At 40.3% G+C, this 144179-nt stretch overlaps 1 long non-coding RNA gene across 1 annotated transcript; it reads right to left on the reverse strand.

Annotated features, from left to right (window-relative positions):
• Positions 1–35022: 35022 nt before the first annotated feature.
• On the reverse strand, positions 35023–104019 carry LOC123597986. Its single transcript, XR_006712344.1, has 2 exons — positions 102950–104019; positions 35023–35156 (listed from the first exon to the last, which is right to left on the reverse strand). It is a non-coding gene; the product is annotated as an uncharacterized LOC123597986 (long non-coding RNA).
• Between the last annotated feature and the right edge of the window lie 40160 nt (positions 104020–144179).

Consider the following 144179-nt stretch of genomic DNA (forward strand, 5'->3'; position numbering starts at 1 on the left):
TCTTACTCCATGCACCACCTGACCTTTGATCTTCATCCTGTTCTGGCTCCTGAATCCTTCCTAATTTATCATTGTGCAAAAATAAAAGTCAAAACATTGGATTTCTCAGGTACTCTCTTACTGGTACGAATGCAAAATGATAGAACCCCTTTGAAGACAATTTGTCAATATATATACTAAAACTGCATTAAAAAAAAGAAAGGGAACTAAATGTGTTTGGTATAATAAATGTTGTCTTAGCAAGAAAAAAACTGCATATGTAATTCACCTTTCAATACAGCAATATCATTTCGAGGAATTTACCCTGAATATACACCTGTAATAAAATGCATAAGGTCAGTCAATGCGGCCTCATTTTTATTTGCAAAACATTGGAAACTATCTAAAAGCTCAAGCACAGGAGACTGGTTGAAAAAACCATAGTATTACACAGTGTCATAGTAGGTTGCTGTAAAAAAAGGATGGTGGTCTCTATACACAGACATGGAATGATTTCCAGGAGATAATGTTCAGTGACAAAAGCAAAATGCAAAATGACATATATAATATGCACTGCTGTAAAATAAAAGGGGAAATAAGAAAACATACAAGTCCCTGCTTATCTTTACCAATAAAAGAGGATAAACCAGAAAACAATTAAGTGGGTTACTTATAGGAGTGAGAAAACAGGGAGAAGGGGAGGGAAAGAAGTAGCTCCCCTCTGGGTAGAGCTTTTTATAAAATTTTGACTTTTAGATTCTATAATGGAGGTTAAAAAAATCTATAAAGGATATTATTGGGTAAATCGACAAAATTGGAATAATGACATTAGAGTATATCAAATTATTATATCAGTGCTTACTGAAGCTGATAATCACCTTGTGGTTATGTAAAGAACATCATTGTTCCCAGCCAACAGGCAAAGGTAAAGATAAAGACACAACTTAGTCTGAAATTGTTCAGAAAAAATTTTCGTATGCGTGTGTGTCCATGTGTATCAGTGTATGTGTGTCTATGTGTGTGTCTTTTTGTATCTGTGTATTTGTATCCTTGGATGTGTCTGTGTGTATCTGTGTATGGGTGTCTATGTGTGTGTGTATATTGTCTGTGTCTGTATATTTGTGCCTGCATGTCTGTGTATGTGTGTGTCTGTGTATTTTTGTCTGTGTGTGTATCTGTGTATGAGTGTCTATGTGTATGTCTATTTGTTCTGTGTATTTGTGCCTGTGTGTGCGTGTGTGTGTGTATAGAAGGGAAAAAGAGAGGAAATGATCAAGCAAATGGAGCAGAATGCTAACAATAGGAGAACCTGGATAAAGAGCATATGGTACTATTCTTATTGATTTTTCTTCATGTTTGAAATTATTTACAATTACATCTACCCTATGACCCAGGAATAGCACTGCCAGGAATTTACCCAAGGGATACAGGAATGCTGATGCATAGGGGCACTTGTACCCCAATGTTTATAGCAGCACTCTCAACAATAGCCAAAGTATGGAAAGAGCTTAAATGTCCATCAACTGACGAATGGATAAAGAAATTGTGGTTTATATACACAATAATTTTTTTTTATTGTTGGGTTGGGTTTCCAGCAATTATATTTTATTTTTTATTTTTTAAATATTTTTTAATTTTTATGTATTTTTGAGAGAGAGAGAGAGAGAGAGAGAGAGACCGACCATGAGTGGGGTAAGGGCAAAAAGAGAGGGAGACACAGAATCTGAAGCAGGCTCCAGGCTCTGAGCTGTCAGCACAGAGCCTGATGTGGGGCTCAAACTCAAAAACCACAAGATCATTACCTGAGCTGAAGTCAGACACTTAACCAACTGAGCCACCCAGGCACCCCTCCAGCAATTATATTTTAGAAGAGAAATGTGAACCTGATCACCTCAGACTATCCTGCTGCTTCAGTGGATATCAGCACTATGAACGCAGCAGCCTCTTGGTCCACCCACACATTCTTCATGAAGTCATTCTCTTAAGATGTTGACAGGTAAGGATGCATCCTGGGTGAGCTCTTCATTGCATTGGGCGGGGGACAAAGGTTAAGGGAGTTAAAATGTCCTTGATCAAACTAGGAGAGTTCAGAATTTGAGTCATCTTAGTCATTTGGAATGAGAATAGTTACCACATTATGCACCAGGATTATGCCAACAATCCTATGCTTATTGACTCATCTAAGCCTTACCAGGGAGCAATAATATCCTTGAGAAGGAAGCTGAAGAATCAGGGGTTTAACCTGTGAAAGTGGCAGGTGCCATGACTGGAGTTCAGATGGTCTGGTCCTAAAGCCTGCACTATTTAATTGCTATGATATAACACCTGCCATGAATGTAAAGAGACCAGGCCCACCTGGCAAATCTTAATGTTCTCCAGGCCTTGGTTCAGGGGCTACATCCTCTAGAAAGCCTTCCTTGAGCCCCATGTAGGCACTGATGTTCCTTTTCCTATTCGCCCATCTTCACTTGGAACGCACCACCCAAAAAAGCCAATCATCTTGTGGTAATATTATTTTTGTGTGTCTGTTTTACTTTCTGGACTCTGACTTCCTTGAAAACAGAAAGACTGTCTTTTCTTCTTTATAGTGCCAGCACCTATCACAGAGCCAAATCCATGACAGATATTCTTTAAATGCTACTGAAGTTGTATTGCATTTTTTAAGTACTTATTGAGCCTTTGAAACAGCTCTACAGTGCTCACATTTTGTTCATACAGAAATTGAGTCTTAAAGTTGAACCTTGAGTCAACAGCTTGATAAGATTTCCTGCAAAGGCTAATATGATCTTAAACCTCATTAACAGAGGAACCACATGTAGAGAGAGAAAAGGTATGACCTAATCTATGCCAGCTAATCAGGCCAAATCCAGAGACATAAACTGACTTCTGCATCCACATGAAGGCAGATGTAGTCAAGCTGGATGGAGCCTGAGGGCAGGACAAAAGCAGATGGCACTCCAAGGCAATATTATATTAGTGGAGACCAAAGGAACTAGGGTTAATGACAATCCAGGGGACCCACGACTATTTCCAGATACCTTCATGCACTCATCTCTTATAATTGAGCACCGAAAGATGAACTTCAGTGAGTGGGTAGACATCACTGGGAGAAGGATTTGGGCTCAATATAGTAAGAGAAGATTCTTTTCTGCAGTTGTCTAAAGATGAAGTGAACTGTTTCAGATAATAAAGAGCTCTCTCACCAGAAGTATGCAACAGTTGAAGACCACATGTCAGGAATGTTCTGGAGGGCATTTGAATATTAACAAATGAGGAGAATCGGCTAAATTAGTATCTCCTGTATGCTCATCTTTTGACCAATGTAAAGACATCACAGGCCCACAACAAAAGAAGCAAAATTAAAGACAAAGTAGTAAGTTTTTTTGTTTTGTTTTTTTTTTGCAAAGCTGAATTAATTCAATTTAAACAATTTCACTTTATTACAAAATTATGCTTTTTGGCATTGAAATTTCCTTTTTTTCCTCCATTAAATGAGGAAGCTAGGAGATGGTTTTTATAGTGCTTTGACTAGGCAAAAAAAAAAGTTGACAAATCCATGTTGGTTGCCAAAATGACTTTTGAAATTACAGTAGCCTATGAAATTCAGAATTCTATCAGCTAATGGATCAGACAACTTCTGAGGTTCCTTCCACCTCTAGAAGGGTATGGCTTTGTATCTCACAGACGTTGAACCATGAGTATCCAGCAAAAAGTCACTGACTGAAGTCAGACATGCCTGGCTTCACACAATGGTTTGGCTACTAAGTCAAGTGACTTTGAGCAAATTGTTCAATATCTTTGAACTTTAGTGTTTCTATCTACAAAATAAGCACAAAAACAACATCCTTTACTGCAGGATCATAGACTTGCAAGCCCAAAGCCATGGCTTGTGTTGTATATTACAAAAATGGCCACAATTCCTTCCAATTCTTTCACAAAGAGGTGGAATCCACTTCTCCATCCTTTCCTCTGGATGGGCCCTGTGTCGCTTTGGCCAAAAGGCTGTGGCAGAAGTGATATTCTGAGCCTGGGTCTCAAGCATCTCTTCACACTTGCTCTTGGTTTTGGAGCACTCCCTGTCAGTCTTGTGAAGAAGCCCAGGCTGGCCTGCTAGTTGAAGAGGCCCATTCAGTCTCACCGCTCCAGTCAATAGCTGACCAACAGCCACAGCCAGAGAGGCTGTTGAGAGAGGCCATTCCAGTAGTCAGTCCTCCATCTGACCACAGATGCAGAAGAAAGCCAAGCCAATATCAGCCAAGCTTGACCTAAATCCCCCAAAATATCCAACCAACCTTCAGGCTCATAAGTAATAATAAATGTTATTTGAAACTACTGCATTTCAGGGTAGTTTGTTATTCAGCAAAAGCTAACTGATACAGTTCCGGTTTCCAAAGTCAGTATTTTCTAGATAAGTGACTTCAAGTAAGTTATTTACAGTGCTTTACTTTAATACTCCCTTATTGAGTAATAGGTGAGAAATGTCCACTTCATAAGCTATTGTGGGACCTAAATGATATAATGCAATTAAAATATTTGGTACACAATGCCTCATACTGTTAAATACTCAATTACTGGTAGCTGCAAGTATTAGGACTAGTAGCTGTGTGATAGTGATAGTATTACTAGCCATATACCTCCTCCCACCCTACCTTCCACATGGATTTTAGTCCCAAGAAACTGCAAAGAGAGGTTATTTGTATCACCTTTCATCCTGTGTCTAATAAGATATCTTGCGCAAAATGTACTCAGCTGGGTTTGATTTTATATTCCTGACTCACATTCTGAACGATTTAGTAACACAAGGTGGTACTAGGGTAGTTCAAAATACAGAATGTTCACCCCCACTGTTCAGAGAGTTGATGGCATAACTGTTCACAGAGTCAAAGAACCTTAAATGTCAAGGAGGCTGGAAACAGGTGTTCCTAACTCACTTTGATGGGTCGCTAGCCACCAGCATTCTCCCAGCAAGAGCTCTATGTATATCATTCACAGTTGTGGGTTGAGCATTTTTTCCCCCATACACTGATGAGGAAACTGAGTCTAATGCTGTCTAGTGATTATCCCATAATTAAACAGTCAATCAGGGACAGAGCCAGTGCTGCACCATGTCTGATGCACTCAGAGCTATTGATCCTTTCTCTAAAAACTTGCAGTCTGTCTTCTAGATCATCTAAGAAATCTCACAGTGCGGTCATCCCCACGACCACTGCCCTTCTAGTCAGTCAGGCCCAAGTCAAGCCCATTGTCTTTCACCTGTACACTTACAGTAGCCTTTTGTTCACTGTCTCTAGGCTCACCCTCTGACAACGGCCCCCACTCCCTGCCAGAGTGACCTCCCATGACATCCACATCCAATTAAATCAAATCCCTGCCTTTTAAAATCATTCCCTGTCTTCCACCTTCATCATAAAATCAAAACTCTTCTACATGGTACACACAGCTCTGCATACCTACCAGCCATAGACTCCGACGCTCCTCCTTCTAGGCCATGCTAAGCGACTTCTAGTCCCTACAGTCCACCGTGTTTTCCTTGCTGCCACTTTGCGCATTCTGTCATTCTCTGCTGTACTCTCCCCAAGGGCTTGACTTCCTGACAAATTCTGACTTGGTCTACAAGTCTCCCTTCAAATGCCAAATCCTTTGTAAAATCTTCCCTGAAGCCCTTAAACAGGCTTAGACCATCTTTTCCCACCATCCCTCCTCTCATCCTGGTTAAAGCCACTTGCATTAGAACTATTGTCATCTTGTCTGCTCCCCTTGAAATCACAAATCAGACATCACCCCCAATTAGTTAGGTTTTGTATTTGTACCATGCTAATAAAAAAGGGTTATTACTGGGACACCTGGGTGGCTCAGTTGGTTGAGTGTCCGGCTCTTGGTTTCGGCTCAGGTCATGATCTCATGGTTTGTGGGTTTGAGCCCCACATTGGGCTCTGCGCTGACAGTGCAGGCCCTGCTTGGGATTCTCTCTCTGTCCCTCTCTTTCTGTCTCTCTGCTACTCACTCATGCTCTCTCTCTCTCTCTCTCTCAAAATAAATAAAACTTTTTTTTTAAGAAAGGGTTATTACTGCTGTTTAGTTTAGTGGGCAAGAGTCGAAGACAGAAACCAAGTGAGATGTTGCTAATCGGTTATCAGACTTTGAACCAGTCTGCATCTCAGAGCTGTGAAGTAATAGGTCTCTGACAAGCAACCCATTTTTAGACAGAATAAAGAACTGCTCAAAGCAAGCAGCTGTATCCTGAAAGAAGGAAACATTGGGCTGAGAAAAAAAAAAAGGGAGAGAGATGACAAGGAAAATCCTAATGGAATAAGTCGCAAAACCTGCAGAAAGGCTTAGAAAAATCATTTACTCCAATTTCCAGAGGTGCCAAGGACAGAATGCATTTTCCTTGTGAGTAAGAAAGAGGAAATTTGGTGAGAAATATGATCTTTCCAGAGCAGGTGCTAAAGAAATTAAATCTCACAGAGGATGGACGAAGGCCAGAACTAGGATCCACATGGTAAGGAAGGAAAAGGTATTTGGCTGGGCCAAGAGCAAAGAGGGACTGGAGAGAGGCAGAGTGATGCCGGAAAGGCGAAGGGGGCCTCCTGGGGCAGCCATGCTGGCTGTTAGCAGAGGCTGGATCCTCCCAGACCTCAGGCAGGATTCCGAGGAACACCCAAAGGCTGAAGACATGGGCCATCCATAAGTCCCTTCGCAAAGAAATAATAGTATCATCTTGTTGTCCAGATCACAAAATCATTAGGACAATTATCTGCCATGCAAGCATAAAGATGATAACATTCTCAAGCATATTAAAAATTCAAAAATGACACCTATGAGTCTTTTGTAAAAAGGTACCTGATAACAAAATACCAAACAATTGATGTTTCAAAATAAAAGGCCTCTTTAACGGCAAAGCCATGGTAACAAGGCTAGCTGAGCACTAAACGGATTTGAATATTGAATTAAGATTAAACAACGGTCAGAATTAGAGATCCGAATACTAATATTATGAGTTCCAACAACGGAAAATAATTTCACTAAAGAAAGAAATGGGAAGTGTGAGGAGGGGATATGGAGATTTAGATTACCTAATATTCTCATACTTCAAAGACGGCATTATAGATACTGCCCAATTTGAAACATGTAATTTAAAAGCAATTTTTCCTCACTCCTTAGTCTATTTCACAATGTTTTTCTTAACTTTTGAGGTTCTCTTGTAAGAATGAATATTTCTTCTTATAAACAAACAATCTGAAGTTCAGCACTTCCATCTTTTTTTCACTAAATTCAAGAAAAAATAAATGTAGTTTTTACTCAATGATAGGCATATAATGATCACATTTTTAATGAAATTATTTGTATGTAGCTTTATCACTAGGTTTGCAAAGAGAAGTATACAAAACAATACTGTCTAACACTTAGGATGTTAATGCATAGGTGGAGGAATTTGGGGTGAGGTTTTACTTGCTTCTATGAACTTTTCAATACTGTTTGCTTTTCATTCATATGTACTCTATTTGCAAAAATAATAAAGATATTATTCTTTAAAAAAAATGCAAGGCCATAAAATTGGTGTTGGCTTCATGCTCATCCAATTGGTTGGTAGTCATTGCCTGGCCACCATGTTAAGAGGGATTTTGAGCTGCATCAAGGTTCAGCAGAAGCCAATATTCTGATTGATCAGCAAATCTGCCATAGCCCCAAAAAGGGATGATGCCACATAGGATGCATAGTCAACATTCCAACAGCCTAATACAAATAAGAGCAATATTTTGTGTATAACAATTAAAAAAGTCAAATAAGGACAGATGTTTACATCATTCACTCAATAAAAGTTGACTAAACAAAAACTTACACATGCTAAATAGCTCATCTGCATTTAGAAAGTACTATTTGCATGCAACCAGAAAAAGAGGCGAATGATAATTGTATTATATTAGGCTCTCCAGTTAGCCTATATTTGAAATTTCCAATAATATATAATATTCGAGAAACAGAATATTGGAATAGAATTAATGTAGAAGCCTCAGTCATCCTAAAAATAAGTAGTATTCATCTACAGATACATAAACTACATGAATAAGCCCATTCATCTCATTGAGAGATGCTTTTTCAGTGAAAATTCTAATTTTATGTTCAATAAATATTTATCAACATTTATAATGTATGTAGATTATTTTGATCAAATGAGAACTGAGAATAATTATAGTGACAACTCAATCCAAAAGAGAAAATATTAAACCAAGATCAGGATGGTAATAAGATTTTTTTTAAGTTTATTTTATTTATTTTGAGAGAGAGAGAAAAAACGTAAGCGGTGGAGAGACAGAGAGAGAATCCAACGCTGGCTTTACACTGCCAGTGTGGAACTCCAATTCTTGAACCCACATGCCCTGAGATGAAACCAAGAGTCAGACACTTAACTGAGCCACCCAGGCGCCCCAAGATTTTTTAAATTATATTTCAAAGGCGGGAGATAAATAAGGAAGGAATCTATTTAAATAATTTCATCATTTCTTCACTCTACAAATGCTTACTGAACCAAATGTGTACCAGGTTGTATGCTGGTTGCTGGTTATAAAGGTGAATGGGACACTGCTGACTTCTGAGGAAGGGGAACATGCTGTTCATTTCAGGGAAAGGAAAACCAGGAGAGGATGGGCAAGAGGAAGCTGAGGTAGGAGGAAGTTGGGAAAAGGGAGTGGCGAGTTCTGTGGCTCAGAGGAAAAAGAGGGGTGACATACAGAACACTACTAGGTGGTCACTGGGTATGTCAATGAAGACTGGGCAAAATTCCTTGTTGTCCAGTAATCTTGGGCAGGCTGGCAAAGGGCTGTGATTAAGTTAGGCATTGTGTATGTACAGCCTGCAGAGTAAGGGGCACTAAATAGCAGGGGGACGTTTTGGGGGGGGGGGGTCCCTAAACTTGCCTTGATATCCACATCCAGAAAATCAAACGTACAAGACAGACGTTGGGGGGCTTCTGGAGGGGAAACCCGGGGCCAGGCAGGAGAGCTGGCTCTGAGCACAACACCAGCTGTAAGCACACTCCAGTGAATTTGCCTGGACAGTTTCCTGGGATCCAGGATGAAAGGAAGCTTGAGGGCTGCCTAGCAACACTATGTTTATGCAACAGCCCGGAGAACATGGAAGGAGTAAGAGAGGGGGGATAAAAGAACAGTTTCTGAAGCGAGGGTGCCAGAGAGTCCGAGCTGCGCCAGGGCCAGCGATGGGGGAGCCCCCACTTGGGAGCAGGCCCCCAAGGCTGAGCCTGGCCACGTGACACCCGGGTTCTGCAGGCTGTGTGCTGACGTGGGAAACGGGCCGGTGGGTCCCAGATTTCCCCAGCTTCCCCCACTGATCACAGCGCTCCTGGGCTTCTCCATTGTTTTCACAGCTGTTCAGCTGCTCCTGCTCAGTCAGGGGACAGACAGGCCGACTCCAAATCACAGAGCAGAGAATAATACTCGGGCCAAAGACAGGGTGCACAAAATGGGAGTTTTTATTGGTGGGGTGGGGGTGAGGGGTGGCAGGGAGATGGGAAAGACACACAGCTCTTACTTAACCCTTTCATTGGCTGATGGAGCGTGAGTGTTCATTTCCAAGAGAAGAGGGGCCTCACATTAAAATTGTACGGGAGCTCCAAAATTTGTCAAGTATTGGGTTTTTCCAACTTGAGATCATATTTGTCCACAAAAATAACTTTGGGAATGGTAGCCATTCGTCCAGGCCATACCACAAAAGCCTATTTAATCCTCAATGTAGTCAGTTCAGGAAGTAGAAAGGAGGAAATTTGATAGACTAAAAGAAAAGCATAGCTGACATTTACAGATTGCTCACTATGGAGTCAGTGCAGTATGTATAGAATTTTACAACATCCACACTCTAAACCTATGAAGTTGGTATAATTATGTCATTTTGCAGATGAGGAAACTGAGGCTTGAGGCAGTCAGTAACGTTTCCAAAATTATGGATCTATTAAGAGATGAGGCCATGATTGTAAAAGAGGAAACCTGAGGGGGCACCTGAGTGGCTCAGTGGGTTAAGCTTCCAGCTCTTGATTTTAGCTCAGGTCATGATCCCATGGTTCATGAAACCGAGACCCATGTCAGGCTCCACACTGTCAGCACGAAGCCTGCTTAGGTTTCTCTCTCTCTCCCTCTCTTTCTGTATCCCCCCTTGCTCACACACTCTCTCTCAAAATAAATAAATAAACCTAAAAAAGAAAAAAAAGAGGCAATCTGACTCACAAGTCAAGATCCTTGATCATTGTTACATCGTACCTTTTAATACCCCTGTATTCATTTCCCACTCCTACAGTAACAAATCACCACAAATTTAGTGACTTTAAAACAACATGAATTACAGTCTAGAAGTTAGGTGTCTGAGATCCATTTCCCTGAGCTATCAAGTTGTGATAGGTCTACATTGCTTCTGGAGACTAGGGGAGAATTCCTTTACCTGACTTTTCCAAATTCTAAAGGCTGTTGACAGTCCTTGGCTCAAGGCCCCTTCCTCCATCTTCAAAGCACAGGACCTTCTCTTTCTTTCGGCTTCTCTCCTTACACCACTGTTCTCTTTTTGAAAACTGTTCTCTTATGGATAAGGCCCACCCAGATAAGAGAGGATGATCTACCCATTTCAAGATCCTTAACTTAATCACATCTGCAAAGTCCCTATTTCCATGTAAGCTAACATATTCACAAGGTTCCAGAAATTAGGACAAGAATATCTTTGGGGTTCATTACTTAGCCTACCACAATTCCTAATAACGTATACATATTTTAACCACTGTGCTCACCATGGTGTTACCTGTTACACAGTTATGTTCTGCCCCTACCTATAAGTGTCTTCAGGACAGGAACTATGTCCTACCCGTCTTTAAATCCTTACCTCCTAATAAACACAAAGTAGGCTCTCATCAACATTTGTTGTGTTTGACGAATGATGAGTCAATAAAATGAACAGATTTAAAGATGGCCATGACTTGAGTAACATGCATGTCAATTACAACACAAATAAAAAGAACAGAACTGCACTGAGCATTGGTAACCACCATAAAGTGTACTGAATGCTCTGTCCTTAGAAGGCATGCTGCTTTAGGTCTCCTCCTTTTGCTCATTCTATTCCCCTGCCTGGGATGTCCTTCCTCTTCCTACCTTTCTTTGCCTGGCTATTTCCTATTCATCCTTTCAGACTTAGGTCAGGGGTCCCTTTTCCCAGAAAGCCTTCTTTGACACACACTCTCTCTGTCTCTCTCTCTCACACACACACACAAACACGCACACATACACATTCTGGTATGCTGGAGGTAGCCGGAACTAGCTTGCTAGAGCTGATTGTGCACATTTCTTCTCAACTCCTCATTTTGTGACATCATATTTATAGCCGTGGTAGGAGTATTTACACCACAGAAATTGGCAAATACCTGAATCAGGATCGTTCTTCCCAGAGAGGGATTATTCAATATTTACACCACTGCACATTCATACCCTCCATAGGCATGGACCTCACTTTCTGAATGTGGACCCATAGCATTCCCTACTTAACTCTATCACACTATTTTTCCCTTTTATAATCTTCTGTTTATATGCTGCCTGCTTTTTTGAGCACTTACCACCACAACATGCTAGTGGAGAGGTAAGGTTGGGGCAATGGTTTGGTGATACCTTAAATTGACAAATAACCCTTGACCATATCATAGTCCCTCCAATAGTCCAACCTGGCTTGGCAGTTTGTGGATGGACCCTCTAATTTATTTCAGGTAAATACTCAGTCCCACGTAGGAATTATCATCCCTCATCCCTGCATCTTCCATTAAGCACCTGCCGGGGGCCACTGCGAAAGGAGAGGAGAGGGTGGCCTGCTCTTTCCTTGACCATTTATTATCATGCTCATGTACTCTCTTTTCTCAGGGTGGGGGTCAATGGGGGAGCAGCCTGTTTCCCAGAAGAATGTGAGGGACACACTTGTGAGTTCTGGTGCCCTCTCTCCCTTCTCTCTCATTGCCTTCCTACTCATGGTCTGAGATAGGTGAGCACTAGTTTCTTCAGCCAGCTTGGACATGGCCCTATGGTGGAGTCCCCCAAGAGATTGGGGGCATGACTCCAGATAATATCTTTAATATCTACAGTCATCTCTGATGAGCTTTCAGATCAACAGTCTCCTTACCCTCATCAACCCAAATTCAAGACCTGCAGAAGTATGTGGGATTTTTCAGTGTTCCTTAAGAACCCACAATAGGCAGATGACCTTTGCCCTGTTCCAGTTCTGTCTCCAAACTGTGGGATCCTGGGAACGTGTCTTAAATCTAGCAAACATTCATCTGGAGAATGAATTATCAGTTTTCCCTTCTTGAAAAATCCCAAGGATTCAGTTAGAGTAGGAAGAGGGGACTAACTTCAATTCAACTCTAAAATAATTTCTGCACACACACACACAGCTTTATTTGACTAGACAATGTGGGTAAAGTGCTGTCCTACCATTTCTTTTGGAATGCCATGCTATGCAAAACTCACATGTGGCCAGCACTGGATATTATAGCAGGTGTCTCTTTGACGTTAGAAGCAGAGGCAACAGCAGCATCTTTTTTTCCCAACTGTAAGCTGCCTCTACATGATTTTACTTCCCCATGCTACATTTCTGTGTGTACTGGCCACTATGATAAGCCTTTTATGGAAAGATATCATGACAATGATGAGACCCATATTATCGATGGGGACGTTGAGTCTCACAAAGATTAAATCGTTTCCTCAGCATCACACAGCTAGCTAATAAGATCCAAAGTAAAATTCAAACACAAGTTGATTTAACTCAAAAACCTTGGTTCTTTACCACTATTCTCCCTCATCTCAAGCCTGCCCCCCATCTGTGAACCTACCTTTCCCTTCAGTAAGTACCTCTCATATGGGTTATATTATTAAGTTTTTTTTTAAATATATGTTGCTTCCCAAAAGGTGAGTTCATTATCCCTTCTTATCATAAGGGTTGTTATTGCTCATCACTACTAAGAGGCAGAAAAGGGGTCACCAAAAAAGCAAACAGAAGGAAGCTTAAAGTTTTAAGGCATTTTATCAATCTCCTCCAGGACTTGCCCTGGTCTAGTTAAGGTAAGAAAAGTGACTGGCTCTAGAGATCCTCCCAATCCTGTCCCCAGGAAAAGTCTCTGCTTCTAGGATGCCAGGAATTAAGTAACTCACACCAACCGTTCAAAAGGTTTTGCCCCACCCCCACCCCCTTCCACCTCCACAAAAGAAAGAAAGATATCTTTGTAAAACCTTCTTCTGGTCATATCAATGAAGGGGCCTGGAGTTTGCTTACATTCCAACTGAGATTCCTGTTCCTACAGCTTCTAAACCCCTCCTCCTCCATGACTCCACTAACCTCTGCTGAAGGTCACACCATTATTAAAGCATACTCCAACTATCTGGACTAAGATATGTGAGACACTTCCAGAATCTTTTTCCCCCACTCAAGCATCAAACCTAAGCATTCACTTCTGGGTTCCTTTGAGCACCATCTTGACCCTGTGCTGCTTTTGGCGGTAGAGTCCCATCTTCTCAGTGAGAAGAATCCGTGGACGATCTTACCTTGCCATCTAAAGTGAAGAGCAATCCCAAAAGAGTAAAAAAAGCAAGAGTTTATGAGCTTTTCCCCCCTCCCATGCAGAAGGAATTCCAACCACACAGGTTCTGAACAAAGTTTCCAAAAAGAAATCAGTGGAAAGCAAAATCGTCATTTCAACCAGTTTTTTTATTTTGACCAAATCATCTGCTCCCAACCATCTGCCAAGGCTACTTAAACCATTTGGTACTGTGACCTCAGAGCCTTAAACTTCCATGCATAAAAAATATATATTGGTTCCAAAATAAGCAACAAAAACCGCAAATCAAAATGAATGAATGTTGAATTAAGTATCTACATAAATGTAACATTTTGTCAGCTACTAGACTACTACTCAACTCATACGGTTATATATAATTATAGAAAATAGGGGATGTGGCTGGATTTTAAAATGTTTGAAATTATCTTTGGCAGAGCCTTCAAAGAAACGTTGCCTAAAATGCTAAAGTATCCCTGTCTAGTTCTATGGTCTATGGTATATCATTGACTATAATTGGAATTCATTTTCTCTGCAGGAGTAAAGAAAGGATGGGAAAGACAGGAAAAGTCTGCACTTCTACTAGTGGTTGTGGAGTATCCCATCACTTACCCCATACTGCTTCTGAACCCCTCTGCCTACAGACAAAAAAGCCCTGCCCTATGCTCTTTGCATTGTAGTCTGATTTCTGTCTTGTCTCCTGTAATCTCCATCTGGGCCCCTGTTACCATTGCAGGAGTTCCAGATTGAGAAGATCACAAATCTCATTCATTTCAGGTAAGTAAATTCACCTCCAGCATCTCCAGAAAGGGGACGCCCATCTCAAGGAGCCAACTGATGCGCAAATACTGAGACCCACTATATATAAATAATAATAACACATACAAAATATAACACTCACTATGTGCCAAGCACTGTTCTAAACATTTTCCAATTTTATCAACTTTATTATTATGCCTATTTCCAGATGAGAAAACTAAAGCAGAGAGTAAATACCCTAAGTTCCCATAGGCAGAAGACAACAGAAGTCCTAATCACTATACCATAACACTGGGTCACACAAATAGGAAGAACCCAAGACTAACAATAATTTGAGCAGCTGCCTTGAAATCAACTTTGTGTGCAGAGGGCAGATGAAACCAAGCATCCCAGGACAATGTATCTCTGGACAACTTCTTGAGAGAGAAACACTTGGGCTACCTCATTTACATCATGTGTCTGAGTGGCTCAGCCTGTCCTCTAACACACCTTGTCTCAGAACCTTCCAACAAAACATGCAGAGTCACTTAGGCACTTAATCACATGTGGCTGGATTTGGCTAATCAATTACTACTTCTGGTAAGCCTCATCTCTCCAGAAATATTTGAAGAAAAGTCCTTGGAGGCATGGAATTGATCTTACCGTAGTCTTAGAGAACACACTTGTGGATTCCCATTTCCTAGGTTAAGATTTCTGCTCCCCATGTTCCATCTGCGACACCATGGACAAAATACTCCATTTTCCTGTGTTTCAACCTCCTTAATTGAAAATGGGAATGATAATGGTGTCTAACTATAGGGCTGCCAGAAAAATTAAATGAATCAATGATTCATGGTAGGGGCTTAACCTTTTGATTGATAGATGGTAACAATTCATTAACTCTTAGCAAAAAAAAAAAAAAATTTGAACATATCAAAATAAAAGTGCTCAAAATTGTACTTGGTATTTTACATAGGTTATCTCATTTAATCCTCCAAACAGTGCTTCAATGGAAACAAAGGTATTAAACTAACAGAAAAGTAAGCTTAGATTTAGAGAAGCTTAGAAAATTATATCAGAATATTATATTATATTATATTATATTATATTATATTATATCAAATGTATCAAATATTATATCAGAATATTACACAGCCATAAAAAAGGACAAGATCATTCCATTTGAGACAACATGCATGGACCTAAAGGGTATTATGCTAAGTGAAATAAGTCAGACTAAGAAAGACAAATACTATATGATTCCAGTTAAAAATTTTTTAATTGGAATTTTAAAAATGGAATCCTAAAAAATGAATAAACAAAAACCAGAATCAGAACTATAAATAGAAAAAATAATGGTTGCCAGAGGCATAGTAGTTGGGCAAAATGACTGAAGGGGAGAGGGAGATACAGGCTTCCAGATATGGAATAAGTAAGTCATAGGAATAGTAAGCAGAGCAGAAGAAACATAGTTGGTGACACTGTAATAGCAATGTAATGGGACAGATGGTGGCTATACTTGTGGCAAACATAGAATAATACATAAACTTGACGCATCACTAAGTTGTATGCCTGAAACTAATGTAACATTGTGTGTCAACTATACTCAAATTTAATTTTTTTTTACATTTATATATTTATTTTTGAGAGACAGAGAGAGACAGAGCACAGCGGGGGAGGGGCAGAGATAAAGGGAGACACAGAATCCAAAGCAGGCTCCAGGCTCTGAGCAAGCTGTCAGCACAGAGCCCAATGCGGGGCTCAAACCCACTAACCATGAGATCATGACCTGAACTGAAGTCAGAGGCTCAACAGCCAGAGCCACCCAGCCTCCCCTAAAATCAATTTAATTTAATTTAAAAAATAAATCTAAGTTTGTGACCAGCAGTTTCATGCTAGTAAACTGTCACTCGTAATGAGAAAAAACAAAGGTAAAAAGCCTACTGTGTACAAGGAATAGAGCTAAGTAGGTGTCCGGGGTTTTTTTCCCATCAACCTTTCTCGAGCCAGGAGGTTTGGGGGCAGGGTGGGAAATACATGTGCAAGTGACACCATGTTATTTCCAAAACTATAATCTGTGGAACAGATAGCATTTACAATATTTATTTGAAATAAGCACACAGTTAGTTATATCTCAGGGACTAGTCATTTAACTAACCCATCAAAAATAACCAAGAGAAGGGATTGGAGGCTCCTGATATAATCTGTATATTTATAAGAGGCTTCGCTTCAAAAAGGTAGCTCCAACCCCGGATCCCAAGACCTTTGTTTGAACTCCTGGCTGTGGCATAATTGACAGAGAGAATTAAAGGGGATATGAAGACCTGGGACTGAACTTTTTCAATAGTCTCAGCTCAGCTCACATTGCTCATGATATTAGAGGCTGCCGTGATGATATTAAATGATGCCGCACTGACAGAGATTAACAGAGTATGCAATTAGATTTAAAGGCTGTAATTGGAACATGCTGTTAAGTGCCTACCATCAGTCCTGGGTCTCCCCCTATAGCAAGCCAGTCTCTTCTTGGGTTGCTCTGTAAATTTAACACTGTCTTCACCAGCCACAAATCCTCTACTTAGGCGGAGAGAGTGAACAGGCCTAATGTTACTGTGAAAATGTCATGTATTATGCTGCAACTTTTATGCTACTATATAGTTTTGAAATGCTTTGAAATATAGTTAGGTCTTCTGACTTTATAGCAGCCATGAGGAGAGGAGGGCAGATATTGTAAGGATGCAGTCAACAATGGAGACAGGTAGAGACCCACTCAGGGTTTTCTAAGCTACTCTGTGAGTGAACCATGAATCTATACTAGATCTTTTGACTCAAGATTCCATGAGCTTCCTATCACCCCATGTTCTTCCATAGGTTGTGATTTGAAATTTATCCTGCCTGCTGAACACTCTTCTCTCAGGAGGTGAAGCTCCTCAGGCCTACGACAGGACAAGCTACCTCATTTTGATACATTACCTCATGCCCATAGGCCTCCACCAACAATATGGTCTTTGTTTTTTTTGTTTTGTTTGTTGGTTGGTTTTAAAAGAGAAAGTGTGAGCAGGACAGAGGGGCCAAGGGAGAAAGGGAGAAAGGGAGAGAGGGAGGGAGGGAGGGAGGGAGAGGGAGAAGGAGAGAGAGAGAGAGAGAGAGAGAGAGAGAGAGAGAGAGAGAGAATCTCAAGCAGATTACATGCTCAGCACAGAGCCTGATGGGGAGCTCGATCCCATAACTGGGATATCATGACCCAAGCCAAAATCAAGAGTTGGACACTTGGGACCCCTGGGTGGCTCAGTCAGTTGTGTTTCTTACTCTTGATTTCAGATCAGGTCATGATCTCATTGTTCATGAGTTCAAGCCCTGCATCAGGCTCTGTGCTGGCAGCACAGAGCCTGCTTAGGATTTTCTCTCTCTCTCTCTCTCAAAATAAATAAATAAAACATTAAAAAAAAAAAGAGTTGAATACAACCAACTGAGCCACCCAGGCGCCCCTGGTCTTTGTTAATCACTGATGATACCACAGGGTGAGGTCAATCCATCACCATGTACTTGTTGAATATCCACCATGTGTCAAGTCATTGATAAGTACCATGTAAGAAACATTTTAAAAGCATATTAAAATCTAATTAACAATTTCTGGCTGTGTGATTCAGTTTACCCACATACGAAGTATAAAAATAAAAACAACAGATAACATTTGCCAAATAATTACTATGTGCCAGCCCTCTCAGAGATGCTCTACAAGTACTAATTCTCAGAGTTTAAAAGTTGGTTTTCAGACTGTCCATGAATGGTGCTATGGTGGTCATTGAAAAGAGGAGAGGATACACTGAATGGGTCTATGGGTCAGCCCTCTTAATATCACCCAGAAAAGGAACCTGAAAATTTGGGGTTTTTTTCATTCACATATTTTGTAGGTATTGAATTGCTAAAATAAAATTTATATATTATACATGGTTCAAAATTGAAAAAGTAGAAAAATGTATCAAATGAAAAACGTTCTCCTATTCAAATCCCCCCACTACTCAATACACCTCTCTCCAAAAGAAAAAGTGAAAAAAAACAACAGAAAAAGTTTTCACTATCATTAAGTTGTTACGAGTCCTTTCAGAGATATTATTAATGAATATAGAAGCAAATGTATTTATTCTTTTTTTCCATTTTCCTTCTATACTATACACACTGTTCTACAGCTTAATTTTTCACTTAAAAATGCAAGTTGGAGATCTTTCCAAATCAGTTGCTAAAAAGCTCCAGCTGCATAATTCCATTTAACAAATCTTCTGTTGATGAATATTTACATTATTTCCAATCCTTTTCTATGAAGAATAATATTGCATATGTCATTTTCACATGGGTAAATATATCCATAGTATAATTTCCAGGAAGTGGAATGGTAAACAAAGTCAACAAAGAGATGCATTTGTAATTTTGTTTAATATTGTTGAAACTATACCAATTTCCCTCCCACTGGGAGCATTATAGGAGTATTTCCACAGTCTTGGCAACATGAGGGTATCACCTAACATTTGAATTTTTGCCAATTTGATAGGTGAAAATGGTAGATGAGCATATTTTTAATTTTCATTTCCACTATTATGCAAAAAAATCAAGTGACTCTCCCTTTTTTTAAGAGACTTTAGTTTTGGATTTTCCTTTTCTCTGACCTGTCTATGTAGATCCTTTGCCCATTTTTGTAGTGAATTGATGATTTTTTATATTGATTTGTAAGAGCTATTTATATATTAAAGAGATTAACCCTTGGTGATAAGCTGCAGATGTTTTGCCTACGGTCATTTGTCTTTTGACGCTGCTTACAACATTTTTTTGCATACAGATTTTTTAGATACATAAAGTAAAATTTATCAATATTTTTCTTCTGCCATTTGCATTTTGTATAATAATTGAAAAGATTTTTCCCATTCCTGAGTAATAAAAAAATTCTCACATATTTTCTTCTACTTCCTTTATGATTTCATTTTTTACTTTTGAGTCTTTGATCCATTTAGAATTCATATTAGTGCTTAATATAAATATGAATCGAATTATTTTCCAAATGGCTACCAGTTATTATCATATGGACTAGTCTGTTACTGCTCCCCTCTACACACACATACACTGAATTGAGCTGCTAACCTTATTATATACTAATTTCTATATATGTTTGAATTTCATATATATTTGGATTTTTTATTCTTTTTCATTGGTCTTACCTATCAACCAATCTCACTAATTTATTGAAGTTTTATGATACGCTTTACTCATGCTCCCTCATTTCCCCTCTTTTTCTCTATTTTCTGGCTCTTCTTATTGGTTCTTTTTCCATAAGAACTTTTAAAAAAGTTTTAGTGTTTTTATTAGAACTGTATCCAATTTATAAGTTAATGAAGGGAAAAATGTCTTAATTAGGTTGAACCTTTCTATCCAAGGACTTAGTATATGCCTTGTTATTTGTTCAGCTCTTCTTCTGTGAATTTTTTTTTTAATGTTTTATTTATTTTTGAGACAGAGAGAGACAGAGCATGAACGGGGGAGGGTCAGAGAGAGGGAGACACAGAATCTGAAACAGGCTCCAGGCTCTGAGCTGTCAGCACAGAGCCCGACGCGGGGCTCGAACTCACAGACCGCGAGATCATGACCGGAGCCGAAGTCGGCCGCTTAACCGACTGAGCCACCCAGGCGCCCCTTTTGTGAAATTTTAAAAGTGTGTGTATGTGTGTGTATTATATGCATGTAGATAAACACATAATTGCATTTATACATACATGTATAATATATGCATATATAATTTGCATATTCATAAGATATGTGTGATGTTGCACTAATCAATTGCATTTCATTATGTCTAGAGAATGATCAGAGAAATTTTGTCATGAGATCTATTAGTATGAAAAATTTTATTAATATATATCTTTATATTGATTCATCCTTATATTCCTGGAGTAACTTCTCTTTCTCGTGGTATAGTATTCTTTAATATGCTGCTGAATTCTGCTAGCTGATGTTTTATTTGGGATTTTAAAATCTTGATTACAGTATCTTTTAGAATATGAAACACTAACTAGTGATCTGTAAGATCCCTTTAAGTGCTAATATCCATGGAGTAAAATCCAAGAAAGAGTATGAGAACAATTAAGTGTCATAATGTTTAGAACTGACCATAAGACCAAAAAGGAATTAAAAGAATTATTTTCCATTCTCTGTGCTCACTACAGTGTCTACCACAAAAATGTTGTACAATGTATAAAAAGTAAATAAATGAATAAATACTTTTGAACCTGAGAAGTTTCATGATAGTGCAAGATATAACCATGACTTGGAAGGTCTCAGAGACAAAAGTGATTGACTGGAAAGAGCATGGAATTTGGACTCAAGTGGACCCATAATCTAATCCCAGCTCTGCTACCCTGGTAGATGAAAGACCTTACACCTGACACTTAACAGTATCCTCATCTATAAAAGGGAGAGAATAACACATAGCTTGGACTTTTTGGTAAACATGAAATGAAATATTCTATGTAATTAGCAAGCATATTGATTGGTGAACAGCAGATCCTTCAAAAAATTATTTCCCTTCTTTTTAAGAATGTAATACTCTAAGATAAGGAATAAAGCAAGAAAACACAACACATGCACAAACTGCAGTGAGTAGGGAGTCCTCTGTGATAGAACCATTGAGTTTAGAGCTAGGTTCTAAACTGGGTTCTAACCCTAGGCTGGCCACTGTATAAATGTGTGACCATGGGCATGCGATCCAAACCACTACATCTTAGTTTCCTTGTCTATGAAATGGGAATAATAATACTATTTTATACAGTGGATATAAAGACTAAATGAGACAATACATTTAAAACACCTGGCACAAAACAGTAATGGTACCCCCACCCGCTGTGTTCTTGCTCCTTCCTGTGAGTTACACACTGGCAGCTGATGTAGTGATTACCTACTAGCTGCCAAGAATTCTCTTCAGTAAGACGCCCTCCTGCAAAGTAGAGAAATCTAGCTGTCTGATCAGGAGAGGTGACAACAGGAAGCCCCATCCCACTCTGCTTTCTTCCCTGACCTCCAATCCTTCCAGTCATGTAGACCCCTCATTGCAGTACTTAATCATATGCTGTCGTGTATGGTTACTCAACTTGTTGGCGTGTTCTGCTCTCCTCACCAAAGCACCCCGTCTCCTGCTCTTCTTGTATCTCTCAAAGCATGTCTCACTGGATTGAACCCAAAGTCAGCAAGCAATTGAATGCTGTAAATCACGTAATTTTAGGATTGGAAGGTTACAGAAAAGTGTGATATGTGAGTCCTTTTGACTGTAGTTGATCACCTATTTGAAAATGCCACTGAAAGATTCTATTTCCCACCACAGCCCATCTCACTGGAATGTTTCCTCATACACCAGGGTCTTTGCATGGCTCTTCTTTGACCCTGGACCATTCATCCCCACTCTCTTTCCCTTTTTTAGTCCTACTCCTATAATACTTAAAAATTTCAGATCAACTGGCTTTTCTTGTAGGAAGCTTTCCCTGATCCCTCAGGCAGATCACCGTCCCCCTACGATACATCATTATAATCCTCTGCACTCTTATTACTCTTATCACAGTCAGTACTTACTCACATTTGTAATCATTTGAAAAGTAAACATCGTTCTCACTCACTAGGGTATAAAATCCTTAAGGCCAGAAACAAGTCTATTTTTGCACATCATAGTATCACCAGCACCTGATCCTGCACTGGGTCTATAGTTGGCTTTTAATAGATGTTTGTTGAATTAATTAGTTAATGGACTAACCACTATTAAGTGTCTCCCAGTAAGGCTATATTTTTATACCCTCTATATTATTGGATTCCCACCTCAACTCAATCATGAAGTAAGTTCCAATCCTTTTCCAAATATTTTACCTTAATGGTAGACAGCTTACCACTAAATTCTCACATCTGATCCACTACTAGGGAGAAATTTATCATTCTCTTCTTCCAAGCTAGCAGTCTACCCCATCCTACTTCCCGCCCCCCCCCCAACACCCAGGGTGCACATTAGACACACACACAGATACACACACACAGAGTTCTCTCCACAAACTGACCTTGTATGTGATTCCAATATGATGTAAACACTTTCTCTACATTTAAATGTAATGTGTATTAGACAGTCATAAACCCTAGAGTTCTGTGAAAGACTCAGGCCAGTTTGTCTTCAAATCCATTCCTCACCCTTCCTCTGCCCCATATCATAGCAAGGGCTCACCTCCTCAGCCTGAAACTACCAGGAGAGATATTTAAGAGACTGGAGCAAGAGGAAGGGGGCCAGAGTATCTCCCACCCCTTCTCTATGCTCAAGAGCCCCATCATTTCCAAAGCTACAGACACCATCTGACAGCCTGGCCGTGGTCAAGCTTTGTCCAGTGGTGTCCACCCCTGGGCTCCAGGAATATTTCTTTGGTTCCCTCTAAATTACAGAGGTGGGAGCTTCTTGCTGCCATAAATCTTTTAGTTGCCTTACCATCCCTTGCTGATGTCCCAGCTTTTCTATCACCTGTGTAACCAATTCCCTGCATTAAATTCCCCAAAGGGTTTTTCTTTTCCTAGTTCAACTAATATAAATGAAGATAAGGCAGAAAGCTAGAGTAACTATCCTATGTATTGCCATTTTCACTTTGTGATTATCTGTGTGCCTGTCACTCCCATTTTAGGATGCAGGCACCAAGTATTATATGTTCTCTGCATTACCATACCAACTCCCAAAGCATCTTTACATACTAAAAATTCCATAAATATTCATTGAATGACTGAACAAATGAATGAATGAATGAATGAATTGAACCTTGGGAGTTATAATATCTTAAGTCTGTAAAGCTTCTATGTATATCATAAATTTGTTATACATTAGTTGGAATCAGTCGATAAGTACCTTCCTCAATGACATACAAATCTGGAAGTAATGTAATTAATTCAAAATTACATAAGCAATCAAGGTGTGCTTACTTTTCCATCAATCAAGGCATAATTATTTAGCTGTGAGAAAGCTCAAAAGGGTTTGTATAGCCTTTAATGGGGCTTACATAGCAATGACAACTCAGGAATCAGCAGAGCATTGTCAAAAGCACTAGACAATTACGGCTGCTTGAATATCATAAATGAAAGAAAGGTTTATTCCTGTTCAGACATTATTACAATTTTCTTAACAGAATTTACTGAAGAAATGATTAGATCTTCTACTCGGACGCAATTTCACGTACACACACATACACACACACGCATATGCACACCCACCACCACCAACAACAAAAATAATAGCAACAAATATGAAACAACGAGACAGATGGATAATATCAAGATGTATACACTGAGACCCAAAGAGGAAGAGAAAGAGAGATTTAATAGTGTCATAACTTAGTTTATGTTCCTTTGCAAAAGTACAAATGAAAGAAGGAAATATCTGCAAGTGTGGAAAAAGCAATGTACAGTCTCAATTCCAGCATCCATTCCTTGTATTATATGGTCTCAGATCTCTTTGTCATCTTACGTTCATTCACTCAACAAGTACTTATTGAGACATCAAGTAAGTACCAGGCACTCTGCCTGGCCTTGGAGATACAAAAGAATCAAAAGTCAATCCCTGCCCTCATGGGTAGACCTTAGCCACAGGATCGGGCTTTTAATTCTGGAGGATCTGCACTCAAAGCACTTCAAGATAGCAGCATGCCCCTTCCTTACATCTCACTTCGCAGGATTCATGGGTCCTCAGAACTCTCACATCCATCCACAGCCTGACCTACAGACCCCCTTCCAGAATTCTCTGGCACTCCATACATATAGATTTTTTCAGCATTACTTTTCTATGATCTTCATGAATATTGTTTAAAATCTAAATAATCTATTACCATAAATAATACTTATCACTCCCGCATTGGTTCATTTTAACAGCATTACACAGCACCAAAATGTCTCTTCCATTTCACCTTTCAGTATTGTGTCTGTGTGTGTTCAAGATCTAACTTTGAAGCCAAATCTCTAACAAGAAATTACTGCCTCAAATTGTGCAAGAGAGTGGATAACGGCAGTCATTTTCAGATGTTACTGAAAGCAGTTACAAATGTCTGTAGCCCTCAGAAAAGACCACTGACCCAAGGTATATCAAAGCCAGAAAGGAAGGATTCTATGCCCTGGCTTAGCTCAGCCTTATATTTTATAGATGAAAACATGTAGGCAGTCAGTGTTCCACTATTGAAAGAATCTGAATTTAAGGTCACACAGCACTGGGCCCAAGTACCTACTCAGTCACTAACTCCCTGTGTGACCTTGACCATGTCACTTCACCTCTCTGAGCTGAGGTACTTCATCTACACAATAGAGCTAGCATCTAGCTCATAGAATCGCCATCATCTTTGCGAGGAGATCTTCCCTACCTAGGCCATGTTAACTAAAATGGTAATCCCATCCCCCCAACATTCCCTATCTCTCCTCCCTGCTTTTATTTTTCTCAGCACTTATCACCATCTGAGACTCCATATATTTCTACATCTTCACCTCACTTTTCACTTATATGTTGCTACCACTAGACTATAAACTGCAAAAGGGCGGAAGTTCTAGATCATTTCATTTATTGCTGTACCCTTATAGCACATAGTAGGAACACAATAAGTATCTGTTGACTGAATCAGTAAATGAATGAATGGCTGCATGAATCCATGTGCAAATTAAACATTAAAAGGTTCTCATTAAATGTTAGCTGAATGAAGCAAAGGGCCACAGTCTAGTTCAAATACCCAGCAGAATGATGCCAGTACCAAATAGAAACACTACCAACAAGCTGTGGCTTTTCCCCACGGGAAAGACTAAGATTTGTCTGAGACTTGACCGCAAAGTGCTTTTTTAACAACAGCATCAATTATTCTGGGTGAGTATCTTCTCCCTGGCATCCTAAATTTCTCACAAGTACCCAGCTGGCTGGCAGGCAGCCCTACTTAATAACAACCTCTGACCCTTGAAGAGCGGTTTCCCCTGCTCAAAGTACTTTCAGATATATATTCTATTAAAGCTCCATAATCTTTGCAACAAAAGGCTCTTCCCACCACTTCTATCCTGTGTTAGTAAGGAGACAAAGCTCACAGCAAAGCATGTCTCAAAGAGAAATGAGGCCAGCAAATGAGACAAATGTACAATAACAGATTGGGAGTAAAGCCAAAATAAATAAATAAATAAATAAATAAATAAATAAATAAATAAAGTCTGTTACTGTTAATATGACCTCACTTTTAACCCTCAGGCTGATTCAGCCTGGGATACAGCATGGGTTGCATGGAGCTGGTGTAGTGAGGGGGGAAATGGATGGTTTGTTTCCAACCACATACACTGACTGAGGACTGGCAGTCAATGGAGTCGCAGAAATTATGGGCAAATGATCCTCCCAATGCAACAGGAGTTGAACAAGTGTTTCTCCAGTGAATACATGAATGAACAAATGAATTAAATATGTATTTTTATGCCTAAATACTTATTAAGTACCTCTGTTGTGCCAGAGGTGTGGAAGGCACCAGGGTTACAAAGAGGAATGGGACATGAAGATGGTCTTGGGCTACACCAGTTGCTATAAACATTTGAATCCTCCTTCAAAAGAAAAGCCCAATCTGCAAAACAATTCATAGATGAGCTCCTCTAAACTGAAATGGGCTGGGTATGGATGGGGAGGGTGGGGAAGGGAGAAAGTGCCTTCACTGGTATGGGGTATCTGAGGAAGCTCTATGGTTCCCCAGATTCTGTTTGAAAACATTGGCCTGGGTGTTCATTTTTGTGCCTCTGTGACACAGATGCCAGGATTCTGGGGTTATACACAAAGCCCATTGTAAGAAAGAAGGACTCTGTGGGGTGAAAGATGAAGAGGGAAAGGTTCAGAACTCAGTGTCCCCTAGAGAGAATGCCACTATAGGGTTCCTTGGAAAGCAAGAGTTTGCGAAGGTCAAGGCTTTGGGGCAGGAGACTCTCATGGTCATTAGTCATTTATGATAGCTACTCAGCATGGATCTTGTTGGACGATAAAATTTCTTCTTATAGAGGCAGAAATGCTAGATACTTGCTTTTGCCAGCTCACTGGTATCTAAAGCCCAGGGATGGACCTGGATTTAGGAACGAAAGGAGGTATGTCTCTTCTCTTCCCCTCTAATCTGCTCTCCTCTCCTCTCCTCTCTTCCCCCTTCCTCTCCCCTCCCCTCCTTAATGACATTTCCACATCTGAGATTGCAAGGTCAGATCCTAACATAGTCAGGCAGTGTTGGGGCTTACATTACACTTTCCTCATCAGACCAGTTCCACTGAAAGCCTCACCTCAAGCCTGCTCTATAGCCTCCAACATCCTTTTAGCACAGGCTACCAAAGAATGGGCTGTTGATCCAGGAGACTGGGAGACAGGCACACTTCTCCTTCAGAAGCTCCTCTCAGGTCAAACCAGAAAACTGCTTATGATAGAGCTACAAAAGGAAAAAGTCTGAAGAGTTTCCAGTAGTATCATCTGGGAATATCCTGATTTCTCTCTTTCAATACACAGCTTTAAAAATAAAAAGATTTCCTACCCTTGAGACTCTGAATTTATATTTTGGGAAATGTCAGCCAAAGACAGTGGCTTCTTCCTGCCCAGAACTTTGGGAGATCTAAGAGTTAGATGTTCTGCAAAGCCATTTTTCACTTGGGGAACTCCTTAAAGAGGAATCCAGGTGGCCTTCAGCCTGATAGCCAAGTTGTTGACAAAGCACCGAGTTTCTGATATTTCCTGGACACCAATCTATATTACTTTAACAGAACTTCATTTCATTAAACTTGATATTCCCTCCAAAACCATTAATCTAGACTCAGCTACTTCTGTTCGTCAGAATTGACTTGGCAGCTGTACTTAGAGAGGCTCACAGAAAGGAAAATATTATTCTGTGTTAATTAAACAAATGTTGACCAGGAAATAAAGTCCTAGTTAGAAAATTAGGAATTAGGAAATAGGGGTTCTTATGCTTCATTTGCCAATTTCCAGCTTTGTGAACTTGGTGTTCCCCATCCCTGTTTCAAGAGGGAAAATATACTTCCTGGGATTTTTGTGGAGATTATTTAATATAAATTTAATATAAATTTAATATAACTCAATTATAAATTATTTAATAAAAATAAGAACATATATTATAAATATGTCAAACAGGGACATTTAGCTGCTATTATTTCTTTGTTGTGGTGGTTACTATAGAGTTGAAAGCAAATATGGCTAGAGATGCTGGGGAAGGCATGTGGATGGCAAATAAAGAAATCTGTGATGATGAGGAAGAAAAAACATTTTAAAGTCAGAAGGTTTTGTTTTCCACCAGCCATGTGATTGTGGACAATCTATTTTAGCTTTCAGAAACTCCATTTTCTTCTCTATAGCACAGGGATATGATTGTGGGGATTAAATGATGTGATGAATACAGAAGTCCTGAGCACAGTGTCTAGCTCATAGTATGAATTTGATCAGTGTGTATTTCCTTCCTTCCCCGCCCCCTCCACTCCGCTCTTATTATAAGGGGAAGGCTTTCTCAGTTACAGACAAGTAAACCAGTGGTCAGCAAATATAGCCAGCAGGTCAGATGAGCCCACCTTCTGTCTTTATAAATAAATTTTATTGTAACACAGCCATGTCCATTTGTTTATTATTGTCTATGACTGCTTTAGTTGCTACAGAAACCATATGGCCTGCAAAACCTAAAATATTTAGTATCTAGTCCTTTACAGAAAAGGTTTACGGACTCCTGACTTAGGTTATCCTATGTCCAAACTCCATATTTATAGCTTTGAGTCAGAGTTCTATTGTCATATATACCCTGGCCATCATCCATTTGTATATTCAGACCCTCAGTCCCCCTTTTGTTCATTTTCTCACCTACAGGAGGGTGAGAAATAAAACAGGGACTGGAGATGCAGACCCTCTTAATGGGAAATGGACCAGTTGTCTCCATAGTCAACTGGATTACAAGATTTTTTTGTCCCTTTTATTGTTGTATCATCATAGCGACCATCAGATGAGAGAGCTGCTGCATGGAAGCATGTACAAGTCTGCACAGAATGTAATGGGCCAGCACTATAACCACTATGACAAAAACAGGAACAATTAATAATTCCTTTTAGATGGTCAGGACAGGGAATTCCAATTGGCTAATCTAGGAAAAGAGAATAAATCCCATAGGCCATGAGGATGGGCCTCGGAAAATCAAGTCACTTTTTCTTTTTTTGAATGCTTATTTATTTTTGAGACAGTGCCAGTGGGGAGGGGCAGAGAGAGAAGGGGACAGAGGACCCAAAGTGGGCTCTGCACTCACAGCAGTGAGCCAGATGAGGGGCTCCACCTCACAAATGGTGAGATCATGTCGGGAGACAAAGTCAGATGCTCAACCGACTGAGCCACCCAGGTGCCCCATCACTTATTCTTTAAGGTGAAGAATAGCCTGCTCTATACTGCTGGTTTCTTTGATCTGAGTAAGTAAGGACTATCAGCAATGACACCAACACAGACCATGCCTAGCCAACAAAAAGCCTACAACAATGAATCTACTACTTGTGCCAACAAGTTGCATTCTATCTAGGGCAAGAGTGGTGTCATCAATAACTTCTAGAGTTCATCTTTTGACTTTTAGGTCAGAATTATCTAACTCAATTGTAACCTAACAATGGTCATTAAAGGGGAAAAAAGGACCATTATAGGTGGACAACAATAAAGAGCACACTAGTTGTGATGAGTACTAGGTGTTATATGTAAATGATGAATCACTAAAGTCTACTCCTAAAATTAATATTATACCATATGTTAATTAGTATTTAAATAAAAACTTGAAAAAAAATAAACAAAAAGACTCTATATAAAATGGCAAGGCAAGTGATAATAAGCCAGCAAATGAAAAACAAAACGGGTTACACAGGTATTGGTCTGACATCTTGTGTGGGAGCTGACCATTACCGAAGGCCATCAGATGATTCTGAAGGTCTTGGATCAACTCTCTACTTCCAAAGGTCAGCTCTTTCTAAAGGATCCATGAAAACCCTTTTTTGAGGTTTCATTTTTTAGTGGCCTCCCAATTGTGTGGAATTCTGTATTACTTCTTTACTTATGAAACATAATCCCAAGGATTGATTCCCTAGAGTTTCACTACTCTGTTGTTAAAGTACCTTCCAATGAAGCTCAAGTACAGTTTTCCTTTTATTTGTCTTCCAATAGATGAAATCCCCTGGTGGAAAATCGTGAAAAGATTGCTTAGGCAGATATTGTGGGAAGGAGGCCTTACACTGTTGGTGAAAGAACTGGGGATAACATATGAGTCCCACGCAATATTTTGCCATGTTTTCATGCAATAGGGCAGAGTTTAATATTAGAGGTGAAACCCCTTGATGCATGGGCCTTCCATATACCAGCTCATAAATGGATAACTGATGGGTCCCCAAGGGAATGGGCTATAGTAGATGTACCTTCAGCCAAGGGTTACTAAAAGTTTTGATAATTATGCTAATTTTAATTTAAGGATGCCATTGTTTTTCTTAATCTTTACAGAAGATTTGGATGGTATGAGCTGTGTAGTTTTTGAATTGTTGGTGACAGCTTACAAAGTTTTTTAATAATGGCTCCCATAAAGTATGTGTCTTAATCATCTAAGTTGGCATACCCCAGGTTGGAAACAAAAATCAAGCAGCTTTTTAGCAAGCTACAGCTTTTTAGACTGTAGCTTTCTGCCAAGGAAATATTTTAACATCAATACATCCCCCAAATAGACATACAATAACTAAAACATATGTAAACCCATGGAGGGTAGAGCCGGATAAAATTCAACTCTTTTTTCATGGACCTCAACCTTCATAATAGCTATCTTTCTAAAAAGTAGGAGAACTAAAAGTTCCTTAACTTGCCCATTTTGGATGAAAGTTCCAGAGGAAGTAATAAATCCTTTGTTTTCAAAGCATCTCAAAGAAAGGTATTACTCCACAAGTATACCTGGGGTGGGTGTGTGTGTGGGTGTGTGTGTGTGTGTGTATTTACACTCTGGTTTTTGGCTAGGTCTTTATAAGCTCTAATAAATGCACTATGTTCTGCTATCCAGGCTGATTTTGCTTCAGAGGACTATATTATAAAAAAAATAGTTTGAATTAGTTAGAGCAAATTGTGCTTGAAACCAGTTTGTTTTGAGTATGATTCATCAACAAATAACATTAGAACAAGGTTCCCAATGAAAACCTCTTATAAATTTCAATGAGATAAAGAAGTTTCCCTGATGTAAAAGGAGAATGAGATTCTCTGGTTGTGGCAAGAGAGTGGAAAGATTCAGGGTTCTGTAGTGGTGAATAATAATGTGAGAGGGGGGGAGTGACAGACTCTCCTAAAAAAATTAATCTGATCACTGAAAAGAGTAATTTGTTGAGTGTTCTCAGTCAGTCACAGTGTGACTGGATGAAGAACCAAGAGGTCAAGTAGGAAACCTAGAACTAGGTTATTAGAAGCATGGATAAATTTTGCTGTAGTGGCTTCTGCCCTAAGATAAGAGAGATGAGCCTTTGTAGCTGGTTCAGTATTGAAGCCATAGTAAGGGATAGGCTTTTTATGTATCCCATAGGTTGAATTAAAACCTAAGGGTTTGTCCAGATTATTCATGCATGAACAGACAAATGCTTTTCATAGTTAAGGATGTCTAAGGAAGGAGGCTATCAAAGAAACGTTTTCAAGTTCCAGAAAGCCTGTCCATGTTTGGGCTCCCAGAGAAGGGAGTAGTTTCCTGAGGATTTAGCCAATCCATAAACAAGTATGGAAATCTCAGAAAAACTTGTCATCCATTGTCCACAACATCCAGTTAAACTGAGAAATATTCTCAATTGTCATATTGTGAGAGATGTAGGAAAGTTTGCATATCTTGTAGTCTATTGGGAGATCATGTTTTTTTTTTTCCCACGGATAGGCTTCCCCTAAAAACTGGACTATGTTTTCGTAAAATTGTAACTTTTTAAAATGTTTATTTTTGAGAGAGAGAGAGAGAGAGAGACAGAGTATGAGCAGGGGAGGGGCAGAGAGAGAGGGAAATAGAATCTGAAGCAGGCCTCATTCAGGCTCTGAGCTGTCAGCCCAGAGCCCAATGCAGGGCTCGAACCCACAAACCGTGAAACCATGACCTGAGCTGAAGTCGAACACTTAACCAACAGAGCCACCCAGGCACCAAGGTAAAATTATAATTTTATCTTCTGAAACATTAAGTCTCTTTCTGCCTGGACTAAGAAAAAGAAAATGTGATCTTTTTACAGGCTTACTTGTTCTCTGAACAAAGTAGGAGATCATTTACATATTGTATCAGAACTGAATTATAGGGGAAATTTAGATTTTTTTATTATTTGAATATAGTTGATACACAATGTAACATTAATTTCAGGTGTACTCCATAGTGATTCAACAACTCCATGTATGCTATGCTCACCCTAAGGGTAGTTATCGTCTGTCACCATACAATGCTATTACAATACCATTGACTATATTCCCTATGCTCCACCCTTTATTCCTATGACTTATTCATTTCATAACTGGAAGCATATATTTCCCACTCCCCTTCACCCATTTTGCCCATCCCCCAACCCCCTCCACTCTGGCAACCATCAGTTTCTTCTCTGCATGTATAGGTCTGATTCTACTTTTTGTTTGTTAGTTTAATTATTTGTTTTAAAATTTATATCATTTAGGGGCGCCTGGGTGGTGCAGTCAGTTAGGCGTCCGACTTCAGCCAGGTCACGATCTCGCGGTCCGTGAGTTCGAGCCCCGCATCAGGCTCTGGGCTGATGGCTCAGAGCCTGGAGCCTGTTTCTGATTCTGTGTCTCCCTCTCTCTCTGCCCCTCCCCCGTTCATGCTCTGTCTCTCTCTGTCCCAAAAATGAATAAACGTTGAAAAAAAAAAATTTAATAAATAAATAAATAAATAAATAAAATTTATATCATTTAGAAATAGAAGGGTGCTTCAGTGAACCACTGGGGCACTGACTGCCCTAGGACCTTTTCTATCCTCACTAGATGAAGGCAAAAAGCTTTTACCTGTCCTCTACTAGAGGCAAACTGAAAAAGGCAGAACAAATGTCCACTACAGTGAAGCCAGTGGCTTAAGGATGATATTTGGGTTAGGTATTACCAAAATATCATGGAATTATAATTTTGTTGGTAGCCCCGAGATCTTGAAAATCAATATCTTCATCCATTTGGTTTATTTACTGGAAAGATAGAAGTGTTTACAAGATCTGGTTCAGGCTATAAGAAGGCCTTTGGATAAAAAGCCATAAACAATAGGTTTGAGTCCTTCCTTTCCTCTGGCTTCAAGGGATATTGGAAAAGTTTGGGTAATAGTTTGGTAGGATCTATCTGAAATGTAATTGGTTCTGCACCAATTGTTTTCCCTATGTCAGTTAAATTTTTAATTCATCGATTGTCAAGATCGTTAGATGAGATATGCATCAATTATAATGGAGAAGGCAAAGGTACATCCAAAGCAGACACAGTTTAATTATAAATAGAGGAGACTTCTGGAACCTCAAGAAATTGTCCCCCTGATGTGCTAATTACAATTCCATTTGCCAAGTAAGTCTCTTCTTATTAAACTTGCAACAATAGTATCATGGAGCAGGAAAAGAATGTTTTTCAGTTGAGGGTTATAGTTAAGGACTAGGAGATAAGGAATTTGTGAGTTATTTGAAATACCTACCATCTGTGTGGCATGTTTACTGCAAATAAGAAGTTGATCAAAGTTGATAGAATTTAACATAGAAAGAATAGCATACATATCTATAAGAAATAGGGGAGGTTGACCATTTATATTCATAATGATTTACCTTGCACGTTACGACAAAAGCAGAATATTGGACACTTTCTCATTCCTTGGAGCAATCTCATTGATCTGAATTAAGAAACTTTGTCTTGGTTTTTCTTTTCCCAGATGGGATAATCTATTTTCCATTGTTCCTTCTCTTTACAGTTTCTATAGGTATTCTTGTCAAAAGGTAGTCTGTTAGCAAGTGGGCCACCGACTGACTGCTCTGCAGAGCCATATGTTTATTTGAAGTCCTGTTTCATTTGTGTTCTAGAGCACTTACAAAATGTTCTACCAGGTGTTGTAGTTCAGGTAAAAGGGCTATTTCCTTTTTAATTTCTGTTTTCTTAGTCAATCTTCAATAAAAGTCATGGGTGCTGTTATGTTGGTGCTTTCTCTAACTCACAGATGTTGTCAGCAATTATTTTTTGGTCTATCCCAAAATCTGCTATATTTTTCTCTTTTCTCTATTTATATGATTAAATATGATCCAATTAATTTTAATGGAAATGTTTAAGAAACATCTTTCAGGAGACTTTACCCTAATTTCCAGGGCTTTCTTTGACCATGAGGCTTACTATGAAAAGAAAACTCCTGTAGGTCCCTTTCTGGGTCAGTTTAATTCTTGTTGCCATCAAGGATCTACCATCGAAGATTCCAACCAACCTGTGTAAAACTTGATATAGGTCAGGCAACCTTGGTTGTATGCATTCAAAACAATTCTGAATTCTTCTAAGAATAGTTGCTGGTCATGTCTGGGTTTAGGGAAATCCTTATTGTTCTCAATTTAGCTTGGGTTCATGGCTTTTAAGAATAGTTGCTGGTCATGTCTTGGTTTAGGAAAATCCTTACAGTTCTTAATTCAGCTTGGGTTCATGGCTCATCTGGCTCATAGGCAAGATGGATGTTTAGAGGCAACTGACACTTTGAGGTCTTTAAGAGGGTCTTTTGGAAAAGGTAGAACATCTTGTCAAGGTGTAGAGGTAAGAAGAGTCAACAGAGATAAAGAAGCAGAGAGATCTGAATAACATACAGGAGAACTGGTTATAGGGAAGCAACCAGAGGACAAGGAAGAAAATAATTTTTTAGAAAAAACGAGTGTAGCATACAATTACTTAAGTTTGTTAAATTACTCACTAGCCTTGGCCAAAACATCCTTTAATAAAGCAATTATTTTAATCAGAATTTTGTTTGAAGGCTTCTGTGTACCAATCAAACAAAAAATGTTACTCATTGGGCCTGAGAAATATTAATTCCTTTTACCTTCCAAAGCATCTCTCAAATGAATAATTTTGTTCAAGTTCAAACATTCCCCAGAGTAGCCACTGAAAGCCTAAATCATCTTTGGTGAAGTTACGTCATGTAGAGAGATAATTGAAAAAATTAGGATTCTAATGAGAGTACCTATAAGACAGTTTTTCCCAAGACTTGGAGAGGATTTATATTTAAACAACCCCATGAGAGCTGGCAATAGTCAGTTGAAATTGGTGCTTGTGCACTTTGTGTCTCAGTGCCCCAATCTGACAGTTGGTAGCCTCCAAATACAGACAGCACACCCCAGAAGGTAGAAAAAGAGAAAACAGTCTCTGGATCAAAGCTAAGTTCTTAGGACAAAATATTTAGATGGAAGGAGAACCTTACTCATGGGTGACCCACAGCAAAGTTTGTATGGATGCTGGTCTGGTAAGAACCACAAACTCACCAGGGTGGCTCAGACAAGAGGCTTACAAGGCCTATGCAAAAGCACAAAACAGAGCAAAGGGGTAAAAAGGAATGGCCTGATTCCACCAAGAATGCTAACCAAATGAGAACTAATAATAAAACCCAATTACTAAACTGAGAATATATATCCAAGAACCTCAACCCAAGAGTATGGAGTTCAGACCCAGTGTGCACTTACCACATAAGACACTGAGTCTGTAAGCTGTGAGCAGCAAGGCACAAGGGGCCTCTCTGGATGCTGTACCTGCTTGAAGCCTGGGGTCCATGTGACGAGCAGTGCAGACTATAGCTCAGTGGTACCTCCAGAAAAACTGGAAATAAACAAAAACCACCAAAATGAGAACAAACAGAGTCTATTTATTAAGAGTTTGCTGCTGTAGCAAGGAATTAGTTGCTGTCACTAACGTTTGGTAGAGATTCAAAGGCAGGCAGGCAGGGTAGTGGGAAATCTTTTCAGAAGGAAAAATGGGAAGGTTTTGGGCATGCTTTAATTGGAGGTTGTTGATGTGGGGAAGCTGGAGTCAGGCTAATAGAAGAAAGGTACCTTATGTGATCAGTTTGAGGAGCATTTGATTTTCTCTGCTTGGTTCTGAGTTGAAGTAAGAGCACAGAATAGGGAAGTTGGCAGTCACTGACTAAATCCAGTTGCTTGTGGCAGAGGCTGTAGGTCAGCGTTCTATTGTCATATACAGTCTGACCATTGTCTATTTATATAATCCGTCTCTTGACCTTTAAAATTTTGTTTCATTTTCCTTTAATTGTCCTTGCTCTTTGTGTTTATAATTGCAAAAGTTTGGCACAATCTAAATATCTAACACTAGGTGATTATTGGTGGCTATTAAATTTGTACCATTTAATCCCCTAATGTTGGCCATTTAGAATTCCTGGGCACCAGTTCCAAGTGGAAAGAGAGATGAGGATGCAGATTCTTTAGGCTTTTAAATAGGCCACTCCAGCTTAAGTCAGTTCTAGTCCAGGACTGACTGGGTCTTCAGCAACACAGGTCAATGGAAAAGCAAGGTAGATAGAAATTAACTGTATGGGGATAGGGTATAATAAATGACAGCAGTCACTACTATTTTTAAGTCATTGAATCCTCACAAAATCCCCTCAAAAATGCATTTTTAATCTCCATTTTACAGATGAGGAAATTGAAACAGAGAGGCTAAGTAATTTACCCTACAGGGGCAACTAGTAAGCAGCAAAGCAGTATTCAAGCCCGGGCTGGACACACTCTTAAGGACTATGGTTTTAGCTGACTTAATGAGGGAAACTATGCCTGTGAGCAACCAGAGCTGGACTCTGTAATGGTTAAGACAACTGGGTGTGGAGTCATCCAGATCTGAGTAAAATCCCAGCTCTAGCACATACTGGCACTGGGACCTTTAGCACATTTATTAACTTATCTGAGCTTTGAGTTTCTCATCTGAAAAATGGAGAGAATATAGCCAGAGCCAGATGAAATCTACCAAGCCTTCCAAGCAGCTGTATGTAATGCATCAAAACATTATTGAAAATGAAATGAAGTAGGGAAAAGTATTTTCCAGAACTTCTTTCACAAAAATAGAATATGTAGCTAGGGGGAATATTTTATTTTTTTTATTCTGTCTTTCTTTCTAATATGAAATTTATTGTCAAATTGGTTTTGATACAACACCCAGTGCTCATCCCAACAGGTGCCCTCCTCAATGCCCATCACCCACTTTCCCCTCCCTCCCACACCCCATCAACCCTCAGTTTATTCTCAGTCTTTAAGAGTCTCTTATGGTTTGGCTCCCTCCCTAACTTTGTTTTTCCCCTCTCCCTCCCCCATGGTCTTCTGTTAAGTTTCTCAGGATCCACATAAGAGTGAAAACATATGGGGGGAATATTTTAATCAATTGCTGGTGATATGGGAGCAATATTAAAAAAAAATAGTTGCTAAACCACCTACTAAGGAGTGGTATGTCTGATTAACAGTTGGGCTTTATGAAATCTTGGGCCAGAGTGCAACTGTTCTGCAAAATAGAAGAATGGCCGGCTGGCCAACAGGAATCCTCTTTTTCTACTTCCCCTACACTACCCTCAGCCTCTCTGTAAGAGCTAGAAATTTAAAGATGATCAATGTGAAAGAGCACAAATTATTCAGCCGCCATGATGCCCATGTGCCTTGACCTAGACCAGCTAAGCCTTAACTTGTAGAAATTTTATGAAGATTAAGTGATATTAGGCACAACCACATGCTTGCCAATATTTAACTGGTTTGACCTACAAAAATGGTGATATGGTATGGTTCAACCCATACAAAGTATTGTGAATACTTTCACCCAGGACTTTGTCTGAAGTAAATCCTTGATGAATAGTAACTAGTCTTATTATCACTTGTTAAGAAGAGGCCAGCTTACTTAGACCTGTTTCTGTCAGGCAGAATTTTAGGTCCAATCTAAGGGATGGGGAATTCTCAAATTATGGTGAATCCTGGCATCATGGTTTGGAACATTAGTGTGTTTGTAGCAGAATGTCTGCCCATCAGGTGTCTGGCACAAGACATAGCTCCCAGAAGGGAGTCCTAGCAAGAGTGAGGCTATATTGTTGGAGTTTCCTAACCAGCAGACTGTGAGGGCTGAGTCTACATTTCATCAGGATATAGTAATGCACACAAAGACAGTGAAGCAAAAGCCCAGGCCTTGCACAAAGCCAGTCTAAAGGGGAAAGGGAGGAATCGAAGAGTAATTGTTTGATTTCTTATTCTGTTGTCAATCCCAAAATATTATCCACGGTAAAACAGTTTGGGTGTAAGTTTCAAGGAAAGAAGTTATGAGATCAGAGAACTTCACCCCTACGTTGAAGATGTACAATGCACTTTCATCCAATGATCTTTATTAGACAAACATTTGTTCAAGGCTAATAGATGTACATTAGAGGCCCTAAAGAATCTTCTCATAAAGATGTTTAATTTTGTTAAATCTGTATTTCTCAAATATTTAACAACATAACTTTTATTATTCATAAAATGCTTAACGTTCAGTGGAACCTAACTTTTCAAAAGATGCTTTAGGAAATGCTTCCCTGGATGATAAATTTCCTAAATGGATATTCTGTGCACTTAGCTCAACTTCTTAACTTCTGTACTAGCTGGAATAGAGTTGAATTTAATAAAGGTTTTTTTGAATTTAATATGCATAACTAAAAGTATCAACCAATTATTTCTCACATACCTTTCAACATCTATGGTTCTGTGATTCATAGAGGTACCTAAGAATATATAAGAAATGACCATCACCAGTATCAACGAGACAAAGGTTAATAAGGACACTCTAGTTTTTTCTTTAGTTCAAATAAATGTTTTGCCTTTGACCAAAGAATCAAAGGGAGTTCTGAGTAAAATAAAGAAGGTCAAGGAGAGCTTCCCGGAGAAGGTAAGCTTTGAAGACACCAGTGTAAGCACTGACAGAGATGATGAGGGCCTAGAATGATAAGGCTGTAAACAAAAAAAAAAAAAAAAAAAAAAAAAAAAGACAGGTGTATTAAGATTGTTCTGATTGTTTTTATTTTTTAAATGGCTTTAAAGTCTTTGAGATTCCTTCTATCAAGTAGTTGGGTCTGTGTCCCCTTTACTTGATTGCTTCTACCAATAGGGTATGTCAGAAATGATATTATGTGACCTCAGAGTCTAGATCATAAATGGTCATGCAGCTTCACCTGTTGTCTTTGAATACTTATTCTCCCAATGCTTCTCCCTGGGCCACTCTTTCTTAAAACCCAGCCACAATTCTGTGAAGAGATTCAGCTACCTGAAGAGGCCACACACTGCTACTCCAAGCAACAGTTTCACGTGAGCCCAGCCTTGGGGGTCATCCCAGCCCAGGTGCCAGTGATGTGCATGAAGGAGCCATCTCAGTGTTGGGATGTTAGCCCCCTTGGTAGTCCCAGCTTTTGAGCTATTTGAATCACCCCATCTATTCAAGTCTTATCAGCTGAGGCTTCAAACATTATGGAGCAGAGAGACACTGTTCCCTTGGTACCTTGTCTGAATTCCCGACCCACATAATCCAGGATGCAGTCCACAGTTTAGATCACTAAATTTGGAGGTTGTTTTTTTATGCCATAATAGATAACTGGAAAAATCATGATGGCTACAAGTGCAAAACTCCAACCAAATTAGTGTTAGCAAAAAAGGAGAATCTATTGAGCCAATGAATCTGGAAAAATCAAGGGCTGAAGTTGGCCTCAAGGACAACGGTCCAGGAACTGATGTTACCAGAACTCTCCCCACTTGTTGCCTCTAATTCTCTCTCCATATTAGCAGGAAAGAAAACTGGTCCCTCCCAGGGTCGGTTTTCATTTAAACTTCAAGAGAAAGACATTGGCCCAGTTGGACTCTGTGCACTTTGCTAGGTTAATAACTACAGCTAAAGGATTGGAGGTCTAGGAATGACCTAATCCAGGAGCTAGTTTCTCTGGCCAAGGGCAGGATCTATGATAAGCAACCTCAACCAGAACATTATTAGAGCAAGAAAATTTACCCCAAAAACATGGCTATTCTCAAGAGACAAAGCAATCTGTATTACGAGTGGCTTAAATTATTATTTCAGGGGCACTTTCTGAGGCAGAGTAGCTCCATTTATCCACAGAAAGAGTGAGGTGTGAGATGAGAAATTCACCCCAGCTGAAGATGGGCAAAAAAATATTAAACCCCCAAAAGACTTGGAAGAGTATGCTTTGCCAATACCCACTAGATATTTTTTAAAAAACATGTGGTACATACTTTCACACTGGCCACTTCACTGAACCCTTACAACCACCCTAGGAGGCAGGTAATGTTAATCCCCTGTTACGAGTAAAGAAAACATAACTCAGATAATTAGAATTACTTGCCCAAGGTCATATACTTCTAGGGGTTACAATACATACACAGCCCAGGCTTCAGTCTCCAAATCTAGAACGCCACATATAATTCATATTAAGAGCACTGAAACCCCTGGACAGGGTGTTATTCACCTAGATCAAAAAAAAAGCTTTAAATTTGTGTACACAAAATCTAAACACAAATATCCCAAAGTCCTGGTTGTTCGGATATAAATAAGGCAACAGGGAGTCAGGTCTTGAGACAGGCGGAGACATTAACCACAACCTGAGGGATTTGTTTTCTCCATTGTCTAAGTGCCCTTGGACCTCAGACAAACCCCATATTTCTTGGAAACGTGTATTCCTCTGAGAGCCAGGGAAGGCGTGTGGTCCAGTAAATGCAATTAGCAGTCTCACCGCGCGTTTCCTCGCCTGTTGTCTCCCAGAGCGCAGTCATCAGAGAGCTCACAGTTTCAAAGCACGCTCTTCCAAGTGACAAGAGTCGCCAGCAGATTTAAAGTGGATCTGAGATATCTATCTAGGGAGTTTGGGGGATATATGAAAATATTTACTGAGTATCTCCTTCGGACAAGACTCTACTCTAGGCGCAGAGTAATGTAGGAGTGGGAGAGAGACAAAGAAACAGGAAGAGACCCTATAAGATATAGATGAGACTCTGGCAAGTTTTTAACCTCATTTACAATGTGGGATTAATAATAAGATGATGATACACAAATTTATATCTCTAGCCACTCTTGTAGTTCCAGCCCTTTATATCCAAACGCCTATTTGAAATTTGCTGTCAAATGCTTCACAGCAGCCCCAGAATCTACATGACCAAAGCGGAAATAATGACTGTCTCCTTCAGTTCTGCAACTTCTTCAGTGTTTCTAGCTTTGTTAAAACAAACTAACAAACTTCCCAGCAATACTATCCCAACATTCCTATCAAATTGAAAACCTCAAGCATTAATTTGGAAAATGCGTCAAATGCATCACCTTCTCATGTCTGAACTCCAAACCAAAGACAGGCTTATGCCCTTTTAGCCACCAGTGGCAAGGGGGCTGGGGACAAGTCTGTATTTTTAGTTGTTCCTTGCACTTGACTGCCTGACCTCCCAGCAAACAGGTACACCTAGTCTCTGTGACAGTGTCTCGGACCCTGCAGCATTTACCGAGATGGTCAGGACATTCACCAATTGTTTTGAGTGGTAACACTCCATGAGAACAGGACCATGCAGGCCACAGCTCAGAATTTATTTTTTCTCTGTATGACAATAATTAGCAAGACTTACCCCTTGAATTTATTTCAAGTTCTTTAGAACCCTTGGTTCAATCACTGTAGTGATTATGCATTGAGAAGAAAGACTTCATTGCAGTCAATGGATTGAGATTTGGAAATATTTAATTTGTACCTTCAAAAGGGATAGAATTAATCATATTATATCAACAGATTGTACCCTTGAATATCTCTCTCACTGGGCCATGAGCTCCTTAAGACCAGGAATAATGTCTAAACCATGTCTCTTGTTCTCATGGAGCCTAACACTGTCAGTCTCAGAAGATGTGGATTGAATCACTTTAGACAATAAACTTCCTGTGGACAGACATGGATTTTCCATTTCTTTCAATTCCATTATAAAACCAAGAGACAGTTATTGAATTTAGGGTCTTGAGTTTTAGTCCATGGTTTTTAGTAATTAGACTTCAATTTGTACTTTTAATTATATAGCTAATTGGAGTTGATTTCAGTGGATAGTCCACCAAGGTTGGAGTGAATGAGTGTAAGGGTTGCTCACTTTTTGGCAACCATTTTCTGAGTAAGGAATTTAAATCTTGAAAATAATATGGTGTTGTGGTCCATCTGGGTTGAGAGAGTGCATTTATTCTTTGGGTGCATATGTCAGCATTAGTGTAAAGAGAAAGGGGGCTGTGAGCTGAACTGCATGGAAACCACTCCTTTCCTGTTGGTGCTGCAATTCTATAATATGTGGCATATGTTTAGGAGAGTCAAAGCCACAACAAGAGGGATGGTGGCTGCATAGGCAGCATTTAGGGTTGAATTGAGATAGGGGGTGTCTCTTGCATGGTACTGGAATCAATCTGGTCTTGCTCTCTCTTGTTTCCAGTGCTTGAACACCTGTTTTATATTTGACTTTTCATAGCTACCCCACTAGCTCACATACCACACAGCAGAAATACAGGCATGGTAGGTCTATGCCTTGTTTTTTAAGTAAAGTACAAATGGATGGGAAATAGATGTAGGAAGAAAATCATAAAAGGCATGACTGCCTAAGGTATTTATTCTCTCTGTGGATAGTATAATTCTACTCCAGAAATGTTTCCAGAGACTGGAAAGTGTTACAGAGTGAAGGAAAAACCCTATTAACAGGGACCTTTTGTCTCTATCTTCTGTCCAGACAACTGGGATCTCTTTAAGGTGCAGCACCTGCCTCTATATGAGGCATCAGTTAAACAGCTGGTGTTGGTGGCTTCTTCTACTGACAAGTTCATTCCTTAACCATTTTCTATTTTCTGTACCTCATATCTCATACTGTTCTGGTCTAGAGTATTCTACTCAATGACTTAACTGTTCATATTTGCATCCTATCTCCCTTCCCAATCCCACTTCCAGTGTTTTTGTAGTTTGGAACCCGGATTGCTCTGGCTCTCCACACTGGCTACCTTGCTTCTAGCTGTTCTGGATAACTGATCCCTGCTTCCCAGTTCTAGGCCTCTTTGCCTCCCTGTGAAAAGGACCCCTGACAGTCTCATCCTTTGGTACAGGCAAGGCCTGGACATATCCTTGAATTCTTAAAGCTACATTTTGATAATACAGCACTAAACTGTTTGGGGGCAGGAAAAAATCCATGGAAAGTAAATTAAAATCAAAGGAAATATCTGAAAAAGGCCATAAAAATGATTGGACACATCAAGAGTTTAAAATCTATCCAATGGTTTTCTAAAATTACTACTTCCCAAAAAACAGACATGGCATATTCCTGCCCACTATAGTCAGCAAATTTTTGTTGACTAACCTAAATAACTTGGAGCCTCTCTCACCCTCCAGAAAGCATAAAACATCTCCTTCTCTGAACAAAGGAATGAAAGGTGAAGAGCCTGAATGAACAATTATCTCCAGAAGTTAAGTACAGCAATCCCCAAAAGTACTGTGACAATTTTTTGGCTTCATTAGAGTTGTATCTAACCTAGCCTATAAATCAATCAAGGAAGGTAATGAAAGACTGAATAGATGAGGGGGAAAAGAGGATGTTAAAAGAAAGTCTGCTGGGAAAATCACCCACTTCTGGAATTACCATGGATTGTCCTTCCAAAACAAAACAAACAAACAAACAAAAAAAAAAAAAAAAAACGTGTGCATGTGAATTATATTCCATTTACAAATAGTGATTGAGACCTTCCTTACACCAGATACTCCATTCAAGAAGAAGCCAAACAAAGCACAGCCCCTGACCTCAATAAGTCGACAATTAGGTAGAAACACAGCTAATAATATTAATATAATATGACAAGCCCCAGATGCTAGAGGACCACTGCATGGGCCGAACCGGAATGCCCAAACATTTCCTGAAGGGCACATCTGAACTGAGCCTTGAAGGCTGAGTAAGAATTATTAAGATAGGCCTGAAATTACCCATAAGATTTTCGCTAGTCTGTCATAATAACCCATACACATTCTGGGGCATGGATACTTGAACACTTTCTCATTGGCTTTACAATCTGGTCACAAAGAGAAGAGTTTTGCATACATACAAAACAGATACAGGCACTGCTCCAAGGTTGTAAATACAGCCCAGCCATTGTGGTTCCAACTGTATTAGTTCTAATTTAGTGTTGGAAAGGGAGAAAAAGCAGAATCTGAAAGGGTCAAAGAAAATTATCTTTATCGTTAGTATCAAAAATTTCTCTGAGCGTCACAGAGTTAGAAACAGGCTCCTATAAAGATAATGAATCTAATCCTCTCAGAGAAAACTGAGGCAGCTTGACATATTTCCTTGGCTAAACACACATGACCAGAAAGTGGTGAAGCAGGACTGAGAGTTCCTTGAAAGTATACTTAGGTGAATATTTCTGGTACTTAGAACATAGCTAATGCTCAGTAAGTATTTGCTGCATCAATTAACAACCTTCTTTATAGGATGATTTTTAGGCAATCCTAAAGCACTGATTTCCAGAAAGGCAACTGAGATAAGGATATCACAATAGATCAATGCAAGAAAAAAAAGACTATCCCTCAAGTAAACCACATATGGAGTTAGATTTCAGAGACCAAACAAAACACTCCATGTCCAACGGCATGATGTAGTCACGAACTGTATCCTCAGATACTATGAATTTCATCTCAGCAAACCTTTTTCAAATACCTACTGTGTACCAAGCATTTGATTCATCTCTGAGATTCAAAGATTAATAAATCAGTACATGACCTCCGACTCCACTTCCTAGGAAAAGAGACAGTACATCCATCCAGAATGGTTCACCAATTTCATAGAAGCAAACATGAAACATTAAGGGACCAAATGAGAGAGGGTGTTTGATTCTTACTTAGATGAATCTATAAAAATGAGAACATTTTATCTTAGCCTTGAATTATGATTAAGTTTTCAGCAGAAGACAGGGACATCATAGGCAAAAGGAAACAAAATGAGAAATCAGACAGAAGCTAGACAATAGTATTTACACCTGGGAATTGGTAAGAGGTCTTGTGCAGCAAACGTGAAAGAAGTGCCTCCATAAGAAGTAACTCAAGGACTGGCTAGACTGGGAGGTACAAACCCTAGGTAGTCAGAAGAAGAAGGTAAAATTAAGTACAGCTTAGATCATGTAGCCGATGCTATTGGGGCCCCACCTGTATCTCTTCATCATATACTATTTCTGTACAAGCCACCCCAGTTTCTACTGCTATCACCTATGACTCTCTAGCTGCTATACTCTACTTTTGCTGTAGGCAAGGCAGGCCAGAGTGCTAGAGAATTGATGTCTGCTCTCTTCCCTGTCCAAGCAAGGACTGATGGTGGATAAATACCTCTCTCCACTTACCTCAGGTAGGGAAAGCCTGCCATGTGTGCTGCCTTGTAGAATTAGGCTCCAGCTGCCCATGTTTTTAACTTCTTTGGTAATAATTCTCTGCCAGCTTCCTTCTTCACTCTCTTACTGAGGTTTCCTAGGATAACCCTCAAAATATACCATACACATCTGACTTCGTGTCAAGGTCTGCTTCTGAGGGGAAGCCAAACTAAGACATTATCAGAAAACTATCACAAAAGACAAAGTTATTATCAGGAAAAACAGAACCAACGGTCAGCTTTGAAGATCAGGACAATGCTACAAAGAGAAAACATAGAGCGCTTAGGTGACTCAGTCAATTAAGTGTCGGGCTCTTGATTTCGGCTCAGGTCATGATCTCAAGTTCATAAGATCGAGCCCCACATTGGGCTCTGTGCTAACAGCATGGAGTCTGCTTGGGATTCTCTCTCTCCCTCTATCTCTCAAAATAAATAAATGAATAGGGTTTTTTTTAATTTAATAAAAAAGAGAAATAAAACTGGGGAAATAGAACCATAAGCCAGCAAGCAGGAAAGTGAGAGAAGATGCAATTTTTGGCTAAGAAGGCAGTAGGTAGGGGCACAGAAGAGCAAGAAGCTCAGAACTAAGTCTATGAAAATGATAGTTTGATGTGCCAGTTACTTGACTCAAGGGCAAGCCTAATGGATTGATGGGTACTTAATCATTTTGATTTGGGGAACTCTTTGAGAAACTGATGAAAGCTTTGAACTTTCTATCCAGAAGACCAAAAAAAAAAAAAAATTACATACAAACAATTCTGCTTGGAACTTCAAGGGATTCCCAAACCCCAGATTAAGACCCTCTGATTAAAGGCTGTAAGTGAGGCTGGACTCTGAGGACCTTGATTGCCTGCAGAGTGCTTTAGCATTCATTCCATAGGCAATGGGGAGCCAGCAAAGGTTTTTTACTATCAGAGTTCCCAAGTGGTTATAGTTTTCCATTCTAAATGGAACCCAAGAAATCTGGATGTTTTTAACAGATTGAAGAAGAGATTGGGGGAAAAGTGCATAGATAATTGAGCTCCTTGTTGGCCAAAAACATTTTCTACCAGATGCACTGTAGGGCTTCAAAGGCTGCTGGCTGCAGAATCCAGATGCACCTCAATGGATGCCATAGGGAGTCACTTCTGCAGCCAAATGTTTTGGCCTCAAAAATTCCTGGAGCAAGACAGACACCGAATGGAGCTGGAAACAAACCCAGGGCAAACACAGCCTTCTATATGACTATGTATAACAAGTCTGGGGTGCAAAGTAGACAGGGGGAAAGGGACGGGGAGAGGGGAAGAGAGAGAGGTGGAGAACAAAACAATCCATTTAAGAGGGATAAACAGAGCTGGGAAGGCAAACCAGAAAAAAATGTAAAGTAGGACCTATCAGAGATATATTTGCAGGAAATAGAAGCTAATTTGAGAACAAATGAGAAAGGTATAGAGAGGTGGGGGGAAAGGTAGTAACTGGACTGTAAGGATCTGGAATTAATTTTTTCTCTCTCCTCTATAACGATTTAAGGAATGGCTATCACATTTTGAGTATCTCTTGCATGGAAAAACTACATTCAACATCACTATATACAATAAACCTCCAAGTAAGGTTTTATCCCCACATCCCAAGTAAATAAATGGAGACCTAGAAGAAACTTGCACAAAGACAATAGGTGAGAGTGGTGTAACTGGACTTTGAACTTATGCCTGACTTGAAGTCAGACAAATTGCTAGTTCTTATTGCCCTCATCCCAGAGCTCTGGTTTGTAGACCAAACACAACCAAAGCAAAGAAAAATTACATGGACTATACACCAAAACAAAAATGAAGAATTGCCCATGCCTTGTTTTTTGGGGGCTAAGCTGGTGGAGTCGGAAGAGTTGCTGTGGATGGTCACCATGACCATATACACAATAACATCTGAACCTTCACTATCCAAGCCACCTTCCTGGTACAGTCCCACTGCTCAGTCAGGGAAGGACCTGTGGGAAAATGGGAGACTTGGCATGCTAGAGGCAGAAGGACCTCAAAGTGGGTCATCCAGACAGACACCTTCAAGTTTCTGGAGTAGCCCATGGTATGGCAGAAAGCATGGATGCTGAGCCAGATAATTTTTTTTTCATATCTTTCTTTTCTACTTTTTATTTTTTTATTTAAATTCCTGTTAGTTAACATATAGTATAGAATTGGTTTCAGGAGTAGAATTTAGTGATTCATCACTTACCTATAATACCCAATACTCACCCCGAGTGCCTTCCTTAATGCTCATCGCACATTTAGCCCATCCCCCATCCAACACCCCTCCAGCAACCCTCAGTTTGTTCTCTAAGACTGTCTTATGGTTTGCCTCCCCCCTGTTTTTTATCTTATTTTCCCCTCCCTTCTCCTATGTTCATCTACAAGTATCATATGACTTCACTCATATGAGGACTTTAAGATACAAAACAGATGAACATAAGGGAAGAGAAGCAAAAATAATATAAAAACAGGGAAGGGGACAAAACATAAGAGACTCTTAAATATGGAGAACAAACAAATATGTTTGTGGGAGGGGAGATGGGCTAAATAGGTAAGAGACATTAAGGAATCTACTTGCGAAATCATTGTTGCACTATATGCTAACTTAGATGAAAATTTAAAAAAATAAATTGAATAGAAGAAAGGAAGAAAGAAAGGGGCTCAGAGAGTAGGTATTATGTGCCCCAGGCACATAGCAAGTGGCATAGCAAGTAAGGGTCTGGCTGGCATAAAGGAAGAGAGCCAAGAAATATGCAGGTGCTACTATAACGAAATAACACAGATTGTCTGATTTCAACAACAGGAACTTATCGTGCACAGAGCTGGAGATTGGGAAATCCAAGATCACAGTGCTGGCCAATTAGATTTCTAGTGAGGGCTCTTTTCCTGACTTGTAGATAGCCCACTGAGCCTTCACATTATTGGGGGTGGGTGTTGTCTCCGATCGCTCTTCTTGACACTAATCCTACTGGACTGCCCACCCCCTTATGACCTCGTTTAACCTTACCCTATCTCCAAATATAGTCACACCGGGGTCTAGGGCTTCAACTTCTGAATCTTGTAGGACCACAAACATTTGGTCCACAACAAGAGCCTTGGATAAGTTGCTTACCTTCTTGGGGCCTCTTTTCTTCATTTTAAAAAGAAAACAAGGCAGTTTGAGAAAACTGTGTCCAACACCCCTTTCTGTTCTGATATCCAAGGATTCTACTAACTCCTAGTGGGTATTATCCAGCAGAAATTTTTCCCGGTCCATACACAATGTCATCTCAAGTTTTTCTTTCAATCTGCCTCCCAGGCAAGGATATCACATTTCTACTTTCAGTGAGTTCCCCCTGACAGAGCTCTTATTCATTTAGTCAATAAGCATCTGATGAGCACCTGCTGTGTGTCAGTTATAGGCTAGATGCTAAGGATATAACTTCAAACAAGAAAAATAAAATCCCCACCTTCCAGTGTAGAGACTGAAGGAAATAGTTTCAAGTGTCAGTTATAATGCTGTCAGATGCAAATAATAGACATTCAAACCCCAATTCAAAACATGATTTAATATCCATGGAGGTTTTATTATCTCACACAAGTTCAAGGTAGGTGCTATGTTCTGAAAGTTTATACCCCCCCCCCAAATTCATATGTTGAAATCCTAACCCCATAAGTGATGGTATTAATAAGGTGGGGGGGGGGGTGGCAGTTGCTTTTGGAAATTTCTTAAATCATGATGGTGGAGCCCTCATAAGTGGAATTAGTGCCTTATGAAAAAGACCCCACAGAGGACAGAGCAAGAAGGCACAGCTATGAACCAGAAAAGAAGCCCTCACCAAACACAACTATGCTTGGACTTCCTAGCCTCCTGAACTGTGAGCAATAAATTTCTGTTGTGTATAAGCTTACCCAGCCTGTGGTATTTTGTTATAGCAGCCCAAACAGACAGAATTCCTTTGAGAATGTTTTATGCACTGTGTCAATACTGGTATAAAAAATTCAGCTCCTTTTCATTCCAGCACATTGGCATTGCCACAAGCTAGCTATTTTTATAGAGACAACATGGCTGCCATAGTTTTAAGGACCCACATGTAAAGCAATCTTGCAGCACAGGAAGCAGGGGTGTGGCTTCTTATATATCTTTTTGTCAGTAAAGAACTTTTTCCCAGAGCCCTTAGGAGACTTCTTCTCTCAGACATTGGCCATTACTGTGTAATATGCCCATCCCTAAACCAGTGCCTCAAAACGTGAATCAAGCTGCCATGAATAGACAATGAGGACTTACTCCTAGAGTAAGCAGGCAGCTGAATAAATCAGTCTTGCAACAAGGAGGAGAGTGGCTGTTGGCTGGACAACTACCAGCACCTACAACACACAGGTCACCACTTTAAGGAATAGAAGGAAGCCTGAGATACTAAGGGAGCAAATAGGACAGGGTCTTAAGGCAGCCCACATGAGAGTGTGTTGAAACTAAAAAGCCATGGTATTTAAGTTAGACTTTTAAGATGTTTGAGGAAGAACCAGAAATGCAACTGCTTTCAGGTGAAGCCATGATATTTACAGACTCTTGTGTGCCTCTGGCATCAGATGACTCCAGCGGGATATTGCTAGCCCTTTGCAGCGGTGTCTGAATCAGGGCTCAGGGCCCGAGGAGACAAGCTACCCCACTCCTCGGGAGGTTGGGGCCCAAAAGGAACAAACAAAGGTCAATTCTAATGATGAGACCAGAATGAGGATTTAACATGCTGTAATTCAAGAAGTGTGGGTTTTGTAGTCCTACAGCCTTGAGTTAAATCCAAGCTCTGCTACTTATTAGGAGAATTATTTAAACTCTTTGGATCTCAGTTTCCTTATCTGTAAAATGGAAATAACTAGTTGGCCTATAAGGATTAGAAATAAGGTGTGTAAAGCAGTAACAAAGTGCCTGACACACAGCAGCCACTCAGCAAATGGTAGTAAGTGGGCAGCTAGAAGAAAATGCAAGTGGAAATTGACCCAATATACACAAGACAAGAAGGATGAACAAACCCTGTGAAACGAATTTAAACAGAGCTCAAAATTTAAAGTTAAATACTATTTTCATAGTTCTTTATAATCAGCAAAACCCCTTTTTCACCCGTCATCCCATTGGATCTCTATAATCGAGACATCATTAGGATTCACCCATTTTACAGATCAAAAAAACTGAGATTCAGTGAGGCTTAGGCTCTGACCTAGTTTGTTTTTCTCTGATTCCATGACAGAAGAAAGTCAGTAGGCATTCATTTTCTCAGGAAAGGTAGTCTTCAAGAGAGATTTGTCTGCGTTAAAAAGTCAGAAACAGTAGGACTCTGAGAATAACCCATTACTGAGGAGCTGAGTCACCAGCTCCTTCTCCTTGAGGGTCTCCTGTGGAGAACAGTGTTTCTGAAGCTTTGTTATGCATTAGAATCTCCTAGAGGGCTTGTTCAACCACAGATTGTAGGTGGGACCCATAGAGAATTCAATTCAGTTGGTCTGGGGTGGGGCCTAGTAATCCACATTCCTAACAAGTTTCCAGATGATGCTGATGCTTCAGAACCACACCTTGAGAACCACTGGCTCAGAGAATGAGCCCCAGAACTTCCGTCAGGGCTTCCAAATTTAAGTGTGCACAAGAATTACCTAGGTAGGCTGCTGAAAATGCAGTTCCTGCTTCCTCCCAGAATGCAGGTTCAGAGGCACAGAGGTGACTGGTGTAGGAGGTACACCCTGCTTTCCTGGCAAAAAGCTGATTGGTTGACGCTATCAAGATTTTCTTGACAGACACCCCTAATTATGCATATTTGTTTACATATTATTTACTGAAAGGAACAATCCAAATGACAGCCCTACCTTAGTTTAAAGCTAGGTTCTCTTTTCTGCTTATTATGGATCTTTGATAAGAAATACAATTGCTGAGAAGTCTGTTTTGCTTGCTGTTTGCTATGAGCATTGTGAGACCTTTCCTGAATGTAACCCGCTGTGTAGTAGAATGGGTTGTAAACCTTCCTAAATGTAGTCTGATATGTAATGGAATGAGTGATTGTACATAAACTAACCGGCGTTTCTCGCTTCTGTAATCTTGCTTGCTTAACACATTCCTCCCCTTCCCCCTTCCCCCTTCCCCCTTCCTCTTTTTCTCTCCCGCCACAAGTAACAGACAAAGCCTTCCCGCCAAAGGACAGACAAAGGACGCCCAATCAGAAAACAACAAATGTCCTTACTTTAAAATCGACTAATCAGGCCCCTCATAATTTGAAACCTCCCCTGTGCTATTTGTCTCTGTCTATAAAAACGCTGTACCAACCCTGATCGTGGCCTCTTGCGTCACCGGCGATGAGTGCGCAGAGGACCAGGTTCGAACCTGCAATAAACGACCCTTGCCGCTTGGCTTTGACTTACGACTCTGGTGGACTTTTGTGGGAGGTTTCGGAACTTCGGGCATTACATTACTTTTACTACTGTACTAACACCTTATTTTATGTATTCCTTAAAATCACAATTTTTTAAATTTCATAATTATATATGCAAATGTTCAATTTTCCCACACCCCAATGACTGCTTTGCACCCTCACTTTGGGGAGCATTGAACTCACCAAGTGCTGCTCAATGGGTGTTCCACAAACTGGTGGCATCAGCATCTGCTGAGATCCTATTTCAGGGACAAGCTCACAGTGCCAGCCCAGACTTCCTGAATCAGAATCACTGGGACTGAGGCTATCAGTGTTTCAACAAGCTCCCTAGTGATTCTGTGGATAATAAACTTCAAGAACCACTGTTAGCTAAATACACAGATGGGGCCGAGGGGTTTTAGCTCTAACATGAGGACGGATCAGAAGTGCTATCACAAGATACATCTCAGCTGGAGCAAGTTCTTAAACTTCAAGACGCCGGAATTCATCCCCCCCTCCCCACCCCCAACCAACTTTTTTAATAAACAGTTTTGAGCCAAAGATGATGGTATTTTCATTCACAAATCTACTGTTATTATGATACTCTTTCCTTGGCATAGTGTTGTCAAAGAAAATTATTGATTTCTATGAAATGCAAAAAAATCCTACCTGGTCAGGGAAACAACAGTCTCAGTTTGCCCAAGGCCAAGGGTATTCCCAGGATATAGGACTCTCTGTACTTAAACCAAGAAAATCCTGGGAAAATCAAGACAAGTCAATTACCATCCCCGTTAATCTTAAAAATAAAACTGCCAGTTATTTTATCGGCAAAAGATTTGGGAATAACAGAGAATTGCAATTGGAGAGAAGCAAGATTTGGCAAAACCATAGGCAAATCTTCTAAACACCAGAGGGGAATCCTCTTTTATAGAGGAAAGCAGGAAATTGGGAGGGGGGTTAAATAAACAAAAAGTCCATTGGATTAAACTGGAAGCTGGAAGTATAGTGGTTTTTCATTGGCTGAGTTGTGACTGTCTCTCATTGGCTAGGCTATTCCCAGAATATGAGGAAAGCCTTTCTTCCTCCTGCTGGGGTAGTAAAACAGTATCCAGGTGCAAAGTTCCTTTCTTATCATGTGTATGCAATTGCCTATAAGTGGTAGGACAGAAGAGCCGCCCCTGCCAAACCTCCTGACTCTGTTCTAGTACATTTTCCCTTCATTAATTTTCATAACTCCATTATGACAATGTTTGATATCTTGAAGAAATCAACTCTTTTTCTCTTCTACCAACTACACAACTTCTGCATAGGATGAGTGTGGACAGAGCAAAAGAGCCCCAGACTTGAAGACCTGGTTCTGGCTGCATTTAATAGCAATGTGACATGTCCAAGTCATTTCATCATCTGCAAAATGGGGACCAAATCCACTGCCTTCCACACCTCACAGGGTAATCGTCAGGGTGAACTAAGTTGGTGTTATGAAGGCACTTTATGTATTACAAAGTAGTCTAGGAACATAAGGGACAGCCACTTGGCATCACAGGAAGAGCAGAAGTTTTCAGACAGACAAATCCTAGTTTCAACCCCAGCATCACATTGTGCACATTATTTTATCTCTCTGGGATGATTCCCATCTGTAAAATGGGGATTCAAATTACCTTTCTCATAAAATATTGAGAAGATTAAAAGAGATGGTGGTCGCTAAGCGCCTGGCATATTTGAAGCTCCAAAGTATTAGTTCCCTTCCCCATGATTATAAGACATTCAAAGACTTAATGATAGATTTTTGCAGTTAATGCAATGAATAGCATCATTATGCTTGCTTCCTGAAGTGAAAAGCCACAATAACACTCCTCCCTGCTCCCAGGGCCCCTTTGATGTGGCAGGGGGTGGGAAAGGATGTTACTTCCACTTGGTATAACCAAGCCAGAAAAGGTTGTCCAGTTCCTATCCGCAGAGGAGTGGAGAGAGCTACTAGCTTAGAGAGGCCAGAGGCTGAAATTCACAGTGACTTTTGCATCTGGGAATGCTAAACCTGTAACTTCCACACCTGTTTAGTCATTTCTTCAGTAAATCATAACTGATGTGAATAGATTTTTTTAATCATCTCAAAAAATTTCAAAAAAAAAACACAAAAAATATGTACAAGCCTGGCTTGTCCTCACAGCAGGAAAAAAAAAAGTGCCTATAGTTGAACATCTCTTTTCATGCAGGGATTTTGTAACATTTCATTTCTAAAGGATCTCATCCATTCACCAAGCATTTACTGAGCCAGATATCCAGTGTTTTGAGCATCTACTTTGTGCCAGGCTTGGCACATAACAGATATGAATAGTTTTTACTTGGCAAGAAGCTCACAGATACAAATAAACACTGAGTTAGAATCCACAGTGAAAAAAAAGTATTAATAGAGGTAATTCTGAGTGATGGTAAAAGCAAAAAAAAAAAAAAAAAAAAGTTTAGAAACCACACCTGGGCAGTGATAGAAATGGTCCACACTGTAAATTAAGTGGGATTGATGGAAATTATCACCTAGTAGCCATTGTCTTCCCCTTGGCACATGGCCTCTTCCACAAAGCCTAGGAGTAAATTTTAGCAAGTGGGATATGAGTGTAGGTGTAATGTCCAGGCTCTGCTTTTAAGGAAAATATATGTTCATCCCTTTCCCCAACCCCCTTCTTTTTGGATAGAACCCAGGAATGGTAGTGAGCAATCTTGGACCATGTGGTTGACAGCATCATCTAAGAATGTCGCAGCAACCAGAGAGAAGAGACCTGGGTCCTTCCTTCATGAATGCATAAACCAGAGCCACCCTAGCAACAGCACATTTATATGACAGAATTGAACATCTGTCTAGATATGCCTCTATTGACTTAGGTCTCCGTTATATGCAGCCATATCTATATCCTTTTACACCTACCTATAGGGCAAGTCATTTGTCTGGATGAATTCTGTATATTTCAATTGACAAATATGTCAAGAAGAAGAGATGTACAAACACAAGATGTCATGAAATGATGAACTATAATCAGAATTATAATAAGGAGTGCTTCTGTGAGTCCTCCAATGGTTTGCATGTCACTCGGAGGGCATAGAAGCCTGAAATCTACAAAGTATCTATCTAGGGAAGCCAGTGTTAGAGTCTTTCTGGATCCCACCCTCTACTGTTCTTTTCTTCTTCTCCCAGAATGAGCCGTTTGAGTTTCAAGTCCAAATCCCAGGGCTGTCTGAGGTAGGAGAGTTTGAGTAGCCCTAGAGCCACCTCCAAGGTCTCAGCTTCAATACTCTCTTGCCCATACTTTGACTAGAATGTTGCTTCCAGGTATATGGCTGGTTTTCTGCCACAGATAGGGTTCCTGAATCCCTACTTCAAGTCTACAGTCTAGACCACAAACACTCAGGGGCAGGGACTTTGTTAATTCAGATTTTCATTCCCAGCTAGTTCTGGACCTAGCACAACACAAACACTTGTTGAATATTAAGGGGAAAAAAGTGAATGAATGATATGATATATTCTACCATTGTACTCTTAGGAGCCTTTCCTCATTTCCAATCCTCTACTCCAAAGACCATAAGACTGTCAAGGAATCCTATTGACTGACTGGTACCCTTCTGGATTCCTTTTGTAATACCACTAGATTCCCAGGCATGGTACATCTGACTTCTACCTATAGGAAAATCCCGATTGTTTTCGTTGTTTTATTTGTAGTCTTATCCACCTTGCTTTCCAGGCAGGAAGGGGCCTACTGATTTCCCTAGGCTGGAATTCAAAAATCCAACACTGGGAATAAGTTAGGTAGCTAAAACCATGGAGTACAGAGGAAAGGAGAATCGAGATCTCTATCCTGAATAAGTGTGGGCCTTAAATAAAAGTATAGTCAAACATGGGGCACCTGGGTGGCGCAGTCGGTTAAGCGTCCGACTTCAGCCAGGTCACGATCTCGCGGTCCGTGAGTTCGAGCCCCGCGTCGGGCTCTGGGCTGATGGCTCAGAGCCTGGAGCCTGTTTCCGATTCTGTGTCTCCCTCTCTCTCTGCCCCTCCCCCGTTCATGCTCTGTCTCTCTCTGTCCCAAAAGTAAATAAGCGTTGAAAAAAAAAAATTTAAAAAAAAAAAAAAAAGTATAGTCAAACATATCAAGCTCAAGACAGTGGTCCAAGATCTGGCCTGTATGAGCTCTGAATGACAAAGTCTGCTCAAATAAAATATGCAGAACACAGAGAACCCAGAAGACAGAGACTAGAGAGGTGAGGAGCAAGAAATCTTTTATAGGTTGTCTCTAGGAAGCTTAATGCTGAGAAGAGAACTAGAAAGGACTCTGAGACAAATCAGGCCTGGCTGCCTGCTCAGACCATGACTTGCACTCATATTCTTTGGTGATCTTAATTGTGCATCATGAAGAACCTTCCATCACATGTCAGTTCCAGCCCTCCATAATGCAGATGCCAAGATGGAAATAGAAATGCAAGTGATTTATCGAGGACAGTGCCTCCAAAAGACAAAAGGGGAAGGAGAAGCAGTGGGTAAGCTGCAATACAGACTTTACAGACTTGGATCTTTCTCCTGTGGAAGGAAAGGGGGAGACAGGGAGTTTGGAAGAAAGAGCCTCAGGCTGTGGTTCAACTCTGAGAAAGTCTCCACCAGCCCCGCAGCAGCCTCATTGCAAAGACTGTTCACAGAGATTCCTGGGATGAGCACAAATGGCATCTAGGTTCACCCTGACACACAGTCACTTTCTTTACAGCTCTCAGAAAGACTCAAGCAAAATCCAGGCTAGAAGGTCCCTCAGAGATCATCTTTGCAACATTTTTCAAAAGAACTTTTTGCAGAGATGAGAATCTTCTGTATTTGCCCTGTACAATATGTTAGCTACTAACCATATGTAGCTGTTGACCACTTGAAATGTAACTAGTGTAACTGAAGAACTAGCTTTGTTTCTTCATTTAATTAGTTTAAATTTAAATTTAAGTCATCATATGTGGCACAGATATAGAGTCCAATTTTTTTAAGTGAAGAAATAGAGGTGAATGCCTGGGTGGCTCAGTCAGTTAAGCATCCAACTCTTGGTTTTGACTCAGGTCATGATCTCAATTCATGAGACGCAGCCCCATGTTAGGCTCCATACTGATAGCATGGAGCCTGCTTGGGATTCTCTCTCTCCCTCCCTCTTGCTGCCTCTCCCCCACCCAAAACAAATTAATAAACTTAAAAAAGAGAGAGAGAGAGACAAAATGGAATATGTCCAAGCACATATCAAAAGTGAAGGGTAGACTCAGGACTTGAACTCTGTCTTTTTAAGTACAGCTTTCTCTCAGTCAACCACTCTGAATCAGGATATAGAACATAGCACTTCTATTGAGAAACTTGGGTCTTCATTTACAAGTTGTTTCACGTGTTTAAGGGGTTACAGACTTGGATCTTTCCTTAAGTACTCAGCAGCTAGTTTCATGCCAAAAGAGACCTCTTGATTTATGACTAACCCCTTGTCCTTCATCCTTGCTCTTATCTATGTGTTTGGCTCCTCTAACCTTTGCTGCTTAAGTTTTCTGCTCTCCTTCATTTCCAAACTCAGGTGCTCCTCTATGACAGTTTAAACCCCCACCACCTACCCCCAACACTGTACACAAGGGTGCTGCCAATGGGAGTTGAAAATCCTTCTGCCTGGCCATGACTGTGGCCTTTGTGTTAATCCAGCTAAAGCTCCTGCAGAGCCCAGGGTCTCAAATCCCCTCTTGGGCCTTTTTCTCCTCCCTGATCTAATACCACTCCATCACCTGCAGCCCAGATGGGGAGACCACAAATCCCCAGGAATGCATTCCTAGCAGAGGACATGTGATTGCTCCAAGGCTTACCATTCATTCCAAGACCTGGAATCTGGCTGCCTCAGAGAGTACATGCTTCCTTTGGGCCCAGAAGGGGAGAGCACTTTTCCTACATCTTCTGAAACACAGGGGCCTTCACTGAAGCCAGACATCATAAAACAAATAATAACCAATAAAAGGACTTTTAGAGCTCCCCCCCGCCCAATCTTTCCTATCCTCGGCACCCCAAGTCCCCCTTCTTTTTGAATAAAATTATCATCACTTGTAAAACCCATGTAGACGTTTCTCATGTGCTATCTTTCCTCCTTTATCTCAGATTGCTTCAGCTACAAACACATTACATCCAGACCCCTCAGTTCTTTCTTTTCTGCAACAGCATCTTCTATCATTTTAATACTTCTCTTTATCTAAAAATGAGTTACAGAATTGGTAAGTAAGGCAATCAGACAATAGAAAATGGAAAGGATGAGCTGGTCAGAGAAGTTTAGAACTTTGATTCAAAATGGAAAGTATGTCCTGAGACCCCCTTTAACATAGAGGTTGGCATGTCCTATAGGGAGTACAGATGCTTTGCTGGGCTGATTCACTGTGGGTTTACCATCCACACTAACCCAGGTAGTGTGACAAGTGACCAGAATTGATGATATGAAACTTCCATTTATTTATGCCTATGGTGAACCAGGGACTGTGCTAGGAGCGACTCTGTTTTGAAAAGCTCCATGATACATGAAAATTCATCAGAGGCAGATTTTCATTTGGCATGTAATTCTGTTTCTTTTGGGTGTCACACTACAGGACCATTTCCATGGGATAGAGAACATTATACATGCAGTGACGATATAATTTAATCTTTCAAACCCAGGCCATTTTATAAGCAAAAGGGAAAATTACTAATAATTATACTGGGATAAGGAAGTAAACAAGGATGTTTACTGGCAAACCAGTGTGTGGTCACCCCAGTCTTCATTAAAGCCCTTGTTCACCTTATCTTGCAGTCATCAGGGAGCTGGGGAGAGTTGGGGGTGCTAACAAAGCCAGTCACCACCTAAGTGTTGAGTGCTGAATGCTGGCCATGGACAGCATCCTGTGGGCCACTGCTAAGGTATTGGATACGAGGAAATAAAAGAGAAAGTCAAACCAAGGACCTTAAGAACACCTGTGGTATGAGTGCTAAGTCTAGAGGGGCCACAGAACTCATTCTGATGCAACATGAGTTGGAGCCAGAGAAAATGATTTAGAAAAGTTTAGTCACATTGAAGGACATGCAACCCTGTCATGGCTTCAGTCACCCACTGGCCTGAGAGAACAGTGTGGGCACAGGTATGGGTGACTTAAAGAGCCACCAGAAATCTCTTGGCTGCCTGGATGCCACTGCTAATGTTTCCCACAGGATTTAGTTCCAGAATGAGGCAGCTGCATTATAAATAGAATAGGCATCTAGGGAAAAAAAAAAAAAAGCCCTTAACCTTTACTGGTATACAGAGGGTCCCAGAGGTTAGACATAATTTATCCGGGAATGTAGAAGGCAAATAGCCATAGCAAATGTGAGACCACTTTTTATTTTTCTAGTTTTGCTGAATAAGTCTCTTGAGATTCTGTTGGTGTTAATATATATGGCCCTATTTCGAGGGCAGGTGACTGGGAGCATTCTAAATTATATAAGTAAATAAATAATGCCAATACATCTTCAGTACACTGGACTTCTGTCTCAGACTGCTTGCACAAATGAAGAAAATAGAATTCTTTCTTAAGAATTCTTTTTTAAAAACATTTAAATATTGACTTCAGATAGTTACTTAGAAGAGAAGAGAACATGTGACCCTCAGATGCCAGGCTTAGTTCCCATGGACGTTCTTTCTGTGGTCCAGTGTCTTTTATTAGAGATTTAACAAGGAATACCAACATAGAAAATGGAGCCATATTCTAACATGACACTTAAGCTCTAAAGAGTGAGGAAACAAGACCAGAAACATAGCTAACACCACAGAGATAAATACTATCAGAGTGGGAATTAAAGTTTAGTTCTCCTGACTTACACGTGATTCAGTATACAAATGTATACTCAGCAATTTGGTACAGGTATAACCAAGCATAAGGCTTTAATGTTGATTAGACCCAAATTTCTATCTTGTTTCTACTTCTTTTAAGTCTAGAACCTCAAATAAGACCCTCTTTAATTAAGTATCCTAATACCTATTTCATGACATAGTTATCAAGGACAAAAAATCAGATCATATTGATAAATTGCCAAGCACCTTGTCTAGGATTCAGTGGGTTCCCAGTATAGCTAGCTTCCTTCCCCATTTCTTTGGCTGAGATATTTCCCACTCTTTTCACTGTTAGGGTCAATTCAAATAATGTGAATCTCCTCCATTTATGGTCCATTCATCAGATAACATATAATAGTAATTCTCAAACTATTTTGACATAAGAATCATTTGATCAAGAGAACAAGAATACAAGCCACAAACTGGGAAAAATATTTGCAAAAGACACATCTGATAAAAGACTGATCCAAAATATAGAAAGGACTCTTAAAATTCAATAATAACAAAACAAATTAAAAAAGGAATCAAAGACCTTAAGAGACACTTGAGCAAAGAAGATATACAGATGGCAAATAAGCATATGAAAACTTGTTCCACATCGTATTTCATCAAGAAAATGCAAATTGAAGCAATAAAAATATTGCTACACACCTATTAGAATGGAGAAAATCCAGAACACTGACAACAACAAATGTTGACAAGGATATGGAGCAATAGGAATGCTCATTTATTGTTGATGAAAATGAAAAACAACATAGCCACTTTGGAAGATAGTTGGGGATTTTTTATAAAACTAAGTATACTCTTACCATATAATACATTAATCATGCTGCTTGGATATTTATCCAAAGGAGTTGAAACTTATGTCCACACAAAAACCTGAACATAAACATAGAGTTTTATTCATTATTTTCATTTTTTTTCAGTTTATTTATTTGAGAGAGAATGAGGGAGAGAGAGCACAAGTGAGGAATGGGTGGAGAGAGAGGGAGAGAGAGAGAGAGAGAGAGAGAGAGAGAGAGAGAGAGAATCCCAAGCAGACTCCACACTGCCAGTGCAGAACCCAACACGGGGCTCAAACTCACTAACTGTGAGATCATGAACTGAACTGAAGTCAAGAATCAGATGGTTAACTGCCCCAGCCACCCAGGCACCCCCATTCATAATTTTCAAAACTTGGACCTGGCAAGATGATCTTCAACATGTGAATGAATAAATCAATGGTGGTACATCCAGACAATGAAATATTATTCAGTACTAGAAAGAAATGAGCTATGAAGCTATGAAAAGACAGAAGAAACTTATTTGCATATCGCTAAGTGAAACAGATAATCTGAAAAGGTGACATAGTGTATGATTCAACTATATAACATTCTAGAAAAGAAAAACTAGAGAGACTATAGAAAAATCAGTGATTACTAGGCATTGAGAGAGTGGGGAAGGATGAAAGGATGTAGCACAGAGGAATTTTAGGGCAGTGAAAATACTCTGGATGATACCCTAATGGTGGATATATGTCATTATGTATTTGTCCAAACCCACACGGTATATAATACCAAGAGTGAACTGTAAGGCTAATTATGAATTTGAGTAATAATGATTTGTCACTGTAGATTCATTCATTGTAACAACTCTAAGCTGATTCTCTTGAACCCTTGGCAAATCCATAGTCTTAAAAGCCAAGATTTATGAGAAAGAAAACAAAATCAAAATTATAATAGTGCCCTTTACACATAATAAAATTCAGACTGAATTAAACCTTAGAAAATACTGTTTGTTCACTTTTAAGATAATTACGCTCTGATTGATCGCTCTTTTTATGACAGGCACTGTTTCACATCCACCTTCTCCTTTCAACTTTATAATAGTTTCCATTTCTCTTGTTCACCAACGTGCCGCAAGCTCCTAGAACATAGCCTGGTATATAGTAGGCACTTAATAAATATGTGTTAGTGAATTAATAACTTTATGAGATATATAATATTGTCTATATTTTGCAGATAATGAAACAGAGACACGGGTAGTTAAGTATCTTTTCCAAGATTTTATAGCTCAGTCCTGAGAACCAGAATCCAGATAAGGAAACATTCCTATAAATATCAAATGAGTTGCTCAGAGTTATTAGGGGCCAAACAACTTCAGGCCCTCTGATTTAATCCTGTGCAGATTTTATAGGACTGGCAGGCAAATACAGGAAATTATATCAGGTGCTGTATATATAATTTGTTTATGATATATAATTTACACATGTATACACACATATACATAGCACCTGACATATAATTAATATACATGAAATACCAGCAGCCTTTCTTTAAGAACTGTCCTAAAAGCAAGCAAAATCATAGGTGTAAAAAGTGCTTTGAAAGATGTGAAACATACTTATGCAAGATTCTATAAAAATAATAATGATGATGAGCATTTATCACAATATTACCTGAGGCCAGCCCCATAGGTCTGGATCTGCCTTCTTCACTCCCGATATCAATTGCCAGCTGCTTTCTGCCCTGAGTTTTGAATGATAGCCAGGTTCTTCTTACCTCTGTCAAGTGAATCCTACCGGTGCCTGACCAAATTCCATCCCTCCTACCACATCATCTGTTGGTTGGAAAGGGAAGAAGCTTCTATTTATTATGAATTTTATGTTTCAGATACTACACTCTTTATTCTCTAATTTAATTATCAAATATGTATTGAGCACCTGCCATGTGCCAGACACTGAGATAAATTAAAATGGAATTCTAAAAAAAAAAAATCAAAGAATCCAAAAGAAACTAAGAAAAGAGGAATAGAGAAACAAACTGGCAGATAGAACAAACAGAAAACAAATAACAAAGCTTAATGTAATTATTGAGTTATCTTGAGTCATTGGACATTGTGCTATAATATAGCATGCATACAAGTTCATAGTTCTCAGAAATTAAATAAGAACTTATTCTCTAATTGTCTTCTCAGATTATTTATTAGCATTAAAATCTTAGACAGTTGAAAAGTTGAAATATTTGGGTAAGTAGTCCACAACTGAGACACTGAGAGCCACCGCCCTAAAGATGCTCAAAAAGCTCCTTATATATCAACCCCAGTATAATTTTCAGAGTCTTACACTATTTCTTCAACTTTTTTCCATTTTGCTTATCTCTGTTACCCACACTCCATCCTTTCCCTGTGATGTTCCACCTTCCTGAAATATCCTCAACTCCTCACGCCATGATATCCTCAGTCCTTAATGTCTTCCAATGATTGCTCTCTTACTTCCTCCACTTCGTTCTACACACAGCAGCCAGACCAATACTGTTTTAAAAAATCATTTATTCGGGGATCCTGGGTGGCTCAGTCTGTTAAGCGTCCAACTTCAGCCCAGGTCATGGTCTCACAGTTTGTGGGTTCGAGCCCCACATTGGGCTCTGTGCTGATGGCTCAGAGCCTGGAGCCTGCTTCAGATTTTGTGTCTCCCCCTCTCTCTGCCCCTCCCCCACTCATGCTCTGTCTCTCTCTCCTTCAAAAATAAACGTTAAAAAAAATTAAAAATCATTTATTCAACAAATATTTATTGAGTTAATATGGTGTGCAATGCATTCATGTTAGGTAATGAACAAAACAGATCTTTGTCTTTCTCATAAAAGCAATAGGAAACCACTAAAGGTGTTTGATCAGGGAAGTAACATGCTAGGACTTGCATTTACAAAAGCACTCTCTGCAAAGACCAGGGTGGAGAAGGTACGCAGTGGTGAATGCAGAGGACAGGAGTGTTCATCTGATTCAGGAAAGTGGTAAAGATGTTCGAGAATGGCTAACAAGACTAACATTGGAAATGTTTTCCCAAAATTAAAGGATCTGACAATATTTTAGAAGAAAACTGACAGGACTTGGTGATGAATGTCAGGAGTGAAGGAGAAGCAGAGTTCAAGGATGATTCCTGGTTTTCTTTTGTGGACAGCCAGGTGAAGAGGGTGCCATGTGCTGAGCTAGAGGAGACTGGTAAAAGGGAAGATCATGAATTCATTTCGGGATATTTTAAGTTTGGCGACACTAAATTCTCCAAGTAGAGATGTCAAGTGGATAGTTGATGTTTTATTCAGTGCAGTATCCAGGACCCCTTACAGTGTATGTTTCCAAATAAAAACTCAGTACATATTTGTTAACTGACTAAATGTAGAATCAGAGGAAAGGAACAATCATTTATCAAGCATTGATTGACTCTGCCAGGCATTCTGACAGACATTTAACTGCATCATCTCATTTAACCCCACGCTAAGAGTTCAGCTTTAATATTGTGATTCCAATTTTACAGATTTGAGAACAGGCTCAGGAAGATTGAGTAACAAAACAAGGAAATTGTAGAATCGAGATTAAAACTTCGATCTGCCTATTTATAAATCTCCTGCAAAATCTTTGTTCTTGCCCCCGCCCGCCAATATATACCATTTATTTTATGAAAAATAAAACAGCTTCTTCCTCTATATCTGAAAAAAATTCTCCCTCTTTCTTCCTCCAACATTTTTTCTCCCACTCAGGCATGGGTACATCAGAACACAATTCAGCAATTTCTCTTTTGCTTCTACTCAAGATTAAGCGAAGGAACTCTGCTGCTTTCTCTACCAATACTTTACTATGGAAAAATAAAAGCAGAAAAATGGAAAATGCTGCAAGATTATGGATGCACTCATTTCATGGGCATTCTTCAAAAATGTCAAGGAAGCTGAAATCTAATTTAATCTATTACATGATTGCACTAAATTACTTAACCACATCAAAGCATCAATGGCCTCACACTCTGGGAAGGGACATTGTAAAATGGTTTTCAAATATATAATGCAGTCTCTCAGGTGCTTGAGACAGGGACGCCCATCTCTGAAAATAAAGCTTCCCTTACACTTCTGAGATCAAAACAACAGAGCCATTATTTGAGAGGCTGGATGAAATACCAGAGCCATTTCTTATTAGCTTCAGTCATTAAGGAGAATTTAGTAGCCTAGCTATTTATGCATTTTTCCCCTTCCTTTAAAAAAAAAAAAAAAGGCAATCTTAATGGAATGAAAGGGCGGAAGATTTTGAAGATCAAGATTACGGGTAAATTTCCCACTAATTACATTGTTTTCTGCTTTCAAGAAAGAAAACCCAACCAATTTTCCAATTCCCCTCTCCATCTCACGCTAAACACTTTAAGAATACAAAAAGAAATGTTAAGCTTATTGGCCTTCTTTAAGAGTGAGGAAAATTATAACTACACCACCTCTGCTACTATAAGTGGTATTGAAAAACACCCTGTGTAAATCTGTCCTCAAGAACGTTGAATGCATTTTTCCACAGCGACAATATTGTGAACAAAAATTGGATTCCCAGTTGGACCCTCAAAAACCAAGTCAAGCCGTGAAGGTGATATATGGCAGTATGTTAGCACGGAGGCGAGATCCTAGGAATCTCAGAACCATCAGAGACACATTTCATCTCTCTCTCTCTCTCTCCCAGGAATGATATTTTGAAAGCCATATAATAGTGCGAATTCGGCCTCTGTATGAAGAAAATTGTATCTGAGAAGACAATATAGCTTAACAATTAATAGCATAGGCACTAGGACCAGATTACCTAGGTTTGACTCCAAACACTGACTGGATCTGAACATTGGACAAGGTACTTCCTTTATTCTGTGCCTCAGTTTCCACATATATATAACGAGAATTTAAACAGTACAGGCATATCCTGCTATTGTGCTTCACTTCATTATGCTTCCCAGATATTGCTTTTTTTTTTCTTTAATGGATTGAAGATTAGTGGCAACCCTGCATCAAGCAAGTCTATTGGTGCCATTTTTTCAATAGCATTTGTTCACTTTGTGTCTCTGTGTCACACGTTGGTAATTCCCTCAATATTTCAATTTTTTTTTCATTATAATTATATGTGTTACAATGATCTGTGATCAGTGGCTCACTGAAAGCTCAAATGATGGTTAGCATTCTTGAGCAATATTTTTGAATTAAGGTATGTGCTTTTTTATGACATAATGCTATTGCACACTTATGTATGTAAGTATGCAATATATACTATATGCAGTATAGTAGAGTGTAACCGTAAGTTTTATATACACTGGGAACAATAAAACTCATCTGGTTGCTTTATTGATGTATTCTCTTTATTGTGGTGGCCTGGAACTGAACTCACAATATCTCCAAACTATGCCTGTGTTCTTAGTGTTGCTGTGATTAAATAAGTTATAACTTCTGGGGCATCTGGGTGGTCAGTAAGTTAAACATCCAACTTCGGCTCAGGTCATGATCTCATGGTTCATGGGTTCGAGCCCCCCATAGGGCTCTGTGCTGACATCTCAGAACCTGGAGCCTGCTTCAGATTCTATGTCTCCTTCTCTGTCTGCCCCTCCCCTCCTTATGTTCTGTCTCTCTCTAATCTCTCAAAAGTAAATAAAAATGTTTAAAAATTTTTTAAATAAATAAATAAATAAATAAGTTATTACTTCAAAACACATAGAACAGTTCCAGGTATGTAGTAAGTGCTCAATACATGTCAGCTATTGTTGGTACTGTGCCACATATTTTGTTTCATTTAATCTTTGCTATGACTTCACAAGATAAATCTATTTATCTTCCACCTAATAGATAAAGAAACTGAAACTTAAAACAAGCAGGGCAGTTTACTCAGGAAAAAGCAGAGCCAGATTTCTAATCCAGTCCTGATTGCCTAATTCCAGGCTCTGGAAGAAAGGACTGTGACACATCTTCTGTGAAAATGGAGAGTTCTTGGGGTCACGCTTATTCCCCCACATGCCAATCCCCTTCCCTGATCCCCAGCCATTGCATCCATAGTAAGAAGGCAAGATAGGTGAACTGAAACTCCTTCTCACTCTCCAGGGCCCACAGGAAAGGGAGTCTTCCCAAGCTCCCTGCCTGGCATGGGTCAAGCTTCCATGGAGTTTTGACCTCTGTAAATTAGATCCTCAGAGGTCAGGGAATGCCTGTGTTTCGAATTTCCATTGTAGCCTTCTGGCAAATCCATGAGTGTGAACTCTGAAAATGCCACAGGCCTGTGGAAGTGCTGACCTCAGCCTTGCAAGTCCTTGTAGATGTAATTACTTAGAGAAAGGGAGGGTGACTGACCATTTACAGTCAGAATCCTAACAAACTAAAGTATGATAGAAACTATGAGGCCAATACACAGGGAGGGCTGGGACCCACAAAGCAAGCTGGACATAGAAACATTTTCCAGAAACAAATTAGGAAAAAATGAAGAAGGTGTTCTCACAGGCTTTACACTGGCTTGGTCCAGTTTTCCTTCCCATTCAGAGATGGATGCTGATGAAAATAGACCAAGACAAAGTTAAGGAACAAAACCCTTCAAGGCCTGGAAAACGGGTCTGGTGGCAGTGGTTTTCTCAGGGAACAGATGGGAAAGGAGGGAGGTGCCTTCACATTTTCCTGATCTCTGAGAGTCTTCCACAGCACCCCCAACACGTCATGATTATCTTAAAAATGTATTTTTTATTACTATTAGGAGGTTCCTTTACAGAATTATAGAATCCCAAAACTGAAAAAGGGATTGGCCTTAATGGAGTACTTACCATGTGTCAGGCATTGTGCACTCACCACGTATCATTCCAGCAACCCTGTAATTATGGTCCTTACATTACAGATGCGACTCAGAAAGGGTTAAGTAGCGCCCAAGGTCACAGAGCCTGGACGTGGCACCCTGGCTTCCCAACAAGGACCACGCTTGTTCACTCATGGGTCACTGACTTCTTTGCAGTAATCTTGTCCAGGCTTCATCATCCTGTGGAGTTCCCTGCACATCATCCCCAGTGAATGGCTTTTCAGTCTCTGTTTGAAAATCTGCTACAAGAGAAATCTCCCTACTTCTTTTTTTTTTTTACTACAGTAAAATACACATAGTATAAAATTTACCATCTTGACCATTTTAAAGTGTGTATTTATTTATTTATTTATTTATTTATTTATTTATTTTTAAAGAGAGAGAGAGTATGCTCATGAGAGAGAGCAGGGCAGGGGCAGAGAGAGAGAGAGAGAGGGAGAGAGAGAATCGCAAGCAGGCTCTGATGTGCAGCTCAATCCCACGAATTGTGAGATCATGACCAGAGCAGAAATCAGGAGTCAGACACCTAACCAACTGAGCCACCCAGGAGCCCCAACCATCTTAACCATTTTCAAACATACAGTTCAGGGGCATTTAGTGCACTCATAAGGTTATACAACCATTACAACAATATAGTTGCAGAAAATGTTTATCTCCCCAAAAGGAAAACCCATACCCCATAAGCAGTTACTCCCCATAACCTCTTTCCCCACAGCCACTAATCAGCGTTCTGCCTTTATGATCTGCCTGTTCTGGACGATTCATATAAATGGAATCATACACTGTGGGGTCTTTGTGTCTGGCTTCTTTTACTCAGTATAATGTTTTCAAGGTTCGTCCATGTATTAGCATGTTTTATACTTCATTCCTTTTTATAGCTGAATAATATTCCAATATTGGAATATTCCTGTGAATATTCTTACAAACATTTTTTGAACATTTGAACATTTTTTTTCAATTATCTGGAATATATATGTAGGAGTGGAGTTGATGTTTCCTATGGTAATTCTGTTTAACTTATTAAGGAGACATGAAACTTTTTTCCCATCATAGCAGCACCGTTCTACATTCCCACCAGTAATATATGAAGGTTCCAATTTCTTCACATCTTTGTCAACCCCTGTTACTTTCTGTTGTTTTTAACTAGAGCCATCCTAGTGGGTATGAAGTGGTAACTTGTTATGCTTTTGATTAAATTTCTCAAACAACTAATGACATTGAGCATTTTTCCATGTGTTTGTTGACCATTTGTAGATCTTCTTGGATAAATGTCTATTTAAGTCGTTCACCCACTTTTTAACTGAACTCTTTGTTATTTTGTTGTTGAGTTATAAGGATTCTTTACATATTATGGATACCAGACACTTATCAGGTGTATGATTTGCCAATGTCTTTTCTCATGGTCTCTTTTCACTCTTTCAACAGTGTCCTTTGATAAAATAAAGTTTTTGATTTTGATGAAGTCCAATCTCTTTATTTTTTCTTTTGTTGCTTATGATTTTGCAGTCATGTCTAAGAAACTATTGCCAAAGTCGAAGTCATGAAGATTAGCCCTATGTTTTCTTGTAATCGTTTTATAGTTTTATATCTTATATTTAGGTCTTTGTTCCCTTTTGAGTTGATTTTGTAAGGTAAGAGTCCAACTTCATTCTTTTGTATATATGTATCCAGTTGTTTGCACCATTTGTTAAAGAGACTATTCTTTCCCCATTAAATGGTAAGGCACCCTTGTCAAAAATCAACTGACCATATGTGTACTGGTTTATATCTAGACTCTGCATCCTACTCTATTCTCTGTATGTTTATCCGTACATCACTACCATGCTGTTCTGGTTACCAAAATTCACACCTTCTTAAGGCAGCCTATTCAGCCTTCAGAAAACCCTTCCCTCATTAGAAAATTATTTATCCTGTGCTGAAATATTTCTCATGTTGACGCTAACTTTTGGTCCCAGTTCTGCCCTCTGGAGTCTTACCATTACAACATTATCACTAATCTTATTAAACTCTCATTATTTTCCAAGGTTAATGTAGATGTTTTGCTCCTACTATTTAACCACCCTGTGTCCTCAAACGCCATAGCTACAATTATTGTCCCCAGTTTATAGAGGGGGAAACTGTGGCATTTAGAGGTTAAGTTACTAACCTACTCACAAGTACATAGTTAGTGGCAGACGTAAGATGCAAATACAGTTTGACACTCCAACTTACTCTCTGAACTTTCAGAGCAGTTGCACAACGATTCATCAAGTGCCTCTGGATCAACCACTGGGATAAAGGCTAGAAGCACAAAGGTAAATAGACCACTGTTCCCACCTTCACAGAGTTCACAGATTATTAGAGAAGATACAGGTCATTATAAAATTTCCTGTGGATAGTGTTATAATGCAAGAACACCAGAGAGAGTTGTTCTCTCTCAAAAGTAGAAGAAAACTTTACTAAGTTCACAAAATCCTGGATGCTTGCCTCTCACCACTTCCCACCTTGCCTCCGATCCAATCTAATCCGTGTCCATGGTATCACTGCTACTGTAAACACCCCAATCCCTCAACAGAGACATTGACCATCTGGGCAACTGATGCTTCCCTAAGCTTCACATGACCCCACATTGACCTAGAACATTAAGATGAATTATTCTCTGGCATTGAAGCTTGACCTCAGACAAAGGTGCTCATATTACCATTCCCAAAATGATTTCCCCGCCCATTTCCCACAGTGCCTGAAATCTTCCATTACAAATTCTTTCCATCGGTAAAGATGTTTACTCTTCCAAAGATCCAAGACCTATGTCTCTAAACAAGTAAACAAGTAGAAAACATTGTTAATTGAGGACCTATCATACATGCTAAGCATTTTATAGAGACCATCTCAATTTATCCCCGGAAAAAAATACAGTGGGTAAACATTATTAGCCCCATTTTACATACAAGAAAACTGAGACTCAGAGTTTAGGGAAGAGAATGGCATAATTAATATTCAAACCCAGGATTGCCTGATCTTCATGCAGGAATCCCTCTGTTAGCTTCCCTGAAAAGGTCACATTCAGTTTATATGTAACCACTTCCTTGGACTAAAAGCCCATAATCCACATTTGACCCAACCCATCATGGAACTTCTCTGATTATTAGAAAGTGTTTGCTTCCAATAATGAGAGCATTTCATAAATGAAATTGGCTGCTTGAGGAGGCAGTGGTCTCCCCATCTCAGGACTTTCTCAGCTGCCAAAAGGCCCTTAGTTTGCTTTGGGTGGAGAGTCTCAGTTCCTACTTCGCCACCCTATGCCCACATGCAACAAGCCAAAGATGATATGCCACCACCAGAACCAATCAGTATCCCTAAATCATTCCCTAAAAGCAGGAAGGACAAACTGACTTAAAAAAAAAAAAAAAAAAAAAAAAAAAAAAGAAAGGCCATGTTTATTCTGCCACTTTTCCAAAGGCAAGGACATTGCAGGCAGTGGAGAGTAAGAGGGAAATTAAACTATAAAGAAATACTTGACAGTGTTTCCTTAATCGTGGTCTATATCTGCTGATCCAGCCAAAAGCAAGGGGGCAGAGGTGATCTTTGCTATGCCACAGTGAATAATGCAATCATATTTTTGATACCAAACTACATTTAACTGCCATATAAATCCTGCCTGCCTCCATACCACACCTCATTATCTCACAGGAAATGTACAACTTCTGGAAAGTCAGATGTGGTCATATTTGTGCACTGGAGCTAGGATGGAGACACAAAGCTGAGGGTCAGGCGTCTGCCACACGAGCAGGCCAGCTTCCGAGGGCATGTCTTGAGCCTTGCCTGTATACCCTCGGCACTACCTTGCTACGGGACGTTCTTAGAGCATGCCTACTCTCTAGGATTCATCTCTGAAACAGGAGTAGGGGTATCATTATTCTCACTTTGCAAATGAGGACAGTCAGGCACAGAGAAGTCAGAAAACTGCTCAAGGTCCAGTTGACGGAAACTGAACGTCAAACCCAGGCCTGTCCCTTTTCATTCAAGAGCATGTTTCCCCAAAAATGAAAAAGCTCTGCCACTGCAACTCTGTGATACTTTGCTGGAACGATTGGGTTCAAACCCCTTTAACAATGGCTTCCACCATTTGTAGCATCTTACTGTCAATATGCTCAACTGCCCAGATTCCCAAAGGGGGAAAAAATGCGTGAAATAAGCACGATTATAAACATTCAAGCTTGATTTCAGGGAGTGTGGTGGGGTAGTGGAAATGATTGGTACAGAAAAGGGTTGGGGCACCTGGGTGGCTCAGTCGGTTAAATGGCTGACTTCGGCTCAGGTCATGATCTCACAGTTCATGAGTTTGAGCCCCGCGACGGGCTCTATGCTAACAGCCTGGAGCCTGCTTCGGATTCTGTGTGTGTCTCTCTCTCTGCCTTCCCCCCACTCGTGCTCTGTCTCTCTCTGTCTCTCAAAAATAAAGAAACATTAAAAAACAATTAAAAAAAGAAAAGGGTAGATAGTGCTCTCTAAGTCTCTTTGGAAGACAAGAAGAGGGGGCCACTCTGCCTGACTTGGGGAGGAGAAAAAATAAGCAGATTGGGTCATTTTTGCCCTGTTTCCAGCTACATGAATTGAAAAGCCAAGTCCAGGTTCAGTGCATCATTCTTGAGCCAGTGAACAAAATCCCTCTTTGTTCCCCAGTGAAACTTATCTCTGAAGAGCTCCACTACTTCCTGTGAGATACAGCCCAGCAGACATGCCATGGGAGCCCCGCCCAGCTGTGCTGCCTCTGCTCAAAGTGCAAGAATGGGCATTTTGTGCTGCGCGGCTGAAAATGACACTTGCTCCTCTGATCCCCGCTGGGGTTACCAAGTGGGCAAAACTTCCTGCTTAGAAGAGTTGCTGGGGTAGGGGCGCCTGGGTGGCTCAGTCAGTTAAGCGGCCGACTTCAGTTCAGGTCATGATCTTGCAGTCTGTGAGTTCGAGCCCCGCGGGAGGCTCTGTGCTGACAGCTCAGAGCCTGGAGCCTGTTTCAGATTCTGTGTCTCCCTCTCTCTGACCCTCCCCCGTTCATGCTCTGTCTTTCTCTGTCTCAAAAATAAATAAACGTTAAAAAAAAATTTTTTTTTAATAAATAAATAAATAAATAAAAATTAAAAAAAAGAAGAGTTGCTGTGGGCAGTGAATGTATGCGTGATTTTGCTTTCTTCCTTGTGAATTTGTTTAGCTATTTATAGAGCTAAGTCAAGAAGCAAGGGGGCAGAGCGTAGCACGGTGTTTTTCAAACTGTATTCCACGGAACCCTTCCAAGGACTAGAGGCAGAGAGAGGCTGGGTAGCTGGCAGCCGCAGCCACAGTACCAAGTCTTCTGTCTGCTCCCTTTTCCCCCTGCCAACACCACCATCGAAAACAGTCAAAGCAGTTCTACTTCTAACAATCTGATGTAGTGGGCTGAATCCCATTTTATTTCAACAAAGACTTTTATAGCTAAAAAGGTATTTGAAAACCACGGTTGCCGTAAAAAGGCCCCACGGAGAAGAAAGGATCCATCCTAAATTCTGTTCCCAGTTCTGCTAAAATACAGCTCTGTGATCTTGAGCAGTCCATTTCGACAGCTGTCTCAGTGCCTGCATCTCTAGAATGAGGAAGGTCTAACAGTGTACGACTCCTAGGAGTGAGCACGCCACTACTGTGTTTATTACATTGACCAGACCTTGACTGTAGCTGAGTATGTCCCATAGGTCTATTCACATTGATAAATATGAACACACACTTGGGGTCAGGTGTTGTCTTAATTCTGGGGAAGCAAAGATGGAAAACAGAATCTCTGCCTTAAAGGTGTTCATAGTCTGAGCTATGGACGGGGAACTAATTGAGTCATTACGATAAAAGATAAGATGTGCTAGGTTCACAAAGAGCATTGTCATTTCAAACTGGAATTTTCAAATGCCAACAAAAGTTTTCTGGGGAGAATTGCTAAACTGGAATCAAAGTGGCTTCAGAAAGATGAAAAACAAACAATGTGCTCTAATAAAGGCAGAAAAACTTATGTAGGAGTGAAAATACCATCAAACATACTCAAAGGACAGCTAGATTAGTAGGACCCTAGGTGACAATAACTCAGTGGCCAGGATGGAATTCGTGTCAGCCATTATATAGTTAACTATTCAGAAGTTGCCAAGAAGAGAAAGGACTCTAACAGAGAGGAAAGTAAACACTGCCAAATTGCTCATCTTTACTCTCGCCCCTGCCCCCAACTCTAGGGTCGGTGGGCTGATCCTTTACACTGCACAAAACCCAACTTTTGCATGTTAGGAGTTGAAATGATGTCCCAGGGGTTCAACTGAAATGGTTCAGTTAAAAGACCGCTTGAAGCAGACACGTATGAGCTTCAGCCCCGCCCCACCACCAACTGGCTGTGTGGCTTACGGCAATGTGTTTAACTTTTGTGATTCCCGTCCTTCCTCATTTGTAAAATGGGGTGAAAATGCCTATTTTACAGGGTTACTGTGTTGCTCTGGCCTGCAGTTTCCTCATCTATAAAATCCAAGGATTATTCTAGATGCTCTCGGAGGCTCTCTCAAGCCTTAGAATTCTCAGCGATTGCTCCTGGAGTTGGAGCACATGAGCTACACTAAATTGATATATGGATCCTCAAAAAAGGGAAAGGGATTATGCAGTTGGAAAAAATAAATAACATGGCTAAAATTTTTTGAAGTTCCTATACCAAGGCAGAGTCTTTTTCATATATGTATATATTTCATACACACACACACACATACACATATACACATACATACATACATACATACAAGAAAATCATCCAACCTTAGAAAAGAAGGAAATCCTGTCATTTGTGAAAACATGGAAGAACATAGAGAACTCTGGTAAGTGAAATAAGCCCAACAGAGAAAGACAAATACTGTACAGTATTGCTTATGTGTGGAATGTTCTTTTCAAAAAGTCAAATTCATCGAACCAGAGAGCAGAAAAGCGACCACCAGGAGCTGATGGGTGGGGGAAATAGAGTTTGGTAAGAGGGTACAAACTTCCACTTATAAAATAAGGTTTGAGGATCCAAGTATTATACCTGATTCTACCTGATAACACTGTATTACATAATTGCATAATTGAAATTTGCTGAGAGTAGAACTTAAATGTTCTCACCACCAAAAGCAAAAAAAAAAAAAAAAAAAAAAAAAAAAAAAAAAAGAGGAGGGGGGTTAATATGTGAAGCAATGGATGTGCTAATTAACTCAGTGGAGAGGGAAATCTTTTCACAATGTAAATATATATCAAATCATTACACTATATACTTTAAACATCTTACAGTTGGTCTATTATGCCTCAAAAAAGCTGGGGGGAAAAACCCTGAGAAGATTCCCAAAAAAAAGAAAAAAATTCATTTCCTCTGCTTAGTTTCTCTACTTATACCAGATCTCTTCCAACTTGCCCCTTTCTATCTATTCTCCACCCTTAGCCACACTGCTTTGTGCCCTGGAAGGCTGTCATGTATGGATGACGTCAAAAGATTCCTGTGTTTTGGTGAGATTTGACCAATAGTAAACAATGGCAGGAGGAGAGAGGAAAGAGAATGAGGGCAAGGTGTTCATTCAGCTGGCTCCCTTCCTCAAAGGTCAGGCTGGATTGTTTATATCTCATGACCAAAGCGATCTATTTTACATGACTATTCCTGTTTGATTACTTACAACTACTCTTCCCATCATGCCTTTGTCTGAGGGAGACAGCTCTTCTCTTACTGGCCTCAGGATACCTACCATATCTCTCCTAGCACTCTTGTTAAAAGTCCCTTTGTAAATAGACCTTCCTTGAGTCATCTAATTTGAATATGTCATTTATTCCTTTTTAGACACTAATTTAGACTATTGAGAGGAGAACTCCTCTCTCTCAATAGTTGTAACAAAAGCCCCGGGGAGGAGGCTCCTTGGCTTCCGTGTCAGAGTTGTGGTCATAATCACCAAATACTGTGGCCAAAGAAATGAAGTGTTTTGATTAGCCAGACCTGGTTCATGTATCTATCCCTGGAAGTAGGATCAGCCCTACTGCAACCACATGGATTGAGAGTTTGGGAGAGATAGTTCCCCAAAGGAAAATCTGAATGGGCATGGATTTTAAATGGGCATCTGATATCTACAAAACCAGGGAAGTTTCAAATGTTTGGAGTCTCAGCTCACCTATAAGCTAGTGATAATACATTATCTGAACTGGATAAATGGACCCAGGCTCTCCTTTAAGTTTTCTCATGTCTTTAGAATCTATGGATCTAACTCCAACAACGTACACTGGTACAACTGAACGAACTTAATTCTATTTCCTGCTCTGCCACCAAATATCTGTATGACCTTGGACAAGTCAGCTATCTTTTCTGGGCTTCTATTTCTTTATCTGTAAAATGAGATGGTTGGACCAAATGATCCCTTGGGTGTACTCTAGATATAAAATCTCCATGAATCTATGATCATCTCAGAAATTCCAAGTCCTCTTAGGGTTCTTGGATTGCAAACATCACAGACAAACTCAGTATAACATAAGACTTCACCCCTTGGAAAAAAGGAATGTATTGAAAGGATGTAAAAAGTGATCCAGTCTAAGGAAAACATTAAGAAAAACACTTTGGAAACATCAGTTATCATAGCCTCTTTGGCATTGTAAGCATTAGGGTCATCTCTACACAATGCTTCAGCCCCACTTTTCATCCTCCCCACCCCCCCCCCATAATCCTCCTGAGTATCCAAACTCCCAGGTATAACCCTGGGATTGGTCAGTGTGAGCTGCCTTATCTTCTGCCTGGGGGTGGCAGAGCACCTTGTTGGCATTTCCACCACACAAGACACCAGGAAAGAAGAATGGTTCCCCAAAGGTAGAAAGGGTAATGATCAAACAGAAGCTACAGATAGCCTTTATACAAGCCAGTGATAACATCAAAGCTGGGTGCCATTCTGCTTTTTTTTCCAGTAGAGCTCTGTGTAAATTCCTTTTAAAGTTTTCTTGGAATTATACATGCAGTGACTAAGTCACAGTCCCAGAATCTTAAAAAAAAAAAAAAAACAGGATCAACTTCCCAAATTCGAATGAATTGGTTAGTTCACCAAAAGATCTAGAGATTAAAAATGACAATTTTAAAATGAGATTCACTTCTCAGAAACATTGTAAAGCAAAGACCAATGACTTGGGTTTTTGTTTTTGTTTTTTTTTTTTTTTTCGTTAGACTATTATTTTTTAGCCATGGGCAAATGCTCACAAAATGAGACATTACTTGAACATATGAATGTAAATTCAAGAACTCCAGCAAAACAGGTTAATAATTTATAAATACACAAAATGAACCAAGACCTTTTTCAGCCACAATCAGTGTGTATAGATACCAAAACCATGTAATTACAGAGTAATTATCCAATTCCTAACTTGGGGCTTCAATATCAGCACTGAAAATTATGAACCAGTTATACTTGGAACTGTTGTAAGGTTTTAGAGTGGAATGAAATTATCATGAATTGGCAAGTTGTCGGCATCTTTAAGGAGAATTTAAATATTTAGTGTTGAAATGGACATGTTACAAGGGTCTGCATATGCATTAGCAATGCATATCACATATGCATGTGCCTTCTATTTATAGTTCTGTGTTTGCATGAATATGGATTTATTTACCTTGCATTCATAAACATTTGCAAAGATTACATTTTTTATTTCAGGTAAAGGTTTCATTTTTCTAGATGTACTTAGCCTGCATAATTTAGCTACAGTGTTTCACTAATAAATTAAAATGAGTTTAAAATAAAATGATAAAAAATTAAATGAGTAGGGGAAATCTTCCTAAGGAACTGCTATTCTGTTACTCCTTAAACCCTAGCTGTGAAAGTTGTAGGCACTTAGTTAGCAGGCCCTACAGAAGTTTCATGGGGCCCGATGCAGGGCTTGGACACAATGTACTCAACAAATGAGTTATGAAGAAGTAAATGGATGAAGATCAAAATGGTTCACACGAGTTGAGGGATAGAGCTCATATTCCTATTCCAAGGAGGAGAACATCAAGTTATGTTTAGAAGATGCCACAGGAGATCTAAGATCAAGAGGTATATTTCCCAGCTATGGTCTAATTCCAAGCCCCCAACAGAGCAGTGATTTCTGGCTTTGGCTATTTGTCATTATAATGAACACAGCACCTGGTCTAAGATCTTCTCACCATGACATGGAAGTGGAATAACGGTGGTAAAATGGAAAACCCTGCCAATAAAAGATCCATGCCCAATAGCCTGGACTCACACCTTCACTCTAAAGATGACTCAAATGGAAAGAAAGAAAATAGAGATTGAGACTTTGAACCCCTTTAGTTGCTCTCTGCCTCCACCTTCCCTGAGGGAAGCACAGTCAGCCACAGCAAGTATTTCCTAAACTACTGCTGTGAATACACACTGCTTGTGTTGGGACACAGAGATGGGTCCAGCATTGTTCTTGCTCTCACTGATAGCTGTAGTGTTAAAATTAGAGGAAATCACGGAAGAAGCAGTCACTGGAAGCTAGGGCAGTAAAGGGAGGCTCTGCAGACATAGTGAGTCGTTAGCTGGATGAGAAAAGTTGAGATGGCTTATGAAAGAAGGAAGAATGGGTAATCGTGCAGTTGATGAGAACCACAGAGTTAGGAATGGGTACAGACAGCGGACACTAAGTAGAACAGTGTGAGTCGCGAAACATAAGCAGGGAAGTAATTGGAAATCAAATCCTGCACTTTGCCTTTAAGCCAACTGTTCTCAATTTTGGCTATTCATTAAAATAATCTGAGAAGCTTAAAAAAAAAAAAAAAGGCAGTATGTAGGTCCGATCTCTGGAGATTCTGATTTAATTTGGTCTGGGGTAAGGCCAGTCATGCTTATTTTATCCTTTTTTTAAATGTTTTATTTATTTTCGAGAGAGAGAGAGAGAGAGAGAGCAGGGGAGGGGCAGAGAGAGATGGAGACACAGAATCCAAAGCAGGCTCCAGGCTCCGAGCTGTCATATCATTCGACTCTAACTCACAGTCTTCTACTGGAGGGCTGAGCAATGAGTCTTGTTATAAAATGGAAGGAGAGGGCAGGATAACACCTCAGACATTTGAGAAAATATGGTGTCCTGATCCTGTGGTCCAGATAGTCTGACTCAATAGTCTGAAATGAGGCTCAAGCATCTGTGTTTTCTAAGTTCTGCTGGCCACTCTAACATTCAGAACTACTCCCAGAACAAACAGAACACAGAGTTTCTAACTCCCACCCCAGACCAATTGAATCAGACTTTCATGGTTGGACTGAGTACTGGCCGGGTACTTTATAAAGCTCATCTGGTGTCCTCAAAGTGCAGCCAATGTTGTTTATCATATGAAACATGGATTCCAACTTTTTTTTTTAATGTTATGGCACACATAGAAATTGACTATTTATAAAGCACACTGAAATATATTAGAGAAGATTTAGGGGCTTGGTATATGGAAATATGGCATTGGTTTTAGAAAACATCTTTTCATTATTATAATCATGATATAAAAATTTGAAAATATTGTAAATGATTATAAATTTAGAATTTATAGAAAACTTCAAATGATTTTCATAAATTATAATGCAAGACTGGAGTTTGCACTTATAATTAAATCTTCATTATCAGGTTTTTTTTATGCTTGAAATAACTACACACAGTCTTTGATCAAGGTTCTTAAACTAATAATCTCTTCAAATACTTAATAATTACTACAAAGAAGAAATTTTTTCTTTCACAAGTAGGTGATAAAAAATCCAAACAATTTTTAACACTGTTCAAAAATGTGCAACAGTTAAAATCATCACGATTCTGAGAGCTCTCTTTCATCAACAAAGCTAGTGTTGAAATTTATTATGAAAATGTAAATTGGTATAGATACCAATCAAACCTTCTTAAACCTGGTATTTTAAAGCTTTTACTTTTTTAATGTTTATTTATTTTGAGAGAGAGAGAGAGAGAGCACGAGAGAAAAAGCCGGTGAGGGACAGAAGTAGAGGGAGAGAGAGATTCCCAAGCAGTCTCCCCGCTGTCAGCACAAATCCCAATGTGGGCTCAATCTCAGGAACCGAGAGATCATTACCTGAGCCAGAAATCAAGAGTAGGCCACTTAACCAACTAGCCATCCGGGCACCTGTACCCAGTACTTTAAACAGTGATGAACCTATAATTGGGCTTGTGTCATTAGTCATTCTGCAGTTGCTTGACCAAAGAGCAACAGTCATGAGACGACCAAAAGATCTTTATGTAACTAAAGATACACACTCTGTGACCTGAAGATAACATGCCAGAAACTTCAGCCCATTCCCCTCTCTCCATCCACCTTCTGTGAACTGAGCACTGTGCTTCTTGAGGACTCCTCAAATAGCTCCTGAGTCATGACCAGCAGGCTGTTGAAGTGTATCTCCACATTGTAATCACATGCTCATCCGCATGCCACAGTGGCCCAGCAAATGTTGGCCATCACACCATAACCCATTCAAGATGACCCCAAACATTTGTGGGTTCAGGACAAAGATAAACCTAGAGGCCCACATGCCATATGACTCAATATTTGAAATTTATAATCAAGACAGTAAAAGGTTAACTATATATTGATAGACACAAAAATCTAAAAATATATGTAAAGCTATAGCTTTTATATAATTGGAAATAAGCAAGATATCAAAGATAACAGGATTGAATTATTGTATATGTCTGAAAGTTCTACTTACTAGTGGTTGAGGTTTGTTGAGTGATAAGGTAAAAGCATACATAATTTATAAATTACTATATACTAATTCCACAAAGTTTATTCTTCTTTCTTTGTTTTGGCAAAATCTTTAGTTATGCGATCATGATTAAGATTGTCACATAACCTTTATTCTTTAGTAGTAATGCAAAATGATGCACTCATTCCTGGGCCACTGCAGTTCCCACTTTTTTTTTATTTCAATTTGGAACATCTCACTCTTTAGAGGCAGCAGCAACTGGAATTGTCAACAAAATTATTAGACCAATACTTAGATTTATAAAGATTTGTGAATTTTAGGTATAATCAAACACAGTAATGGGATTACATGTGACAAAATATCCAAGAAAACTTTACATACTTTTAATTTCATTGTGTAAATTATCACATCATCTTCACCATTTTTACTTAATTTTTTTTATTATTGAAGCGTAATTGACACACAGTGTTATAATGGTTTCAGGCTTACAACACAGGGATTTGACAATTCTCTATATTACTTAATGCTCACCATGATAAATATAGTCACCATCTGTTACTGTACATTATTACAATTTTATTGACTATATTGCCTATGTTGTACTTTTCATCTCCATGACTTATTTATTTTATAACTTGAAGTTTGTACTTCTTAAGCCCCTTTATTTATTTTTTACCATTTTTTAAAACAATACCTAAACCCATATAGTAAGGTAAAAATGAATGTCACATTTCATAAATAGTACTTCTAGACCTACCTATATACAATATTAAGACTAATAGGAATTTTGGGGCACCTGGGTGGCTCAGTCGGTTGAGCATCCGACTTCGGTTCAGGTCATGATCTCACAGTTTGTGGGTTCGAGCCCTGCATCTGGCTCTGTGCTGACAGCTCAGAGCTTGGAGCTTGCTTTGGATTCTGTGTCTCCCTCTCTCTCTGCCCCTGCCCTGCTCTCTCTCTCTCTCTCTCTTTCTCCCTCTCTCTCTCAAAAATAAAAAAATAAACATTAAAAAAAAAGAGTAATATGAATTTTAACTATTACAAAATGTTCTCCGTCTGCCACAAATAACTCTTCTGGAACCCCACTAGAAGACAGAGATGCAAGAAAAGGGATCCTCTACACCTCTAGGAAATGATTGTTTATTGAGCAAGAATCTATCACATTTGAGCTATCTGAAAAGAATTGACAAGTTGACTAATTTGCCATTCCTTCATCTGAGAGCATCTGCCGGTCAAATATTCCCCCACAGACATCTTCTCTACAGAAAAAGAAATGATCAACAAAATGAAAAAAAAAAAGACATACAGATGGGAGAAAACATTTTCATTTTTATTTTTTTTAATGTTTTATTTATTTTTTGAGAAAGAGAACATAAGCGGGAGAGGGTCAGAAAGAGAGAGGGACAGAGGATCTGAAGCATGTGCTTCACTAACAGGCGGACAGCAGTGAGCCCAATGTGGGGGCTCGAACTCACAAACCACAAGATCATGACCTAAGCTGAAGTCAGACACTCAACAGACTGAGCCACCCAGGCACCCCTGGAGAAAACATTTTCAAAGCACACATTTGATATAGGGTTAATACACAAAGTATAAAAGGAATTTATACAATTCAATAGCAAAAACAAAACAAAACAAAACAAAACAAAACAAAACTCTAAATAATCCATTTTAAAACAGGACAGAGTATCTAAATAGGCATTTTCCAGAGAAGATATTTAAATGGCAAAAAGTACATAAAAAGGCACTCTATGTTACTAATCATTGGGGAAATGCAAATCAAAACCACAATGAGATATCACCTCAAACCTGTTAGGATGGCTACTATCAAAAAGACAGAAAACAACAAGAGCTGATGAGAATGTAGAAAAAAAGGGAACCGTTGTATACTGTTTAGATTGGAAATGGGTACAGCCACTATGGAAAACAGTATGAAAGTTCATCAAAAAATTAAAAATAGGGTGCCTGGGTGGCCCAGTCAGTTAAGTGTCTAACTCTTGATTTTGGCTCAGGTTATGATCTCATGATTCATGGGCTCCAACCCCACACTGGGCTCCACACTAACAGTGCAGAGACTGCTTGGGATTCTCTTTATCTCTTTCTGTCTCTATTTACTCTTCTCCCCACTTGTGTGCATGCCTTCTCTCTGAAAATAAATAAATAAACTTCAAAAAATTGAAAAAGAACTACCATATGATCCATCAATTTCACTTCTGGGTATATATCTAAAGAAAACAAAATCACCATCCTAAAAGGATATCTGAAACCCCATGTCCATTACAGAGTTATTTACAATAGCCAAGATATGGAAGTATCTATCAATGAATGAATAGATAAAGAAGATATGAGAGATATAGGTATAAATATATAGATAGGTAATAGATAGATGGAGAGAGAGAGAGGGAGAGAGATACCAGGATGCCTGGGTGGCTCAGTCAGATAAGCATCTGACTTTGGCTCAGGTCACGATCTCACAGTTTGTGAGTTCAAGCCCCGTGTCGGGCTCTGTGCTGACAGCTCTGAGCCTGCAGCCTGCTTTGGATTCTGTGTCTCCTTCTCTCTCTCTGCCCCTCCCCTACTTGTACTCTGTCTCTGTCTCTCAAAAATAAATAAATGTAAAAAAAAAAACTTAAAAAAAGTTATATGTAAATTTTATATCAGTAAAACTGGGAAAAAATAAATACTCCCCACATTCTCAAGTGGAGATTATCTGAGATATTGCAATGGCACAAACCACAAGTCTTTAAAGAGGACATACAACAAGAGATGTAAAGGAGTTTTTCTTTGAGGTCTGAAAGGTATTATTCATGATAGTAGATATATAGAATTAAAGTGAGTTGTGCATGTCAGTCTTCAACAATAGATCCTGAGCTACAGAGGTGTTCTTGAATAAATCTGTTGTGCTTGTCATATGTGCAGCCCTCCAAAGCAAAGCTCAGTGAGGGGTCCCTATGACTTAGGTCTACAGGTAGCACTAAATCTAATCATGAACCCTCAGAGGTGACTGGCTAGACAATATTGGGGGAGAGGGTACTTCAGTGGAAGGGTTATAGAAATGAGAAGGGGACCAGAGGTAGGAGAATCACAGGTTAGGAGGTGTGTGCCTTTGCACATGAGTTACGGTATGAGCAAGCTTTCATTTCTCACATGAGAAAGCAACATCAGCAAGATGGCAGAATATAAAGTGCCAGACTTCATTTCTTGACTTAGCAACAACATATATGATCCAAAAAGCCTTTACAAGAGCTCCAGAAATCAGTTAGGAAGTCACAATACCCCCAGGCTATCTCAAAACCAAGAACAGCTACGTTGAAGTGGGTATGTAAAGCCATTTCATTGCAACCACATCTGCCTCTCCCAAGCCAGCACAGTTTGCAAGTAAGATGAAAAGTCCAACTCACAGTTTCTCCCTTAGGGAGGAAAAAGAAGAGTGGAATGTATGTCCAATGTTTCAGCTTTTCACAGGGCTGCCTGAGGTGGAACTGGTTTCTGTCCTGCCTAATGTGGAAAGGTGATGGAGAACCAGCATACCTTGGATGCCTGGGGGCCTCAGGGAACAAAAGAGAATTCAGCAGTTTATGAAACTTTGTGGGATTTGTAATACCACAGAAAGAAACCGGAACAGCTCACCATGATCAGAAGTAGGCACTCTTGCGGCATCTCCCTTGAGAAGGAAAGAAAAGAGTGAAATGTGGATCTAATGTTCCAGCTTTTCAGGGGGCTATTGGAAGGACTGATTTCTGTTTTGCCGGACTTAGAGTTCTTATGGAACTGCATACTTTGGATACCTGGGGACCACAGAGAACATTCAAAGAAGAATTAGCACCAGTCCTCCTCAAACTCTTCCAAAAAAATTGAAGAAGAGAGAACACTTCCAAACTCATTTTATGAGGCCAGCATTATTTTGATAGTGAAGACAGAGACATTGTAAGAAAAGAAAACTACAACCCAATATCCCTGTTGAATATAGATGCAAAACTCCTCTATAAAATACTAGCAATCCAAATTCAACAGTATCTTAAAAGGATAATGCACCAAGACCAAATGGGACTTATTCCTGGAATACAAGGATGATTCAACATACAAAAAATCTATCAACATGACACAACACATTAATAAAACAAGGATAAAAATCACATGGTCATCTCAATAGGTGAAGAAAAGGCATTTGACAAAATTTAACATCCTTTCATGATAAAAAGACTCCATAAACTAAAAACGGAAACAAATGATCTCAGCATAAAAAAGACCATATGTGCAAAGTCTATAGTGAAAAACTCAACAGTGAAAAACAAAAAACTTTTCATCTAAGATGAGGAACAAGACAAGAATACCCAATCTCACCATTTCTATTTGACATGGTACTGGAAATCCTAGCCAGAGCAATTAGACAAGAAAAAGAAATAAAAGTCATCCAAATTAGGAAGAACGAAGTAAAATAATCTCTGTTTGCAGATGAGATAATCTTATATGTAGAAAACCCTAAAGATTACACATACAAAAAAAAAACAAAACCTGGGGGCGCCTAGGTGGCTCAGTGGGTTAAGCATCCGATTTTGGCTCAGGTCATGATCTCACGGTTTGTGAGTTCAAGCCCTACGTTGGGCTCTGTGCTGCCAGATCGGAGCCTGGAGCCTGCTTCGGATTCTGTGTCTCCATCTCTCGACCCCTCCCCTGTTCATGCTCTGTGTCTTTCTGTCTCTCAATAATAAATAAATGTTAAAAAAAAAAAATACCTGTGAAACTAATAAACAAATTCAGCAAAGTTGCAGGATACAAAATCAACATACAAAAATTAGTTGTGTGTTTATATATTAACAACAACCTGAAAATGAAATTAAGAAAACAATCCCATTTACAATAGCATTAATAAGAATAAAATACTTAGTAACAAATGTAACTAAGGAAGTGAAAAACTTATACACTACAAACTATGAAGTATTGCTGAAAGAAATTAAAGGAGACATAAATAAATGGAAAGAGATCCCAAGTGCATAAATTGGAGGTTTAATATTGTTAAAGTATCCATACTACCCAAAGCAATCTATAGATTCAATGCAAGCCCTATAAAAATCCCAACGGTATTGTTTTCTACAAAATTAGGACAAGCAATGCTAGAATTCATATGAAACCACAAAAGATCCCAAATAGCCAAAATATTCTTGAGAAAGCAGAACAAAACTTGAGGCTTCACATGTTTTCACTTCAAAACATATTACAAAGCTACAGTAATCAAAACAGTATGGTACTGGCATAAGGACAGACATGTAGACCAGTGAACAGAACAGAGATCTAGTAAATAAACCCTTGCCTATAGGGTCAAATGGTCTTTGACAAAGATGCCAAAACTATATGATGGGAAAAGGATAGTCTCTTCAACAAATGGTGCTGGGATAACTGGACGTCTAAATGCAGAAGAATGGAACGGGACTCTTACCTGACTTCATGCACAAAAATCAACTGCAAATGTATTAAACACTTAAATGCGTGACCTGACACTATAAAACTCCTAAAAGAAAACATGGGGGAATAACAGCAGTCTTGGCAATGAGTTCTTGGACACCAAAGCACAGACAACAAAAGCTTAAATAGACAAGTGGGACTACATCAAACCCAAAAGCGTTTTATGCAGGAAGGAAAACAATCAACAGAGTGAAAAGGCAATTTACAGAATAGGAGAAAATATTTTCAAGCCATACATCTCATAAGAGATTAATATCCAAAATAGATCTAATTATACCATACCACTTAATGACAAAAAACAAGTAACCTCATTTAAAAAAATGGGCAAACAACATGAATAGACAAGGACATATCAATGACAGACAGGTATATGAAAAGATGTTCAAAATCACTAATCATCAGAGAAATGAAAATCAAAACCACACCAAAATATCACTTCACACTTGTTAGGATGGCCATTATTAAAAAACACACAACATAAAATAACAAGTTCTGGTCCAGATGTGGAGAAATTGGAACACTTGCACCCTGTTGGTAGGAATTTAAAGTGACACAGCTGCTGTAGAAAACAGAACGGAGTTGCCGCCCAAAACTAAAAATAGGACCCAGCAATCCTACTTCTGAATATCCAACAAAAGAATTAAAATCAGGATCTTGAAAATATATTTGCACTCCCAAGTTCATTGCAGCAATATTCATAATAGCCAAGAAGTGTCAACAACCTAAAAGTCCATCAACAGATGAAAGGATAAAGAAAGTAGAATATATACATGAAATGAAATATTAGTCAACCCTTAAAAAGAAAGAAATTTCATCATATGTTACAACATGGATGAAACTTGGAGGCATAGGCTAAGTGAAATAAGCCAGTCACAGAAAGATAAATACTGCATGATCCCACTTATGTGAATGATCTAAAGTAGTCCAACTCTTAGAAGCAGAAAGTAAACTGGTGGTTGTCAAGGGCTGTGGGAAGGAGAAATGGGAAGTTGTTATTCAATGAGAATAGAGTTTCACATGCAAAATGAAAAAGTACTAGAGATCTGCTATACGATGATGTGCATATAGTTCACAATACTGTATACTTAAAAACTGTTGAGAATAGAGATTTCACGTTATAGGTTTTCTTACCACAATTAAAAAAATTATAAGAGACATGAACAGCAGCTACACTCTGTAAGCAATGATCTAGACAATATAGTTTGCCCAGTACAGTGGTTTTGAAACTTTACTTAACATTGGAATCATTCTTCACTTAAATTTTTCCAGTAAACTCGATAAAGAAGCTATAAAAGCAGAAGTACTTGTATTGAGCTGTGTTGGAGGAGAAGGATCCAGATTTCAGAGAGCACACACTGTCACTGAGACCTCTCACTGCCTCTCAGCCCGGTCGCCAAGAACCCCTGATACAGTCTTAGCTCTCCTCATTTTATAAAGAATCGGTGGCCCCAAGACAAAAAGGGACTCACCCCAGAGTATGCAGTGAGTTAGTGGCATGGCCCTGGCTAGAATCCACATCTCCCGGTTCCTAGCTTGGTGTTCTTTGCATTCTCATTAAGCTTCTGGAGACTAAGCTGGAAAATATCCAACTAACCATAAGAGACAACAGAGATAAAGGGTCATGCAGTGGGGTGTGGAGGAAGGGGGACGTTTTTAAGACTAAACACCAGTCAGTGGATTTCCAACTTCAACAGTGTTTTTAAGGCCTATTTGATTTCATTATAGAAATAATATCCATTTTTTAAAGAAGATTTTGAAGCTGCAGAGAAGCAGGAAAAGGAGAAAATATATAATCCCCCCAATTATATACAGAGCTATTAACACCTGGATGTGTTTTCTTTCCGTCTTTTCTTTCCAAATAGATCATTGAGCTTTCACTGAACTGTGTTCATATTGTATGTCCAATTTCATACCCTGCTTTATTTACACTATAATAGCATAAGCATTTTCCATTTGTAAACATTTTCTTTCATGGTTACATAATATGCTTTAAAGTGGTTGTGCCATTCAGACCATTTAAAAAATTTTTTTCACTATTTCAGATAATGTTAAAATGAACATATGTCTCTACATATTACAGTCAATCCGTGTTTAGGATGGTGTACCAAGGTAAAATTATGGCATTAAAGATTTAAAGATTTTTTAAAGTTTTTTGGCAAATTGATCCATATCATTTATAATATACATCTTCTTATTTTTTGCACAATTATACATTGTTTTAGAATTCCAGAAATAGAAAGTATGGATAAATAATAATCATAACAATATTCGCCATCATTCCCTCAGCCCGCAGGGAGAAACTACTCATCATCCTGGCACATTCCTTCCCTACCCTTTAAAAAAATAAATACATATACACACATGCTTACCAAACTGAAACAATCGCATGGCTTTAGTTTTTGGTAGAAGAGTTTGTGAGCATATTCTCATGTCAATAAATAATACCTGAAAACCAAAAAGATTTTCTTTATTAAACATAACATTTAATCCCCATCACACAGCCAAACTCTGTCTCATTTGTCATACCCATCTCCCCATAGCCATGTAACAGACAGATTACATGCAGAACCACTCCTAACAGGACAATCCTCAGGGAGTAATCTTGGCTGCAATTCTCATGGGAAGTCTGAGAAATTAACCCTAGATGGACCCAAGGCAGTAGCCATAGCAATTGGCAATTCTGCAGAGCTCAGCTCAGAATGATGCTCCAATGTGCCAGCCACAGGCACGGCTATGGGCCCTGAAATGTGGGTCCCTGGTTTTTAACAAGAGATTTTTTCCAAAAGCACAGTGGTAGAGACAGAAACTTTGGCATCAGACCACTCCAGGTTCAAGTTAGGACTCTGCCTCCTACTGGCTGTGTGGCTTGGATTAATTTAACTGCTCTAAGCCCCGGTCTCCTCATCTGCAAAGCTGAGTGACGAGAGTTGCTACCTCATACGTCTGATGATGATCAGATAAAACAATGCACATAAAGGACTTAGCAACACGTCATAGCAGGCTCTCAATCAATTTCAGCTATAATTATTTGAGGAGTTCTGGCAATTCACAGCTTTCTCTTCTCACTCACAAATCTGACTTCCTCTTTCCCCATTTATCTATTAACAGAAAATATTTTTTAACTGATAATCCCCAAAGCAGTAGTTCAGTGATGAATATGGCAGTTCACGATGTTTCATATTTATCTTATTACACATTCTATTAATATCTTCAAATGGTTGAAACTGTCATTAACTATTTTCAAGAAATAATTTTATTCAAGCATTTCCAAGTCTCACGAGCTTTACACAGCAATATCTCCTTCAACTGTCACAAGCCTGTGAAGTATTATCATTACCATTTTTCAAGTGAGCAAACTGACATATAGACAGTTCAAGAAATTCGCTCAAGGTCACATCACTAGAAGTTGAAGACTCAGGTTTGAATCCAAGTCTGCTGGACTACAAGCCCTAAGCCCCAACCAGGGGTTGGAGGGGATCAGGAAATCTTTTTCTTTTTTTTTTTTAATTTCTTTTTTTTTTTTCAACGTTTATTTATTTTTGGGACAGAGAGAGACAGAGCATGAACGGGGGAGGGGCAGAGAGAGAGGGAGACACAGAATCGGAAACAGGCTCCAGGCTCTGAGCCATCAGCCCAGAGCCCGACGCGGGGCTCGAACTCACGGACCGCGAGATCGTGACCTGGCTGAAGTCGGACGCTCAACCGACTGCGCCACCCAGGCGCCCCAGGAAATCTTTTTCTGTAAAGGGCCAGATCGTAAATATTTTAGGTCTTTCCAGCTTTATGGTCTACACTGTAACTACTTCACTCTGCAACTCTAGTATGAAAGCAGCCATAAGCAACATGCAACCAAATGTGCATGCCCTATGCCCAAGAAAACTTGATTTTGGACACTGAAATTTGAATTTCATATCACTTTATATGTCCCACTATGTTATTCTTCTTTTCATCTCTTTCCAAACTTTTAAAAGGTAAGAATTATTCTTAGCTTGGGGGCCATAGAAAAACAGATGGTGAACTGTAGATACATCTACAGAGAATGTGAAGGTCAGGTAATGTGAGACTCTCCGGGCACACTAGGCTATTTTCTGCTCACCAGCCCCCACCCCCCTCCGTTTTTGCTGTGTTATACTTTTGAACTACAAACCTCTTACCACCATCCTCCTTCTCAACATCCGCATTTGTCTGCCATACTTTTTCATTCTTCAAACCAAACTGCACTGTCCTTCTCACAGGGAATGTAACCAACCCATCCTTACCACCAGCCCTGTATTAAGTTTGGTGCCCTTTTTCTGTTCTCCCTTAGCACCCTGTAGGTTCGCATCATAATGACTATCACACTGGATTGGCATGGCTTGCCTGCCTGCTTTGAGGTCAAGTGCCGTGAAAGCGGATTCCCATCTTGATTATAACTGAGCCTGCTTAGTAACTAGCACAGTGTTTGGAATATAAGAGGAGTTCAATAAATGTTGGAAGGAAGGACAAGAAGGGGGAAGGAAAGGAGGGAGGGGAGAGAGACCAATGAAAGAAGTTCGCTACTGTAAATACAGGTTCTGGATGGAATGTGGAAAGGTGGAGAGTAGGGAAAGAGCCTACCCCAAATCATTAGAAGAGACATGCAAGGAAAATTGCCCAAAGTGCATATGGAAATCCTATTTCTGCTTCTGATGAGGGACAGCCCATGATCCCCTCTGGTAGTATCTGCCCATTGTGAGGGGACAGTGAAGAACAAGGCAGAAATAAGTCTCTTGGATTTCTCCCATAAAGGTCCGGGGAAAAGGTACCAACTAAGAGATTCTGTGTGCCCCCACAGACTCCCGAGTCATTTACATCATGTTCTCTGCCAGTAGAGTGTAGAGATGGTAATGTCTCAAAAATCAAGATGGCTTCTTCTAAATGTCTTATATTCTTATATATATGTTTAAATGCTATAGCAAATGAAAGAGTCCAATTGAAGGTATAAAGGAAAAAGAAATTAAGGAGTCAGGATTAGATGGGGGTGTAGATAGCCAAAAGCCTTCTTTCAGCTCTGAACAAATTTGCTCTTTTTAAAAGATCATGGGAGCTTGGATTTGTTCTCCAAAGCTCTCCTTTGAAGCAAAGAATTTCATCACCCCATACCATTAATGCTTCAGATTTGGGGGTATTTTTTTCTTTTCTTAACAGGTGCTCTATGGGAGAGCTTCTTTGAGATGAAAATATAGGGACTAAGAAACACCAATTTCTCACTCCACTACCGCCTTTTGCTTCCCCTCTTCTCTCACCCAAATTCTCTTCTCCACTGAAACAGTACCCCCAGGGAGATGCCAACACAGGCTTCTACTAAGACACTCTTTGGTGGTTCAAACAGAGATCTGACTGTATGGGTTTAGAGCCACACTCCAAACCTCTCTTTTATTCATTCCACTGAACTCTTGTATATGCCAAGGAATGTATCTGCCACTGGACAACTGGAGAAAAAGCCAAGAAATGCCCAACATTGTCCTCATTGCCTTGGCTTTCTTTCCCTGACCCCTACTGTTTTCCAATGAGAAGGGGTGCTCCTAGACGTACTGTGTAGATGCTGCTGAAATAGGAAATGAAGCCTTCTCCTGGAAATTTGGGGAACTAATAGAGCTCTGGACTGGGACCCATGAATTCTAGGCCCAAGTCTGCCACTAACTTGGCAAGTGTTTTTAAGCAAGACACTTGACTTCTCCGAGCACCAGTGGATCCTCTGGCATACATCTAGATGCGCTCCAGCTATCGGGAACATCGGAGCCTGAAAGCTGTCAGCTGAAAACCCTCTGGAATTTGTCTTTGGCTGAAAGATCCATCTAGCCCAAAGTCTCTTCTTTTTGCCCAAGATGGTTCATATTCAATAACTGGTCAGTGATTGCAAGAGTGCAGAGGCGAGGATGCAGAGAAAGGAGAAAACTTTTGCACTGTCGGTGGGAAAGCAAGCTGGTGCAGCCACTCTGGAAAACAGTATGGAGGTTCCTCAGAAAATTAAAAATAGAACTACCCTACAACCCAGCAATTGCCCTGCTAGGTATTTATCCGAAGGATACAAAAATGCTGATTCAAAGGGGGCACATCCACCTCAATCTTTATAGCAGCACTATCAACAATAGCCAAATTATGGAAAGAGCTAAAATGTCCATCACCTGATGAATGGATAAAGAAGATGTGATGGGGCACCTGGATGCCTCAGTTAATTAAGAAGATGTGATATATAGGGGCACCTGGGTGGCTCAGTCGGTTGAGCATCTGACTTCAGGTCATGTCATGATCTCTGGCAGTTTGTGAGTACAAGTCCCACGTGGGGCTCTGGGCTGACAGTTCAGAGCCTGGAGCCCTCTCTCTGCCCCTCTCCTGGTTGCACTCTGTCTCTTTCTCTCTCTCTCTCTCAAAAATAAACTTAAAAAAAATTTTTTTAAAGAAGTTGTGATATATATATACAATGAAATATTACTAGGTGATAAAAAAAAAAAAGAATAAAATCTTGCCATTTGCAACAACGTAGCTGGAACAAGAGTGTATCATGCTTAGCAAAATAAGTCAGGCAGAGAAAGACAAATATCATATGATTTCACTCATATGTAGAATTTAAGAAACACAACAGATGAACATAAGGGAAGGGAAGGAAAAATGAGATAAAAACAGGGAGGCAACCATAAGAGACTCTTAAATACAGAGAAAAAACTGAGGGTTGCTAAAGGGAGGTTGGTGGGGGGATGGGATAAATGGGTGCTGGGCATTAAGGAGGGCATTCATTGGGATGAGCCCTGGGTATCATATGTAAGTGATGAATCACTGGGTTCTACTCCAGAAACCAATACTACACTGTATGTTAACTAACTTGAATTTAAATAAATACATTTAAGGGGTGCGTAGGTGGCTCAGTCAATTAGGCATCCGACTTCGGCTCAGGTCATGACCTCACAGTTTGTTCGAGCCCTGTGTCAGGCTCTGTGACAGCTCAGAGCCTGGAGCCTGCTTCAGATTCTGTGTCTCCCTCTCTCTCTGACCCTCCCCCACTCACACTCTGTCTCTGTCTGTCTCTCGAGAATAAATAAACATTTAAAAAATTAAATAAATAAATTTACAATTAAAATAATAAACCTTAAAAAAATAAACCTTATATCTCAAAGGCTTGGCCCCATGCCCAATTTGGAACAGTTCTGCAGGGCCATTCCAGCATCTGGGCTCCCTACAGAATTACCTAGACCTCTGTTGGGACTGCATGGATTTTTAGCTCCTCCTTCTTTTACTTCCATGTAGGTACTGATCCTGACTGCCACCCCAGTAAAATCCTCGCATACACATCTCCACAAGTCTCACACAAGACTCGAAGTTGGTTTTGGAGGAACCTACCTGGGACACCGGTCCCTAGCTTTCCCATTGATTCAGTAAGAGGGCTTTGCAAGATGCTTCCATTTCTGTCTGTAAACGTGAGTAAAGCACAAGATGCAACTGCCAGGTGTATAATATAATCAGCAGAGGCAGCCACAGCTGGGTCTCATGTATATCTGAATCCAACTGATTACAGAATTCAGGACATCAGCTCTTGAAACATTATGAAACTAGTGATACAGTGACAGAGACACTGAATATTTGGATCTCTGGGTTGGAGATCTCAAAACTAGCTGGGTAATTCCCCGTAATTCTCTCAGTTGGGCTTCATTTTCTTAATCTACAAAATAAGAAGCTTTGTCATAGTCCCTCTGCCTCCTCACGTTAAATGAATTCATGTGATCTTTGGTTTGAAAAGAAAAAAAAAAGTTAATTTTTGGAGAAATCAGCCTCAATCAGTCTTTCATTCACCAGGAGCCAAAAGTGTATATTAGGTGCCTAATTATTCATGGCTCTTTCCGGTGCCGCCTGTAAGCCCCACCCTCTGAAATCTGTGGTCTGGTGCTGAGTGACGTGACTAGGGAGCCACAACGCAGGCAGCCTCCTTGGATTCACTATGCTACTCATCCACAAATGAGAAATCTGCTGGAAGATCACTCTGTAATTTATAAGGCTCTAGAGGATTCCCAGGATAACTACAGGGAAACAGAAACTAACCTGTATTGAGCACCTGCTCAGTGATAAGTTTCTATCACTGACTTTGGCCCTTTTACATATGTTGGTTCATTTAATTCAGACAACACTCCCTGGATGATGGCCACTGCCATTGCCATCTCCATTTTGCAGACAAGCCTCCAGAGGGCATGTGACAATGCAGAGTCCTGCATCGAATGTGGAAGAAGCAAGGCCAGACTACCACCATGGTTCCGTCACACTGTAACGGAAGTGCCCAAGAGCTCCTTGCGTGCAGGTCCCCTGTCTTTCTTACTTGTATCCTGAGCACCTGGCACAGTGGCCAGCATGAGTTACTAGATGGCGTGTTTACCATATTAGTTCATTAAAACCTCCTGACTTCTCTCCTTGCTATTTCTATTACACTATCGTACAATCAGCCTTGCTAATTCACCTCCAGATTTTTCTAAATAATGATCAACCTTGAGAAAGACAGACAACCAACACCAAATAACAACGATGTAACTTATTATAGTCTCCCAAGTTATATGGTGACACCAGTCACTTGGCCCCTCCGGGAATTAATACCTGGCTAACTAGCCACAGCACTGTCTACTTGCATGAGGTTGGCTCACTTGGGCCCGCCAAGCAAGGGCTCCCATTGATTATTCCTAAAAACCCATTCCATTCTGAAAGCTGTTACCTTTTAAGATGTCTTAAATACATCCGCCTTGTCATGTTTAACCATGCCCACAAAAAGCATCCTAAAGATATTCGATCATTCAATTAGACTAAATGAGGCCAATGTATAAGCTGCTGCCTCAGAGGTTATCATGCTTAATAAAACATACTTTATAAACCCCATGGAGGCCGTAATTAAATTTACAAGCAGCCTGACACACAACTTTAACAGAAGATGCCTGAATGTTGTGCACGCGTGCGTATGTGGGTGTGTGTTTCGCGAGTGCATGTGCGCATTTTAAGGTCCTGTTCCATAAGGATTATAGCTCCCCTGCTGTTTGGAAAAGATAATTTCACTTGTAACACTAATAACTTGAGCAGGGGAGAAGCTGGCCTGGTGAATGGAATGCACTTCACTGCACATCTTGGCTCAGCTAGAAATCGGAAACAGATGGTCCTTGCGGCTGGTTTCCCACTCGAGCCTGCTCACTGCCAGCCTGTGGTCTTCGGTGGGCCGCTGCTGGCAGTCTGTGACTTGAACATAGTAGGACAGTGGCAAAAGAAATCAAATCTTTTTCAATGAGCAGCAAGTTATAATGAAATTTGACAGATCTGACATTCTATACCCAACATCTAGTTAGAATATATTAACCTTTTAGTTTTCTTAAGCGCCTTGCGTGGAAGTTGTGAATATACTTATTAGAGGGTTGTGTTCTATGCCGTTTTCCCTGTCTTTTTTTTTTTTCTTTTTTAACAGGGGGCAGAGGGTTTAGTCCAATCTTGGGTGGCAGCTGGTTAACAGAAAATGCAGAGAAAGGAAAAGTCAAAGAATATCTAAATGGAAATGAAGTACAAGAATTGCCACTAGAAGAAAACTCTTTCTTTGCAGGGCATGGAGGGTGAGTTTCTGCGGAAAAAAATTATCAGTATTTTTCTGAGAAAAAAAAATATATATATATGCTAGTTCAAAAATCTGGGCAATCTCTGGGCATATCATGGAAACGGATGGGGCTGTCTGGACCCCCTGGCATTTTCTTCAATTCTGCCCTTTTCAGCTTCGTAGCGTTTCCTTTTGCCATACGGTGAGAAAACCATGCCAGGTGACTTGGGACACCGGTTTCTTAAAGTCACCACGCTCATGCCCAATAATGACGTGTACCTGTTCTGAAGACTTTGCTACTGTCCTCACAAAGGGATAAATCTGCCACCAAAGACCTTGGCATTTTCCTGGGCTTTGGAGGAACTAGACTATCTATCCTTTTGTGCACATTCTTCCCCTTATTCCAAAGGTTACATCTGAGTACACACTCATTTCGAGGCTGGACACTGATGTCCTGAATACCATTTTAGGATTTTTCACCTGGTGAAGGTTAGAGAAAAGACTGAGGTATTAACAGTAGATAATCCTTCTTCAATACAGGCTTTAAAAAAAAAAGGTCTCAAATGCCTATTGCTCTAAACCAAACTTCTCTACAGTTTCAGCAAAACTGTACATTTCTAATTTCATGATTTCCAAGAGCCTGGAGATTCAAAGCCGTACATATGTGTTAAGCCCAGCATCCAACTCTACAAAAGAAATTTTTAAAAATCTTCTGAGAGCTATCTAATCAGAGTATGAAAGCCCTTTTAGACATATAGACATACGGTTGAATCTTGGCTCTTTCTGCTCAGTATGTGTCATTAGGCAAGACTCTTACTTTTGGACCCTGACCTGCAAATTGAAAATAATAATATGAATCTCCTAGGGTTGTTGTGAGGTTAAGTGACTTATCATACCCAAAAGCACCTTAAAAATACCTGGCACATAGCAGGTGCTAAGTCCTATTATTTCCCCTCTTTTATGGTTTAAGAGGCAATACCAGGGGCGCCTGGGGGGCTCAGTCAGTTGAGCCTCTGACTTCGGCCTAGGTCATGATCTCGTGGTTCATGAGTTTGAGCCCCACATCAGGCTCGCTGCTGTCAGCTTGTCAGCATGGAGCCCACTTCAGATCTTCTGTCCCCCTCTCTCTGCCTCTCCCCCGCTTGCACTCTTCCCAAAATAAATAAATATTAAAAAAAGAGAGAGAGAGAGAGGCAACACCAGAGTGGTAAATTTCCAGAGTCATAATTCTTAGGCTTGAATCCTTCCATCTGTAACTCCAGGACCCCAAACAAGTTGCTTCAACTTTTGGAGCCTGTGTTTTTTATTTTTAAAATGGGGTTAATAGTAGATCTTATATCATAAGGATGTATCCGCAAATAAAAAGATCTTAGAACAGCACCTGTCTTTAAGAGGAAGCACTCAATACATGTTAGCTGTTACTATATGGTGCATTCCAAATCAAGTTACTCTTCTCCTAGAGTTTTAATTTTCCAATGGCTCTAGAAACCAAGCTTGAGAAAAAGGATAAAAAATCATTTTAGTTGCCTGTGTTGCAGAAGTTGCCATTAAGTGAGTTACAAATAAATGAATAAATGACACAGGTGCATTAAAGATAAAAAATGTAGTCAATTTATGTGAGTACCAATGAATGATACAGATATGGAAGCCAACGGGAATTCAAAGGTACTAGAGATCATTATGGACTGGCGTCTCAGAGAGGAAAGTTAACTTGCAAAGGCAGATGATGTTCTAGGAGGGACAAACGTTTCAGCCAAGGTGAATGAAAAGGTGTAAGTATGAGAAGAATTGCATAGAGGGTGTTAAGAGCTGCAGTGGAGCAAGACACAGATTATTAGACGATTATTAGATTATTGGACTGTTATTAGATTCTTAGATCAAAGAGAAGGGACCTAACCCAGCCTCACCAGATGGGATCAGAAGAGGCAAGACAGGATTGAACTCAACAGAGGACTCGTATTAACAAAACATCGATAACAAAACAATACCGGTGCTTGAGCACTCATTATATACCAGGAATTATTGTCTTTATGAGTATTTTTGCTAAATAACTGTATAATTTATATTTATATAATTATCATATTATATAATATTACATAAATATTATATCATATCATATTTATATATTATATAAATATATCTTATTATATAATATTATATAAATATTATATATATGATTATCTTCATTTTCCTATTAGGACACAGAGAATCAGAGAGGTTAAGTAAGCTGGGAGTGGTCACACAGTAACCCACTAAGCCAGGATATGGGCAACTGAACTTCAGAAAGTGTACTCAACCACTCTACTCCCCAGCCTCTGAAAAACATTAATATTTCATTTCATGTTACCTTTTAGCAACACCTGACAGACTCAAACCCTTCCTTGGTATCGTACACCTGTTGGCAGAGAAGTCTTTGAGGCCTTTATCCAAGTACTGCAGCAAAGATAGAGATGGGAATCCCGCATCCCCTCAGCTCTCCTGGGTTCTTCCCACTCATGAAAAGGGGGTAGCTGATTTGGGGAGCTTTGGCCACAAGAGCCAGAAAGAGTCTGGAAAGTAACTTGCCCTTTGCCAGAGCCAATTTGCTATTAGAAAGCAATTCCCTTTCTAATGCTGCCCCACAGTCCCCAGACCGTAGCCCTCGCACCTTGCTCACACCATGTGGAATGCCCAGCGGTTAACCCACCCCTTGGCTTCATAGCTGGAGGATTCCCACTTCTTATAAAACACCTTCAAAGGAAGTAAGAAAGTCCAAATCCTGATGGGGTTACTTCTTGATGAGGGCCCTGGTGTTCTTTTTTTTTTTTTTTTTTTTTGCCTCAGACTCATTCACGTGCAGTGGGAAGAAGTATTCAAATGACAAGAGTTAAATTCAAAACATGTAGCCACTTTCTGTTATATTTTTTTTTTCCTGACTGAAAGCAAACCATTTAGATGTTTGTTTCCAAAAAGGCATCTGTCAGCAATCAAAGGGGAAAAATGCATAAAGCAAATGCAATTGTTTGGAGTAGCATTTCCTGGATCATGTTAAATGCTTGAATTGCTCCCCATTATGCTCACCAAATAATTTTATTTCCCACAATAATTGCAATATTTAACATGTTTTATTTAATCTTGTTTTAAGGCTATTAACAACGGGCCACACTGTGAAAAGGCTGATTGCTGTATGAGAAAGGACAGCTTCCACCAGCCTCTTAGAGAACAATGATAAAGTTAAATGCACCTAATTGTTCTGGATTTAAAACACTATTATCCAATAATATTTCTCGTTTCTTTGTTCCAAACTACTATGCCATCTCCTGTAAAACCTTCCAGGGTATTCCATCATTCACAAAGTAAAATCTGGACTCCAGTTTACCTTATGCCCCATTCATTCATAAATAATGGGCGTGCACAGGGTGTTCTGAGTCTCAGAAATACAGCCGCTCAGATAAGAGACACCTCGAACTTCAGAGGCTGCCGCGTGGCCGACTTAGAAATTGTAAGGCTGTGGGCCCACAAATCCAAAATGCCCCTGTGCCTTTATGCCCCCGGAGAATGCGGAGAAGACCCTAACGCAAAGAAACTTTGGTTTGTCTGCTTTCCAGAGGCAAGTAGGAAAGGATGAAATGAAACAGGAGGCTGATTCAAATGCAGAAAGCTGCTCCACTTCTTTTCTTATTCCCTTTTACCCTTTTGTTTTGTTTTGTTTTGTTTTGTTTCCAGTTTATGCTACTTTACATTTTATGGAGAATTTGCAGCATTTCTCCTTTGCTTTCTCTAAATGACAAACTGCAGAAAGACCAGGTCATTTTAATGACGCTGCAGTTACAGGAGGCAACAAATGTTTTGGCTGGCGAGCTCAGGGCAAGATCCTGGCGGAAGGTCCATTTGCTTGTGGACGCTGAAGGTAACTTAACATTGCCCGCACTGCTGCGGACTCTTTTTCTGGAAAGGGAGGTAATTCCAGACTAATAAAGAATAGAATGTAAAGACGCTTCTGAGAGTGACGGCAATATCCATATTTGATAATAATGCCCGATACCACCCTCTACCCCGCTATGATGAGAAAAAAATCCCATTACGCTGAGGGATGAGGAAGAAAAACATGTCATATTTATTACACTTGTGGCTAATTCTGTAAAAGCAGTCTGTGCATCGTGTTGCAAATTATAAAACATTTCAGATGCAACTGGATAAAATTTACTTTACGGAAATTATTTTTGTCAAAGCAACTATCGACCTGATGCGAAAGAGCTAGCCTAACACCTACCGAGGAAGAGGTTAGTAGGAAAGCAAATGCCACCAAAGCTAACCTTTTGGGAACTTAAAATGTGTCCTGAATAAGTTTGTCTAAATATTATTCAGTTGGAAATGTGACTAGAAAAAAATCCACTGGATAGTTGGGCTGTAAATGCACAACTCTTTAAATAATCACAGTTCAATCGCCCTGAAAAATGCTTGAGATAAATTCCCTGAGGCTCCTGAGTGCCCATATAGGAGACTTGCAGTGCACAGAACTGTAATATCACTGCTAAGTTCTTGGGGATTGAGGAACCACTTATATCCAGGGGAAAAAAAAGAAAAAATAGGATGTGTTCGGTACACTGCTCTTATAAAGGTATTTCTGCAGTTCCTAATTTCACACAGTTTGAAAGAATAAAATACAGCAAATACAAGGTATTCTCTCTACGTCTTCTCCCCTCTTGGTCCTTGAGTAAAATGACTGGAAATTCATTAGTTGCCTGGACTTCTCACTTAAAAAAAAAAAAAATTATTTTTATAGTCACTCTTATTGGTAGATCCGTGCTGTGGTTTATTTTTTCCTCTACAGAGAGGATGTGTGGTCAAAAACCCCTGTGAAGACGATCGCTTGGTTACAGTAAGGAAATCAGATGTGATTTTCCCTGAATAAGGAAGTAGTCATGTCAAGTTTAGCCTGAATTGTGTTAAACTGAATTGATAATGACTGATCGCTTTATTTACAGAGAATCAAAAAGCTCAGAATTCATTTAAAAAAAAAAAAAAGAACACCAAAAAGTAGAGATGGCACGTAGCCTAGCCTAGGTTAGAACTTGTGAATATCAGTAATGTATTTCCTCACATTAAGACACACATCTAAATACAATGCCAGCGAAACCAAAAATCTAGGGACTCTGAACACTGTTGTCTCATGTTTATGTTCCTTCACAACCAAATTAACTAATGAATTCTTTAAAAAAAAAAAAAAAAAAAAAGGTAAGGAAGGAGAAATATTTTTTCCCTGGAATTTTTTTTTATTTTTCTCCTTGGAAAACCTGTTCAGCTGTTCCCAGATCTAGTTTTAGACTTTTCGCTTTGCTTCCAATGAGATGTGTAAGACAGGAAAACTGAACTAAACATTTTTTTTTAAATGCACAGCTCACGTTCTCGAGAAAAGTGGCTGTGAAAAACAGATACTGAATCAGACTTAAAGTCGAAGAGGGGGGGGCAGTAAAAAAAAAAAAAAAAAGCCCAAAACATCGCATGATAGTCTCTAAGCAGTTCCATCTGTCAAGCAGAAATTTTAGGCTAATAGCCTGTGGCGATCTCCCTCCGCAGTCCACTACCTGCCTTTGTCCTATTAAATCTCTTTATTCTCCTTAAAAAAAAAAAAAAAAGAAAGAAAGAAAGAAAAAAAGAAAAAAAAAGAGGGGGGATTGGTTGTTGGAAGGAAAGGAAAAACCTTGCAGACCAAAATCATCTGAGTGATGAAGCCCTAATTTTAACCGCCTCTCTTTGATGTGTAGCCGTGGGTCCTTGTTTTAAAAAAAGGAGAGAGAAGACAGTGCTAGGAGCAGAAGACTTTTCGTCTCCACTTCACCTTGCCACTGGGTCTGTGAGAGATTGGTTCATTGTCAAGGAGATTTTTTTTTTTACCCATGATTCCATATGGTATGGACCGGACTACATGTTGCCCCACATGCCACTGCAAATGTTTTCTCAATTAGGTGTCTTATCTCCCGTGAGTTAGCATCAGATGAAGCTTGCTGACAGCGTAATGGCAGGGAAAGCTTCCGACGGCTCCATCAAATGGCAACTCTGCTACGACATCTCGGCCAGAACTTGGTGGATGGTGAGTTGGCAGCCGGGCTGCTTTTTTTTTTTTTTTTTTTTTTTTTCCCTTTTCTACTTTCCCTCCCTCTTTGACAAAATGTCCCAGACCTCACATTCATCAAATTCACATTTGATTTTTTTCACACTCTTCAGTGAGGCAGCCTCACACTGCTTCCTCTTGCCATCCTCTCCCTGCCACTCTGCGACTCGAGTTCCCAGCCCTGGTTTGCCATGGGACAGTGTTGGAGAGTTGGTGGGGCTTTTTTTCTTTTCTTTTCTTTTTTTTATTTTTAAAGTAGCAGGAGCTTTAAGGTGGAGGTGGGTATTTTAGCCAAGTCGATCTTGGGGTAAAAAAAAAAACAACAGAAAAACAAAAAAAATGAAACGCTTGTCCTGGCCCTCAGGTTTTGCTCCCTCTCTCTAGCTTCACATCCCCTTTACTTTTGTTTTCAGGGGATATGGGGTGCTTGGTTTTTCCTCGGCTGTGGTATTTTCTGAGGACGTGTGTTTGGACACTGGGGAGAAGCAAGCCCTGGGCGAATTCCTGTCCTGCCCCATTAACTGGATCCCCTGGAGTCACCTGTGAGAGAACTCTGGGTCCCCACTGCCTGTTTTCCATCTGGGGACCTATAGCTCTCATCTAACTTTTCCCCATTTGTTTATCTCAGAGCAGGTCTTAAGTCTCTTAGGATTCTAGCTCTGAGTGGGAAAGACCCCCACACGCTATCTTTTGGTGATTCTGGGTGCAAATAAAGTTTTAATAAAGTTCTACCCTGCGCCGCAGAATGAGTTAACTCACATGTCATGGTCAACCAGGCCAGACAACCTTTGACATCTCGGATCTATAAGAGGTAGAGTGAGTTGGGAGGGTGCACAATAGCTTATTGTCACGGGAGATGCGAGTCCTGTGAGGAAGACAGTCCTCAAATCATCACTGCCCTCGTTAGGGTGGTGTCCGTTAAGGATTACTTCGTTAGCAGAGCATTTTTAGTTTTCCGTAATTATTATTCTTGCGGCAAGCGTGAATTCTTCCAGGGAGTGAAAAAAAAGTTTGCTGCCAGGACAATGAATGTATTATCCGTTCCTAACTGGACCGTGAACTTCAGCTCATTTCACATAGATATCAGTTTAAGAAAAAAAAAAAAAGAGAGAGAGAGAGAGAGAGAAAGAGAGAGAGAGAGAGAGAGAGGGAGAGTGGTGTTGGAGGGGGAGACTGGCGAATGGAATTACAAGACAGGACATGGTCGGTTTCATTGCATGATCTGCGGAAAGAGTTCTCCTCTCCCCTTCCTGGACCAATGGTAGTATCATTTGGGCAAGTTTTAGGAATTCCGAGGACTGAGAGACTATTAAAAGTGAGCTACCACAGGACTCTGTTCGGCTGCTCATGGGGTGCAGTGTGTCCATCCTAAGGACCCTTGAGTAAAGGTGGTTGTGGGTATGTGTGTACATGTGTATTTTAACTTGTGATTTCTTAACTAGACAATAGAAACTTTACCAGTGATTTCAGGACAATGTAACTTGCACTTTTTGCTTAATTAGACTAACAGTCGATCTATCCACTTAGATGCTGAACTATTCAGGGCACTTATTTTCCCTTTAGTGTTTCTGCCACCAAGAACAAGGTTTACTTGTATGTCATGATGTTGCCTATTGCTTCGCCTTGTGCAGCTTGTTAAACATCAGAAATGAATATACTGATTGGTTTAGCTATTATTTTCTACGCTAAGTTGTAAGCCTTAAAAAAAAAAAAAAAAAAAAAACCTGCGCGCTGATGTCATATTCTGGGTGACATTCTACTTCCTTGTATTTCAAGAGCTCATAGATTTTATAGACTGTTACTTTTTATGGCAAATTGTGTTATCTTTTTTTCTTTCTTGCAAAGATCACCAAATGCTCCTCTTTTTTTTTTTTTAACTTGGAAAACTGTCATTTATTTTTTGCAAAGTTTACTTGGAAGTTGCTTTTCATTTAAAATTGTTTTACAGATGTTTTACCGCCGGGAATATAAAATATAAAAGTGATGGAAACATTTAGCAATGCAGTTGACTAAAAATAAACAATGCTGTAAGCTCCATGCTGCTGTTTAGGCTGCATACTACAGGAAGTTTCTCTCAACTTCAATGCTTCTAGATCTTTGCTTTGAAAAGGGGTGAGAAATCAGAGTGTAGAAGTTGTAGAAGTTACCATAGAGAATAAATCGATTTTTCATTTCCCTCAAAGGTAAGCGCATACCACAGCATTTTAAATCTGCCAGTTACAAATAATTCTAATGTAAATTCCCCACTATTGATGGGAAATTGAGGACTTTGATGAAGGGGAGGTGGAGGGAAGGATTAATTAAAATAAGACAAATTTCGCATTTTTTCTTAGCTCTTCTCTTCCCTTGAATAGAATTCACTCCCTCTCCCTCCACACCCTCACCTCACTACCCCAAACAATTTTCCCCAACTAAAAAAAAAAAAAAAAAAAAAGAAATTTAGAATTGCCCCTGGCTGATATGGCTCTTTAACCAAAGGATAGTACAAGATCCGAGTTTCACACTAAAGGCAAATAAAGCTTTAAAATTACCTCATGCGTCATCTGGCTGCACAGACTCCGGGCTGCATAGTGGGAACCTCGGCTTGGTCCTCCCAGCATACAAAGGCAACTCAGTGAATGCCCCCTCCGCCCGTGGAGGCTCGGCCTCAGCTGCCAGCACCGGGATATGCAATTTTGCTTTTTAATGAATCGTAAACAATTTGTATGGCAAATGAGTTTGTTTGTTTTAGTTTTGGGGCATATGTTGGACCCGTTGTAGGCAGCCGTTACCTACTCCAAAATTGTAGGTGAGAATGGATAGAGCCCCAGATCATTTTTATTTTTCTAAATAATAAAGACCCACTAGAATGAAAGAAACTGGTTAATAAAAGGCTGAGAATAACAACCCCTCTCCTCTTTCCCTCTCTGTCCCCACCCCCTATCATAATGCACCCAGCTTACAGTAGGGTTTTAACAGCATTTTTTGATAAGGAACTGGAGGTTGGTTGACTAAATTAATCAGTTCGTTGTTTTTTTTTTTTTAAGTATACATTTTAGCTTTGTCTTCAAAAGGTTACATTTGCTTAAGAAACAATTAAAGTATGAAATAGTAAGAAGGGCCTTCTTTACCTTTTATTGCTTTTTTGAGTTGAAGCTAATTGTCATCGTGATAGACATAGGATATAAGAAATGCTCAATATACTGTTGATATCAAAATGGAGTGAGAAAGGGGTCTTGGCATCCAAAAATCACATGAAAACTTTTACTCCCACCCAAAGAGTTGTAAACACAACTTAGAAGTTAACGAGCGACCAGGGTTCGAGCGTGTACATTTTAACAGTAATTACCTTTGGCGCCACTGCTTATGAGAAATCTTTTGATACCTGAGCTACTTCTCTAATGCTTTAATCATGCAAATCAAGAAATAGATATTGCATATCACCTTAATCTAGCTACGCTGTGACATCTCTATTTGAAACCTTCCACAGACAACTAGAGAAAACCCTCGTGAAGTTTTTCTCCACTCCAAATGAAATGGAAGCGCCCCGGAATCATATATATGCTTCAAAATATCATTCTGTCCAAGGGAATCGCCTCCATTCTACCCACATGGCATTAAAATGAAGGCAGAATAAATAGTGTCCTCTTCCTCGCGATTTGCCAATAAGGTATTAGGGGACGATTTTTATGTGAATTACAAAATACACTTGTCTTGCTTCTTCAACCCAATGTAAAAGCTCGTAGTGACTATGAAACGGAGGCTATTAGATCATCCTGCCACCCCCCTCACCACCTGCAAGGTTCCCAAGCACCTATTTCGGAAACATTCTTTTTAGAAATTGCCATACAATTTTTCAGTCAAGAATTATCCATCACTTAATTCAAATGTGTACAACTCAGACTTTGTATACCAGGAAAATACATGAGTAGAAAGGATATGCTAGGCCTTATAATGTAAATGGCATTTTTTAAGTAAATATATGTATAATATATATATATATATATTATATATATATTTACCAGACAAGGTACATTTGTGAAATACTCTTACTGTGTTCAACAATTCAAAAAACTCTTAACTCCAGCCTACTCCTCGAACACCTGACAGTCCTAAGTGCTGCAGACACAAAACTAAGAACTCATATTTCGTGCAACCTTTTGCTGTTGTTGTTTGCTTTGAATCACAACTTAGGTTGTGTTTACTCTTTCAATTTTTAAAATGCTAATTCTCCACTGAGCCACTTATGTTAATATTTGTCTTCCATATTCCTTTGAAGAAATGGCTTTAACGGAGATTTCTCTCTGCTTTTGCCCTAGCTCTTTCGTGATGATAATTAAAATAACTGGGAAATCGCTCCAATGGCTATAAATGAAAAGAATCAAAATGAGGGGATTCAGTAAATAATAAACCATATCGTATTCTCGGTACTCAGTATACGTTCAAAAGGAAGTGTCCATGATAAACATAATTATATACATTCTATTTCAAGCATTTGCACACGCTGCCTGTGCTTATTTTTAAATGCACACTTGTCTTATTTTTATCTCCCATTGCAAATATGTGTGACTGTATTAATTTCCAAGAATATGCACTCACTTCAAAGATTTCCATGCACTATTATTGTCTCACAGTATGAGCGATGATCGATTGCAAGCAAAATCTGAATAAGGTAGTGTTTCCTTTTTTTTCTCTCACAAATATTAAGAAACTGCCCTTCCCACTGTCTTTAGGTTAGCCTTATACAACGTCTTTTAAACTACCATTTACCATGCTTAGGGAGAAGCAAATACACTAAACTATGCTCCTATTTTTTTTTCTCTAAATCAAATTATGATCCAAATGTACTTCATTCAGAAATGTGATTGGTTACTTAAGCTAGCCTATGTACTTGCACTATCTTCTTAAAAATCTTGATTTCCTGTTATTACGCTCATATTTCTCCTGTGAACTTTAGACTGTAAAATAAATGCTTTGTCCTTACTTATTTTCTAGCTGATTTTCCTTCACCTGTCCTGAATATTGTCAGGAATGTTTCTAATTTAAAACCAAAAGAATCAGGGGCTGATTAGAAGACAGGAAATTGGAGGATTAAACTGTCTGGTTGAACTTCCTTTACTTATCAGCACTCAGTAACTCACACTGGATTACAAACTCAACAGGACAATTTCTACAATGCATTGTTCCTTCTGGATGTTTACACATATACACTCCATGTGAGGGATCGTGTGCGCGCGTGTGTGTGCGTGCGTGTGTATACATATGCAGACTATATGTGTCTGTGTATGCATGCGTGAGTATGAAGAGAAAAGAACCAGCAGCTGGTAGTTATAAGTAGATGCTTTTAAAGTAGGATCATTTTAAACTAAAGGGGCTTATCCTACGATCATGAAAGTTCATTCCAAGACTATAATCCCAGGATATTCTCAAAACTTTCTTATTAAAACATTTCTGTGAAATCAAGCAAATAAGGAAATACTATAAGGGAGAAAGCAAGATGCACTAGTTTGGAAATACAAAATAGATGGCCGCTGCCCTTACGCCGTCCATCTCTCCTCAGTTCTGCTCGGAATTCCAAACACCCATATTATTGAGGGAGTACAGAAGGTGTCCCATAAGGAGCGAAGGAGTTAACCTAAGAAGCTTCCAAAGCCATGTCGGGCTCTCCTTGGCACCTACGGAGAAAGGAAATCTTGCTTTACTGTGACAACAGGGCTGAGTGTTCCAGGTGAGCCTATATTGTGAAATGGGTGCTTGGCAGGGAATGAAATAACAAATCAGGACACAGGGTAAAGACTCAGCTTAGTCCATTAAGATCATCTAAGATCGAAAAGGAATAATAAAGACAAACCACTGTCCTAGATTTTTACCGTGTCGTATATATTTGCAGAGCGATGTTCTAGAAACTATGCTGAGAATTCTTTTTCCTGACCTCATTCTGCTCACCTGTCTTGCCCTCAATAAGTATTTGTTGATTTGGCTTAAGAAAGCTCCAGAATAATATGTCAGGAGCTTTTTAACTGAAATGGTGGGTTCTACTGAGAAAAATAGAAGGTGAAAACAGAGGAGCGTATGGTCTGGCAAAATGAGCTGGACAAGTTAGACTGGTTGATCTGGGAGTGAAAACTTAGGAGATTGTTCGAGCAGTTTTTCATTTATTCACCAAATATGCATTGATTGAGCCCCTACAAACGGCCAGGGGGCAGAGAATCAGGTGCTGCTTCTGCCTGCTGCCATCATTCAAGCTTCAAAGGTACTAGGGAGCCAACCTCTCCTTCCCTGAATATTTCATATTAAGAGATAACATTGATTGAACATGAACTATCTGCCAGAATCTGTTTTAGGTACTTTGCATATGTTTTAAATTAATCCTACCCATAAACCTATAAAGGAAGCATCATTGATGCACCTCACAGACAAGGGGACCAAGACTCAAAAGGTTGCACGCTGTCCAAGGATGTGCCTACCTGGAATGAGCCGCCCAGACTGCAGGAGTCCGCTCGCTTCATCCTGGACCAAACTTGTTATAAGTGAATTGATTCTTTTAGTGCTATCATGTGACAGTTTTCAGAACTTTCCAGGATTAGCACCATCCCTTCACATGATGGTATTGTGGGGGGCACAAGTCTATTGGCTAAGAAAATGGAGGCAGAGAAATGACTAAGTGTCAAAAGCAAGATAGGACCCAGGCCCTGTTCTGGAAGAGTTGTGGGAAACAAGTTCCTATTTTGTAATAGAAGCTTTCTGCCTCTTCACCAACTGCAGAAGCTCCCAGAGACAGGAAAGGCTGATGTATGTGGTCGTATTAAAATACACCTTTTCATCAGAAGATGAATGGTTCAGGGAAAATCAGTGTGTTCAAGTTCTTGCTGAATATTAGGGACATTTTTTTTTTTTCTGTAGGTAATTTAATCTTTATTTAGCAGATACTTCACGTGCAGTTTTAAGTGGAATATGCCATTTTTAAAAGGCCATCCTTCCAAAGAAAGATTCCTGGTGTTTCAATCTCTCTCTCTCTCTTTCTAATAAGCAGAAATGCCCATGTAGAATATTACTGCTGTTTAATATTTTTCATTGCCACAGGCATTGCTAATTGAAGGTTTATTCCAACATAGTTTTCTGTAAGAGAAGATACAGTGCAGGATATATATTGCCTAATGGCAAAGATCTTAATACACTCGCTACAAGTAAACATCTATTTTCCAGACAACTGCTGCGTATAAACAATATGTCTCAGTCAGAGCTCTTTAATGGCGCCACATGTTAGACAGATTTTTTATTCCTCATAATCCAAGTTCCTTTTGTGATCCTTGATGTGCACATGCTATTGCCCTGCTGATTGTTTGAAATGGATGATGATTGGGAATAATGACCAGGTCAGAGGTGGGGATGCATAATCCTAGGCAGAGCAAGCCCTCCACCAAATCAGAGTGCGTGGCAGGCTCATAGGGGAGGGCTGGCACCCCTGAGCTGAATCAGACATTCAGTAAATGGGGCTGAGTCTTCTCACCTCAGTAGATACTAGATTATCTGCATCATCTCCCCATATGACCTAGGTGTAGACAAACTCTATACCCACCTAGGGTATGAGAACTCCATGTTCCCAGGACAGCCTCATCTGCCTCCCTGCAACCCCGAATATTCCTCATCCACCCTGTCCCCCACAGATGTATGACTTTTAGTCCTGCTAATGACATGTCTCAGCAGCTGGATTTGATAAGCTCCCTTCAAACGTTGAAAAGATAAACATTGTGGGCTAAATAATTTATGTCGTCTATTCATTTATGAATCAATTGAAATCATCATTAATTGCTTTGCTGTGTTTTATTTTAAGAAAAACAGCAACCTCAATTCTCATTTTTTGTAAACATGTGAGAAACAACCTGGTAACAGGTGCTATGGTCTGGACTCTGTCCTAGTACCGAGGAGGGAGTCCTTGAACACTTGTCATACATTGTCCAACACTGAGCACACAGTATTGTTGGTAGGACTGCGTAAGAAAGGCCACTTTCTTTTTTGATGCATGCAAAAGTCTTGGGGGGGGGGGAAGATTACCATAGGAGGGACCGATACAATTTCTCAACTGAAAAGTTAAGAAATAACAAAGCCTAACACGGGGCACCACAGACGCTAATATCTTCAGCCCAAGCAGGTGAGCTAAGTGTAAGACAGTGAGGATATAATCCATCTAGTGGGGAATGGTACGTTTGGTGACAAACTGGAGAGTGATACCTAATTACCACTAACCAACAGTAAAAACAAAACTGTAATAACCAAACAAACACACCTGCTACCCAGGGCCCAGCGCTAGTGAGAGTACACCATGGATCTGAAGATAGAATGAGATCCCAGCCTCAAAGTGTTTCATTCCACAAAAGTCAGGGAACTGACATGCAAGTATCCCTGAGAGAGGGAATCACAGCAACATAAACAGCACGAACTGCACTGCAGGTTCACCCATTCGCATCTGATCCTTTTTCTCTCGGCAAACTTTTGTGGGCGGGAGAAGGGAGACAGAAGACCATGTAAGTTCCTAAAACAGGGAGAGGGGCCCTCAAACAGGAACAGGTTAGCCGGAAGGGCATCTGGGTGATACTGGAGGACGCAGACAGAATGCAGAGCAGGGAGCCTGGTGGCTGCAGAGACCTGCCTTCCCGAGCCTCACCTACCCACCCCGATTCCCTCTACTTTGTCACCAGATTTCTCAAAGTGGCTTTGGCATCTCGAGGGTATCCTGGGCTGGGAGTTTCAGAAGAGGATTCTTAACTAGCACACAGGCCGATGCCCATGCCCGTTTTTTTCCACCCGGCAAACTCCACCCTCCTGCCAGGCTCAGGCCTTCTTCTGGAAGCCTTCCCACGTTCCCTGAGGCAAAAGGAGTTACTTCCCCACCTCACTGCCACCGCTGCTGCCACCCCCCATTCCTTTGCTCAAAGTATTACGACAACACTGATTAAAATAATTTGGAGGGGTTTTTGTTTGTTCATTTGTTTTTTTTGTTTGTTTTTTCTGTTCACTTTCCAGCCCCACAGTGTTTCTTCTTCCTTAAGAACAAGGTCTACAGGCCCCCTGGGTGGCTCAGTTGGTTAAGCGACCAATTCTTGGTTTCAGCTCAGGTCACGATCCCTTGGTTTGTGGGTTCGAGCCCCGCATCGGGCTCTGTGCTGAGAACACAAAGCCTGCTTGGGGTTCTCTCTCTTTCTCCCTCTCTCTCTGCTCCCCACTACCACCCCACTGCTCACTCGCTCTTTTTCTCAAAATAAATAAATAAACTTAAAAGAAAAAAAAGGAAAGAATAAGGTCTAAATCATATACTTCTTTATAGGTCTAGCCAATGTCTAACCCATGGCAAGTACCAAAAAAAAAAAAAAAAAAAAAAGTGGTTTGTCGCAGTTCAGTAGGAGAAGTTGGAGAAGTGAGAGCACTTAAGGTTAGTGGGCCTTTCGTGACTCTGCTCCTCCCCAGCATGAGGCTCACAGCTACAGGAGACCGTTCAGCAAACTACTGCCCTGCCAGGTATTTGTGGAGATACCTGACTACCCTGTGCTGGCTGCTTGCTCTATGTAGGTGCCGAGCCCCCCAAGTACTCTGCACACATGTGAACTAATCCTCAAAATGTCCCTATAAGATCAGTATCATTGTCTCCACTTCCCCGATGAGGAAACCAAGGAGAGGTGAAGAGGCCCAGACAGTAGTTCGAGAAACTCTAAAGCTGTGCTTTTCACTCCTACACTCTACTGACACAAATATGCCCAGCACTGTCACACTCTGACTCAGGCTCCAAAAAGGACTGGGATAATGGGGACAAAATTTCACCTCATTTTATAGAGGAGAAGGCTAAAGCCCCATCGGCTAAATGTCCCCCAAAGTCAAAATTGTCAAGAAGTCTGGGTCAAGGACTGGAGTCTCCAGTGATCTTTCTATTAAATACCCATGGTGGTAAATCATAGTATATGGCATTGTTTAATTAAAAACAAGCAATTATTTTCCCCCTTTGAGGATTACAGGAGATTTCCATTGTTTTTCTTTCTGCTTTTCTGTATTTGTTCATGTTTGTGCAATGAACACGTGTTATTTATTTATAAAAGTGACATTTAGCAAAGTCATACTCACTGAAGATATTGGTCTTGTTCTCCTTGAGCTCACAAAAAGAGCAGTAACACCAGATGCAAACATGCCTGGATGTCATGAGAGCTTGGGCATTGAGGATGTATGCATTTTCAGAGTTGAGTGATGCCCATTTCCTTCATTAAATTCTACATTTAACTGCTGTTGTCAACACTCCCTTTCTTACAACGGGTCATGTCCTTTCTTCCCATTCCCCAGTGTAACAGCAGTCAAAAGCACAGATTTCAGATTCAGGCAGACCTGAGTGAATCCTGGCTCTGCCATAGATAAGCTGTATGACCATGGACAGTGACTGGAAACATTCTGAATGGGTTTCCTGAAACTTGGAAGTGTAATCATAGTGCTATTGTGAGGAGCAAACGAAACAATGCATACTGCACAAGCCAGATGTTTGGGAGACATCCTAATGCCCTCTTGCTTACTCTGTGTATCTAATTCAAAATAAACTCTGTTGAAATACCTCCTAAAGACTTCCTAAATCCATCCACTTTTCTCCATGTCCACCACCCTCCCCCAGTCCAAGCTGCCATCTTGGCCAGCCCACATTAACACAGTAGCCTCCTAACTGGCCTCATTGCATCTATCTTTGCCCCCTGTGATTTATTCTTTCACACTTAAGGCTAAAGGATCTTTTCAAACACAAGTAATCTGTCATTTCAATGAATTACCCTGTCTCTTAAAGAGAAAATCTTTAACAAGGCCTGTATGGCTTTGCCTCTCTAAGCCTGTCTAGGGCCATTCTTCTTCCTAAACATACTCCAGCTGGTTGATTAACCTAAAAGTTGCTCAAAATTCCCCAAATCCCAGATCCTGTGTATGTTCTACTCCTTTCCCCGGAACACAGTCTTCTCCTATAATTAACATTTCTCCACCTTCCCTTCTCAATACAAATGTGGCTTTGTCAGGAAACAAGACTGTGTAAGAGAACTCTACTGACAAACTCTCAGATCACTCCAAATTCCCTGCAGGGCACTTAGCACTGTTTATAAAGATATGTGATCATTTGGTAACTATCTGTTTCTCCCAAAAGACTGTAAGCTCCATGAAAGATAATGTTTTGCTCATATGTGTTTTCATGCTCCCAGAACAATGCCTAGCTCATGGAAATCAATAAGTGAATGGATGGTATAGTGCCTACCATAGCGAACACTAGATAGCGTTAATTATTATTATCATAATGAATATTTTCCACATACAGAAAGGTATTTAACAGTAGATTAAGTCTTCTTCATAAGTCCTTTAAATAAAATTCAATTCTCCTTAGTAAAGTAATTAGAGAGATAGAAACTTAAATAAAGAACCAAGGGCCCCCAACCTGGGGTGAGCCCTGGCTTCAGTAAATGGTTTATTGTTACTCTGATTATTATAGATAATCCCAAATCTTTCTCTGATTAATCTAATAAGCTCGTGGAAAAGTTTCTCTGAAAATTATAAAGCGTGGTAGATATGTAAGACAGTGCTGTTGTCAACCCTAAGAAACACAGGATCCAAATAAACACAGTCCATCAAAAATTCTCATGGCCTTTCCTTTCTCTTCTCTTCATGATAGACTATATGTGAAGAAGGAGAGTGTAGTTCAACACACCTACTCAACAATGACTTCAAGTAGCTCATTGAAATTACGTGCATGAGTGTAAGTGGAGAGAGAGGGAGAAGTTAATAGAGTGTAGTTTAAAAACACACATTTTAGAATGAGACCAGCAAGGTGATCTCAGGCAAATTGTTTAATCTGTTCATATGTAAAGCGGGACAAATGATAGTACCTGCCGCCCAGATTATTGTAAGAATTAAATTATGCAATCTGCATAAATCATTAAGAAGAATGCGTGACACACGATATACTCATAAGGGTCAACCATTAGTAAGATTATTGTTTTTTTGTCCTCCTCCTTCTCATCATCATGTTGGTTATTACTTTTTAGGAGATCAATGTTCAGAGGCCTAGGAAGATATCAAGGCAGTGAAAGAATATCTAACAGATTCATTCTTCCAAGAAGGTATATTTGGATTTTAAAACAATAAAATTGTTCCCCTCATGTGTTAGGTTAACTTACTACGTCAACTGAGTCTGGGCAACAACAAGGCCCAAGAAATATTCCCATTTCATAGATTAGAAGCTGCACTGTTAAGTAAGTTACCTAAGGTTGATTCAAAATGCCAGTGAGTGACTAATCCAGGATTTGAACCCTGCTCCAAAACTCATGTTTTCAATCACCTGGCTATATCGCCTAATTCAATGTGTTACTGCATTACTTGTTTAGAATTTAATTTAACAGTTAATCATATCATTAATATTTTTCCACATTGGGAATAGTAATCACAAAGCTATTATTAGGATCCAGGAGCCAAGGCAACAACACTAAAGACCTGGAAAGTGTAATAATTAAGCCTGGGTGCCCTCTCACTGCTGAGTCATTGGGAAGAATTGTAGACCTCTGGTTTAAAAGGGCTTCTAACTAGAAATCACTTTCCAATGTTCCAATACTTAAGCTACCAACAAAGACAAGGCTTCTTAAAAATACTGACAACTGGTACTATTCTTAGTACCCACTAACAATTCTGGGAGGAAGTTCCTCTAACTAAATAAATACCTATGGTATTGAATAAAAATGTACAGCTAATGGCCCATGACTGCTATGCTCCAAAAATGAAAGGCCCACAAGCACATGCCAAGAGGTAGGAAGATCTTTTGTCACTTCCATGCTGTCTTCCTATTACTTTAAAAACATAAGTCTACAACACATAGACATGGCCATTCCTCTTTTGTCACTAAGATTTTTTTACTCATTTAGATAATGCAACTGCCACAAACAACCAAGTGGTGGTAGCAGGGAAGCTGGTGATAACACTATGCTTCCTCTGAAGTATGTTCCCATTAGTAGAACGCAAAAAGCTGGGGGAAATAATGGAGTAAGCCAGAGTGTCCTTACACTCTGGGAATTGTAGTTTTATATATGGCACCTGCTCTGAACATTAAGGCATCAAGCCTTGGGATAAGAAGATATTCTTATCATAGTCTAGCAGAATAGCAGGAGGATGTTGATACACTGGAAATCAGGCCAGGACATCAGTCTGATATACCATTGTAGATTTGGAAAGAGGATTTCGCCAGAACCCGGTTGGAGAGCCACGGGGCCCAGGAGCAATCCATATACCTTATATGTTAGTAAAAAAAATAGATCCATATAATTCTCTCCCTCATTTGAAGATGGATACATAAGAAGAACATACACGAATAGAAAGCATTAAATGCTTATGAACAAGAATAAAGAGAGACTTGGAGGAAGAAATTTTCTGAAAATCATAAACTATGGAAACACTAAGGAGAAAAATAGAAAATTTTCTTTTCTCTGAAACAATAGTAGAATGTCATTGGAAAGAAAATATATATGATGAAATAAAAACTAGAGCATAAGATTGTTTAATGTTTATTTATTTTTGAGAGAGAGACAGAGCACAAGTGGGGAGGCGCAGAGAGAGAGGGAGACACAGAATCTGAAGCAGGCTCCAGGTTGAGCTGTCAGCACAGAGCCCGTCGTGGGGCTCAAACCCACAAACTGCAAGATCATGACCTGAGCTGTAGTCAGACGCCTAACCAACTGAGATACCCAGGTGCCCCTAGAGCATAAAATTTTAAATAAGATTTAAATTAAATTAAAATAATAATTAAATAATAAATAATAAATAAATAATAAATAAATAAAATAATAATTAAATTAAATTAAAATTAAAATTAAATTGAAATTACTAAAGCAGTAATTCCAGAAATTTAATAGCATTAAGTCTACTATAGAGCAGAATAAACACTATGCATATTGACCCAGTAATTTCAAAGTCATACTTTCTTTTTTTTTTAAGTAATCTCTACACCCAACATGGAGCTCAAACTCACAACCCTGAGATCAAGAGTTACATGCTCTACCAACTGAGCCAGCCAGGCTCCCCCAAAGTCATACTTTCTATAACTTTCCCAGATATACACAAATTACACCAAGAGTGAAATTCATATGATAGAGAATGACACCTATCCCAGAAACTGAAGCTCTAACTCAAAGATTACAAACGTGTTTCCAAAGAAGATAGAACAAGTGGACAAGAAGGAAGAGTCAAAGAAATAACAAAAACTAAACAAACCTTTCTGATCTCGAAGGGGAAGAAATGTCATAAGACGTTTATAGACTGAGCCAAGTTTACTATGTTTCAGGAAAAGCCCAATGAGAGATCCATACCTAGTTCAGCCTTGTCTTTGGGAGGGGGAAAAGGATTCTACAAAATTGAGTGGGAGAGGAGTAAAAATTCACCAAATGCCTTACCTCACATAGAAGAGATTCTAAAATCCCATGTTAATTGTTGACTCTGATAATTAGAAAAATATAAACCAAAGTCTGGATTTGGGGAAGAGGATATACACCTTCTCAATTACTAAAGAAACAAAAACCACACACAACATTCCATATATGCAGACCCCCAAAAGAAATAGCAAAAAAATCAAAAAAGAAAAAAGTCATGTAGAGCAGAATGACAGAAGTTAACAAAGCCATCTATATGTCAATAAACCTAAGTGGTTAAGTCCTAAAATTAGGAAACGATTCTCAGATTGTAGTAAAAAATTAAATCCACATATCTGCTTCCTCCATGAGACATACCTAAAACAAAAGTGTCCATATTTAAAATAAAGGGGAAATAATTATTAACTAGAAAAAAATTAAAAATAGGAAAGACTATTAATTTCTGGCAAAGTAGGCTTCAAGGCAAAAGTAAATAGAGAAAAATAGATTACCTATATTATTTATGTTTATAAACTGGAGAAGAGCATAATGAAGCTAGAGTAGTAATTAATGCCTTTATGCAGCAATTAACCTAATAACAAATAGGTTTATATCAAATGATACAAAGCAAAAATGGTTAGAAAAGTGAAGATAAACTGACAAGAATGCAATTTGTACCTGTAATTTTAACCACACTTTTATCCATTTTTTCTAGTTGAATTAGACCAGCCAGAGAAAGACATGGAGAATTTAAATAAATATAATTAATAATATTAAGGCTACTAGATGATGTTGAACCTCTACACACATAGAATGTGCCATCTTTAAACACATTCATGAAAACTTGGGGCACCTGGGTAGCGAGGTTGGTTAGGCGACCAACTTCAGCTCAGGTCATGATCTCACAGTTCGAGCCTGGTATCTCATGAGTTCGAGCCAGGTATTGGGCTCTGTGCTGACAGCTCGGAGCCCGGAGTCTGCTTTGGATTCTGTGTTTCCCTCTCTCTCTGCCCCTCCCTCGCTCTCTCTCTCTCTGTCTCAAAAATAAATAAACATTAAAAAAATTAAAAGCATTCATGAAAACTACAAAACTTATTATGTCATACAGGTGTATGGACACACACACACACACACACACACACACATATACCAGTAAATCCCCAAAATGAAAATTACACAGGCTTTCTTGTCTAGCCACATGCAATGAAGCTAGAATATAATGACAAAAAATAGTCAACATCATACGTAATGGCAAAACAAGAAGCATTCCCACTAAAACCAGTAACAATGTAAGGGTGCCCTAAATTACCATTATAACTTGATGTTATCCTGGAAGTTCTGACCAACTGAGAAGATAGGACACAGAAATACAAGATATATTTTTTTAAAGAGTATATATTTTTTCAACCAAGAAACAGACTTTTCTTTCAAATGTTTATTTATTTTTTGAGACAGAGAGAGAGAGCTCATGTGAATGTGGGAGGAGCAGAGGAAGAGGGACAGAGAAAAACCCAAGCAGGCTCTGTGCTGTCACAAACGGTGAGATCATGACCTGAGCCTAAATCAAGAGTCAGATGCTTAACTAACGGAGCCAACCAGGGGCCCTACAAGATGAAATTATTGAAGGAAGACAAAAGTATTGTTATTCCGGTGACCTGATTAAATACTTAGAAAATCCAAAAGGTCCAAATGAAAAACTGTTGCAATTAATAAAATAGATTACTGAAACTAATATAACATTATATGTCAACTATACTTCAATTTAAAGAAAAAGATTAGTCAACTGATGGCCACCAGATAATTATATACAGCAATGGTCAATAAAAGACATAATGAGAAATGACTCCGTTCCCCAATTGTAACAAAAACAAAATCATAAAACACCCAGAAGAAATCCCAACAAGTAGTGTAGACAACCTATATGAGTAGACCAGAAATCATTACTGAGATTTTAATGAGTCTGTTCCCAGCGTAGGGCTATAACATGCTATGTCATAAACATTGCAAATACAACAGTTTTCTCCCAAATTAATTCAGAGGTTCAGTGCCATTCAGGTCCAAATCCTAATGTATTGCTGTAGGTTGTTTACTTCTTTGTTTGTTGCTTTGGTAAAGCTTACTGGAATTTGAACAGCAGACAATAAACATTTTTATTTCAAAATTCTGCATAAATATGAGATGAAGATTACTATCCTCTTAGAATAAAGTGTGATTATACCAAGTTTCAAGAATAACAATATTACCAAGTAAGATGTATTCAGTTTCTAATATGGAAACTACTTTGCTTACTGAAAGAAGGGACTCTTCAGAGGTATAGGAAAAGCCCAAGGCCTCCTAGAGACCCAGGATCATGTGGGGTCCCAACTGAGCTAAACTTCCAGCGGTCTAATGGGTCCTTTGGCATTGGAGTATGTTGGATTCATTGGAAATCTGTGACATAAATTTAATTTGCTTCATTTTATGAATGACCGAGTGGCTCAGTCATTAAACGTCCAACTCCTGATTTCAGCTCAGGTCACGATCTCACAATTAGTCAGTTCGAGCCCCACATCAGGCTCCATGCTGACAGTGTGGAGCCTGCTTGGGATTCTCTCCCTCTCCCCCTCTCTGTCCCTCCCCAGCTCATGTTCTCTCTCTTAAGATAAATAAACTTGAAAGAAAGAAAGAAAGAAAGAAAGAAAGAAAGAAAGAAAGAAAGAAAGAAAGAGAAAGAAAGAAAGAAGCTAGCATGTATAGCCCGCACTTCTCACTGGCAGGAAGCTAAGTACTGGAATGTCGGACTTCACACTCTGTCTTTGTGACAGCACACATATCACGGTACACGGATCCTAGGGTAGCTAACATAGAGTCCAGGTTGGCGTTGGGGTGAGCTTTGGGCTGGAGTTCAGACTAGGTTAAGGATTAAGTTGAAGTTAGGATTATGGGCTAACATTGCAGTGGGAGCTGGATTAGGTTGGATCTGGGGTAGGTCTGGATCCAACTTAGTTTTAAGGTTAGGTTTAGGGGGAAGTATAAGGAGGGGCAGAGAGCTAAAAGAAAGTTCCGTGTCCAGAAACATTTTTCAGGACACGCAACAATTGTTGCTAAATTTTGAAGGTTGATTGAGTTACATGAAGATTTGCCTTGGGGTAGAGGCAACTACTCAGAGGAAAAGCAACACAGAGAATTTAGACGAGGGGAAACAAATCGGTGTACTGGAAGAGGTATTCATTCAGTGTGACCAGCAAGAGTCATGCTGGGGGCAGGACACTCCTGGGAGAAGTGCATGGCCAGCCATCTGAAATTGGTTCTGGAAGTGCTAAGGAATCATTTTAGAATTTTGAGCAGGAAAGTGATAAGATGAGATTCACATTTACATCAGTTGCTCCAGCAGCTGTGTGGAGGACGGATGGAAAGGAACTGATATTGTGGGCACAGAACCCACCTGGGCATGTCACATACCCTCTCTGACCTACCTCACGTCTGTGATTTCTCAGTCATTCCTCTACCTAGCCATACCAGCTTCCTTGCTGTTCTGCCATCAGGGCAAGTACACAATTGCCTCTGGGCCTTTGCGCTCACTTTTCCCTCGGCCTGGAATGTTTTTCCTCCAGGTATGCACAGAGTGTGTTCCCTTAATTCTTTGAGATCTCTGCTCAAATGTCAACTGATGAGTGCCTCCCCTGACCACCCTAGCTAGATTCGGTACAACACATACACCAAAACCCTTCCTTTCCTTCTTTCTAATTTTATTTTTCTCCCTTGTGTTTTTCACCATTTACTTATTGTCTGTCTATCCCTACTGAAAGAGAAGCTTTAGGAAGTCAAGGACCCATTTGACTTCTCTGCTGTGTCTCCTGTATCTACAAAAGCATCTGGCACATAGTACACATGTAATGAATATTAGTCAAATAAATAAATTTTGTAACTCTTTATTGGATGGCCCTGATATGCCAGGTACCTCATAGTAAGAGACATGGACAAGGGAACGAATAATGACAGCTCGGTGTGATTACTGGAATGACAGAGCTTTGCACAGGATGCTAAAAAGGAAACCAAAAACCCAGTCTCGGGACAACCAGAGAACTTTAAGAAGAGGCAAATCTGAGCTGAGTCCTGAAGACCAAATAGAAATTCACCAGGTAGAAGTGGGAATGTCTCAGAGAAGTAAACGGAACCTGTAGCAGCCTCAAGATCAAACAGGAATGGAAAGACTGTCCAGTGTGATCCATCCAGTGTGATTAGAGAAGTGAGCTCAAGGGCTAGGCAAGATAGTCCTAGGGTAGGGAGAGGATAAAGAATGTTAAGAAATTGCTCTTCATTTGCAATTAGTATTTAATTAGTAGTAGTTTGATTGTGAGGTTTCATGCTCCACCCGCTTTACCACTCAAAGTCTTTAAACCAACCAATTATAAGGTGTGCTGTGAAAAGACACAGAGTGGGATTTTTTTTTTTAAGTGAACATTTTTTCCCACCCACCCACCCTTCCCATCCAGAAATTGACTTTCTTTGAAAGCTCAACCCTTAAAATGTTGACTTGGAAATGTTGAAATGTATGCTTGGAAAGGATCAAATCTGGAGAACTTTAATATTATTTATAGACCTCTTGCCTTTCTTGAGTAAAATTGTTGCTTTCGTTGATCCTCTGGGCACTTGTCAATACACGAAAGTATCTCAATCAGTATTTTTGGAGAAGAGTTGGTCTACTTGATTTTACTTTCTAGTTAGCTGAGAGCTAACTAGATTTTGATCTCCACTCTAGAGGCTAAGATTCCTTGTAAAATAGAATAGCTTACTTTTCTGCCTCCACAGGGCTGAAGTTTTATTTAATGCCTGAGGATTTGCAGAGCTCACATTTTTCTGAGCATAAGGTGGTGGCTTTAAGTTTAAAAACAGAAAGAATTTAACATTTATTGAGCACTAGGCTTTGTGCCAGTCACTGACCTGACATTTTTTTAACACATTGGATCTCTGTGCTTTCAAATGTAGGTATTATTATCCCCATTTTCCAGACCAAAAAACCGAGGCTTCAGAGAGTTAATAAATTCCCTCTTGTCATAAAACTATCCCAAGGTGATCCCAAATCCCATGGTCTTTTCTTTGAACCTACACAGAGACAAACCCCCAAAAGTGGTTCTAAAACAGGGCATTATCAGCACACCTGGGGGTTGAGGATTTCCCTCAACACATGCCTTAAAGCTCCAGATTCAGATAGGGTGGGAAGGAAGCAGGCCTGCTTTGAAATGTCTTCCTAGGTGATTTAATATACTGGGTAACATTTTTGAGAAAAATTCTGATTTCAATTTCTGACCTTATGGTCGCCTCTTACCCTATTATAATGATTATAAAGCAAAAGAAGAATTCTCATTTCCACTCAATTTAGTTCAGAATAATCTGTTCCTTCCTTTTAGCATTGTCTATAGGGACTTGACAGTTATGCCATAACTCTCCTGGGCCTCAGAGTCCTGAGGAGACAAAGATACCCCAAACTTCCCGTCCCCAAAATGGGGACAATTGCTCTATTGGACCTACTTGCCTGCCCAGCTCTTTCCCTTTGAGTCCGTGGCCGTGGACACTAAATCATCTACCTTTTTACATTGTTTGCGTTTTTTCAACGTTTTTATTTTTATTTATTTTTGGGACAGAGAGAGACAGAGCATGAACGGGGGAGGGGCAGAGAGAGAGGGAGACACAGAATCGGAAACAGGCTCCAGGCTCTGAGCCATCAGTCCAGAGCCTGACGCGGGGCTCGAACTCACGGACCACGAGATCGTGACCTGGCTGAAGTCGGACGCTTAACCGACTGCGCCACCCAGGCGCCCCTGCGTTTTTTCAATCGTCACACATAGGTGTGGTAGGCAGTCACCTACACGCTATAATCTGAGATGAAGATTCTAAATTCTTTCAATTTGCAAGCTATCACGTGACTGAAATGCCACCTGTGGGCACAGCACGTCCCTCACTTTATGAGTGAATTCGTTTACTCAGATCATCAGTCTTCTTTATGGGTCCGTGTGGAGTCCAAATGCTGACTGAGCAAATGTGTTTGGGTTCCTTCACTCACCTGCACATACTCACCTGGGCAGGAGAGAGAAGGCCCAAAGAAAAAGAAAGAAGCAATTGGAAAACAGAAGCATAAGTCTCTAAATCAACCAGTTCACTTTTCGAAGACCTACCCATTGATTCTATTATCTTACCCCCGAAGCACTTATTTAAATTATCTTTTAAACTAAAGAATAATTAACATAAAGTGTTATGTTAGGTTCAGGTGTACAATATAATGATTCGACAATTCTGTACATTTCTCAGTGCTCGTCAAGATAATTTACTCTTAATCCCTTTTATCTGTTTCACTCACCTCCCCCATCCACCTCTTCTCTCACAACCACCAGTTTGTTTGGGTGTTCTGATATTTAAGAGTCTGGGTTTTTTGTTTGTCCCTTTTTTTTTCTTTGTTCATTTGTTTTGTTTCTTAAATTCCACATATGAGTGAAATCATATGGTATTTGTCTTTCTCTGTCTGACCTATTTCACTTAGCAACTTCTAAAGCACTTTTAATATCACAGAATACCGTTCTTGTCCCTGAATCCCTGGTATGTGTGCGTAGACAAGCAGCCAGAATCTTTCAGACTTGGTGCTTGCTAAAAGTCTGGTGATTTTTATTTCCCCTAATTGTCATTCGAAATGTTTTCTTCAGGGCGTCCACTCTAACTCTGGAAGGCAGCATTCATTGGATGTGCCACAATAGGAAGCGTTTTCTCCCTTTGGAGATGAAATCAACATAGGTCACCCAGTGTGAGTGTTTCGTGTCTCCAGCAACCATCTCCAAAGAGCACAGACAGATGGCACATTCTCTACAAGCCCCCCGAAATCATTTCAAGAATAATTCCAGTTATTACAGAAGCATCTTTGTTTGGGTGCGAATACACCATTTAAGACCAGAGATAGTGCTGGCCTTTATTATATTAAGCCAGGTTTTGTGAAAGGACATTCTGTAGAGCACTAATTCCTAATTACCAAGAGAGAAAAAAAATTACGTGATTCAATAGGAGTATGCTTGGCCAGATAGAGTTAAACTTCTTTATTGACTGCTGAATCTCAGTGTGTTGAACACACTATTGTGCTTTTGATTCTCCAATTTTATAATAAGCAACAGTCCTCAATCGTGCTGTGTGACCTTGGGCAAGTGTCTTTATTTTTGATGAAGTTCCAAAATTGGGAGGTTCAAGTAGATCATTTCACTGGTACCTTCCATTTCCCAACCGTAAGAGGCTATGAAGCCTTATCATTGAAACAAAACTTTCAGCTGCGATCATCACTTATCACTTTTCACCATTACCCAGTAAAAATTCCTTCTTAGCTACCTGTGTTACTGCGTTGGCATCAGGGCAGGACAGGGGCTGTGTATCAGAAAAACTTTATAATCACTTCCAACTGGTTGAAAGAGAACGAGAGCAAGAGGAAAGAAGGAGGGAGACAGACCAAGCGACACAGAGAGAGACTGCTTGGGACTATTATCAATCGTGATGACAATGAAAACTGTAGCTCTTTTTTTTTCCTTACCCTCCTTACCACTTTCGGGTTGATCTTTATCTGAAATTACAAACATTTTCTATGACGATTTGCTTCCACCCAGCACATCTGGTATCTGGCCAGAAACTGTAAATTGATGCCCCCCACTCCAGTGTCTGTCTTAGGAAGGGGGTTGGGGGGATGGGGAAGCAGTGGAGCTGTGGCTGCAGAGACAGACGCTGCTGAGACATTTAAAATGCACGCTCCCCTAATGGGAAACAGAGCAGACTGTGAGAGAGAAGGGGAATGAGAGAAGCAGCTCGATGGGCATGGAAGGGCGGGGGGAGGGACAGGGCGGGGAGTGCACAGCTACCAAAGGCTGAGAACCCGGCAGGGAGGCCTGGAAGGATTGGAACAGGAGTGGGGTTGCCTGATAAGATAGCGATAGAAAGCCACGCGATAAAGGGAGTCTGGCCTGCAGCAGCTAGTCTGGAAGCAGACAAGGAATCGCCTGACGTGGAAAGGGAAGGGTGACAGAAGCCCGGCAACCAGAGAGCTAGGTGCAGGGGGAGGGGCTGGGAGGTGCAGGGTGGCATGGAGGGATCCGAGAGGAGCACTACTACCTTGCCAGCTTCCAATCGAGATGTACATCTTTTACTTAAGGGGAAACCACTGAGGCATTCAGCCCACCAAGCTGGTGGCTGGTTGGCTAAGATGTATTTAACCTTGCTGGTGGACAGATTCTCCAGAAGAAATTTGGCTTGGGAAAAATTGCTGTTTGTATCAAGGTGTTGTCATAGAAAAAGAAATCGGAAGGTCCTCCAGCCCCAGCCCTCGTTACTAAAGAACGGTAAGCGATTCACTGAAAGTTTTCCACACAGTCACGGAGTCATTCAGCAACAACTTACGGAAAACCTCTTAGGTTCCAAACTGGAGTAAAAGGGCCACGTACTGAGGATCCGATGGGAAACCAGACACAGGCTCTTTATTGTGAGGATCTTAGTGTCAGTAGCAGATATGAAAGCAATGCTATAAAATATTAAAAACAATACAAACAAAGAAAAGATTCATATCATCATCCGTGTCATTTAAAGCCCTAATATGTCAGGTATGAAGTAACCAAAATTCAGTTCGGCGCCTTTGCTTGAAATTCCTAAATGCTCTCGATTCCTAAACAATCATATCGAGTACCACTTACCATGAAACGAATCAGTCTACATCTTCCAAAAATCATTAGGCATCTGATTCTGATGTCCTGTATTAATGTCCTCGTCGTAACTAGGGAGGAACTAGCCTAAGGGCAACGTCCTTTAAGTCAAACCGGAACAAAAAGTATTGCTCTGTCTGGCGTGGCAATCATGCTAAAAGCCAAAGGCAATGTTGAAAGGGAAGCAGCCCTCTAACCCAGAGACTTTATGCTCGACATCCCATCCCGAGACCCACTCAAATTCAAAAGGTGTTCAAAGCAGAGATTGGGAACGCTCGGTCCTGTGTGCCAGATGGTGGAACCTACCAACAGGCTCAGGAAACACCACACCCTTGGGGCTGTGCACCTGCCACCCACTTCCCCATCCCTGGGAGTTTGCCAAGGGGCCATCAACACCCTCACCAAGCATGCTTTTACTATGATGGTGGGCCCTGGGAATTTGTTAAAGTGTCATGAAAGATTAGGCCTGTCCCAAGTTTACAGTCATTTACACACTTCGGGCCCATTGCCTGCTGACCGTGAGGATAGGTTTTCTACATTAAAAATTCATAACATAAAGCTGGTAAAATACACATAACATAGAATTCATCATCTTTTAACTTTTTCTAGGTGTACAATTCAGTGGTGTTAAATGTATTCACACGGGTGTGCAACTATCCCCACCATCTATCTTCAAAACTTTTTCATCTAAAACTCCATTCCCATCAAACAATAACTGCCCATTCCTCCCTCTCTCTGCCACCAACCCTTCTATCTTTATGAATTCAACTATTCTAATACCTCATGCTGGTGGAATCATATAATATTTTTCCTCTTGTTTCTTGCTTATCTCTCTTAGCATAATGTTGTCAAGATTCATCCACGTTGTAGCCTACGTTGGAATTTTCTTTCTCTTTGAGGCTGAATAATATTCCATCATATGTAGGACAAACTACATTTGTCTTACCCATTTATCCTCTCATGGACATTAGAGTTTTTGCCCCTTTTGGTTACTGTGAATAATGCTGTTGTGAACACAGGTGTATAAATATCTGTTTAAGTCCCTGCTGTCAGTGCTTTGGGGTATGTGTATCCTGGAAGTGGGATTGCTGGGTCATATAGTAATTCTATTTTTCATTTCTTGATAAACCACGATACTGTCTTCCACAGGGGCTACACCATTTTACATTCTCAGCAGCCATGCACAAGGTTTCCATTTTCTCCACACCCTCGCCAACACTTACCGTTTTCCAGATTTGGTTTGCTTTGGTTTGGTTTCTGGATAATGGCACAGGGTGAATCTTTGATGCTACTTAAATAATGCAAACTGGTATTGCCTTGTGGCTTGATTTGCATGTTCCTAATGATGTGTGATGTTGAGCATCTTTTCTTGTGCTTATTGAGAATAGATTTTGAATCAGGATGTTGCCTCTTCTCCAGAATTTCCATCACTCACTGCCACCTCTTTTAAATGAGTACCAAGTCTCTTACGAGTTCTTCCTCTAGCTGCTCCTACTATGCCTTTCCCAGTGTCACCTCTCACCACTGTCCCCGGACATAATCATAGTTTACGATGCATTTGCATTATGTTGCACACAGACCAGAGGGGAAGGGGAGCCTGGCTGAACGCCTGGGAAGACTGGCCACTATTTTAAAAGTTGCCACTGATAATCCATTGGCAGGTCCATATATTTTCAGAGAACCTAGAATCATTTCATTTATTCATTCATTCATTCATTCATTCAATAGACTTTTTTTAAGCGTGTGCCTATGACCAGCACTGTCCTAGCTACTGAGAAGACAAAGGCAATTATGATAGAGTCCCTTAGCCTCTAGGAAGGCTTGGTGAAAGCTGGGTGAAATGAGATCAATCCAGAGGAACAAAGGCAACCTACGACTGCTGTGTGTGGTGCATAATTACCCAGCACAGCAGGTTTCTGTAAAGAAATAATTTTACAAGCAACTCTTTTACTTGCTACCTCATTCTCTCCCTATTTTAATTAGGCTGTAGTAATCCATATAAATAATATTTTGTCCTTTGGCAGTACAAGCAATGATAAAGAGCATGGGCTCTGGGGACGAACAGACCTAGCATCCAAGAGCATTTTCTGTGTGACCATGAAGAAGTTACTCAAACTCTTCTTAGCCTCTGTTTTCTCAGAATTTTTTATTTTATTTTATTTTTTGAGAGACAGAGAGAGAGAGAGAGAGTGCAAGCAGGGGAGGGACAGAGAGAGGGTAGACAGAGGATCTGAAGTGGGGTCCATGCTGACAGCAGAGAGCCTGCTGCAGTGCTTGAACTTACAAACTGTTAGATCATGACCTGAGCTGAAATCAGACACTTAACTGACTGAGCCACCCAGGTGCCTCTGTTTTCTCAGAATTTTTAAAAGGGATGCAAGCTTATAAAGTGCTTAGCACAGTGCCTGGTGCATAATAAAAACTCAAAGTGTTAAGTATTATTATTTTTTAGCTATTATTATTAGATGAATATACTCTCTTATTTTGTTTTAAGGGTTTTTTTGTTTTTGTTTTTGACAAGGGAAAGGAGGAGGGAGTTCTGATTTGTGGGGTTTTTTTTCCTCCTATGGCTATATGTGATCCTCCTAAAAAATAAAAACAAAGGACTTCCTGAGCCCCCATCCAGTGTTTCTATGTATTTCACACTGTGCTGGGTCTCATCAAGAATGTAAGAATGGTCTGTCCCATAAATATATATTTTTATAAAAATGATTTTGACAAAATGAGTGTTTCTCCTTTAGACACTTGGACCTGATAAGCAAAATGATTTTTTTAATTTTTTAAAAAGCATATTTTCCCAAGAAGCCATTAGGTCCAATACACAAAGGTTGTCACTTACACAAGACCAGCTACAGCAAATTGAAGCCCTACTTCAGAGAACATGAACCTGGCAGGAAGTTAATGATTCTTAAGGAAATCCCCAATCTGGGATGAGTTCATGGATTGTAAAGGTCTGTTTTCCCTGGGAATCTGCGCTGCAGACCCCTCCATGTGCATGCTGACTTAGACCTCAGGTTCCCAAACAGTTGTCTTCTGGTTAAAATTGAGCAGCTGAGAACTTAAAATGAAAAGTTAAAACTTACAATGGGGTAACCCTGCCGTGAAGCACACCTATCCGCGTCAGATTTACATTTGAGCTGCCTTGGGAAGTCGGTTTGACTTCCCCAACTACAGCCCAGGAGTTTGGATCTCAGAGGGTGCGATGCATCAGTTTCAATTCTAAGATGCCCAGGCTTCACCCCCTCGTAATAAAAACATCCAGTTTGAGAACCCACTTCCCTGGGTTGTGACTTTCATTTGTTAGTGTTCCAAACTTTATCCAACAGAGATACCTAGAAGAAAGTTTGAGATCATTATTCTTAGTGATATTAGGCAGTTTCAGGGAGGAAGAAAAGTCAGTGGCGGGAAAACAAATCCTTTTACAATGCCATCAGTGAACCGTTGGCACTTATAAGTGCTACAATTCACTTGTATTGACACTAAAATAAAATTTTTAAAAGAGAGAGAGAGAGAACACACTTCCCCCCACCTGCCACACCCCCCACCACAGACACACACACCCAGAGAGCACCAGTGCCTTGAGTTCAACCAACTAGAAGTCAGGAACACTAAGTGTCTCCATTTGTTAAATGGTAATATTAATACTCACCACCTGCTTCCCAGGGCTGGTGTACGGGTTTGTGTTCATTTCTGAGAGGGGCTTGAGATCCTTGAGTGAAAGGTGTGATGTACAGTATTATAATCTCCACCACAGGGTAACATATGGAGAGGGAAAGGAAGTGTATAGATACGTATGTTTCTGTTTAAACTCTGTGTGCAATGCTGACTTTTATCTTATTTTGCCTTTAAGCTAAACTGCATGGGTCACATTTAGAGCATATGTTGTTATCATTCGCCTTTTTTAGCTCAAGAAAATTGAGTGAATAACGGGTATTGTTTTCCTATTTGCCGTGGTTAGAGTGCTTGCGTGTTTCGAAATCTCTGACACACAAAATAGCAGATTCTCTTGTGATTATGCTGAGGCTGAGGGGCTTCACTTTGTGTTTCCCTCTGTTCTATCATCCATGGATCTCGCAGATCTGATTTCTAGTATTTTGGAATTGGCAAAGTCTTACTTTACAAGTGACAAATTCTTTTCACCCTCCTTGATAAAAAGCAGACAATGAAACCATGGCATTATTGGATACCCATATGCCTCTCACGCACAGCTTCTTAATTGGGTCTAATGTGCTTTTCAGTTTTTGCTTTTTTTTCCTTTTAATGAGTTTCCACGTTAGTGATCTTATATTTTAAAGCCTTGCTGAGGACCCAGAAGTGTGCTGGGGAAGAGCCTATGCGTCCGCAGAAGGCCTCTTTCTCAATTTGATTTTAATTAGAAACCAGGTGGTACAAACCAAAAAGGTTGGTGGTGTTCCTGGGTTGTAAGATGTGAAATGGGTTTAAGTAACACTGTATTAGTCATGAGGCAGCAATGGAGTAATGTTGACATGACTTGAAAGTAGCATTGTTGAGTAAATGAATATGTGAGAAGCACTTGCTAAACTAAATGAGTTTTGCAGTTGTATGCACATTTGTGTAATCCTGTTTATTGATGCCTGAAACAATTTGCAAAATAGAAACAAATCCACGAAGAAGAAATATGTTTGGAATTATTTGTTTATATGACAATTTAAAAAAAAACACACACAGGAATCCAACTGCCACATTTCATGCACTAAATATACCATATGTGGAAGCTTCCCCTCAGAAAATTCAGCAGCAACCTTTACTGTCTGATGCAGACCAATAAGAAACAATCCTATACCTTTGTTTTAATTTTAACCCCACATCTTCTACTTTCTCTCTTGACTGTCTTAAACATGAGAGTTGTTTTGTAAAATTTTTTTAGCCAAACAGAATATCAGCATACCTTACACTATTGTCTTTTGTGTTTAGAAGCTGATGACGTAGCGCCGAATTTCTCCTGATACTCTATGAATTAGAGAAATGACCCTGATAGAAAAAATATATGGATTTGCTTATCTTCCAGCAAAAAAATCCATATTTGCACATGTGTCTTTACATATAAGCTTACGATAGGCCGGGCATGATTCTCCAGTACTTTGCAAATATTAATTCATTTAGTCTTTATTACAATTCCTTGATGACTATGATTATTCCAGTTGACAGATGAGGAGACCGAGGCACAGAGAAGTTCAGTTACTTACTCAAAGTCAAACAGCCAGTAAGTAGGGGAGCCAGGATTCGAAGGCAAGCACTGTAGTTCTGGTATCCGTGCTTTAACTACCACACTGCTGCATTTCCACAGAGTAAAGCCTCTGTGTGTTGGGGACTTTTTCTCTTTCTTCTTTTTTTTTTTTTTTTTTTTAAAGAAGATTCAGGTTCCTGGTTTAATTTGTCATTTAGACATCAGGACTTTGTTCTTGGAGCCCAGATACTAAACACAGTCTGCCTCCATGCCTGTTGGCTGTTCTGGACCCGAGGGACTCTCGCTCTCATACCCATTTCTCTGGGCCTCTACTTCTGTGGGAGAACACTTGTTGCTGTCTGACTTGCTTAAGAAGTACAAGTAGCCTTCGCCCTGCCAGCTGCAATCCCAGACTGGATCACTTCTCCAGATTTGAGGTTAATCAGCTGCAAATTCCATTAGCTTCATACAGAGTGAAAATAAAGAACAGACGGCTTCGCACGGGAGCCTGAAGTCAGGTGCGGCTCTTCGGGCTGGCCTGCAGGTACCCGGATTTTCCCCCGCCTCAGAGAAAACCGTGCCTTCCGTAGGGAGACAGATCAAACTGGGGCTGTTCCAGACACTCCTCTGCCTCTGGAAAAGCTCTCCAAGTGCACCCCCAACCTACACACGGGCTTTTGTTGTTGTTGTTGTTGCTCTGGAAAGATGTAGAATTTGAAACTGTGGTTCATTAGGTTCCAGCCGCTGTGAGAACGTCTCCTAGGTGCCCTGGGTGTGCAGCCATGCAGGCGGCTATATCATGCCTACAACTGATTCCTCTGCCCACTGGACAAAATGGCCAAGAGGCAGGTGCAGAAAGGCTGCCTTGACTCGGTGGTGGTCCTTACTCGAGGCTCTAGGCTTCTTTTCAGAAGTCCTGATGCAGAATGGCTTTAAAACACAAAATAAAAGCCGTTTTCCAAAGATCACGGGTGTTTTTCAAAGAAGAACAAAAGTGGACTTGCTAGGACATATTCAAATACAAGCTGTTAGTTTCTCATTAATCTAAGTTGACCAAACAGAAGCTTGGCTGGTGGGATGAAAGAAGTATTATATAGCAGTGTCGAGTAAGTTAGCAATTTCCTTAAAAATGCGCGGTTCTAGCGGTCTGCTTGTGGGAAGCCTCCCCGTGATCAGGTGAGGGTTCAATTTCCGTTTGACTTTTTAAGTGCCATATGGTCATTGTCTACACGCTTTGCACTTTCTTTGAATCCCTGCCCCACACCATTGGCTGGGTTACTGTTTTGCTTTTATAATTTTCCCTCGTTTAATTGCTCATCTCCTCCTACCCTGTTTTAAGGAAAATATTGTCACCATTAAAACAGAAGAAAAAAAGCAATAACCCCATTGCTGGGAACTTACAAGCTAACCAAGCCCCCTGATCACAAATGGCCCCTTTCTAATCATAGTTTGTGGTGGAATGAAAGATGCAATTGTCTGGAAGGGATGAATATGGGATCCATGCTGGCTTGGGGGTCAAAGGTCACCGCATGCAAAGGTCCCTTTCTCTCTGGCACGGCTCCCTTTGTATAGCATAGTTTGGCAGCTATCTCCTTGCACTTCGGCTACCTGCCAGTGCAGCTGGTACTGTGTCTGGTGCAGACAACAAAGCGTCACTCAGCAACCAGCAGCTCTGCATGGGGCCGCTTTTCTCAGATGACAAAGAAAGATGGGCTATACATTCTACCATCGCTGCCCATTAAAAGGACTCTTAAATTGCATTACTACAAGTTATTGTTAATTATGTAGTAGTCACTGGAGCTGTAGGAGCCTTCCGGGGCTATAGGCTGGGAGCAGAAGGACGTGGGGGAGGGGGTGACTGCGGCCAGGAGGGTAGCTTGGAGCAAGGACCGGTAGGGAAACACAGCTCATTTGCCACAGAAAACCCCAGCGAGCAGCGTGAGTAGGGTAAGCCCTTGGTTCTGACAGTGGGCTCTGAAGGTTAGTAACGTAGCCGTAGCCGTAGCCGTAGCCGGGGAAGGAGGAATCCATCGTCTGCAAGAATCTCTGATCCGGGCAGTTTGGAAATTGTCCTGCCCACCCTCCATTCAAAAAGCTGCCTCGGAGGTTTCCAGCGTTTTCATTTAAGAATAATTTTAAGCAATTTATCACTTGGCTGTAATGCATTCGCTCTGGGCTGAAATCAATAAGTCCTGCAATGTGGAGATAAGGCCTGTCTGAAGGTTGGGGAAAGAGGACCAGAGGTTGCCTATTGTCAAATAGCCAGAAAATTAAAATTAAAGTGATATGTTTACCCCCATTTGGCCGTCTGGGGTAGCAATGCAGCTCCGTTGGCGTTACCCATGCTTTTCAAGGGTGGATTCTTTGAGATGTTTTTATTGCTGCGGTCCAGTTCTATCCACTGTTTTAGAAATCACATCAACATGTCTGTGTGCCCCCAAACTAGGAAAAACCTCTCCACTCTTTCTGTTCAGTTCCTTGGTACCGATTTGAGTCCGTGTCTGTTCTCTCTCTGACCGTCCTTCTAATGGAGCCTAAGGCAGTGACTGAGGTTTTAGGATCTGGTAATTCATTTGCTTGTCCCTCCCAGCAGAATAAACACACACACAGCTTCCAAAGGGGTTGAGCGTGGGGTTTTATCAGTCTTCCTCGGCTTATTTGGAGGTTTTTGGCCATTGAAATGAGATGCCGCTGCTCTCGAAACGTCTGGCAAGTTTTTCATGATGTGTACCAAACTCTAGCAGCGAGAGGATCCCAATTTGATGTAATTTCACTGCAACAACACAGAGGCACTACTCCTTGCCCCTCCCCATCCCCCAGGCTGCTCCAGCCCCCCTCACCGCCCCCGAAACCCAGCCTCCGCCTGCCAATCCTCTTCAGATTAAAAGAAAATCCAAGGGAAACAGGACACAATGGGGGCAGATGAAAGTCCACAGTCTTTAGTTTCTATCTTTCCTTCTTGTGTCTAATTTTCCGCTTCTTGGTTGTTCTGATCTCAGCTATTTGCAATAGTTATATATAATTTAACATTATACAAAAGTATTGTCATATCAAACATAGTGAAATGGATTCCAAAAACACCATCTGGTATTTGGGAATGCACTGTGAGTTGGGAACGTGAGAAGAGATATTCTTTGCCACTTTGCTTGGGACCCAGCCATTAGCAGTGTAATTGCCAAGAAAAGGTGACAGGCTCCAGGCTTAAAACAAGTGGGTTCCTCCCCCCACCCTCGCCTATTAACTCTTGTGAGTCCTAAACCATATTAAAAAGGACTCTGAGGACAGAGCAATTTAAAACAAAAAAAAAAAAAAAAGAAGAAGAAGAAGAAGAAGAAGAAAAAGAAGAAGGACCGTGGAATCTGATGACAGAGAAAAATACCCACTGCTCTGCTGTTATTATTGTTTTATGAAGAAAGTAGATTAAGAGGAAATACAATGAGTCAGATACAGGAACGTTGGGCACAAGGGATCGGGTTAATTGTGCTTTCAAGTCGTGGGGTTTTTCCGTGGATTTGCATGATGAGAGTTTTAGTCCAAAGCTTGTTTCAAAATCCTCATTAGTTTCCTCTAATCTATCTAAAATTATAAAGACCTTGATTGTGAAGGTCATCTGGGAAGATTCAAACCTATTTAACATCATGGAGGTTTGCACCCACTTCTCCATATGAAAAAAGAATTAATAACTTTGAATTGTCTTCTGCACCTATTATAGTTGCAGGGACCGCCACGTAAGAGAAACAAAGAAATTCAGACTACACTGTGACAGACCTTCACTTTGTTTAACCCATGTGAGGTGAGAACAGCTAAATAAAAATAAATAATAATAAATAAATAAATCCTCTGTAACAAGGAAGAGGAGTTATCCTACTAGACAGAAATTAGAGAGGGGACTTCTTAGCAGGAGATAAAAATAAGGGAACAGCAGGAAACACACACGCGCGCACACACGCACACACACACCCCACTTAAACCGCTCATAGCTATGTTCAATCTGGCATTCGCAACCTGGGTCTGTATCTGTTTCCAAAGACAAAAATAGTTTACAAGGGTCACAGTCACTTTTTTCCACGCAGTGTGTCAGAAGTTGGGATGTGCGACCCAGAACTGCCATTCCATTACACAGAATAAAATGCTATCTGGTGGGTGGATCGAACGCTTGCCAAAGAAGACACGGTGAAAGCTAACCCTCTCAGTCTAGCTCCTGTTTTTAAATATTTATATCTCTGGCAGACTTTTTTGGGGGAGAGGAAACTGAAAGCTCTTTCGCTATCTGTCATTTCAGCCAGGCAGAGGAGAGAGTCTCACGACTTGATTTTCCTCGAGTTTGGCACCGGGAACAGGCGATAGCATTTCTTGGGGGCGGTGAATTTCTCTTTGTGGAAAAACCAGCCTGGACCAAGGATTTTTACAAGAGCCAACAGCCGCTTTCCATACCCGCCTGGGGCAGGGCCAAGTTCCCATTAGCACTGCTGTTACCTCGCCTGCCTGCCTTGCAACCGGCCACTGCTGACCTTGATCAGGGCCTGTCAGGAAATCTCTGAGGGAAGCCGGCAGGGACCTGGGTGGGGCAAGTGCACTGTGCTAGAAACAGGGCAGCCTGGCTCCCTAGCTGGCCTCGGTCAGGAATTCTCTTTGTGATCCTCAGCTTTCCTCTGCCCACTCCACCCCCTCAGGTCCCTCTCTGAGGAATTGGTCACCAAAGGCAAAGGGCTGCTGCTTCCTTCTCCGTCTTCCATCACCTCTGCCACCTCCTTCGCTCAGGGCCTGGAACATTCCATGAGCTTTCTAACATTGTGGGGCGACCTTGCAGTGTGCCTCACAATGGGTAAAAGAGAGTGGTCTTTAGAATCAGATTGATCTGCACCTTCATCATGGCTGGGCCACTTACTGGCTGTGCAAACACAAGCAAGTTGGGTGACCTCAGTCACAAAATAGTAGCGTAGCTCCTTCCAGCAGGGGTGCTGTGTGGAGTACCTGAGACAGTTTGTAAAGGATCTGGGACACTTCCTGTTACCTAGTGAACACAATACACCAAAGTTAACATAATCCACAAATGCATATGGCTCCATCGGAAAGCTTTTCTTTTTAATGTTTATCTTGAGACAGAGAGAGAGAGAGAGAGAGAGCCTACGCATGCATGCAGAGAGGGGCAGAAAGATAGAAGGAGACAGAATGCCAAGCAGGCTTCCCCCACCCACCCACCCTATGCTGTTAGCCCAAGAGCCCGATGCAGAGCCCGATTTCATATCTCAGAACTGAGATCATGACCTGAGCCAAAATCCTGCATCGGACGCTTAACTGACTGAGCCACCCAGGCACCCCAGAAAGCTTTTAATACATCCCTTGTTTAGGGGCGCCTGGGTGGCGCAGTCGGTTAAGCGTCCGACTTCAGCCAGGTCACGATCTCGCGGTCCGTGAGTTCGAGCCCCGCGTCGGGCTCTGGGCTGATGGCTCAGAGCCTGGAGCCTGTTTCCGATTCTGTGTCTCCCTCTCTCTCTGCCCCTCCCCCGTTCATGCTCTGTCTCTCTCTGTCCCAAAAATAAATAAACGTTGAAAAAAAAAATTTTTTTAAATACATCCCTTGTTTGTACTAAGCGCTACGTCAAGTGCTGGGGATGCAGAGTCAGAAAAGACAGAGAACCTACCGTCAGGGAGCTGTTCATCAGCTACAAAACAGCTTTAACCTTCTTCCTCTATTCACATGCCTTTTAATTTCCAATTTTTACAAAATTTTTCTTCAGCATCTATTGACAATAATAATAACCCCTATTGTAATAATAGAGACCATCCACTCGATGTTCGCCTTGTGCCGGGCCCTTTACATATATTAGCTCATTTCACTCTTCAGGTACACACTCTCAGCCATGATTATGAAAGAACAGCTGGGCAATTGGAAAAACTAAGTGGCCTGCACAAGAACATGCAGCTAGTAAATACGTAAGAATCAACAAAAAGCAGGAATAAGTTCCTTTCGTTTTCTTGGTGGGAATGGGTGAGCTTGATTCAAGATTCCAGGATTCTATTCCAATTGTGACAACGACTATCTTATCAGTTGTTTCGGACAGCAGCAGAACGAACCATAGGGACCATACAACTTATTCTCTCGCCAAATATTTTTCCAGCATCTACTGTAGGCTTTGGGTATTCTGGTAAACACAAAAATGATTTGGTGCAGGCTTCCCTCATGGAGAGCAAAATCCAGAAGGGTCAAGGAGGCCTGTTTACAAGTAACAGTGACACGAAGTAAAAGAGTGATATGTTCCATTAGAGAGTTTTAGAAAATGGCGTATCTGCACTCCATTACCTCCAGCTAGGGCTGGGCCAGAAGAGACAAGGAGAAAGGATTCGAGTACAGGTGTTAATGAAGGTGCAGAAACGATGAGGAGAGGTGTTCTAGGTGAAAAGAAACACATGCACAGAGGCCCAGAGGTAGGGATGGGTCAGATGTGTACTGATAAGAGTTCAAGGAAATAGACCCGGGAAAGCATTGGAGGAGGTGAACTTGGATAGTCAAGACTGAGAGGAGAGGAGGGATGTCAGACCAAGTGGTACCTTGCCAAAAAATTCTATGCGCAAATTTGTTGCTTAATAAATATTCCTTCATGAGGACAACATATGCTGTTACTTAATAAATATTCCTGATGGGGAAGACATGTGCTGAGCTAATGGGGGGAAAAAGAAAACTTAATCATACAGGGCTCAGCTTTTCTATTGGATCCCACACAACCATTCATTCACTTAAGCGTTCATTAAGCAGGTAGTCCACGTGAGACTAGGCACTGAAAACACAAAGATGAGCAAGATACAGTGTGTTCTTTTGAGACAGTCACAATCCAGCCACAGAGGCAAGCCTGCACCGTAACCATTCCAAAACGATGTGTCGTGGGGCAGTACAGCGTGGCCTGGGAGCCGGGGAGGAACTCTGCACAGAAAAAGTAAGATTTAAGGTTACGGGTTGAGATTTCACAGCCTTCCGTCAACGGAAAAAGCACTTTGTGCCTCTGAAAAACACTGTACAAATGTTACCTGTTGTTTTCTTATTCTTTTTCAAAACCACGGCTTTGAGGTTTATCAGCCCAAGGGGAAACAAGGACTTTACTTTTAAATTTTTTTTTTTTAATATTTATTTATTTTTGAGACAGAGAGAGACAGAGCATGAACAGGGGAGGGGCAGAGAGAGAGGGAGACACAGAATCTGAAATGGGCTCCAGGCTCTGAGCTGTCAGCACAGAGCCCCATGCGGGGCTCGAACTCACAGACCGTGAGATCATGACCTGAGCCCAAGTCGGACGCTTAACCGACCAAGCCACCCAGGCGCCCCAAGGACTTTACTTTTAGAGGTGGAGGAACACCTGAAAACTCGTACGACTTTCCGAATAAATGAGCGTGTGTATGTGGATGTATACGTGTGTCTGTGTACCTGGACACATATATTGATATCATATTGACAAAATGTTGTTTTATAATTTCCAACTGATCACATGTGCTTCATCAAGTTCCCCCATAAAGAGCAATGGGTTTATTCAGATTCGTCCCCAACATTCGATACTAGAGTGATAGGTGACATTTGCAATCATAGCCTCAGTATCATCTTTATTTTGGCATTTTGTTTTGCATATATGGCCTTATGAAAATTCCGATTGCACTGATAAGTAGAGAAAGTGGTAACATCTGTGGGCTTTTTGTTTGTTTGTTTTTTGTTAACAGCTTGACTCACAATCGCCAAGATACTCTTCATTTAATCTGGGCCAGAAGCTTGAAGGCAGGATAGCGAGACATTTTCAGTTTCAAAGTTGAATCTGTAACAACACTTACTATGGTTCTCTATATTCTTTGACATAAATATGAAAATCAGACAGGAGGAGCCCAAAATTTACACTAAGTTGTCTATAATGTGATTCACGGAGATCAGCATGTCTCAAATTCACAAGTTTCTGCATTAGAATGTTACAGTTTGATAAAAGGATTGGCCAAAGCAACTGATATGATATTAACTTGACATTTATTTGGGGTACCTGTGACTCACTCATACAATTTTAGGTTAAAAATCTGCATTCCAGAAAGACCACTGGAGAGCTACAATGGTCGCAATCGGTGACATATTTGTAAGACATTAGAATGTATGTACAGACGTGTAGTGTTATTTTTCTAACATCAAAGGGATTCTGTGGGTATTGAGATTGTTGCCCGTTTGTAATTTGTCTTTTTCTGTATTACAATTTTGATGAGACTTATTTTTGAAATAAAATTAAAAGTACCCATGGGAATTGTTGGAAGTTTTCTTCTGAGCTCATACAAAAATTAGTAACCTTATCAGCACAAATAATTATGACGGTGGTCTCTAATAGAAATATAATATATATATACACAGACTTAAATATATCCATGGATTTTTATTTTAATTTTCAAAATAGTTAAAAATGTGCTACAAAATTAAACTCGCATATAACACTGCAAATAATTTAAATTTAAATAGTTTAGCCCATAAAAACACAGTTTGAAAGCCATCGATCAGCTCCTAGACTTTCCCAGTGGATCATATGCAAGGTCATTTTAGGTGGTACACAAGCATTTTCATGTTAATAACAAAGTGTTTATTTTCATGTGTGTTAAACACTGGCTTTTCCATTTTCTATCATAAGATACATTTTATTCTATTCTTAAAGATTTATAAAATTAGGGAAAGTGGGTTAATTTAAAGAAAAATATTAAGTAACTAATAACACAGGCGACAATAGAAAAAAAATGTAACGATAATAGATAAATGACTGAAGTTTGGCAAATCCTAATGTAGTAAGACCCACTTTTCAATCCAAGTGGATAAATGAAGGACCAGGAAGGTATTTTTGGTGGCAGATGAGGATTTGCCCCCACTTATCCTCGTTCCCAATCCAAGACTATCTTATTCATCTATAAGAGCATGATCTGCGTACTCAGCCCCCAGCTCTAATGGCTTTGTCATGTAACATATGTGACAAACCAAAAAGACTTTAGGTCTTAACTGATGATCTAAAGATAAGCCAAGGCCAAATGTCTGTAACTTCTGAGGGCTTCCGGAGCACATCTGGATTTTCAGTTGCTAAATATGGAAAACATAGCCCAAATGAGCTTAAAATATAAATATAATATGCATATTGTACATATAAATAAAATATATATTATAAAATACAAAAAGCCCAAAGGTAGTATTGTCTTCAGTCACGGCTTGATCCAGCAACTCACAGTCACCTAGTTTCTCCATTTTGACTACCTTGGAATTCTAAGGCAGGAATCTTTCTGAGTTACTTCCCCATTCATACCTAACAAGAAAGGGTCCCAGCATTCCCAACAACAACAACAAAACAAAGAACCACTCTGGATCCGTGTAGGTCCCATGGCCCATCCTTAAACCAAAATACCCAGTCATACCTTCCACACCTTGAGTGGAACCTAGAATTACTGGTATCTCTAATAGGTGATTTGAAGTTGTAGGAATAGGGGACAGGTGAGAAGAAAGACTGGTAAGGCAGCCACGAATATCCCCTGTAGTGAAGAAACAGTCATGATGTTACTGTATTGGGAAGTCTTTAGATCTGATCGGGAGAGATTTTTGGATGCTTCCAAAGATATGTCGTATTCTTCAGAGGTATTTACGAAGTGTTCATATGCAAGGGGGGACAGTGGTGTACCTCCAGTCACCTTAGGTGTGAGTGCAGAGCCGACGTCCACGAGGATTTCGGTGTGAATTTCTCCTCGTTTAATGCCACTCTGGGAGTATATTTTCCCCCACTACATTCCAGGCTGGGCCATTGCCCTCCTTAAGAATTTACTTCCTGGTGGCTGTTTTTAATGGGAGGGTCGTGGTGCAAAGATAATCCAGTAGTGTTATCTGGAAGCCAAAAAGAAAAAAAGAAAACCATAATTTCAATTTTGAAGTTGAGGTTTGAGGTGGAGGGAAGTTAAATGGCTCTGACAGGCTAAGGGCTGCTTTCTAATGAAGATGTTGGCTCCCCTGCTACTTTTCCTAGTTTTTAAGGCTTCTCACAAAGCACGCACTATAACTCACGACGGCCCCTAAAGAAGAAACTTACCTAGAAGTAAACCTTCTACGGTTCACATTTGTATCCAGGGAAGCAAGGCTGCATTAAAATAGTACTTAAATAGTAATCAAAAGGATGCAGTTCCCTCTAGCTCTAGGCAGGTGGAGAAGGATTTGGGAAAGTATTGAATCTTCTCTGAAGCCTCTTGAAAACGTAACGTTGTCGTGGCTGCTTTTGATCTTTATAATTGGAAGACTGAGAAACATTCAACTAGAAGACAGGGGCCATTCCCTTAAATTATTGCATCTAATCCTCACATCAAGCCTGTAGGGTGTATGTCTACCCCATTTCACAGATAAATAAACAGAGGCTCAAAGAAACGAAACGAATCGTCGCTCACAGATCTGACAGTAGGGCTAGGGCATGACCTTCAGGCTGTCCCTTCTTTCTCAGAATTCGGGGCTGCTGTGTGAAATGAGGCCCTTGGCCCTAGAAACGCCTTCCCAGCCGCCTCCACCCTCTCAAGCCTCCGAGTGCCTGTGTTGAGCCCTCCTCTTCCAGTCTGTGAGGTCCAAATCCTGGGCAGATGTCTCTCACCATATGCTGGGGGTGATTTAACAAGGCCAAATGGGCAGCCCCGTGGTTAGAGGCGCTCTCCATTACATGCACGCGGGTTGCGGCCGCCTGCCCGGCTGTCCCAGCCCCGGCCTGCTCCTTCTCCCAGGCAGCAGCCTGCAGCTGCAGATGCCAACGCAGCTGAAGATATTTTTAAAGCTACAGCATCTGGTGCCTTGGCAGCCTGTCCCCTCTGGTGGGCTGGGTGTTTTGGACTTGCCTCTGGGCACTTCACATGGTTTGGCATAGGATCCATTGTCTGAGCTGCCTTTTAGAGCAAAGCTTTTATTGTAGGGTGCGGGGGGTGGGGAGGAAGGGCTCCCTGAAACCAACTTTTGATTATGACCTAGGTCTCCCCTCTCGGTGACATCAGTATGTCTCTAGATCTTTCATGGTGGTTTTTTTTTTCCCCCCTTTAAAAGAAAGTGATGAAAGAAAGCAGAAAGGACATTTCCCCTCTGCCAGAGTGGGTTTGAATAGAAAGCTGCTCAGTAGTTGTGCAGCTGCCCAAATCTTGCCCACCGTGCCCACATTCTGACTAGCTCAGAACACGGCTTTCTTGGCATTCAAACTTCCCTCAGGCTTGACTATTCCTCAAATGTCTCCCCAGGGAGGTAGGGGATTTTCTTTTTCATCTTTTCTCTCCTGTTGTCGCAAAAGACTCGGAAGCTTCCTGTCTACATCCAAAGAGCCAATTCCAAAAAAAAAAAAAAAAAAAAAAAAGGAAAAACGGGGGAAAAAAAAAAAGCATTGACACTTAATTCTCCCTGGCAAGCTATGTAGCTGAATTAAGTTTTTTTTTTTTTTTTTTTTTTCTTAGAAAGGTGCATTTTAGCAACACCAGCTCCCTAGCCTGGAAACTCAGGCCTGGGGACTTGGCCCTGTTTCAGAACACCAGTTTGAAGATGACTTCGAGCGAGGATTTCAGGCCTTGTGACAAGAAAATTATCTCAGTTGGGGCAACAGGGCCCTGTGTCATGGGGCTGGGCCAGGCACCAGCCTGCCTCTCACCCATGACTTGGCAAGAGCTCTGAGTGTGGTCTTCTCTCCAGCCAGCAGGCACAGGCAGTTGACGGGCAGTGGCTACCAGTGGGTAGGGATGCTGGTAAGCAGGGATGACCACGGGAGGTCCAGCCAGGCTGGCCCCAGGGTTGTTTTAAGTGACCTGTTTTAATTGGGCATGGCTGTCTCCTTGCCTCGTTCTGCTGTGCTGATACAAGACTCAGGAAATCATTACCCCCAGCAAGCCCAGGTCTGCAGCTGATGAGGACAGCTAAGGGGAGAAGATGGGGAGTGCTGCGTTGTGACCATTTATGCTCAACAGGAGGGTGGCCATATTCTCATCTGATGACTAATAGGAAGGCTTACTGAGCACTTATAGTTCTAAGTGCTTCACACACATTAGCCTGGCCAATTTGCACCACGACCGCATGAAGTAGATGACAACTATCCTCCCTTTACTAATGAGGAACTGAGTATTAAGAGGAGAACTGGTCTATCCGAGACCCAGATAATATGTGATAGAACAAGGATTTAGACCCAAATTTATGCTCTAGCTCCATAACCCCCTCTTTTGACCGTAAAATAAAGATTAATAAAAATGAAGGCTGACTTAAATTTTGACTCAACATCGAAGACCAAACTCCGCCACGAGCTGTTGGTTGTTTTTTGGTCAGCCTTAGTTGGAGTGAGAAGGGATTTAGGAAGAGTGTTTAAAGTAGAAAAGTATTGATTCAAAGCATACAGCCATTCCCAGCGATTTCACTACACTTGATGAAGGCTGTCTTCTTCCTTGCCCCTGTTAGCCAAAAGGTTTGACCTCAAGCTGGCCAGCAGGAAGGAGCTTAATAAAAATGGGAAGTGTTTGAGCAGAAGAACAGTGCCAGCTAGGCACAGGCACTGAAGACTTGTGAGTGGCTGCCGAAAATCTAATTAAAGCAGAGGCTGCTCGAATTCATTAGTTTATTCAAAATATTTATTGCGTACTTTCTCCGTATCAGGCATTGTTCTGAGTACAGCAGATGCAAGAGGAAAGGGGGGTAAGGGAGTACTGAGTGAGGAAAGGGTCCAGTTTTAAATGGGGTGGTCAGGAAAGTTGAGTCTAAAAGGCTGGCATTTGAGTAAGATGCTGAGGGAGGTGAGGTGACTGGTGGGCTGCACAGGTGTCTGAGGGGAGAAGGAACAGCCAGTGTAAAGGCAAAGTTAAGCACCCTTGGCGCACTCAGGGGACATCAAGGAGGCCCATATGGCTGGAACAGAGTGATCGGGGAGAACATAGTAGGAGATGAGGTCAGAATGGTAATGGAGGTGGGAAAGATTGTAAACAGGATCTGTATACATAAGCTTCATTTAAAGAAATGTCCCTCCCCCCCCAAAAAAAAATTAAATTAATTAAAAACAATAAACATTCCCAGTGTACCTGAGTCAAGGAACAAAATATGAATGATGGCATCCCCCAAGAGTCAAGGAACTCCTAGCCGGAAGGTCACAGGAGAATGCAGTTGGCTCCACGTTGGCTTGACTTGGTTCTCCCAACCTTGAGATGTGCTTTTGTAAAATAAGACAAGACCATAGAAACTGGGGCTTTTACTGAATGGGCAGATGAACTTGACAACCTTCTAGGGATGCCAAAAGCTACGCTAATGAGAAGAAAGCAGATTTAACACCCAAAACAATGCCTGGAATCCCACCATTAAATGTCTAACTCTTTGGATTCTGAAGGCAATAAGTAGAGATGAGAGGGAACCAAAGGCCAACCCTACCTATTTCATAATGCTGTCAAATATTGGAATATGTATCATTCCCTCTTTACTTTGTTCTCTCAACTCTCAGACCTCCTTTCCAGCATCTTGCGGCTTCCTATCCTCCGAAATGCCCATCAAGAATTATTGTTGGTTTCCTGAAGTGTTCAGAGCTATTGGGCCCAAAACTCTCATATTGAAAGCTTTTTAGGAAGTTACCAAGGAACACTTCTATTCTTTATGGTTCTTGTCTTAGGCTAAATGGGCAACAGTTCCACAAACCCAAGAACAGGTGTGCTTTACGTTGTCTGGGGCGGTGGCGGGGGCGGGGGGGGGGGGGGTGCGGTGGTGAGGATAAGTCCGGCTCCGTCACTCACCAGCTGTGTTACTTCTCCGGGCCTCAGTCTTCTTATCCACACAGTAAGAATTGTAACTCCTGCCTCATAGAGATTTTGTGAAGTTTAGACTTAAAGTCTATAAAGTACCTGGCATGAAGCAAAGCAGAGAGAAAGGAAGGAATTGGCCCACTAGTGCCTGTGTCCCACCTGTAAAAGGAAGGTGCTGGCTAAGCCATTCATTCAGCAAATAGTTTGTGAACACCTTCTCTGTGATAGTTGCTGCACCAGCACCCACAACTTCAATACTTAATTCTTCGGGGGAAACAAAATGTAAATGACCAAGTCTGAAGGACTCCATGAAGGGTCTACGAAGGCCTGCCTGTCGGCCTGCCATCACTCATACAAAAGTGAATTTCAAGACCTCTCTAGGGCAAGTTTTTGCCTCACGTTTTTCTCCTTCCTTGCTTTCATTTATTGCTTTATTGCCATGATTCTAGCAAGTATTTTTAATCAGTTATAAAGTTAGGACATGCCTTTATAAATGCAAAGTCCACAGTGTTTCATGTTGATGGCTACTACGTGATAAATACTCATGATTCCATTAACACCCTCCCTTTAATGCCCAGTAGGCCCTTCCCAGTACTCTCCCTTGAACTGTGGGTTCCCAGAGCTCCTGAAAGGAATACAAAGCATCCACATTATTAGTGTGACTTCACTATTTGTATAACATGGCAGGTATGCAAAATGTTCTCTGACGATTTTTTATAACTTCCTGATCTGAGCATCAATTTTTTATTTACAACTATATTGCTAGGATCTGCTTCATCATAACACCCTCAACCAGCTATTCCAATGTCCTCTCTCAGAAGAAAAGACACTTTTTTATTTACTTACTTACTTACTTTTATATTTGGTATCAGAAGCAATATTTTACAAAGTACATTGGAAGGAACATGAGTTACCTAAGAGTTAGCTACTCAGAAAAAGAGTTTAATGGTATCTATCACAAGTCGAACAAAGTGAAATAGGCAACTTATCAATTCACAATAGAGTTTCAGTTTGCAGCATTTCCTAAAATCATAAAACCAGTATGTTGAAGACTTACATGGAGATTACATGGAGAATAATACTGAAAGCGCTTGTGGGTGTTTGATTTCCAACAATTCCTATAAATTTGTTTGCTAGGAGTCAAAGTCATTCCTCTGCACCTGGGGGACAACTCAGACAATTCTATGACTTTTCTGACAACTCAGACAGTAACTCAACTTTGAGATGCAAATAGATCAATCAATATTTCAATCTTCTGGGTCTGCTGCACCAGGTGAGTGGCATACCTTCACACAATGGGCACACCTGGTTTTGTCTCTCTCCCTCTATCTCTTCCCTGAACTTGTTTATCCTGACTTCTGGCCCCTCTGTGGTTGGGGCACAGGGCTGTGGGATTTAGGGGTAGAAGGAGAGCGTAAGAAAGTTCCTCCTTGATAGGTACCTTCATAAGACAGCTTTGAGATCTCTGGGCCTGCCAGGTTTGATAGATGCCTTGCTTTATTGGGTGCACTTTTGTGGGATTTCAGAGGGTCCTCTGCTAAGCCCCAGCTACCTCTCCTTGATCTGACCCTCAGCAGCTACAGCCATGGGATGCACATCACTGACATCCTCACTTTGAGGGCCTTCTCCATTGCAGGCTGCCTTTTGGGGTAGGAGCCCTTGTTAAAGGACCCTGCAGGAAACAGATGGAAAACTCCAATGGAGTCACTAAAGGGAGGTTACTGAAGGGTCTATTTAT

Source organism: Leopardus geoffroyi, chromosome C1, assembly GCF_018350155.1.
Source record: "Leopardus geoffroyi isolate Oge1 chromosome C1, O.geoffroyi_Oge1_pat1.0, whole genome shotgun sequence".
Classification (NCBI taxonomy): Eukaryota; Metazoa; Chordata; class Mammalia; order Carnivora; family Felidae; genus Leopardus; species Leopardus geoffroyi.